This window comes from Ammospiza caudacuta, chromosome 34 (assembly GCF_027887145.1).
Source record: "Ammospiza caudacuta isolate bAmmCau1 chromosome 34, bAmmCau1.pri, whole genome shotgun sequence".
Classification (NCBI taxonomy): domain Eukaryota; kingdom Metazoa; phylum Chordata; class Aves; order Passeriformes; family Passerellidae; genus Ammospiza; species Ammospiza caudacuta.
In genome coordinates this window covers 2,792,895-2,903,099 of record NC_080626.1, presented here as the reverse complement: position 1 = coordinate 2,903,099, position 110,205 = coordinate 2,792,895, and the positions used below count along the sequence as shown (strand labels likewise).

The 110,205-nt window shown below is 59.8% G+C and overlaps 11 protein-coding genes and 2 non-coding genes across 14 annotated transcripts; 5 read left to right on the top strand and 8 right to left on the bottom strand.

Moving 5' to 3' along the window:
- Positions 1-5,702: 5,702 nt before the first annotated feature.
- Positions 5,703-12,377, top strand: IL11 (interleukin 11). Its single transcript, XM_058822692.1, has 9 exons — positions 5,703-5,726; positions 5,845-6,036; positions 6,206-6,308; positions 7,491-7,532; positions 7,860-8,062; positions 8,645-8,731; positions 11,060-11,117; positions 11,161-11,378; positions 12,210-12,377. The coding sequence occupies exons 1-9, from the start codon at positions 5,703-5,705 to the stop codon at positions 12,375-12,377; spliced, it is 1,095 nt and encodes a 364-aa protein (XP_058678675.1).
- Positions 12,378-13,731: 1,354 nt separating this feature from the next.
- BCAT2 (branched chain amino acid transaminase 2) lies at positions 13,732-27,459 on the bottom strand. Its single transcript, XM_058822732.1, has 11 exons — positions 27,414-27,459; positions 25,524-25,574; positions 24,635-24,835; positions 23,775-23,885; positions 21,822-21,941; positions 20,947-21,107; positions 18,709-18,851; positions 17,284-17,369; positions 16,507-16,647; positions 14,857-14,931; positions 13,732-14,159 (listed from the first exon to the last, which is right to left on the bottom strand). The coding sequence occupies exons 1-11, from the start codon at positions 27,450-27,452 to the stop codon at positions 14,121-14,123; spliced, it is 1,167 nt and encodes a 388-aa protein (XP_058678715.1). The 5' UTR covers positions 27,453-27,459; the 3' UTR covers positions 13,732-14,120.
- A 1,117-nt stretch (positions 27,460-28,576) lies between these two features.
- DHDH (dihydrodiol dehydrogenase) lies at positions 28,577-32,430 on the top strand. Its single transcript, XM_058822790.1, has 7 exons — positions 28,577-28,794; positions 29,174-29,285; positions 29,764-29,927; positions 30,442-30,694; positions 31,080-31,204; positions 31,543-31,693; positions 32,128-32,430. The coding sequence occupies exons 1-7, from the start codon at positions 28,612-28,614 to the stop codon at positions 32,238-32,240; spliced, it is 1,101 nt and encodes a 366-aa protein (XP_058678773.1). The 5' UTR covers positions 28,577-28,611; the 3' UTR covers positions 32,241-32,430.
- A 1,267-nt stretch (positions 32,431-33,697) lies between these two features.
- On the bottom strand, positions 33,698-39,793 carry RPL13A (ribosomal protein L13a). Its single transcript, XM_058822758.1, has 8 exons — positions 39,732-39,793; positions 39,446-39,518; positions 38,946-39,011; positions 38,182-38,283; positions 36,359-36,444; positions 35,373-35,432; positions 34,578-34,700; positions 33,698-33,815 (listed from the first exon to the last, which is right to left on the bottom strand). The coding sequence occupies exons 1-8, from the start codon at positions 39,744-39,746 to the stop codon at positions 33,729-33,731; spliced, it is 612 nt and encodes a 203-aa protein (XP_058678741.1). The 5' UTR covers positions 39,747-39,793; the 3' UTR covers positions 33,698-33,728.
- LOC131570445 (small nucleolar RNA SNORD34) lies at positions 36,188-36,258 on the bottom strand. Its single transcript, XR_009275881.1, has one exon. It is a non-coding gene; the product is annotated as a small nucleolar RNA SNORD34 (small nucleolar RNA).
- LOC131570444 (small nucleolar RNA Z195/SNORD33/SNORD32 family) lies at positions 39,290-39,368 on the bottom strand. Its single transcript, XR_009275880.1, has one exon. It is a non-coding gene; the product is annotated as a small nucleolar RNA Z195/SNORD33/SNORD32 family (small nucleolar RNA).
- An 809-nt stretch (positions 39,794-40,602) lies between the features above and the next one.
- SLC17A7 (solute carrier family 17 member 7) lies at positions 40,603-49,409 on the bottom strand. The gene is made up of 12 exons (XM_058822690.1): positions 49,348-49,409; positions 47,444-47,675; positions 46,687-46,805; positions 46,508-46,622; positions 45,721-45,808; positions 45,158-45,244; positions 44,432-44,571; positions 43,127-43,273; positions 42,592-42,724; positions 41,809-41,919; positions 41,611-41,738; positions 40,603-40,878 (listed from the first exon to the last, which is right to left on the bottom strand). The coding sequence occupies exons 1-12, from the start codon at positions 49,407-49,409 to the stop codon at positions 40,603-40,605; spliced, it is 1,638 nt and encodes a 545-aa protein (XP_058678673.1).
- A 450-nt stretch (positions 49,410-49,859) lies between these two features.
- PIH1D1 (PIH1 domain containing 1) lies at positions 49,860-54,135 on the bottom strand. Of its 2 annotated transcripts, XM_058822779.1 has the most exons (9): positions 53,935-54,135; positions 53,800-53,863; positions 53,127-53,321; positions 52,982-53,043; positions 52,490-52,574; positions 51,819-51,912; positions 51,492-51,630; positions 50,443-50,631; positions 49,860-50,356 (listed from the first exon to the last, which is right to left on the bottom strand). In XM_058822779.1, exons 1-9 carry the CDS (start codon positions 54,016-54,018, stop codon positions 50,321-50,323), a joined length of 948 nt encoding a protein of 315 aa, XP_058678762.1. In that variant the 5' UTR covers positions 54,019-54,135; the 3' UTR covers positions 49,860-50,320. The 2 variants fall into 2 exon arrangements, with proteins under 2 accessions (XP_058678762.1, XP_058678764.1); XM_058822781.1 differs by lacking the exon at positions 50,443-50,631.
- A 327-nt stretch (positions 54,136-54,462) lies between these two features.
- Positions 54,463-65,534, top strand: LOC131570340 (aldehyde dehydrogenase family 16 member A1-like; the record flags this gene model as incomplete). The annotated part of the gene is given in 25 exon segments (XM_058822689.1): positions 54,463-54,637; positions 55,105-55,207; positions 56,054-56,180; positions 56,266-56,426; positions 57,344-57,421; positions 57,957-58,144; positions 58,536-58,589; positions 58,591-58,675; positions 59,545-59,762; positions 60,003-60,047; positions 60,049-60,108; positions 60,308-60,444; positions 60,577-60,649; positions 60,842-60,903; positions 61,173-61,250; positions 61,391-61,565; positions 61,655-61,831; positions 62,051-62,173; positions 63,251-63,355; positions 63,528-63,581; positions 64,229-64,372; positions 64,685-64,852; positions 64,854-65,063; positions 65,363-65,482; positions 65,484-65,534. Coding segments are annotated over 25 exon segments (2,892 nt in total), but the record flags the coding sequence as incomplete, so codon positions are not given.
- Positions 65,535-65,623: 89 nt separating this feature from the next.
- Positions 65,624-68,020, bottom strand: KASH5 (KASH domain containing 5). Its single transcript, XM_058822688.1, has 12 exons — positions 67,972-68,020; positions 67,824-67,898; positions 67,564-67,744; positions 67,430-67,479; positions 66,841-67,211; positions 66,690-66,740; positions 66,538-66,615; positions 66,402-66,458; positions 66,244-66,303; positions 66,065-66,129; positions 65,935-65,986; positions 65,624-65,866 (listed from the first exon to the last, which is right to left on the bottom strand). The coding sequence occupies exons 1-12, from the start codon at positions 68,018-68,020 to the stop codon at positions 65,624-65,626; spliced, it is 1,332 nt and encodes a 443-aa protein (XP_058678671.1).
- A 339-nt stretch (positions 68,021-68,359) lies between these two features.
- On the bottom strand, positions 68,360-70,516 carry CD37 (CD37 molecule). Its single transcript, XM_058822687.1, has 8 exons — positions 70,167-70,516; positions 69,962-70,034; positions 69,756-69,880; positions 69,357-69,431; positions 69,155-69,259; positions 68,909-69,079; positions 68,751-68,834; positions 68,360-68,437 (listed from the first exon to the last, which is right to left on the bottom strand). Exons 1-8 carry the CDS (start codon positions 70,230-70,232, stop codon positions 68,360-68,362), a joined length of 777 nt encoding a protein of 258 aa, XP_058678670.1. The 5' UTR covers positions 70,233-70,516.
- Positions 70,517-70,762: 246 nt separating this feature from the next.
- BAX (BCL2 associated X, apoptosis regulator) lies at positions 70,763-74,879 on the top strand. Its single transcript, XM_058822757.1, has 6 exons — positions 70,763-70,887; positions 71,010-71,058; positions 72,227-72,388; positions 73,431-73,566; positions 73,640-73,744; positions 74,087-74,879. The coding sequence occupies exons 2-6, from the start codon at positions 71,030-71,032 to the stop codon at positions 74,186-74,188; spliced, it is 534 nt and encodes a 177-aa protein (XP_058678740.1). The 5' UTR covers positions 70,763-70,887; positions 71,010-71,029; the 3' UTR covers positions 74,189-74,879.
- Positions 74,880-76,410: 1,531 nt separating this feature from the next.
- LOC131570383 (ferritin heavy chain A-like) lies at positions 76,411-78,012 on the top strand. Its single transcript, XM_058822733.1, has 4 exons — positions 76,411-76,677; positions 76,833-76,979; positions 77,062-77,187; positions 77,725-78,012. Exons 1-4 carry the CDS (start codon positions 76,576-76,578, stop codon positions 77,887-77,889), a joined length of 540 nt encoding a protein of 179 aa, XP_058678716.1. The 5' UTR covers positions 76,411-76,575; the 3' UTR covers positions 77,890-78,012.
- Positions 78,013-110,205: the final 32,193 nt, after the last annotated feature.

Genomic DNA, 110,205 nt, shown 5'->3' with positions numbered 1-110,205 from the left:
GAGGGACCCCAGACCCATCTATGTCCCCTAGAGGGGCTCCAGACCCACACAGAGGGACCCCAGACCCATCATGGACCCCCCAGAGACCCCAGACCCACCTAAAGGGACCCCAGAGCCTTCAGAGGGACCCCAGACCCCTCAGAGGGACCCCAGACCCTTCATGGACCCCCCAGAGGGACCCCAGACCCTTCACGGACCCCCCAGGGTGACCCCAGACCCACCCAAGGGAGGCTCAGACCCACCCAGAGGGACCCCAGACCCATCATGGACCCCTCACGGTGACCCCAGACCCCACCTAAAGGGACCCCAGAGCCTTCAGAGGGACCCCAGACCCCCAATATGGGGGGGCCTGGGACTGACCTGGGGGGGACCCCCACACAAAGGACTCCAGAGCCACCAAAGGGACCCCAGACCCAACCAAGGCGTGCTCGGAGCCCCAAAGGGACCCCAGACCCCTCAGAGGGACCCCAGACCCACCCAGAGGGACCCCAGACCCTTCAGGGACCCCCCAGAGGGACCCCAGACCCACCCAAGGGAGGCTCAGACCCACCCAGAGGGACCCCAGACCCACCATGGACACCCCAAAGGGACCCCAGACCCACCCAAAGGGACCCCAGACCCATCCAAGGGCTGCTTGGAGCCCCCAGAGGGACCCCAGACCCGTCTATGTCCCCCCAGAGGGACCCCAGACCCACTCAAGGGGTGTTTGGTGTCTCCAGAGCGACCCCAGACCGCCCAAAGGGACCCCAGACCCATCACAGGCCCCTGAGGGTGACCCAAGACCCACTCAAGGGGGGCTCGGAGCCCCCAGACCCCTCACGGACCCCCCAGAGGGACCCCAGACCCGTCCATGTCCCATCAGGGCGACCTCAGACCCACCCAAAGGGTGCTCGGAGCCCCCAGAGGGACCCCAGACCCCTCACGGACCCCCCTGCGTGATCCTAGACCCCTCCATGTGCCCTCACGGAAACTCCAGACCCCTCACGGACCCCTCAAACTGACCCCAGACCCTTTCATGGTCACTCAGAGTAACCCCAGACCCCTCACAGACATCACAGGGTGATCTTTTTCCCTCAGAATGACCCCGGCCCCTCACGGACCACCTCCGCCATGTCCCCTTCCCTCAGAGTCAAACCCCGCCCCCTCTGCCTCGCCCAGCACGCTCATTGGCCGAGCTTTTCCCGCCTCGCCTCGCGAAAGCCAATCAGAGCAAGGCAATTAGAACGAGGGGCAGGGTCGGCGGACTTTGGGCGGGAAGAGAATCGGCCAATCAGAGCCGGAGGTGCATCAAAACAAACCACGCCCCAAAGCCGCGCCTCCTCACCAAGGCCACGCCCCCTCGCTCCGCCGCGGTCCTAAAACCCCCCCAAAAAAACCCAAAAAACCCCAAATCGGCCCCAAACCCGAGTCCTGGAGCCCCAAAATGAACCCAAATCCCTCCCATAACCCCAAAACCCCCCAAAGCGGCCCCGAAACCGACCTCAATGCCCTGTTGACCCCAGAAACCCCAAAATCGGCCCCAAAACCCCCAATATCGGTCCCAAAACCGAACCCTGGAGCCCCAAAATGGATCTCACTCCCCCCCGACCCCAAAAACCCCAAAATCGGTCCAAAATCCGAGCCCTGGAGCCCCAAAATACCCCTTAATCCTCCCCCTCCCCAAAACCCCCAAAACTGTCCCCAAAACTGCCCCCAAAACAATGACACAGCGCCAGTGACAGTGACACAGTGACACAGTGACAGCGGCAGGGACACGGGGAAAGCGACAGTGACACAATGACACAGTGACACAGTGACACAGCCACCCCCCAGCGAGCGCTGCCACCACCGCTGTGTCTGCCGTGTCACCCCTCTGTCCCCCCCATTGGGGACATTGCCACCCCCCCGTGTCCCCTGAGTGTCCCCCCCACTGGGGACATTGCCACCCCCCCGTGTCCCCCCCGTTTTTCCCCTTTGTCCCCCCCGTGTCCCCTCCTTGTCCCCCCGCTTTTCCCCCTCCATGCCCCCCCAATGTCCCCCCTTTTTGCCCCCCTTTTTCCCCCCTTTGTCCCCTCAGTGTGCCCCCCATGTCCCCCTGTTTTTGTCCCCCCGTGTCCCCTGAGTGTCCCCCCTTTTTGTCCCCCCCAATGTCCCCCCCTCGTGTCCGCCTGAATGTCCCCCCTTTCTCCCCCCCATCCCCCCCAGGTTTTCCCCCCCTTTGTCCCCCCGTTTCCGCCCCCCGTGTCCCCTCAATGTCCCCTCCTTGTCCCCCCCGGTTTCCCCCCTGTGTCCCCCCCGTGCCCCGGTTTTTACCCCCCCCTTTTTGCCCTCCCCGTGACCCCCCCATTAGGGACGCTGCCACCCCCCCGTGTCCCCGCGTGTCCCCTCAATGTCCCCTCCTTGTCCCCCCGGTTTCCCCACTGTGTCCCCCCCGTGCCCCGGTTTTTACCCCCCCCCTTTTTGCCCCCCCTCCCCGGTGTCCCCCCCACATCCTGCCCCGTGTCCCCCCCATTGTGTCCCCCCCGGTTTTTGCCCCCCCCGGTGTCCCCCCCACATCCTGCCCCGTGTCCCCCCCATTGTGTCCTCCCCGGTTTTCCCCCCCGGTTTTTGCCCCCCCCGGTGTCCCCCCCACATCCTCCCGCGTCACCGCCTGACGCACGGCCCGGCCCCCCCCGCCCCCCCCGGGGCCACCCGTGCTGACCGCGGCGGCACCGAGCGCCCCCCCCTGCCCAAAAACCCCAAAACACCTAAAAAAAAAACCAAAAAAACACCCAAAAAACCGCCCAAAAATAACCCCAAAAACCCCCAAAAAAACTGCCCAAAAAAAAGCCCCCAAAAACACCCAAAACCCCCCCGGGGCCACCCGTGCTGACCGCGGCGGCACCGAGCGCTCCCCCTTCCCCAAAAAACCCCCCAAAAAAAACTAAAAACCCCCAACCCCCCCCCGGGCCCCCTTGGGGGGTTCACCCCCATTTCTGGGGGGGGTCTCCCCCGTTCCGGGGGGGTTTCCTGCCCCGGGGGGGTCCCGGCGCTGACGCAGCGCGGCGGGGCCGGGGGGGCCCTGCGGCCGCCCGGGGTTTCCGCTGACGTCAGCGGGGGCCCCCCCGCCCCCTCGGAGCCCCCCCCGAGCCCTTCCGGGACCGCGGGGGCCGCACCGGGACCCCCCCCAAGCCCGGGACACGCCCCCTAACCCGGGACACGCCCCCTAGCCGAGACCCTCCCCCCGCCGTCCCCAGCTCGCCCCGCCCCCTCCGCGGGATGGACACGCCCCCCGGGATTGCCCCGCCCCCTTCCCCCGATTTTGCGCCCCCCACGGGGGGTCCCGGTGCTGACGCGAGCGGGGAGAACCGGGGGGGGGGGGGATGGGGGCTGAGTCAGAGACGGGGGGGGGGGGACCGGGGGGGTCCCCACGGTGGGGCGGAACCGGTTCGGGGTCGGGACCCCCCCTGTGAGGGGTCGGCACCCCCCGGTTCGGGACCGGGAACCCCCCAGGCTCGGGATCCCTCCGGTGCCGGTCCGGTCCGGTCCCACCTGGTCCAGGTGCGGCCCCGGGTCAGGTGCGGGGCCGCGGGACCCCCGCTCGGGCCGGACCCTGCGGTACCGGGGCGGGTTCGGGCTCCGGTGGCGGTTCCGGTACCCCCGGTCCAGGTGTGACCCCGCTCCCGGTACCGCCGGTGCCGGTTCGGGACCGATCCCGGTACACCTGGTCCAGGTGCGGGACAGGTCCAGGTGCGCCCTGCTCCCGGTACCGGTCGGTCCGGTTTCGGCCCTGCTCCAGGTGCGCCCTGGCGGAGGTTCGGGACCGATCCCGGTACTCCCGGTGCAGGTTCGGAACCGATCCCGGTGCCGGTTCTGCCCCGATCCCGGTGTCCCCCGGTCCAGGTTCGGAGCAGATCCAGGTGCGCCGTGCTCCACGTTCGGTCCCGCTCCCGGTACTGCCGGTTCAGGTTCGGGACCGATCCCGTTGCCCCTGGTTCCGGTTCGCTCCCGGTCCCCCCGGTCCAGGTGTGGGACAGGTCCAGGCGCGCCCCGGCCGAGTTTCGGCCGCGGTACCCCCGGTCCCGGTTCGCTCCCGGTCCCGGTCCATCCCCCCCAGGTGCGCCCCCTCCCCGCTCCCGATTCCCCCGGTCCCGGTTCGGTGCCGTTCCCGGTACCCCAGTCCCGATTCTCTCCCGATTCCCCAGTCCCGGTTCGGTCCCGGTTCGGTCCCGGTTCGGTCCCGGTCCGTCCCCCCGCCTCCAGGCGCGCCCCTTCCCCTCCTCCGCCGCCTCTCGGGGGTCCCGTTCGTCCCTCCCGGTTTGGGTCGGTGTTGGGGTGTCCCGCTCGTTCCGGTTCGGTCCCGCTGGGTCTGGGGGGGTCCCGGGGGGGTCCCGGGGGGGTCCCGGGGGGGTCCCGGGGGTGCCGGTGCCCGGGGGCCGCCGTGGGGGGTTTCGCTCCCCCCGGTCCCGGTTCGGTCCCGGTCCATCCCCGTTCCCCCCCCTCCAGGCGCGCCCCTTCCCGCTCCTCCCCTCGGGGGTCCCGGTTCGGTCCCGCTCGGTCCCGCTCGGTCCGGGGGGGTCCCGGGGGGGTCCCGGGGGTGCCGGGGGGGTCCCGGGGGCCGCCGTGGGGGGTTTCGCTCCCCCCGGGCCGTTGCTGAATGGAAAAGCCGTGACTCAGGATGTGTCATCGGCGGCGGCCGCGGCCGCGGCGGCTCCCGCGGGCGTTATAAAGGGCGGGGGGCGGGCGGCGCGCCGGGCGTCACGCGGGGACACCGGGACACGCGGGACAGACCCGGACCGGGCCCGGGACAGACCCAGCCCCCCACGACACGCGGGGGGGACGGAGTGAGGAGGAGGAGGAAGGCGGGGAGGGGATTTGAGGTGGGGGGGCGTGAAAGGGAGAGAGGGGAGAGGAGTGGGAGCGTGGGGAGTGTGGGGAGCCGGTCACGGAGCGTGGGGAGCCGGTCACGGAGCGTGGGGAGCCGGTCACGGAGCGGGGGCAGCGGGTCACGGAGCGTGGGGAGCCGGTCACGGAGCGTGGGGACCCCTCTCGGTGCGTAGGGACAATCCCCGAGCGGGTCACGGTGCGTGGGGACCCTCCCGGTGCGTGTCACGGTGCGTGGGGACAGTCCCGGCGATTTGGGGACAATCCCGGAGCGTTGGGAAAATCTCGGACCGTGTCACGGTGCGTGGGGACCCTCCTGGAGCGTGGGGACAGTCCCGGAGCGTGGGGACAGTCCCGGAGCGTGGGGACAGTCCCGGTGCGTGGGGACAATCCCGGAGCGTGGGGACAGTCCCGGTGCGTGGGGACAGTCCCGGAGCGTGAGGACAGTCCTGGTGCGTGGGGACAATCCCGGAGCGTGGGGACAGTCCCGGTGCGTGGGGACAGTCCCGGTGCGTGGGGACAGTCCCGGTGCGTGGGGACAGTCCCGGCGATTTGGGGACATCCCCGGTGCGTGGGGACAGTCCCGGAGCGAGTGTCACCGGCAGCGCGTCCCGCGTGTCCCGCGTGGGGAGGACGCCCCGAGCAGCACCGTGAGCGCGTCCCGCGTGTCCCGGTGTCCCGCGTGTCCCGGTGTCCCGCGTGTCCCGGTGTCCCGGCGCGGGTGACCCTCGGTGACAGCAGCGGGACCCGCGTGGGAGCGGCCCCGAGGGCGTCACGCGTGACCCCCGGTGACCCCCGGTGACCCCGTGGGAGCGCGGAGAGCCCCGAGCGCGACCCCGGCGCGGCTGCGGGACCCCGCCATGACCCGTGAGTGCCGGACACGCGTGGGGCGGGCGGGGGGCCGCCACCACCGAGGGGAGGGGGCGACACCGGTCCACCGACCGCGCGACCCCCGTGGGGAGGGTCCCGGTCCCGGGGGGGGGGGGGTCCCCGCGTGGGGAGGGGTCCCGCGCGCCCGCCCCGCACCCCACGGACCGCACCGGGCGCGTCCACGCGCGTGGGGCCGCGGGGCCCGGGCAGCGGCGGCCGCGCCTCAAACCGCAAACGGCCCCGGCGCACCTGCCCGCCCGCGGGCACGCGTGGGGGCGGCGGGCAGGGCGGGAGCGGGGCCGGGGCACGCGTGGGGCCGCCCAGGTGCGAGCGCGGCCAGGGTCGGGTGTTTGGGGTTTTTTTTCTGGGGTTTTTTTGGTTTGTTTTTTGTTTTTTTGGGGGTATTTTTTGGGGCGGATTTCGGGGGTTTCGGTACAAGCGCAGGGACCCCCCCCAGCCTCGGGTGGGCCCCCCACGCGCGGGGGCTCCGCAGGTGCCGCCGCCGCCGCCCCTGACTCAGCCCCGCATCAAAGTTTCCAAAGGCCGGGACCGCACAGGACGCGCGGCCGCGCCCCCCGCCCGCAGCCCCCACCCCAGCCCGGGATCCCGGGAATGACGGATTTCACCCATTTTTGCCCAATTTTGCCCGGGAATCCCGAAATTTGGGAGCCCCGAATTGCTGGGAGGACCCCCACAAAACCCGGAGAGAGCGCACAAAAAAAATTTGAGTTCGCACAAAAATTCAAAAATTTGGGGAGCCCCCTCCAAAATCCCGCCATTCCCAAATCCCGAGAGTCCCGAAATTCCGGGAGTGCGAGGGATCCCCGGTTTTTCCCGGTCCCGGCAGCCCCAAATCCCCGAAATTCCCGCAATTCCCAAGTCCAGGAGTCCCCGAATTTTGGGAGCCGCGAATTGCCGGGAAACTCCACCAAAACCGGGAGAGAGCGAGGATCGCACAAAAATTCGGGTTGGCACAAAAATTTGAGGAGCACCCTCAAAAATTCCGCCATTCCCAAGTGTCGGGAGTCCCGAAATTCTGGGAATGCCCAAAATTGCGAGGGATCCTCGTTTTCCCGGTCCCGGCAGCCCCAAAATCCCGAAATTCCCGATCCCGAAAGTCCCAAATTCCGACAATCCCAAAATCCCGGCAGAGCCACGCGCGGGGTCCCCCAAATCCCGAAATTCCCGAGCCCGAAAGTCCCCGAATTCCGACAATACCAAAATCCCGAAATTTCCCCAGTTCTTGAGCCCGAGAGTCCAAAATTCCGACAGCCCCAAAATCCCGAAAGCCCCGAAATCCGAGAGCCTCCAATCCCGCGATTCCCGCGATCCCCGAGCCCAAAATTCCCGAATTCCGGGAGTCCCAAATTCTGAGATTCCCCGAATTTCAGGAGTCCCAAATTTTAACATCCCCGAATTCCGGGAGCCCCAAAATCGGAGATTCCCGAATTCGGGGAGCCCCAAATTTTGAGATCCCCGAACTGCGGGAGCCCGAGGAACCCCAAATTCCCGAGGATTCGCCGCAAATCCCGGGATTCCCAAATTCCCGGGAATTCCCAAATTCCCCGGCAGCCCCAAATTCCCGGGATAGAGCCCCAAATTTCGGGATGGAGCCCCAAATCCTGGGACGCCCCCGAACCCCGGGATTCGCAAAAGCCCCAAACCCCAAATCTTCTCCTAAATCCCCAAATCTTTCCTCAAATCCCGGGGCTCTCGGGACCCCCAAATCCCAGCGTTTGCGTATCCCAAATCCCGAAATCTTCCCTAAAATTCCGCAGTTCCTGGAACCCCCAAATCTTCCCCCAAATCCCGGGATTCCCGTGGCACCCAAACCCCGGCATTCGCAGAACCCCCCGAATCCCCCAAAAGCCCCCAAAATCTCCCCAAATTTCCGCAGGGGCTCCGTGGCAAGCTCTGCTGGCCCTGCTGGCATTGTGACCCCCCCAGATGTCCCAAAATCCCCCCAAATCCCCCAAATTTCCGCAGGGGCTCCGTGGCAAGCTCTGCTGGCCCTGCTGGCATTGTGACCCCCCCAGATGTCCCAAAATCCCCCCAAATCCCCCCAAATTTCCGCAGGGGCTCCGTGGCAAGCTCTGCTGGCCCTGCTGGGGCTGTGACCCCCCAGATGTCCCAAAATCCCCCCAAATCTCCCCAAATCTCCGCAGGGGCTCCGTTCAGGGCGCTGCTGACCCTCCTGGGGCTCTGGCCGGGGCTGTGGCCGGGCCCGGGGGTCGCCCTCGCCCCCCGCCCGCGCCCCCCGAGCCCCCCGGACCCGCGCGGGGACCTGGACAGCGTCATCCACCTGGCCAAGGCGCTGCTGGGGGACACCAGGGCGCTGCTGGAGCTGCTCGTGGGTACCCCGAGACCCCCTGAGACCCCCAAAATCCCCCCCAAAATCCCCCGAAAATCCCCCCTCCCCAAAACTCCCCGAATCCCCCCAAATCACCCCAAAATCCCCCCCAAAGCGCTCCCCAAAGGGACACCAGGGCGCTGCTGGAGCTGCTCGTGGGTACCCCCCGAGACCCCTGAGACCCCCAAAATCTCCCCAAAATCCCCCGAAAATCCCCCTCCCCAAAACTCCCCAAATCCCCCCAAATCACCCCGAAATCCCCCCCAAAGCGCTCCCCAAAGGGACACCAGGGCGCTGCTGGAGCTGCTCGTGGGTACCCCCCGAGACCTCCGAGACCCCCTGAGGACCCCCCCAAAACCTCCCCAAATTTCTTCAAAGCTCCTCCAAATCCCCTAAACCTCCCAAAATCCCCCCAAATGCCTCCAAAACTGCCCAAAACCTCCCCAAATCTCCCCAAAACCTCCCCAAATCTCCCCAACTCTCCTCAAACTTCCCCTAATTTCCCTGGGAGGATTTAGGAATATTTGGGGGCGGGGGCGTGGCCAGGGCTGACCCCTCCCCGTGTCGTTCCTGTCGCGACAGAAGTCGCGATTCCCGGCCGAGGGGGAGCACAAGATGGACTCGCTGCCCGTGCTGGCCATGAGCGCGCTGGAGCTGCCCAACATCCAGGTGGGGCGGGGGTCCCGCTGTGGGGCGGGGGGCTCCGTGGGGTCTCTGTGGGGCTGGGGGCTCTGTGGGGCTGGGGGATCCATGGGCTCTCTATGGGGCCTGGGTCTCTCTATGGGGCTGGGGTCTCTGTGGGTCTGGGGTCTCTGTGGGGCTGGGAGCTCTCTATGGGGCTGGGGTCTCTCTATGGGGCTGGGGTCTCTCTGGGGCTGGGGGCTCTGTGGGTTTGGGGGCTCTGTGGGGTCCCTCTGGGTCTGGGGTCTCTCTATGGGGCTGGGGTCTCTGTGGGTCTGGGGTCTCTCTGGGGCTGGGCTCTCTATGGGGCTGGGGTCTCTCTATGGGTCTGGGGTCTCTCTGGGGCTGGGGTCTCTGTGGGTCTGGGGTCTCTCTGTGGGTCTGGGGTCTCTCTGGGGCTGGGGTCTCTGTGGGTCTGGGGTCTCTCTGTGGGTCTGGGGTCTCTCTCTGGGGCTGGGGTCTCTGTGGGTCTGGGGTCTCTGTGGGTCTGGGGTCTCTCTATGGGGCTGGGGTCTCTGTGGGTGTGGGGTCTCTCTCTGGGGCTGGGGTCTCTGTGGGTTTGGGGTCTCTCTCTGGGGCTGGGGTCTCTGTGGGTCTGGGGTCTCTCTATGGGGCTGGGGGCTGTATGGGGCTGGGGTCTCTCTATGGGGCTGGGGTCTCTGTGGGTTTGGGGTCTCTCTATGGGGCTGGGGGCTGTATGGGGCTGGGGTCTCTCTGTGGGTCTGGGGTCTCTGTGGGTCTGGGGTCTCTCTCTGTGGGTCTGGGGTCTCTGTGGGTGTGGGGTCTCTCTATGGGGCTGGGGTCTCTGTGGGTCTGGGGTCTCTCTCCGGGGCTGGGCTCTCTATGGGTCTGGGGTCTCTCTGGGGCTGGGGTCTCTGTGGGTCTGGGGTCTCTGTGGGTCTGGGGTCTCTCTCTGTGGGTCTGGGGTCTCTGTGGGTCTGGGGTCTCTCTCTGTGGGTCTGGGGTCTCTGTGGGTCTGGGGTCTCTCTCTATGGGTCTGGGGTCTCTGTGGGTCTGGGGTCTCTCTATGGGGCTGGGGTCTCTGTGGGGCTGGGGTCTCTCTGGGGCTGGGGTCTCTGTGGGTCTGGGGTCTCTCTATGGGGCTGGGGTCTCTGTGGGTCTGGGGTCTCTGTGGGTCTGGGGTCTCTGTGGGGTCCCTCTGGGTCTGGGGTCTCCGTGGGTCACCCGTGACCCCCCCGGGTCCATTTGACCCATCCTGAGCCCCCTCCCCATTTCCCCCAATTCTCTGAACCCCCCTGAGCCCCCAACCCCCCGAAGCCCCCAGAGCCCGATGTCCCCCCAATGTCCCCCCAATGTCCCCCCAATGTCCCCCCAATGTCCCCCCAATGTCCCCCGGTGTCCCCAGGCTCCCCCGGTGTCCCCAGTGTCCGTCCGTGTGTCCCCCCCGTCCTCCTGTCCCTCTGGTGTCCCCCCAGTGTCCCCCGATGTCCCCTGATGTCCTCTGACCCCCCCTGACCCCCTGTGACCTCTCAGTGTCCCCCTGACCCCTCAGTGTCCCCCCAATGTCCCCAGTGACCCCTGACCCCAATGACACCCCCAGACCCCTCAGTGTCCCCCTGACCCCTCAGTGTCCCCCCAGTGTCCCTGCGTCCATCCGTGTCCATCTGTCCCCAATGTCCCCAATGTCCCCAATGTCCCCCTGACCCCTCAGTGTCCCCCCAGTGTCCCTGCGTCCATCCGTGTCCATCTGTCCCCAATGTCCCCAATGTCCCCGGTGTTCCCATAACCCCAGTGTCCCCCCAATGTCCCCAATGTCCCCAATGTCCCCATAACCCCAGTGTCCCCCCAATGTCCCCAATGTCCCCAATGTCCCCATAACCCCAGTGTCCCCCCAATGTCCCCAATGTCCCCAATGTCCCCATAACCCCAGTGTCCCCCCAATGTCCCTCAGTGTCCCCAATGTCCCCATAACCCCAGTGTCCCCCCAATGTCCCTGCGTCCATCCGTGTCCATCTGTCCCCAATGTCCCCAATGTCCCCGGTGTTCCCATAACCCCTATGTCCCCCCAATGTCCCTCAATGTCCTCAATGTCCCCAATGTCCCTCAGTGTCCCCAATGTCCCCAATGTCCCCATAACCCCAATGTCCCTCAGTGTCCCTCTGTCCCCCCAGGCCTCGTCCCTGCTGCGCTGCCAGCGGCTCCTGTGTCCCTGTGTCGCCAGTGTCCCCAATGTCCCTCAGTGTCCATCTGTCCCCAATGTCCCCCATTTACCTTGTGTCCCCCGATGTCCCCTGATGTCCCCAATGTCTCCATATCCCCCGTGTCCCCCCAGTGTCCCCAATGTCCCCTCCCCAGGCCTCCTCTCTGCTGCCCCGTTTGGGCTCGGACCTGCTGCGCTACCAGCGCCTCCTGCGTCCCTGTGTCCCCAATGTCCCCAACGTCCCCTGTGCCCCCAGAGCCCTCAGTGTCCATCTGTGCCCTCAGTGTCCCCAGTGTCCATCTGTGCCCTCCCCAGGCCTCCTCTCTGCTGCCCCGTTTGGGCTCGGACCTGCTGCGCTACCAGCGCCTCCTGGAGTGGCTGCGCCGGGCGGGGGCGGCGCTGCGGGGCCTGGAGCCGCCGCTGGGGGCGCTGCGGGGGCGCCTCGAGCGCCTGCGGGGGCGCCTGGAGCACCTGGTGAGCGCCTGGGGGCGGGGCTTCGGGAGGGGGCGGGGCCGCAGCACCTGGTGAGCGCCTGGGGGCGGGGCTTCGGGAGGGGGCGGGGCCGCAGCACCTGGTAAGCGCCCGGCGGGCGGGGCTTCGGGAGGGGGCGGGGCCGCAGCACCTGGTGAGCGCCCGGGGGGCGGGGCTTCGGGAAGGGGCGGGGCCACCTGGAACACCTGGTGAGCACCCGGGGGGCGGGGCTTCGGGAGGGGGCGGGGCCACCTGGAACACCTGGTGAGCACCGGGGGGCGTGGCAGGGCATGGCAGGGGCGGGGTTTGAGGAAGAGGCGGGACCGAGATTCGAACCGGCGGCGGGAGAGGAGCGGGAGGCGTGGTCTGGGGCGGGCGTGGCTTGAGGAGGAGGAGCGAGCGGGATTCGAACCCGCGGCGGGAGAGGAGCGGGAGGGGCGTGGTTTGGGGTGGGCAGGGCTTGGGGAAAGGGGTGTCGGCAGCCCAGGTGAATGCCCAGGTGTGTCCCCGTGTGCCCCCCAGGTGTGCCACTGTCCCCTCAGGTGTGCCCCTGTCCCGCTCCCAGGTGTGTCCCCACTCCCTCAGGTGTGTCCCTGTCTCCCCAGGTGTCCCTTTACCCCCTCCAGGTGTGTCCCTGGCCCCTCAGGTGTCCCCATGCGCCCCCAGGTGTGCCACTGTCCCCTCAGGTGTGTCCCTGTCCCGCTCCCAGGTGTGTCCCCACTCCCTCAGGTGTGTCTCTGTCTCCCCAGGTGTCCCTTTACCCCCTCAGGTGTGTCCCTGTCCCGCTCCCAGGTGATCCCCAGGTGCGTCTCTGACCCCTCTGTCCCCCCCCAGGTGTCCCGGCTGTCGCTGCCGCGCCCCGCCCCCTCCCCAGGTGTGACCCCGCCCCCGCAGGTGACGCCGTGGGGGGCGGTGCGCGCCGCGCATGCGCTGCTGCGGGGGCTGCACCTGTACCTGGACTGGGCCGCGCGCGCGCTCGTCCTGCTGCGCAACCGCCTCTGACCCCGCCCTAATTTATTCTAATTTATTCTAATCTATGCAAAACAGCCCCGTGCCGCCCTCCGGGGCCCGCGGGAATCGGAATTATTATTGATTAATAATTAATGTCGATATTTTATTGGGTTTAATGATATTTTTATTGTTATTGTCGTTATTTTTATTATTATTGTCGTTATTTTTATTATTGTTGTTGGTACTTTAATTATTGTTATTGTTATTTTTATTATTGTTATTTCTATTGTTATCGTTGTTATTTTTAATTATTATTGTCGGAAATTTTATTATTATTGTTATTTTTAATTATTAATTTTGGTATTTTTATTATTGTCGGTATTTGTATTATTATTATTATTATTGGTAATTTTATTACAGCTGACGTTATTTTTTATTATTATTGTTAATTTTAATTATTATTTTTATTATTTTAATTTTTTATTATTGTTATTTTTATTACCGTCGTCATTATTACTGTAATTATTATTGTTATCACTGTTATTATTGTAATTATTATTGCTGTAATTATCGCTGTAATTATCACTGTAATTATCACTGTAATTATTACTGTAATTATTATTGTAATTACTACTACTACTACTACTACTACTACTACTACTATTATTATTATTATTATTATTATTATTATTATTATTATTATTATTATTCGTAGCCACCCCTCAAAAAAAATCCTATTTATTGTCTGGGATGGTTTTGTAAAGAAAAAGAGGGAAAAAATGGGGAAATAAAGGAGATTTTTAGAAAAAAAAAAGCTTAAAAGTTCATTTTGGGGACGTTTGGGATGTTTCGGATATTTGGGGATTTTGGGATATTTGGGGTATTTGGGGACATTTGGAATTTTTGGGATATTTCGGATATTTGGGACATTTTTTGGGATATTTTTAATTTTTGGGATATTTGGGATATTTGGGGCATTTTTTGGGGTATTTGGAATTTTTGGACATTTGGGGACGTTTGGGATTTTCGGAGGTTTTGGGGATATTTGAGATATTTGGAATTTTTGGGGATATTTGGGGACATTTGGAATTTTAAAAATATTTAAAAAATATTTTTAAATTTTTTTTTTTATTATTTTCGGATATCTTTGGACATTTTCGACATTTTTGGACAATTTGGCCACGCCCCATCCCCGCCCACCCCCTCCTCCCCATGAACCCCCAATCAATCAATCAATCAATCAACCCATCAATTACCCCCAATCAATCAATAATCAATAAATCAATAATCAATCAATCAATCAATAATTAATCAATCAATCAATGGCTGTTTATTATTAACGACCCCCGCTGACCTTTGGTGGGTGGGGGAGGGGTCCCGGATTTTTGGGGTCGTTTAAGGCTTTTCAAGCATTGGGGGGAGGGGGAGGGGCCAGGGAAGGGGGCGGGGCCAGGGAAGGGGGCGGGGCCAGGGAAGGGGGCGGGCTCAGCTCAGATATTGCACGGGGGGAGGGGCTGAGCTGGGGGCGGGGATTTGGGGACCCCCCCCCCCCCCTCCCCAAAAAGGGTCTGGGGTCTTTGGGAGGGGGAGGGGAGGGGATTTGGGGACCCCTCCCCAAAAAGGCTCCGGAGTGTTGAATTTTGGGCGGTTTTTGGCATTTTTGGTGCATTTTGGGGAGGGGTCCCGGCCCCGCTCGGGGGGGTGAGGAGGCTCCGGAGTGTCGTTGGATTTTTGGGGTCGTTTTTGGCATTTTTGGTGCATTTTGGGGAGGGGTCCCGGCCCCATCCGGGGGGGTCACACGGGCTGGGCCCACGGGCTGGGCACGCGGCCGTACTGGGGGGGCAAAAACGGGGAGGGGGTCACGGGGGGCACCGGGACACCTCCCCAAATTCCAGCGCATGTTTCACACAGATTTGTCTGAATTTTACCCAAAATTTCCCCCAATTTTCCCCCCAATTTCCCCACCCCCAAATTTCCCCAATTTTCCCCCAAAATTCCCACAAATTTCTCCCCAATTTTCCCAAAATTTGTCCCCAATTTTCCCAAAATTCCCCTAAAGATTCCCACAAGTTTCCCCCCAACCAAAATATCCCTGAAATTTCATCCAAATTCCTCCCAAATTTCCACCAAAATTTCTCCCAATTTTCCCCAAAATTCCCCCCAAATTTCTCCCCCATTTTCCCCATAATTTTCCCACAAATTTCCTCCCAATTTTCCCCCAAGATTCCCCATAAAATTTTCCCCTAATTTCCCCCAAATTTTCCCTTAAATTTCCCCCAAATATCTCCCAAATTTCCCCAAAATCCCCCCCAAATTTCTCCCAATTTTTCTCCAATTTCCCCCCAAATTTCTTCCAAATTCCTCCCAGATCTCCCCCAAATTTTCCCAAATTTCTCCCCAAATTTCCCCCCAATTTCCTCCCAGATTTCCCCCCAATTTTCCCCCAATTTTCCCCCAAATTTCCCTCCACATTTTCCCAAATTTTTCCCCAGTTTTCCCAAAATCGCCCCGATTCTCCCCAAATCCCCACCTGGATGTCATTGAGCTCCCGCAGGAACCTCGTGGTCACTTTGGCTCCGTTCTCCATCGTGGGCACCGACAGCACCTGGGGGGGCACGGGGGCGTCACCGGGACCCCCAAATATCCCAAAATATCCCAAAATATCCCCCCAAAAATATCCACAAAAAATGCCAAATATCTCCCCAAAAACATCCCAAAATATCCTGAAAAATATCCCCAGAAATATCCCAAATACCCCCCAAAATATCCCCTCAAAAAAACCCCAAAATATCCTAAGAAATATCCCAAATATCCCCCAAAAATATCCCCAGAAATATCTCCAAAAAGCCCCAAAAATATCCCAAATATCCCCCCAAAATATCCCCAGAAATATCCACAAAACCTCCCAAAAATATTGCCCCAAAAACATCCCAAAAACTCCCAAAATATCCCCCGCAAAACCCCCCAAAATATCCCAAAAATTATCACCAGAAATATCCCAAATATCCCCCCAAAATATCCCCAGAAATACCCCCAAAAAATCCAAATATCCACAGAAATATCCCAAAAATATCCCCAAAAATACCCCCCAAAATATCCCAAATATCCCCCAAAATACCCTTAAAAACATCCCCAAACTTTTCACAAATATCCCCCAAAATATCCCAAAAATATCCCCCAAAATATCCTGAAATATCCCCAAAAATATCCCCCAAAATATCCCCATATATTTAGGAATATTTTTGGGGATATTTTTTGAGATATTTGGGATAAATTTTGGGATAGTTTTGGACAATTTTTGGCGTAATTTTTGGGATATTTTGGGGTATATTTTTTGGGATATTTTGGGGGCAATTTTGGGATATTTTTGGGGTAATTTTTGGAATGTTTTTGGCGATATTTTTGGGACATTTTGGGGGGATTTTGGGGGACATTTTGGGGGGATTTTTGGGATATTTGTGGGAATGTTTCTGGGTATACTTTTGGGGTAATTTTGGGGCTATTTGGGGGATATTTTGGGGATGTTTTTGGGTATACTTTGAGTATACTTTTTGGGGTAATCTTGGGGATATTTGGGATATTTTGGGCTATTGGGGACGCCCCCAGACCCCCCCCAAACCCCCCAGGACCCCCCAAACTCCTCCCCCAAATCTCCCAAAACTGCCCCAAAAAACTTCCCGGGACCCCCAAAATCCTCCCCAAACCCCCAAACCCCGTAACCCCCCCTGGTTCCTCAAACCCCTCCAGCCGCCCCCAGACCCCCAAATCCCCCCCAGAAGCCCCCAGACCCCCAAATCCCCCCCAGAAGCCCCCAGACCCCCCCAGAGCCCCGCAGCTGGTCCTGGTAGGGGATCCCACCCACCGGGCACACCCAAAACCCCCCAAACTGCCCCCAAAATCCCCCCCAAACCCCCGGTTCCCCAGGACCCCCCAGACTCTTGGGACCCCCCCAGACGCCCCCAGACCCCCCAGAAGCCCCCAGACCCCCCCAGACGCCCCCAGACCCCCCCAGAGCCCCGCAGCTGGTCCTGGTAGGGGATCCCACCCACCGGGCACACCCAAAACCCCCCAAATTGCCCCCAAAATCCCCCCCAAACCCCCGGCATCCCCCGGTTCCCCAGGACCCCCCAGACTCTTGGGACCCCCCCGGACGCCCCCAGAAGCCCCCAGACCCCCGCACCTGCTCCTGGTAGAGGATCTCGCCCACCGGGCACACCACGCAGGCGGTGCCGGCCCCGAACATCTCCCGGAGCCGCCCGGCCTTGAGCGCCGCCAGGATGGAGCCCATGGGCAGGGGGGCTTCGCGCACCCCGAACTCCCCCTGGGGGGGGGCGAAAAATGGGGAGGGGTCCCGATGGCCACAGGTACCCCCCCCGGAACCGCCCCAAATCCGGCCAAAATCCGCACAAAACCGCCCCAAAACTGCCCAAAATCCAACCCCGAACCGCCCCAAATCCCCCCCGAGCGCCCCCAGGATGGAGCCCGTGGGCAGGGGGGCCTCGCGCACCCCCAACTCCCCCTGGGGGGGCGAAAAAAAAATGGGGAGGGGTCGGGGGGTCCCGCCTCCAAAACTGCCCCAAATCCGGCCAAAATCCGCACAAAACCGCCCCAAAACTGCCCAAAATCCAACCCCAAACCGCCCCAAATCCGGCCAAAATCCGCACAAAACCGCCCCAAAACTGCCCAAAATCCAACCCCAAAACTGCCCCAAATCCGGCCAAAATCCGCACAAAACCGCCCCAGAACTGCCCAAAATCCAACCCCCAACTCCCCCTGGGCGGCACAAACTGGGGAGGGGTCCCCTCGGAACCGCCCCAAATCCGCGCCAAAACTGCCCCAAACTCCTCCCCAGACCCCCCCAAAATTTACCGAATCCCTCCCCAGAGCCCCCCAAAGCCCCCAGACCCCTCCCCAGCCCCCCAAAGCGCCCCCAAAGCGCCCCCCAATCGCCCCTCACCCATTTGCGGGCCAGCTCCAGCAGGCTCTGCCGCGTCACCCCCGGCAGGATCAGCCCGTCCAGGGGGGGCGTCACCAGCTCCGGGGCTGGGGGCACACAGGGGGAGTCAGAGACCCCCTGGGACCCCCCCTGAGACCCCCGGGACCCCCCAAAAACCCCCCAAAATCCCCCCAAATCCCCCCCAGGATCAGCCCATCCAGGGGGGGCGTCACCAGCTCCGGGGCTGGGGGAGGGGCGGAGACACCCTGAGACCCCTGGGACCCTCCCCAGGACCCCCCAAAACCGCCCAGGACCCCCCAAATCCCCCCTGAGCCCCCCAGGACCCCAAAATCCCCCCCAAAACCCCCTCAAAACCGCCCCGGGACCCCCCAAGTCCCCTCAGAATCCCCTCCAGGAACCCCCAAACCCACCCAGGACCCCCCCAAATCCCCCCCCCCAAACCCCCGTGGGACCCCCCTTGAGCCCCCAAATTTCCCTCCAGGACCCCCCAAATCCCCACCAGAACCCCCAAACCTCCCAAATTTCCCCCCAAATTTTCCCCCAGGACCCTCCAGGAACCCCCAAACCCCCCAAATTTACCCCCAGGATCCCCCCACGACACTCCAAAAGCCCCAAATCTTCCAAATTTTCCCCCAAAAATCCCCTGGACCCCCAAAATTTCCCCCCAGCACCTCCCAGGACACTCCAGGACCCCCCAAACCCCCCAAACTTTCCCCGGGACCCCCCAAATCACCTCTGGGACCCCCCCCAATTTTCCTCCATACCCCTCTAGGACCCCTCAAACCCCCCAAATTTCCCCCAAAACTCCCCCAGGACCCCCCAAATTTACCTCTAAACCCCCCAAATTTCCCCCCAGGACATCCCAGGACCCTCCAGGATCCCCCAAATCCCCTCCAGGACCCCCCCAAACCCCCCCAAATTTACCCCCAAACCCCCCAAGTTTCCCCCCCAACCCCCCCCAGGACCCCCCAGATCCCCCAAACCCCCCAAATTTACCCCCAAATCCCCTCCAGGACCCCCCGAACCCCCCAAATTTCCCCCCAAAACTCCCCCAATCGCCCCCCAGGACCACCCGAAGCCCCCAAACCTGCCCAAATCCTCCAATTTTTCCCCCAAAACCCCCTCGGGACCCCCCCAAATATCCCCCCAAACCCCGCCCGAACCCCTCAATTTCCCCCCAAACCCCCCAAACTTTCCCCGGGACCCCCGAAATCACCTCTGGGACCCCCCCAATTTTCCTCCATACCCCTCTAGGACCCCTCAAACCCCCCAAATTTCCCCCAAAACTCCCCTAGGACCCCCCAAATTTACCTCTAAACCCCCCAAATTTCCCCCCAAACCCCTCCAGGACCCTCCAAATTTCCTCCCAAAACCGCCCAGGACCCCCCAAACCCCCCCAAATTTTCCCCCAGATCCCCCCCGTACCCCCGTCCGGGCGCTCCCAGAAGACGAAGAGGTTCATGGTGCCCACCTCGGTCAGGAGCTGCTCGGGCCCGTAGAGCCACAGCACCTGCTGGCAGCCGCGGGCCCGCGCCTCCTCCTGCAGCTCCAGGCACGGCCCGTAGTTACTGAAACGGGGGGAAAAAACCCCAAAAAAATAGCTCGAAATGTACCCGAAATACACCCAAAATCCCGGAAAAATAACTGCAAAAAAATAGCCCCAAAATATCCCCCCAAAATATCCCCCCAAATCCGGCCCGCGCCTCCTCCTGCAGCTCCAGGCACGGCCCGTAGTTGCTGAAATGGGGGGAAAAAACCCCAAAAATTAGCTCGAAATGTACCCGAAATACACCCAAAATCCCGGAAAAATAACTGCAAAAAAATAGCCCCAAAATATCCCCCCAAAAACAGCCCCCAAATCCGGCCCGCGCCTCCTCCTGCAGCTCCAGGCACGGCCCGTAGTTACTGAAATGGGGGGAAAAAACCCCCAAAAAAAGAGCTCGAAATGTACCCAAAATCCCGGAAAAATAACTGCAAAAAAATAGCCCCAAAAACGACCCCCAAACCAACCCCAAAATCCAAAATAAATGCCCCAAAAACAGCCCCCAAATCCGGCCCGCGCCTCCTCCCGCAGCTCCAGGCACGGCCCGTAGTTACTGAAACGGGGGGAAAAAACCCCAAAAAAATAGCTCGAAATGTACCCGAAATACACCCAAAATCCCGGAAAAATAACTGCAAAAAAATAGCCCCAAAAAATACCCTAAATATCCCCCCAAAAACAGCCCCCAAATCCGGCCCGCGCCTCCTCCTGCAGCTCCAGGCACGGCCCGTAGTTACTGAAATGGGGGGAAAAAACCCCAAAAAAAGAGCTCGAAATGTACCCAAAATCCCGGAAAAATAACTGCAAAAAAATAGCCCCAAAAACGACCCCCAAACCAACCCCAAAATCCAAAATAAATGCCCCAAAAACAGCCCCCAAATCTGGCCCGTGCCTCCTCCCGCAGCTCCAGGCACGGCCCGTAGTTGCTGAAATTGGGGGAAAAAAACCCAAAAAAATAGCTCGAAATGTACCTGAAATACCACAAAAATATACCGCAAAATAGCCCCAAAATAACCACAAAATATCCCCCCAAAAACAACCCCCAAAAAACCCCCAAAAACCCCAAAACCTCCCTGAAAATATACCCAAAACCCCACCCAAAAAATACCCCCAAAACCAAACCCAAAAAAACCAAAAATCCCCCCCAAAAAATTCCAAAGAAAACCCCCCAAAAAAAATCCCCAAAACAAACCCAAAAACCCCAAAACTGCCCCCAAAATATACCCAAACTGCCCTCCAAAAAGAAACCCCAAAAATCCCCAAAATATCCCCCAAACCCCCCAGTGGTCACTCCCAGTGGTCAGTGGTCACTCTGTGGTCACTCAGTGGTCACTCAGTGGTCACTCCCAGTGGTCAGTGGTCACTCTGTGGTCACTCAGTGGTCGCTCAGTGGTCACTCCCAGTGGTCAGTGGTCACTCACCTGCCCAGTTTGCAGTTTCCAGCCGTGGTCACTCCCCCTGCCCCAATGGTCACTCCCGTTGTTCAATGGTCACTCCCATGGGTCAGTGGTCACTCCCAGCAGTCAATGTCCATTCCCATTGTTCAGTGGTCACTCTGGTCACTCAGTGGTCACTCACCCACCCAGCTTGCAGTGTCCGGCCCCGCCCGGCCGTGGTCACTCCCCCTGCCCCAATGTCCACTCCCAGGGGTCAGTGTCCATTCCCATGGGTCAGTGGTCACTCCCATTGTTCAACAGTCACTCCCGTGGGTCAGTGGTCACTCCCAGTGGTCAGTGGTCACTCACCCACCCAGCTTGCAGTGTCCGGCCATGCCCAGCCGTGGTCACTCCCTATCCCCTGATGGTCACTCCCAGGGGTCAGTGTCCATTGCCATGGGTCAGTGGTCACTCCCATGGGTCAGGGGTCACTCCCGTGGGTCAGTGGTCACTCAGTGGTCACTCCCATTGTTCAACAGTCACTCCCGTGGGTCAGTGGTCACTCCCAGTGGTCAGTGGTCACTCACCCACCCAGCTTGCAGTGTCCGGCCATGCCCAGCCGTGGTCACTCCCTATCCCCTGACGGTCACTCCCAGGGGTCAGTGTCCATTCCCATGGGTCAGGGGTCACTCCCATGGGTCAGTGGTCACTCAGTGGTCACTCAGCGGTCACTCAGCGGTCACTCACCCGCCCAGCTTGCAGTGTCCGGCCCCGCCCGGCCACGCCCGCACCTGCTGGGGGTCAGCCAGGAGCCGGATGGGGCCGAAGCCCCCCGAGAAGTACGGACCCACCGGGCACAGCACCACGAACAGGAGAGCCTGGCCGGGGGGCGAGACCCCCAGGGTGGGCTGAGGGGAAATGTGGGTTAGAGACCCCAAAATCCCGGAAATTCACCCCAAAAAACCGCTCGGAAAACCTCCAAAAACCGCCCGAAAAAACAGCCTCAAAAACTGCCCGAAATGCCCCAAAACGTGCACGGCCCCACCGGGCACACGACCATCAACAGGAGGGCTCAGCCAGGGGGCGAGACCCCCAGGGTGGGCTGCGAACAGAGACCCCCCCAATTAACCCCAAAATCCCGGAGATTCACCCCAAAAAACTGCCGGAAAATCCGGCCAAAATCCGCTCCAAAACCCGCCTGAAAAACCACCTGAAAACTCCCAAATTCCCCCCAAAATCCTCCCCTAAACCTCCAAAATCCCCCAAAATCTCCCACAGGATGCCCCAAATCCACTGGAGCCCCCAAGAACCTCCCCAAAGTCCCCAAAAAAATCCCCCCAAATCACCCCAAAATGCCCCAAAATCCCCGGAATTCACCTCAAAATCCCCATAAATCCCCATAAACCCCCACAAATCAATACAAATCCCCCAAAATCCCTGGATTTCACCCCGGTGCCGGTGAAGGTGGGGCGGATGTAGAGGCTGCTCTGGGGGTCCCCGGGCACCCAAACCCCCCGGAATTCACCCCAAACCCCCATAAACCCCCATAAACCCCCATAAACCCCCCAAAATGCCACAAATTCGCCCAAAAAGCCCCAAAATGGCGGGGTTTGGCCCCAAACCTCGGTGCCGATGAAGGTGGGGCGGATGTAGAGGCTGCTCTGGGGGTCCCGGGGCACCCAGCGCCCCTCGAGCCGCACCAGGGCCCGGATGCACTCGAGGAGCTCGTCACCGTCAAACTCCTGTGCGGGGAGACTGGGGTGGACTGGGAGGGACTGGGACAGACTGGGACAAACTGGGAATGGACTGGGACAAACTGGGATGGACTGGGAGGGACTGGGAGGGACTGGGACAGACTGGGAGGGACTGGGACGGACTGGGACAGACTGGGATGGACTGGGAATGGACTGGGAGGGACTGGGAATGGACTGGGACAAACTGGGAGGGACTGGGAATGGACTGGGAGGGACTGGGAATGGACTGGGACAAACTGGGAGGGACTGGGATGGACTGGGACAAACTGGGATGGACTGGGAGGGACTGGGAGAGACTGGGAGGGACTGGGACAAACTGGGAGGGACTGGGAATGGACTGGGACAAACTGGGATGGACTGGGACGGACTGGGAGGGACTGGGAGGGACTGGGATGGACTGGGACAAACTGGGATGGACTGGGAATGGACTGGGACGGACTGGGAGGGACTGGGACAAACTGGGATAGACTGGGAGGGACTGGAATGGACTGGGAGGGACTGGGAGGGACTGGGACAAACTGGGACGGACTGGGAATGGACTGGGAGGGACTGGGACGGACTGGGACAAACTGGGAGGGACTGGGATGGACTGGGACAAACTGGGATGGACTGGGATGGACTGGGACAGACTGGGATGGACTGGGAATGGACTGGGACAAACTGGGAGGGACTGGGAATGGACTGGGAGGGACTGGGAATGGACTGGGACAAACTGGGAGGGACTGGGAATGGACTGGGAGGGACTGGGACAAACTGGGATGGACTGGGACGGACTGGGAGGGACTGGGACGGACTGGGAGGGACTGGGAGGGACTGGGACAAACTGGGATGGACTGGGAGGGGACTGGGAGAGACTGGGAGGGACTGGGACAAACTGGGAGGGACTGGGACGGACTGGGACAAACTGGGATGGACTGGGATGGACTGGGACAAACTGGGATGGACTGGGAGGGACTGGGAGAGACTGGGAGGGACTGGGACAAACTGGGAGGGACTGGGACGGACTGGGACAAACTGGGATGGACTGGGATGGACTGGGAGGGACTGGGACGGACTGGGAGGGACTGGGACAAACTGGGAGGGACTGGGACGGACTGGGACAAACTGGGATGGACTGGGATGGACTGGGAGGGACTGGGACGGACTGGGAGGGACTGGGACAGACTGGGAGGGACTGGGATGGACTGGGAGGGACTGGGACAAACTGGGATGGACTGGGACGGACTGGGACGGACTGGGAATGGACTGGGAGGGACTGGGACGGACTGGGAGGGACTGGGACAAACTGGGAGGGACTGGGACGGACTGGGACAAACTGGGATGGACTGGGAGGGACTGGGAGGGACTGGGACAAACTGGGAGGGACTGGGATGGACTGGGACAAACTGGGATGGACTGGGAGGGACTGGGAGAGACTGGGACAAACTGGGATGGACTGGGAGGGACTGGGAGGGACTGGGACAAACTGGGATGGACTGGGAGGGACCGGGACAAACTGGGATGGACTGGAATGGGATGGACTGGGATGGACTGGGAGGGACTGGGAGCACTGGGATGGGATTGGGACCAACTGGGATGGCTTTTTTTTCTTATTTTTGGGGTTTTTGGACTCTCTCGGGGGGTTATTTTGGGGCGATTTCAGGGTTTTTGGGGTTTTTGGTCGCTCACAGGCAGGCAGACGCCTCGGGGGTTATTTTGGGGTAATTTTGGGTTATTTTTGGGGTGATTTTTGGGGTTTTTGGTCACTCACAGGCAGGCAGACCCTTTGGGGATTATTTCAGGGTGATTTTGGGGTGATTTTTGGGGTTTTTGGTCACTCACAGGCAGGCAGACCCTCTTTGCCGATCTCTGCATCCTCTCCATGTTCAGTTCGGGCCGAAAAATCCGAATTTTGTCGTCGTCGCCCCGAAAAGCCTTGAGGCCCTCGAAGAGCTGCGGGGGGGACACGGATTTGGGGCATTTCGTGCATTTTTGGGTGGTTTTGGGGTCATTTTTGGGCTCTTTTTGGGGCTGTTTCTGGGGTGTTTTTTGAGCTGGTTTTGGGGTGATTTTGGGGGATTTTTGTCCCCCCATACCTCCACGGTGTAGTGCTGGGTTTGGGCTGATTCTGGGATATTTTTGAGCTGCTTTTCTGTAATTTTGGGCAGTTTTTGGGGCTGTTTTTGAGCTGATTTTTGCGGATATTTTTGAGCTGTTTTCTGTGATATTTTAGGGCAGTTTTGGGGGTAATTTCGGGTGTTTTTGGTACCTCCACAGCGTAATGTAAAGCACTGGACGCCGGGTGCAGCCGCAGCTCCTGGAACGGGGCTGGTTTGGGGTAACTTTGGGCAGTTTTGGGGCAGTTTTTGGGGATATTTTCGGCCAAGACTTTGGGCAATTTTTGTGATATTTTGGGGCAGTTTTTGGGATAACTTTGGGCAGTTTTGGCCAATTTTCGGGCTGTTTTTTTGGGGTGATTTTGGGGGTATTTTAGGGCTGGTTTTTGGGGTGATTTCGGGTGTTTTCGGTACCTCCACGGCGTGGTGCAGCACGGCCGAGGCCGGGTGGAGCCGCAGCTCCTGGGAGGGGCTGGTTTGGGGTAACTTTGGGCAGTTTTGGGGCAGTTTTTCGGGCCGGTTTTTGGAGATATTTCTGGGGTGATCTTGCACGGTTTTTGGGGTGGTTTTGGGTTATTTTGGTACCTCCACGGCGTAGTGCAGCACGGTCGAGGCCGGGTGCAGCCGCAGGTCCTGGAAGGGGCCGATCTTGGGGCGCCCCCAGCCCCGCTCCCTCTCCCACTCCACCGTCAGCATGTGGTCGGTGAAAAACTTCCCGAAAACCAAATCCCGGGGGGCCGGGGGGGTCCCGAGCGCCTGCGAGCGCTGCAGCTCCAGCTCCGAGGCCTGTGGAGAGATTTGGGGTAAATTCGGGGGATTTTGGGGGTTCTGGGGTCATTCAGGGGGGATTTGGGGTAATTTGGGGGGATTTTGGGGTTTATTTGTGGTTTATTTGGGGCAATTCGGGGGATGGTCCCAAGGGCCTGCGAGCGCTGCAGCTCCAGCTCCGAGGCCTGTGGAGAGATTTGGGGTAAATTCGGGGGATTTTGGGGTCATTCAGGGGGGATTTGGGGTAATTTGGGGGGATTTTGGGGTTTATTTGTGGTTTATTTGGGGCCGGGGGGGGGGGTCCCGAGGGCCTGCGAGCGCTGCAGCTCCAGCTCCGAGGCCTGTGGGAGAGATTTGGGGTAAATTCGGGGGATTTTGGGGTCATTCAGGGGGGATTTGGGGTAATTTGGGGGGATTTTGGGGTTTATTTGGGGTTTATTTGTGGTTTATTTGGGGAATTCGGGGGGGGGGTCCCGAGGGCCTGCGAGCGCTGCAGCTCCAGCTCCGAGGCCTGTGGAGAGATTTGGGGTAAATTCGGGGGATTTTGGGGATATTTTGGGGCCATTTTGAGGATATCTTAGGGAATATTTTGGGTTGATTTGGGGCTGTTTTGGGGTATACTTTAGGGTATATTTTGGGGTTTATTTGGGGTGTATTTGGGGAATATTTTGGGTTGATTTGGGGCTGTTTTGGGTTTTTCTCTCACCCTGAACGTGCTCTTGTAGCCGCGCCGGGGCTGCAGCAGCGTCGCCAGAACCTGGGGAGGGGCACAGGCTCCCAGTTGGGACCAGTTTGGACCAGTTTGGTCCCATTTTACCCCAGTTTGGGCCCTGTTTTACCCCATTTTTCCCATTTTTCCTCATTTTCCCCCCATTTTACTCCAGTTTGGACCCTGTTTTTCCCCATTTCCCCCCATTTTTCCTCATTTTCACCCCATTTCCCCCCATTTTCTCCAGTCCCGGGGAGGGCGTGGCCATGGTGGGGGAGGGGTCCGGGCCCTGCCCCTCCCCCCCCGGACTTTGACACCCCCCCCCCCCGGGAGCCGCCATTGCCGAGAACGGACGGACTGGGAGCACTGGGAGCAACTGGGACAAACTGGGAATGAACTGGGAGCAACTGGGACGGACTGGGAGCGACTGGGAATGCACTGGGAGCAACTGGGACAAACTGGGAATGCACTGGGAGCAACTGGGACAAACTGGGAGCAATTGGGAGAGCGCTGAGAGCGACTGGGACAAACTGGGAGCGACTGGGAACAACTGGGAGAGCGCTGAGAGCAACTGGGAATGCACTGGGAGAGCACTGGGACAAACTGGGAATGCACTGGGAGAGCACTGGGACAAACTGGGAATGCACTGGGAGAGCACTGGGACAAACTGGGAGAGCACCGGGAGCAACTGGGACGGACTGGGAGCGACTGGGACAAACTGGGAATGAACTGGGAGCAACTGGGACAAACTGGGAATGAACTGGGAGCAACTGGGACAAACTGGGAATGCACCGGGAGCAACTGGGACGGACTGGGAGCGACTGGGACAAACTGGGAATGAACTGGGAGCAACTGGGACAAACTGGGAATGAACTGGGAGCAACTGGGACGGACTGGGAGCGACTGAAAATGCACTGGGAGCAACTGGGAACGACTGGGACAAACTGGGAGAGCGCTGGGAGCAACTGGAAGCACTGGGAATGAACTGGGAGCAACTGGGACCGCACTGAGAGCGACTGGGACGGACTGGGACAGACTGGGAATGCACTGGGAGTGACTGGGAGCAACTGGGAAAGGGACTGGGACGGACTGGGAGTGACTGGGGGGCACTGGGAGAGCACTGGGAGCACTGGGACAGGGACTGGGAGCAACTGGGAGGGACTGGGAGCAACTGGGAGGGACTGGGAGGGACTGGGAGAAACTGGGAGGGCAGTGGGGGGGCACTGGGAGCACTGGGACAGGCACTGGAAGGGCCTGAGCGGAACTGGGAAGGTCCAAAGGTGAACTGGGAGCACTGGGAGGGACTGGGAGGGGGCACTGGGAGCACTGGGAGGAGTCGCTGGGCAAACTGGTGTTACTGGGAGGGGCTGCTGGGCTAACTGGGAATTACTGGTGGCGCTGGGAGAGGTCACTGGGCAAACTGGGAGTCACTGGGGGTTACTGGGGTCACTGGGTGGGGTCCCCGGGGCAACTGGGAGTTACTGGGAATTACTGGGAGGGATCATTGTGCGTCACTGGGGTTACTGGGATTTACTGGGAGGGGTCACTGGGGCGTTACTGGGCTAACTGGGAGTCACTGGTGCTGCTGGCAGGGGTTACTGGGGGGTCACTGGGGTTACTGGGAGTTGCTGGCAGTTACTGGGAGGGGTTACTGGTCTAACTGGAGTTACTGGTGACCCTGGCAGGGGTTACTGGTCGAGCTGGTGTCACTGGCAGGGGTTACTGGCGGTTACCGGTCTAACTGGGAGGGGTTACCGGGGTTACCGGGGGCTACCGGTCTAACTGGGGGTCACTGGGCTGGGCTGACTGGTCTGACTGGGGGTTACTGGGCGTTACTGGGGGTTACTGGGTCTGACTGGTGCCGCCGGTGCCTCCGGCCGCTCTCACCGCTCCGCCGCCCCGGGACCGCAGCGCCGCCGCCGCCATCGCTCCAGGCCCCGCCCCTCCCGCTCTGCGCCAATCACAGCGCTCCCTGTCGCCCCGCCCGACCAATGGGAGCGCGCCCCCGCGCCCCGCCCGCGCTTCCGGCCAATCACAGCGCGCCCTGCCACCCCGCCCCCGCAGCGGCCAATCAGCGCCGCGCCCCTCCCCGGAGCCACGCCCCACCGGGCAGCCAATAAACGCGACCGTTCACCGGCCGCTCGTTTGCATATAGGCCACGCCTTTCTATGAGTCCTGACCAATGGGAGTGCGGCGCCGCGCGGAGGGGCGGGGCCACGGCACGTGCGGGGAGGGGGCGGGGCCAAAGCACGTGCGGGGTGGGAGCCACGCCCACAGGGGGACCCCAAAATCCCCGAAATTCCCCCAAAATCTTTCCGAAATCCCCGAATCCCCAAAATCCCTGCAATCCAGGGAGCCCCAAAATCCTCGGAAAATCCCCAAAATGCCGAAAATACCAAAGATGCCCCAAATCCCAGAAATCCTAAAAATCCTCTGAAAATCCCCCAAAATCCCCCAAATCCCCCCAAAAATCCCCAAAATCCAGGGGCACCCAAAATCCCCCCAGAATCCCCGAAATCCTCAGGAAAATCCCCATAATCTCCCCCAAATCCTCAAAATCCCCCCAAATCTCCCAAACCCCCGAATCTTGGGGTCCCCCGGTCTCCCCAAATTCCCCCCCCCCCCGTTTTTGGGGTTCCCCTCCCCCCCTCTGTCCGTGGGTGGGGGGAGGGGCGAGCGGAGCTTCCCACGGCGGGGGGAGGGGCGGGCGGGGCCCGGCAGGTGCGGGACGGGACCGGGATTGGACCGGGACGGGAACGGGATCAGGGTGAGGAACCGGGACAGAACCGGGATCGGGACTGGGATTGGGGTCAGGACAAGGACCGGGACCGGACCAGGACAAGAACCGGGACAGGGACAGGAACCGGGTCAGGGTCGGGACCGAGACCAGGACCGAACCGGGATCAGGAACCGGGACAAGAACTGGGACTGGGACGGGACCGGACCAGGGTCGAGATTGGGGCAGGAAGTGGGACGGGAACCGGGATAGAACCGGACCGGGATTGTGACAGGAACCGAGACGGGAACCGGGTCAAATCAGGACCGGGAGCGGGACACGGATCCGGATCAGGACCGGGACCGGGACATGGATCAGGAGCGGAACCTGGATCAGGACCGGGACCGGGATCGGAACCGGGACCCGCCGTGCCCCGGCCCGGAGCGGCCCCGCTCCCGGCCCGGCCCCACCCGCTGGGGCATCTGCTCGGCCGGGGCCATCAGCCACGACTTCGTGCTGGCGCTGCAGACCCTGCCCCGCGAGGAGCACACGGTGACACCCCAAAAAACCCCGAAATCACCCCAAAAAACCCGCAAATCCCAGGGAACCCCAAAATCACCAGGGGAGCCCAAAAATCCGCCCGGGACCCCAAAAATCCTGTGTGTGTCCCCAAAAATCCTGTGTGTGTCCCCAATATCTGGGCGTGTCCCCAAACCTGGGCGTGTCCCCAAAATCCCCGGGAGCCCCAAAGTCTGGGCGTGACCCCAAAAATCCTGGGTGTGTCCCCAAAAAACCCCTGGGGATTTTGGGGTTTCCCCGGGATTTTGGGGTGTCCCGGGTGGGATTTTGGGTATTTCATGGGGATTTGGGGTTTTTCACGGGAATTTCTTGGGGTTTTGGGGGGGATTTTGAGTTTTTTGGGGTCCCGCAGGTGGCGGCGGTGGCCGCACGGGATTTGGGGCGCGCCCGATGCTTCGCGCAGCATTTCGGGGTGCCCCGGGCGTACGGATCCTACGAGGAGCTGGCCCAGGACCCCGGGATCGGTGAGAGACCCCTGGGTTTGGGGATTTTGGGCTGATTTCGGGCTTTTTTGGGGTCGGGTTTTTTTTTTGGGGTCCCCGATTCATTATTTTTGGGTGTTTTTCCCCAGATGTGGTGTACGTGGGGGTGGTGAACCCCGCTCACCTGCCCACGGGGCTGCCGTTCCATGGGGATTGATGGGGTTTGATGGTATTTTATGGGGGTTTGATGGGTTTTTTTGGGTTAATTTGGGGTTTTTGGGACCAGGGTTTTTTTGGGGTCCCCGATTCATTATTTTTGGGTTTTTTTCCCCAGATGTGGTGTACGTGGGGGTGGTGAACCCCGCTCACCTGCCCACGGGGCTGCCGTTCCATGGGGATTGATGGGGTTTGATGGTATTTTATGGGGGTTTTATGGGTTTTTTTGGGTTAATTTGGGGTTTTTGGGACCAGGATTTTTTTTGGGGTCCCCGATCCATTATTTTTGGGTTTTTTTCCCCAGATGTGGTGTACGTGGGGGTGGTGAACCCCGCTCACCTGCCCACGGGGCTGCTGTTCCTGCGCCGGGGCCGCCCGGTGCTGATGGAGAAGCCGATGGCGCTCGGGGCGCACGAGGTGGCGCAGCTGGTGGGGACGGCGCGGGAGAAAGGAGTGTTCCTCATGGAGGTGGGGGCTCCCAGTATGACCAGTAACACCAGTATAACCAGTAACCCATCCCAGTATAACCAGTAACCCATCCCAGTATAACCAGTAACCCCTACCAGTGCCCCTCACAGTGCCCCCAGTGTGAGGTGGTGCAGCTCGTTAGGACAGCGAGGGACAAGGGGGTGTTCCTCATGGAGGTGGCACCAGTAACACCAGTAACACCAGTAACCCATCCCAGTATAACCAGTAACCCCTACCAGTGCCCCTCACAGAGCCGCCAGTGCGAGGGGGCGCAGCTGGTGGGGACGGCCAGGGTGAAAGGCGCGTTCCTCATGGACGAGAGGGCTCCCGGTGCTCCCAGTATCACCAGTATAACCAGTAGCCCATCCCAGTGCCCCTCCCAGTCCCCCCATTTTCCCGTTTCCAGGCTTTCTGGACACGTTATTTCCGGTTTTCAGCTTTCCTGTATGTGTTTTTTTTCCTGTTTTATCCCATTTCCAGCATTTGTATACCCGTGTTTTTTCCCCGTTTTCAGGGTTTCTGGACCCGGTTTTTCCCCGCCTGGCGCCGCCTGCGCTCGCTGGCCCGGGGGGGCTCCCTGGGCTCGCCCCTGGTGCTGCGGGGGGAGCTCGGCTTCAACCTGGGGGGGGTCCCGAGGCTGCGCGACCCCCGGCTCGGGGGGGGAGTCCTGCTGGACCTGGGGGGCTACGGCGTCCAGATGGCCCTGGGGCTGCTGGGGGGCGAGACCCCTCCCCAAATTACCGCCCACGGCACCCTGCACCCCACCGGTACGCACTGGGGATACTGGCATGGACTGGGAATGGGGGACTGGGGGGCTCTGGGGTCTCTCTTCCCCATTTTCCCACTTTTTTTCCCATTCTTGTCTCATTTGTTTCCTTTTTCCCTCATTCCCCCTTCACCCGTTTCCCGTCTTGATTTCCCCCCGATTTTTCCCATTATTTTCCCCATCCCCCCCATTTTTTCCCATTTTCTCCCGTTATTTCCCCCATTTTTTCTTTCCCACATTTTTCCTCAAATTCCCATCGTTTTTTTCCTGTTTTTCCCCCCCCCCCGTTATTTCCCCCATTTTTACCCCATTAATTTTCCCGTTTTCCCCCATTATTTCCTCTATCGTTTTTGCCCATTTTCCCGGTTTTTCACCCCGTTTTTCAGGCGTGGATGAGTCGGTGTCGGTGTCGCTCTCGTTCCCCGGCGGTCACCTCGCCTCGCTCGTTTTCTCCATGGCCGCGGAGCTGCCGGGGGGGGCGGCGTTGGGGGGGCCGCAAGGCTGGGCCGAGGTGACCAAAATCCCAGGATTTCACCCCAAAACCAGGCGGGACCCCAAAACCCAGGGATTTCACCCCAAAACCCGCGGGATTCAGCCCAAAACCCGGGGGGTGGGGCCGCACGGCTGGGCTGGGGTTCATTTCTGGGGGGTTTTGGGATGGATTTTGGGTGAATTTCAGGGTATTTTGGGGCTCACCCCACACTTTCCCCCTTTAGCTGCCGACCCACGGAGCTGCAATGGGGGGGGGGGGGGCACTGGGGTTTATTTCTGGGGGGTATTTTTGGGCTGGATTTTGGGTGGATTTCGGGTGGTTTTGGGTCTGATTGCCCCACATTTGCCCCACGGCAGCTCCCGACCCACATGAACTGCCCCACGGAGCTGCTGTGGGGGGGGCACCGCGAGCGTTTCCCGCTGCCCCCCCCGGCCGAGCCCCCCAACTTCCCCCACAGCACCGGGCTGCGCTACGAGGCCCAGCACGTGCGGGAGTGCCTGCTGAAGGGTGAGATTTTGGGGCGAAAAACGGCGATTTTGGGCAAAATACATGGAAATGGGGGGGGGGAGAATGGGGTTTGGGGTAAAAAACCCGGGATTTGGGGCAAAAACGCGGGGTTTGGCTGTGCTACGAGGCCCAGCACGTGCGGGAGTGCCTGCTGAAGGGTGAGATTTGGGACGAAAAACTGCTGTTTTGGGTAAAAACACGCATTTGGGTAAAAAACACAGGATTTGTGGGGGGGGAAACCTCGGATTTGGGGGGGAAAGCATTGCAATTTTTGGGGGAAAAAACACGGGTTTTGGATAAAAATCCTGAGGTTTGGGTAAAAACCTGGGATTTGGGGTAAAACTCATCGGATTTGGGGTAAAACCTCCAAGGTTTTGGGGTGAGCCCCCCCGTTTTGGGGAATAACCCCCCAATTTTGGGGTCTCTGGCCCCAGGGCTGACCGAGAGCCCCGAGATGCCGCTGGCCGAGAGCGAGGTCATCGCGCGGCTGCTGGACCAGGCACGGGAGCAGGTCGGGGTCACGGTGCAGGGAGCGACCACAGAGTGACCACTGACCACGAGTGACCGCTGGAGTGACCGCTGGAGTGACCGCTGACCCTGAACGACCACTGCACTCCGCACTGACCACTGACCCTCCGAAGGGAGCCCCAGAGTGACCGCTGACCCATTGAGTGACCATTGACCCCGAGTGACCGCTGGGGTGACCGCTGACCCTTTTGAGTGACCATTGACCCCGAGTGACCGCTGGAGTGACCGCTGACCCTCCGCAGTGAGCAGGGCAGCTCTGGTGTCGCCCGCCCGTGGCTCAATAAAAGCTCTGAAACCTCCCCAAAACGGGGCCCGGTCACTCCCAGTACGAGCCGGACGCTCCCGGTGTGTCCCAGTCCGTCCCAGTTCACCCCAGTCCGTCCCAGTTCACCCCAGTCCGTCCCAGTTCACCCCAGTCCGTCCCAGTTCACCCCAGTCCGTCCCAGTATGAGCCGGACGCTCCCAGTTTGTCCCAGCCACACTCACACGCTCCCAGTCCGTCCCAGTCAGGCTCCCATGCTCCCAGTTTGTCCCAGTCTGTCCCAGTCACACTCACATGCTCCCAGTCTGTCCCAGTTTGTCCCAGTCACGCTCACACGCTCCCAGTCTGTCCCAGTTTGTCCCAGTTTGGGTTTATTACAGCAGCAGCCCGTGCTGGCGCAGCACTGCTGTAAATGGCGCTGCTCTCTGCTCCCAGTTTGCCCCAGTCTGTCCCAGTTTATCCCAGTCACACTCACACAGTCCCAGTTTATCCCAGTTTGTCCCAGTCACACTCACACGCTCCCAGTTTATCCCAGTCTGTCCCAGTTTGTCCCAGTCACACTCACACGCTCCCAGTCTGTCCCAGTTTGTCCCAGTCTGTCCCAGCCACACTCACACGCTCCCAGTCTGTCCCAGTTTGTCCCAGTATATCCCAGCCACACTCACACAGTCCCAGTCCGACCCAGTTCACCCCAGTCTGTCCCAGTCAGGCTCTGACGCTCCCAGTCTGTCCCAGTTTGTCCCAGTCTGTCCCAGTTTATCCCAGTCACACTCACACAGTCCCAGTCTGTCCCAGTTTGTCCCAGTCACACTCACACGCTCCCAGTCTGTCCCAGTTTATCCCAGTTTATCCCAGTCACACTCACACGCTCCCAGTCTGTCCCAGTCCATCCCAGTCTGTCCCAGTTTGTCCCAGTCTGTCCCAGTCACGCTCACACGCTCCCAGTCCATCCCAGTCTGTCCCAGTTTGTCCCAGTCTGTCCCAGTCACGCTCACACGCTCCCAGTCCATCCCAGTCCATCCCAGTCACGCTCACACGCTCCCAGTCCATCCCAGTCTGTCCCAGTTTGTCCCAGTTTATCCCAGTCACACTCACACGCTCCCAGTCTGTCCCAGTCCATCCCAGTCCATCCCAGTTTGTCCCAGTCCATCCCAGTCACACTCACACGCTCCCAGTCTGTCCCAGTTTATCCCAGTCACGCTCACACGCTCCCAGTCCGTCCCAGTTTGTCCCAGTTTGGGTTTATTACAGCAGCAGCCCGTGCTGGCGCAGCACTGCCGTGTACGGCGCCGCTTTCTTCTCCGCGCTGCGCTCGGCCCGGCGCCGCAGGCTCTGGAATGGGGGAAAAAACGGGAGAATTGGGAAAAATGGGAAAAAAACAGGGGAAAAAATTCGGAAAACCCAGGGAAAAATGGGGGAAAAACCAGGAAAAAAAAAAAAGGGAGAAGAAATAGGGAAAAATGGGGGGAAAAACGGGAAATAACAGGGAAAAAACGGGGGAAATAACAGGGAAAATGGGAAGAAAAACAGAGAAAGATGGGGGGAAAACCCCAAGAAAATCAGGGAAAGAACAGGGAAAAAACATTGAAAAAAGAGGGGGAAAAAAAGAGGGAAAATTAGGGAAAAAAAAAAAAACCAGGAAAAAACGGGAAAAAAGGGGGAAAAAAGAGGAAAATTAGGGAAAACACAAAAAAAATTGGGGAGAAAAGGAGAGGGAAAAAGGAAAAACATGTGGAAAAAGGCAGGAAAAAAGGGGAAAATAAGAAAAAGAAAAGGCAAAAAAACATGGAAAAATCAGGGGAAAATGGGAAAAAGTAAAAAAAACCCAGAAAAAAGGTGGAAAAAAGAGGGGAAAAGACCAGAGGAAAAAGGGGAAATCAGGCATTGAGAGGTTCCCCAATTTGGGGTTTTTCCTTCTCACCCCATTTTTCCTCCCTGTGAGGTCCCACATCCAAATTACAGCTTTTTTCCCCGATTTTGAGGTGTTTTTTTCCCCAATTTTGCGGTGTTTTTTCCCAATTTTGAGGTATTTTTCCCCGATTTTGGGGTGTTTTTTTCCCCAATTTTGGGGTATTTTTTCCCTGTTTTCCTCACCATCATCTTCCTCTTCTTGTTGTAGCGGATCTTGGCCTTCTCCTTCCTCTTCTCCTCCAGGGCCTCGGTCACGTCCCGGTACTTCCAGCCCACCTCGTGTGCCAGGCGTCCCAGCACGGCAAACTGGGAGCAATGGGAGCTCAGGAATGCCCCAAAACACCCCAAAATCCCCCAAAACACCCCAAAATCCCACGCCAAAAAACCCCCCCAAAATCCCAGACCCAGAACAGCCCCAAAACCCCCCAGAAAACGGCTCAAAAACCACAGAACTGCCCCAAATCCACCTCGTGTGCCAGGCGGCCCAGCACGGCAAACTGGGAGCACTGGGAGCTCAGAAAACACCCCAAAATCCCCCAAAAAACCACACACAAAACCCCCCAAAATCCCACACCCAAAAACACCCCAAAACCCCAGAGAATTCACCCAAATCTGCCTTATGCCCAACCTGAATGCTGGAACCCCCAGCAAAAAAACCATTAAGTCCTAAACTCCCTTAAATCCCCTAAAAACCCCCCCAAAAAATCACATAAAATCCCCCTAAAATATATAATCCCCACCAAAATCATAAACACCTTCTAAAATCCCATAAAACCCCCAAAATCTCCCCGAAATCCTTTAAAATCTCACGGATCTGTTAAAATCTTATCAATCCCCTTAAAACCGCAGAAACTCCCTAAAAAAAAATCTCATAAAATCCCATAAAAGCCCCTAAAATTCCCCTAAACCCCCAGAAATTACCTAAAATCCTGTAAAAATCCCCAAAACCCCATGAATTCCCCCAAAACCTGTGCTCACCTTGCGGGTGGGTTTGAGGCGGATGATTTTCAGCGCCGCCGGCACCACCATGCGCTTCCGCTGCAAAATCCCAAATTTTGGGGTTTTTGGGGCGTTTTGGGCGGGTTTGGGGCGTCTCGGGGCAGGGGTTGTGGGATCTTAGTACTTTTATGGGATTTTGGTGAGGATTACAATATTTAATTGTGATTTTATCTGATTTTTTAGGGAGTTTCTGAGGTTTTGAACATTTAATGAGATTTTAATTTTTTTATGGGATTTTGGTGGAGATTACAAGACTTTAGGGGGATTTTATCAGAGTTTTTTTAGGGAGTTTTTGGAATTTTAAGAGGATTTTACGAGATTTTGGGGTTTTTACAGGATTTCGGTGGGCATTAAAATTTCAGGGGAATTTTACCAGTTTTTTAGGAACTTTGTGCGACTTTAAGAGTTTTATGAGATTTTAAGGGTTTTATGAGATTTTGGTAAGGATTACAAAATTCAATTGTGATTTTATCTGATTTTTAGTCTTCTGTGATTTTGAAGACTTAATCAGATTTTAAGGCTTTTACAGAATTTTGTTGTGGATTACAAGATTTTAGGGGATTTTATCAGATTTGAGAGAGATTTTATTAACTTTTTAGGGGTTTTATGGGATTTTAGTATTCCTATGGGATTTTGGTGAGGATCACAAAATTCCAGGGGATTTTCACAATTTTTAGGAGTTTTATGGGATTTTAGTATTCTGTGTGATTTTGGTGGGGATTACAAGATTTCAGGAGTACTTTAACAATTTTTTTATGGGTTTTTTACCAATTTTCTGGTGGTTTTGGGGTCCCGGGTGTCTCAGGGTTTTGGTTTTTCTCATCTCGAGTCAAACAATGTAGGTACAGGTGACATCACCGACACCGGGATTTGGGGCGGATTCCGGGGATTTTGGGGTGAATTGTGGGGATTTTGGGGTGAATTCTGGGGATTTTGGGGTGAATTCTGGGGATTTTGGGGCGCACCTTGTCGTAGGGAGGGGGGATCCCATCGAACACCTTGAGCCGCTCCAGCGCCGCCTGGCCCCGCTTGGTCTTGTGGGGCAGCATGCCTGGATTGGGGTGAAAAACGGGGATTTAGGGAAAATCGGGGTTTGGGGGGGAAAACGGGGATTTAGGGAAAATTTGGAGTTGGGGGAAAAAACAGGGATTTAGGGGAATTGGGGGTTTGGGAGAAAATCGTACGATTTAAACCCATTCTGGGTTTGGGGTGAAACCAGGGGATTTAGGGCAATCTGAGGGTTTGGGGATTTTGGGAGGAATTTTTGGGTTTTTTGGGGTCCCCTCACTGCAGACTGCGTGTGTGGATTTTGGGGGTTTGAGGGGGAGGATTTTGGGGTGAATTTTGGTGGTTTTGGGGTCTCTCTCACCTCTCTCCGTGCGCCAGAAGATGCGGCCAGGCTGCGCGTGGAGTTTTGGGGAATTTTGGGGCAGTTTTGGGGTATTTTGGAGCAGCTCGTAGTGGCAGATTTTGGGGTGATTATTGAGCAGTTTTTGGGGTGATTTCTGGGGATTTTGGGGTCTCTCTCATCTCGCACCGTGCGCCAGAAGATGCAGCTTGGGGGAACTGGGGGTGTCTGTGGCAGTTTTTGGGGGGTTTTGGGGGAGATTTTGGGGCAGTTTTTGGGGCAGATTTTGGGGTATTTTGGGGTCTCTCTCACCTCTCACGGGACGCCAGAAGATGCGGCTGGGGGGAATTGGGGATTTTGGGGCAGTTTTTGGGGTGATTTTGGGGCAGTTTTTGGGGCAGTTTTTGGGGTGATTTTGGGGCAGTTTTTGGGGCGATTTTGGGGTGGGTTTTGGGCGATTTTTGGGCAGTTTTTGGGGTGATTTCTGGGTATTTTGGGGTCTCTCTCGCCTCTCACGGTCTGCCAGAAGATGCAGCTGGGGGGAATTGGGGATTTGGGGGCAGTTTTTGGAGTGATTTTGGGGTAGATTTTAGGGTGATTTTGGGCCAGATTTTGGGGGAAATTTTGGGGATTTTGGGGCGGTTTATGGGGTGATTTTGGGGTATTTTTGGGCAGTTTTTGGGGTGATTTCTGGGTATTTTGGGGTCTCTCTCACCTCTCACGGGACGCCAGAAGATGCGGCTGGGGGGAATTGGGGATTTTGGGGCAGTTTTTGGGAGGATTTGGGGGCAGTTTTTGGGGTGATTTTGGGGCAGTTTTTGGGGCAGATTTTGGGGTGATTTTGTGGCAGTTTTTGGGGCGATTTTGGGGTGGGTTTTGGGCGATTTTTGGGCAGTTTTTGGGGTGATTTCTGGGTATTTTGGGGTCTCTCTCGCCTCTCACGGTCTGCCAGAAGATGCAGCTGGGGGGAATTGGGGATTTGGGGGCAGTTTTTGGGAGGATTTGGGGGCAGTTTTTGAGGCGATTTTGGGGCAGGTTTTGGGGTGATTTTGTGGCAGTTTTTGGGGCGATTTTGGGGTGGGTTTTGGGGCGATTTTTGGGCAGTTTTTGGGGTGATTTCTGGGTATTTTGGGGTCTCTCTGACCTCTCATGGTCCGCCAGAAGATGCGGCTGGGGGGAATTGGGGATTTTGGGGCAGTTTTTGGGGTGATTTTGGGGCAGATTTTTGGGATTTTTGGGCGGTTTTTGGGGTGATTTTGGGACAGTTTTTGGGGTGATTTTGGGGCAGTTTTTGGGGTGGTTTTGGGGCAGATTTTTGGGATTTTGGGGCGGTTTTTGGGGTGATTTTGGGGCAGATTTTGGGGCGGTTTTTGGGGTGACTTTGGGGTATTTTTGGGCAGGTTTTGGGGTGATTTCTGGGTGATTTGGGGCCCTGCTCACCTCTCACGGTGCGCCAGAAGATGCGGCTGGGGGCTCGGAAGTGGAAGGGGCCCCGGGAGGGGTTGGTGTTCATCCTCTTCCTCAGGAAGGCCAGGAACTTCACTGCAGGGGAAAATGGTGCAGAAACGATCAAAAAACGGTCAGAAACATTAAAAAACGGTGCAGAATCCTCAAAAATATAGAGAATCCATTAAAAACGAGGCAAAACCCTTTAGAAATGAGAAAACCCATCCAAATGGTGCAGAATCCTCAAAAATATAGAGAATTCATTAAAAAACAGGCAAAATCCTTTAGAAATGAGAAAACCCATCCAAAATGGGGCAGAATTCCCTCAAAGACTCAGCAGAATTCACGGGGCAGAAATGGGGCAAAATCCCTCAGAAATGGTGAAGAATCCACCAAAAACGGGGCAGAATTGACAAAAATGGGGCAAAACAGGAAATGGGGCAGGATCCTCGGAACTGGAGCAGAACTCAAAAAAAAAACCAATGGGGCCAAATCCCTCAGAAACGGGGCCGAACGTATCAAAATGGTGGAAAATCCCTCAAAAATGGGACTTAGGAATGGCCAGGATGGGGAAAAGGGGTGAAAGCGCCCCAAAGCCGGGGGTGCACCGGGAGCCCGGGACGTTCTGGAACCTTCCCAGGAGCTCTCCGAGGCCCGAACCCGCCGGAGCAGTCCCCAAGCCCCGAGATTTCCCCCCAAATCCGCTTTTTCACCCAAAACTCCGTTTTTTCCCCCCAAATCCCGCCCGCGGCACTCACGCTTGTTCCGGTAGAAGTTCCCGGAGATGTTGATGCCCTCGCAGCGAACCACGACCACGCGGCGGCCTGCGGGCAGCGGCACCGGCCGGGCCCCGTTAATCCCGGCTTTTTCACCGTTTCTCCCCCCTTTTCCCCGGTTTTGCCCCTTCGTTTTAATTTTTTTCTCTTTATTCCCGACTTTTTCTTTCATTCCTGTTTTTTCCCCCCTTATTCCCGGTTTTCCCTCATTAATATCGGTTTCCCCCGTTAATCCTGGTTTTTCACCCTTTTCCCCGTTTTTTCCACCCGTTATTCCCGGGGTTTTTTTTTTTTTCCGGTTTTCCCCTCGTTATTCCCGGTTCCCCCCGCGCTCAGCTGGTAGTGCATGTAGGCGCCTTTCATTGTCGCCAAACTCGACAGCCGACAGGGCTCATCACGGCGCGGGGGTCCCGGTGCCATTCCCGGTGCCATTCCCGGTTCCGTTCCCGGTAACGGCCCCGGTGCCGCCGCCCCGCACTCACCCAGCAGCACCTGCTTGGCCACGATCGCCGCCAGCCGGCCCAGGAGGTGCCCGCGCCCGTCGATCACCAGAACCTGGGGCGGGGGGAGCGCCGCGGTGAGGCCCGGCCCTCACCGGGACCGCACCGGGCCCAGGCCGCACCGCGTGGCCGCGCCCCGCGCCCCCCCCGCCGCCCGCCCGCGCTCCCCCGCGCTCCCCGCCGTTCCCCGCTTGCTCCCCGAGCCCCGCCGAGCCCTCCCGGTTCCCCCCGGTTCCCCCCGAGCCCTCCCGGGGTCCCCGGGCCGCACCCGCGGCTCCGCCATGGCCGCCGCCCGCCTCAGAAAGAGGCCACGCCCCCTGCGGGAGCGCAGCTTCCGCCGCGCGGGGGCGGAAGGGACGTCACGTGGAAGGAACCAATGAGGGAGAAAAGGGGGGGACTGGTGTGGGAGAATCCAATCGGAGCGCGGGAGGGGGGGTCTCTGTGTGCCCAGAGAATTCCAGCGCTCCCAGTATGGTTCCAGTATGATCCCAGTGTCCCTCCGGTGTCCCTAGAACCGCCTCCAGTGCTCCCAGTGTGATCCCAGTGCCCCCTCAGTATTCCTCCAGTGCCACCCAGCGCCCTTGCAGCGATCCCAGTACATCCCAGTACGATCCCAGCGCCCCTCCAGCGCTCCCAGTGCCCGCCAGTACGATCCCAACGTGCTCCCAGTACCGACCGATGCCACTCGCACAACCTCCCAGTGCCCCCCAGTCCCTCACTCCAGGCTCTCCAGCGGCCGCTTTCTGTATTTGTATTATAATTGTATTTATTTATATATGTACAGCGGTGGGGGGGGCGGCTCTGGGGGGGTCTCGGGGGTCCCTTGTGGGGTCCCAGAGGATCTCGGGGGTCCCTGGGACTTCCTGGGGTCCCTTTTAGGGGGTCCTTGTGTCTTCCCGAAGGTCTCGGGGGGTCCCTTTTGGGGCTTTGGGGGGGTCCCCGGTGGTCGGGGGTGTCCGTGGAGGGTCTCGGGAGTCCCTTTTGGGGGTTCTTGGGGATCTGGGGGGTCCCCGGTGGTCTCAGGGGGGTCCCTGGTGGATCCGGGGGGGTCTCGGGAGTCCCTGGGCTCCCTTTTCGGGGTTCTTGGGGGTCCCGGAGGGGTTCCCCGGGGATTCCCTTTTCGGGGGGCGTGGCCGTTCTCAAGCCCCGCCCCCGGTGGCCGGGGTGGTCCCGGTGGCCCCGTAGCTGGCGGGGGGCCCGCCCGGGGGTCCCCCTCCCCCCACCCCCCCTTCCTCCCCTTCCTCCTCCTCCTCCTCGTCGCTGGCCACGCCCCCCGGCGCCAGAGGCTCCGCCTCCTCGCGCGGCGGCTCCGCCCACGGCTGCGGCTCCCCGGAAGCGAAGACGCCGTAGAAGGCCACGCCCCCGTAGTGCACGAGCGCGGCTATCAGGAACACCCACTGCCACTCCTCGCGCGTCTGCGCCAATCAGCGCCCGCCGCGCGCCGCGCGCCGGCCAATCCGCGACGAGCGGGGGCGGGACCCAATGGGAACGAGGGGAGAGAGCGGGACAGGGAGGGGGCGGGGCCGGGCGGGCGGTGAGTGACAGGAGGGGCGGTGAGTGACAGGAGGGGCGGTGAGTGACAGGAGGGGCGGTGAGTGACAGGAGGGGCGGTGAGTGACAGGCGGGCAGCGCGACCCCCAAATTCCCGTGTCCGTCTGTCGCCCCCAAGTCCCTCTGTCCCCTCAGTGTCCCCAATGTCCCCTCAGTGTCCCCAGCGTCCCCAATGTCCCCTCAGTGTCCCCAATGTCCCCTCAGTGTCCCCAGCGTCCCCAATGTCCCCTCAGTGTCCCCAATGTCCCCTCACCTTGTGGCAGGTCAGGGCCCCCACAGTCAGGGAACACACCGTCCCGGACAGTGTCCCCTCAGTGTCCTCAGTGTCCCCAATGTCCCCTCACCTTGTGGCGGGTCAGGGCCCCCACGATCAGGGGACGCACCATCCCGGACAGTGTCCCCTCAGTGTCCCCTCAGTGTCCCCTCACCTTGTGGCGGGTCAGGGCCCCCACGATCAGGGGACACACCATCCCGGACAGTGTCCCCTCAGTGTCCCCTCAGTGTCCCCTCACCTTGTGGCGGGTCAGGGCCCCCACGATCAGGGGACACACCATCCCGGACAGGGTCCCCTCAGTGTCCCCTCAGTGTCCCCTCACCTTGTGGCGGGTCAGGGCCCCCACGATCAGGGGACACACCATCCCGGACAGGGTCCCCACGCCGTTGCTCAGCCCCATCAGGACGCTGGCGTAGCGCGGCGCGATGTCCAGGTGGTTCACGTTGAAGCCTGGTGGGGACAGCGGGGTCAGGGCGGGGTCAGGGCGTGTCCCAGGTGTCCCCGCTGTCCCCGCGCCCACCCGAGATGGCGAAGCCGCTGAAGCCCACGGCCAGCACCAGGAAGGAGATGGCGACGGCGCGGGAGTGCGAGTAGCCGACCACCAGCAGCAGCGTGGCCTCCATGCCGAACCCTGTGAGGGGACAGTGTCACGTTGTCATTGTCACCGTCACAGTGTCACAATGTTATACCGTGATATATTTGTGATATATTATATTGTAATATATCACGTGATGGCGGGAGTGCAAGCAGCCGACCGCCAGCAGCAGCGCGGCCTCCGTGCCGAACCCTGCGAGGGGACAGGGGACAATGTCACAGTGCCACATTTTCATTGTCACTGTCACACAGCGTCACTGACCCCCGCAGTTCATCATCTTGCGCACACTGGTGGTGGACATTGTCACTGTCACACTGTCCCTGCTGTCCCTCTGTCCCTGTCACACTGTCCCCAGTGTCACACACTGTCACACACTGTCCCCAGTGTCACACACACTGTCCCCAGTGTCACACACTGTCACACACTGTCACACACTGTCCCCAGTGTCACACACACTGTCCCCAGTGTCACACACTGTCACACACTGTCACACACTGTCCCCAGTGTCACACACACTGTCACACACTGTCACACACTGTCCCCAGTGTCACCCACCGCCGCAGTTCATCATCTTGCGCACATTGGTGGTGGACATTGTCACTGTCACACTGTCCCTGCTGTCCCTCTGTCCCTGTCACACTGTCCCCAGTGTCACACACTGTCACACACTGTCACACACTGTCACACACTGTCCCCAGTGTCACCCACCGCCGCAGTTCATCATCTTGCGCACGTTGGTGGTGGACATGAGGCCGCGCGAGCGCAGGAAATCGGCGATCTGCCCCCCGATGGGCACCACGATGGTCATCACCAGGTGGGGCAGGGCCGAGAGCAATCCCACCTGGACAGAAAAACAAATAAATAATATATAAATAAAATAAAATTACTGAAAAATCAATTGTCTGTAAATAAAATAACAGAATAAATCAATTATCCCCGATGGGCACCACGATGGTCAGCACCAGGTGGGGCAGGGCCGACAGCAAACCCATGTGCGGGTCACAGTGGTTTTTGGGATATTTTTGGGCTGTTTTTAGGTGTTTTTTGGGGTTTTTTTGTGCCCACTTTGCTGATCTCAAAGCCAAAGGCCTCCTCGAAGTAGGCGGGCTGGCTGATGAGCAGCAGGCGGAAGGTGCAGCCGCTTTTGGGGTGTTTTGCAGATATTTTGGGGTGTTTTTGTGGGATTTTTTTGGGTGGTTTTTTGGGTGGTTTTTTGCTATTTTTTGGGTTTTTTTGAGCCCACCTTGCTGATCTCGAAGCCAAACACCTCCTCGAAGTAGGCGGGCTGGCTGATGAGCAGCAGGTAGAAGGTCCAGCTGCGGCAGAAGTTGGCCACGATGATGGCGTAGACGGGCATGGAGGTGAAGAACTGGCGCCAGGGCGTGGCCAGCTGCAGGCAGGGGGGAAGGCTGACCCCAGGACACCCTCAGGACACCCCCAGGACACCACTGACCACCCCCAGGACACCACTGACCACCCCCAGGACACCACTGGCCATCCCTGACCACCCCCAGGAAACCACTGACCACCCCCCAGGACACCACTGACCATCCCTGACCATCCCTGCCCACCCCCAGGACACCGCTGACCATCCCTGCCCACCCCCAGGACACCACTGACCACCCCCCAGGACACCACTGACCATCCCTGACCATCCCTGCCCACCCCCAGGACATCACTGACCATCCCTGACCATCCCTGACCACCCCCAGGACACCACTGACCACCCCCAGGACACCGCTGACCATCCCTGACCATCCCTGCCCACCCCCAGGACGCCGCTGACCATCCCTGACCACCCCCAGGACACTGCTGACCATCCCCAGGACGCCGCTGACCATCCCTGCCCACCCCCAGGACACTGCTGACCATCCCCAGAGTGACCCCGGACAACCCCAGGGCAACCACGACCACCCCTGACCATCCCCTGACAGACCCAGGCCACCCCTGACCATCCCTGACCACCCCCAGGACACCCCCGGGACACCACTGACCACCCCTGACCATCCCTGACCACCCCTGATCAGCCCCAGGACACCCCCAGTGCCCATCCCAGTGCTCCCAGTCTAACCAGTAAGGGGTTGCTCCCCACGCTCTCCCCGATGCCCATCCCAGTAACCCCTCCCAGTGCTCCCAGTCCCTCCCAGTCCCTCCCAGTCCCTCCCAGTGCTCCCAGTGCTCCCAGTGCTCCCAGTGCTCCCAGTCCCTCCCAGTGCTCCCAGTGCTCCCAGTGCTCCCAGTCCCTCCCAGTCCCTCCCAGTGCTCCCAGTCCCTCCCAGTGCTCCCAGTCCCTCCCAGTGCTCCCAGTCCCTCCCAGTGCTCCCAGTGCTCCCAGTGCTCCCAGTCCCTCCCAGTGCTCCCAGTCCCTCCCAGTCCCTCCCAGTCCCTCCCAGTGCTCCCAGTCCCTCCCAGTGCTCCCAGTCCCTCCCAGTCCCTCCCAGTCTAACCAATGAGGGGTTGCTGCCCACGCTCTCCCCGATGCCCATCCCAGTGACCCCAGTGACCCTTCCCAGTGCTCCCAGTCCCTCCCAGTCCATCCCAGTCTAACCAGTAGCGGGTTGCTGCCCACGCTCTCCCCGATGCTCTCCTCGATGTATTTCCGCTCCTCGGGCGAGATCGTCGGGTGCTGGGCCGGGCTCTCGTAGGACACCAGCACCCAGAACATGTACCACAGCACCCCGAAACTGCCTAGTGGGAAACGGGGGTTACTGGTTATACTGGGAGCACTGGGATGGGTCAGTGGGATCGCTGGGAGAGGGAGACCACAGCACCCCAAAACTGCCTAATGGGAAACGGGGGTTACTGGTTATACTGGGAGCACTGGGATGGGTCAGTGGGATCGCTGGGAGAGGGACCACAGCACCCCGAAACTGCCTGGGGTTACTGGTTATACGGGGGATACTGGGGTTACTGGGAATACTGGGGATACTGGGAAGGGTCGTTGGGGTAACTGGGATGGGTACCAGAGCACCCCAAAACTGCCTGCGGGACACTGGGGTTACTGGGAGCACTGGGAGGGGTCCCCAAGGGGGCTCAGGGGGTCCCGGGGTGGGCAGGGGTCTCAGGGGGTCCCAGGGGCTCTGGGGGTATCCCGGGGGTCCGGGGGTATCAGGGGGTCCCGGGGGTCTCAGGGGGTCCCGGGGTGGGCAGGGGTCTCAGGGGGGGTCTCAGGGGGGGTCTCAGGGGGGTATCCGGGGGACCGGGGGTATCAGGGGGTCCCAGGGTGGGCAGGGGTCTCAGGGGGGGTCTCGGGGGAGTATCCCGGGGGTCTCACCGTAGACGTAGAACACGGAGCTCCACCCCGTGTACTGCACCAGGACCCCGGCCAGGGGCATGGCCACCACGGCGCCTGCGTACGAACCTGGGGAGGGGGCAGGGGGCGTCAGTGGGGACCCCCAAACCCCCTGAGACCCCCCGGGACCCCCCCAATATCCCTGGGACACCCCAGGACTCCCCCAGACCCTCAAATCCCCATAGGTCCCCGGCCAGGGGCATGGCCACCACGGCGCCTGCGCACGAACCCGGGGAGGGGGCGAGGGGGGTCAGGAGAAACCCCCTGAGACCCCCCGGGACCCCCCCAATATCCCTGGGACACCCCAGGACTCCCCCAGACCCTCAAATCCCCATAGGTCCCCGGCCAGGGGCATGGCCACCACGGCGCCTGCGCACGAACCCGGGGAGGGGGCAGTCAGTGGGGACACCCCCAAAACCCCCAGGATACCCCCAGACCCCCCGAAGCCCCCAGACCCACATTACCGCAGAAGGCCGTGGTCACCAGGTGGCTCCCAGAGCACCCAGACCCCCCCAGACCCCCCGAAGCCCCCAGACCCACATTACCGCAGAAGGCCGTGGTGGCGAGCCGGCTCCGCTCCAGGGGCGGCGCCCACTTGCTCCAGATGCCGTGACAGGCGGGGTAGGTCACGCCCTGCCGGGAAAGGGGCGGGGTCAGCGCGGGACACGCCCACCGGGACACGCCCTGATGGGCAGGGACACACCCAACCCGGGACACGCCCACCGGGACACGCCCTGATGGGCAGGGACACACTCCACCCCCCCCAACCACGCCCACACAGCCACACCCTGATGGACAGGGACACACCCAACCCCGGCCACGCCCACCACAACGCACCTTGATGGACAGGGACACACCCAACCCCGGCCACGCCCACCACAACACACCCTGATGGACAGGGACACACCCAACCCTGGCCACGCCCAGCACAACGCACCTTGATGGACAGGGACACACCCAACCCCGGCCACGCCCCAACCTCACCAGCTGAACAGCAAAACCCACCCGGAAACCGCCTCAAATAGCCCAAAACCAGCCCAAAATCCACTGAATTCACCCCAAATTTTGATGCTGACCTCCACCAGGCCCTGCATGATGTGCACGGCGATGACGCAGCCCCAAACACACCCAAACACACCCAAAACCCCCCGAATTCACCCCAAATTACCTCCACCAGGCCCTGCATGACGCGCACGGCGATGACGCAGCCCCAAACACACCCAAAATCCCCAGAATTCACCCCAAATTACCTCCACCAGGCCCTGCATGACGCGCACGGCGATGACGCAGCCCCAAACACACCCAAAATCCCCAAAATTCACCCCAAATTACCTCCACCAGGCCCTGCATGACGCGCACGGCGATGACGCAGCCCACGTGCGCGCGCGCGGCCGACGGGATCAGCATGTTGAGCACCGAGGTGGACACGATGGCCAGCCCGAACACCCTGCGGGGACACCTGGGTGACACCTGGGACACACCTGGGCCGGCCCCGGCCCCGCCCCGCTCACCTGTTGGCGGCGAATTTCTGCGCGATGAAGCCGCCGGGGATCTGCGTGACGATGTAGCCCCAGAAGAAGGAGCCGTGGATCATCCCCACGGTCTCGGGGTCCCAGCTGAACTGGGCGCGCTGCGGGGAGGGGAGGGGTCGCTGGGGCGGGGCCTGGACGCGCCCTGGACACGCCCCGGGCAGGTGTGCGTCCCCCGCACCCGGCTGTGTCTCCACAATGACCCCACACCTGTCCCCACAGGTGACACCGAACTGACCCCACACCTCACCCCATAGGTGACCCCAGAGCTGACCCCGCTGACCCCACAGGTGACCCCGAGCTGACCCCACAGCTGGCCCAGAGCTGACCCCCGCTGACCTCACACTTGACCCCACAGGTGCCCCCTCACCTGTCCGTGGGCGGGGCTGACCCCATAGCTGCCCCCTCACCTGTCTGTGGGGGGGCTGACCCTGTACCTGCCCCCTCACCTGTCCGTGGGCAGGGCTGACCCTGTACCTGCCCCCTCACCTGCCCGTGGGCGGGGCTGACCCTGTACCTGCCCCCTCACCTGTCCGTGGGCGGGGTTGACCATGCTGACCCTACACCTGCCCCCCTCACCTGTCCGTGGGCGGGGCTGACCCCATAGCTGCCCCCTCACCTGTCCGTGGGCGGGGCTGACCCCATAGCTGCCCCCTCACCTGCCCATGGGCGGGGCTGACCCCATACCTGCCCCCTCACCTGTCCGTGGGCGGGGCTGACCCTGTACCTGCCCCCTCACCTGCCCGTGGGCGGGGTTGACCATGCTGACCACGGCCACGCCCAGGTTGCAGCGGATGCCGAAGCTGATGCAGAAGCCGATGCCGCACAGGATGGCGATGCCGTAGCGCCGGGGCAGCCCGCAGAAGGTGCAGTCCAGCACCGGGGGGCGCGGCCCGACGGGGGTCCCGCCCGTGAGCCCCCCCGAGCTCAGCTCCAGGCTCTCGGGGTCGTCCTGGCGGCGCTCCAGGAACCTGCGGGACACCGGGGCTGAGGGACACCGGGACTGTGGGGACACCGGGACACTGAGGGACACCGGGACTGTGGGGACACCGGGACACCGGGACACCGGGACTGTGGGGACACCGGGACACTGAGGGACACCGGGACACCGGGACACCGGGACTGTGGGGACACCGGGACACTGAGGGACACCGGGACTGTGGGGACACCGGGACACTGAGGGACACCGGGACACTGAGGGACACCGGGGGCATTGGGGGTCCCGAGCCCCCCCCGAGCTCAGCCCGAGGCTCTCGGGGTCGCCCTGCCGCCGCTCCAGGAACCTGCGCGGTCAGCGGTGCCCCGGCCCTTTTGCCCCGTGTCACCCCATGTCCCCGTGTCCCTTTTCCCCCGCGTCCCCAATGTCCACCGCCTCGTGTCCCCGTTTCCCTTTTCCCCTGCTATCTGCCTGCGTCCCCGCCGTGTCCCCCCCGTGTCCCGTTCCTTCCCCGTGTCCCGCACGTTCCTCTCCCGGTGTCCCTTTGTCCCTTTCTCCTCTGCCACGCGCCCCCTCTGTCCCCCCCTTGTCCCTTTTCCCTTCCGTGTCACCCCCTGTCCCCGCATCCCCCCCTGTCCCCTCCTATCCCCCGTGTCCCTTTTCCCCCACCACGTCCCCATCTCCGCAGCGTCCCCCCCATGTCCCCCTGTCCCCCCCTAGTGTCCCTTTTCCCCCTCGTGTCCCCGTGTCCTCCCCGTGTCCCCGTGTCCTCCCTGTGTCCCCAGCCCCTTCCTGTCCTCTGTCCCCCCCCCCCGTGTCCCCCCCTGTCCCCGTGTCCCCCCCCGCAGCCGATTAAATCTCTCTCTAATCCCCGCGGTGGCGGCGACAGCCGGGAGGGGACACGGGGGGGACACGGGGACAGGGACGGGGGAGACACGGGGGGGACAGGGGAGGGGCCGGGCCGGGGACACGCGTGGCACGGACACGAGCGGGGTAGGGGACACGGGGGGACACGGGGGGAGCACCCGAGACGCCCCAAAAACCCCCGGGAAACCCAAACCCCCCCCCCCCAAAAAACCCCCCTGGGAAACTGACGCCCCCAAGACCCCCAAAACCTGATCCCCCAAAACCCCCGGAAAGCCCGACCGCAAATCCCCCCGGATTCCCGTGGGAAACCCGAGACCCCCAAACCCGATCCCCCAAAGCCCCAGGGTAACCCGAGACCCCCCCAAAAAAAACCCAGAAAACCCAAGACCCCCCCAAAAACCCCGGCAAACCCGACCCCAAATCCTCCACGGCAAAGTGACCCCCCAAACCCGAGACCCCTCAAAACTCCCGGCAAACCCGAGACCCCCAAACCCCCAAAACCCCCCGGAAAACCCGACCCCCCCCAAACCTCAACAGACCCTCCCCAAACCCAGGACCCCTCCCCAGCCCCACCCCGGGGTCTCACCGGTGCAGCCAGCCCAGCCCAGTGACCCCCCCAGACCCCCATATCCCCCCCAGGACCCCTCCCCAGCCCCACCCCGGGGGTCTCACCGGCCCAGCCCAGCCCAGTGACCCCCCCAGACCCCCATATCCCCCCCAGGACCCCTCCCCAGCCCCACCCCGGGGTCTCACCGGTGCAGCCAGCCCAGCCCAGTGACCCCCCCAGACCCCCATATCCCCCCCAGGACCCCTCCCCAGCCCCACCCCGGGGGTCTCACCGGTGCAGCCGGCCCAGCCCGGCCCCCAGCTGCCTCCTGAACTCCTCCCTGTTGAACTCCATCGCCGCCTCAGGGCTCCACCATCACCGCGGGACCCCCGGGACCCCCCCCAAAATCCCCCGCACCCGGCGCCGCTCCCGGGGCCGCTCCCGGGCAGCTCTGGGCGCCTCCCCGGTCCCCCCGGCCCGGATCAGCCCTAAATCCCCCAAATCCCCCCCGGCCCTCCCCCCCAAATCCCCCTGCGCCGGGGGGGGCACCGGGGGGGCACGGACCAATCAGAGCACGGGATAACAGTTCGGCTTTTATTGGAGGGTTTGGTACCAAAAAAGGGGAAGGGGAGGGGGCTGAAGGGTCGGGAGGGCTCTGGGGGGGGGTCCTGGACAATCCTGGGGGCGTCCCTGAGTGGCTGGGGGGGCTCAGGAGCAGCCTGAGAACGGCCACAAAGAGCTCTGGGGGTCCTGGGGGGTCCCGGGTGGGATTTCTGGGAGATCCCGTGTGGGTGTTTCGGGGGGTCCCGGGTGGGTTTTTACGGGGGTCCCGTGTGGGTGTTTCGGGGGGTCCCGGGTGGGATTTTAGGGGGGTCCCGGGTGGGATTTTACGGGGGTCCCGGGTGGGTGTTTCAGGAGGTCCCGTGTGGGCGTTTCGGGGGGTCCCGGGTGGGATTTTGGGGGTTCCCGGGTGGGTTTTTAGAGGGGTCCCGTGTGAGATTTTGGGGGGGTCCCGGGTGGGATTTTGGGGGTTCCCGGGTGGGTTTTTAGAGGGGTCCCGTGTGAGATTTTGGGGGGGTCCCGGGTGGGTTTTTAGGGGGGTCCCGTGTGGGTGTTTCGGGGGGTCCCGGGTGGGATTTTGGGGGGGTCCCGTGTGGGTGTTTCGGGGGGTCCCGGGTGGGTTTTTAGGGGAGTCCCGTGTGGGTGTTTCGGAGGGTCCCGGGTGGGTTTTTTGGGGGTCTCCTGGGGGTTTTTCGGGGGGTCCCTCACGCCCGCAGCAGCGGCATCGTCACCGTGAGAACCTGCGGGGGGCGTGGCCACAGGTCAGCGGGGGGCGTGCCCCCGGCGGGAAGGGGGCGTGTCCCTCTCCCGCGGTTGCCATGGTTACCTTGGAGCGGCGGTGGAAGCGCGCGCGGCACCGCGCGGGGTCGGCGCGCATGCGCAGCGGCAGCCCCAGCTCCAGCAGCGCCCCCTGGCGGCCCGGAGGAGCCCCGTGAGCGCCCCCCGGCGGCGGCGCGGGGCGCAGCAGCAGCAGCCGCTCCTCGCTCAGCCCCAGCCACAGAGAGCCCGCCCCCTCCTGGGCGGGGCCGCAGTGAGGACACGCCCACTGCGGCCCCGACCCCCCCCCCCCCCCCCAAGGACGGTGGAAACCCCTCCCAGCACAGCCCCCAATGCCCCCCAGCTCATCCCAGTGCCCCCCAGTCCCTCCCCGTCCCCCCCAATCCCCTCCCAGTACCCCCAGTTCCCATCCCAGCTCCTCCCGGTTGACCCTAGTTCCGTCCCAGTCCCCCCCAGTATCCCCAGTATCCCCAGTTCCCCCCCCAGTCCCTCCCAGTGTCCCCAGTTCCCGTCCCAGTTCCCCCCAGTATCCCCAGTTCCCTTCAGTTCCCATCCCAGTTCCCTTCCGTTATCCCCAGTATCCCCATTGCCCCCCCAGTATCCCCATTGCCCCCCCAGTTCTTATCCCAGGCCCACCCAGTTCCCATCCCAGTTGCCCCCAGTATCCCCAGTTCCCTTCAGTTTCCATCCCAGGCTCCTCCAGTATCCCCACTGCCCCCCCAGTCCCCCCCAGTATCCCCATTGCCCCCCCAGTATCCCCAGTCCGCCCCAGTTCTTATCCCAGCCCCCCCCAGTTCCCATCCCAGTTTCCCTCAGTTCCCTTCAGTTCCGATCCCAGTCCCCCCCAGTATCCCCACTGCCCCCCCAGTCCCCCCAGTATCCCCATTGCCCCCCCAGTCCCCCCCAGTATCCCCATTGCCCCCCCAGTATCCCCATTGCCCCCCCAGTCCCCCCATTGCCCCCCCCAGTTCCCCCCAGTATCTCCATTGCCCCCCCAGTCCCCCCATTGCCCCCCCCAGTTCCCCCCAGTATCCCCATTGCCCCCCCAGTCCCCCCCAGTCCCCCCATTGCCCCCCCAGTATCCCCATTGCCCCCCACCTGTCCCAGGTGCACCCTCGCCTGCAGCTCCCGCGGCTCCTGAGCCGAGGGCGAGGCCACGACCACGAATGGGGGGGGCCCGGGGGTCTCCGCGGCTTTTGGGGAGGGGTCCCGGGGGTCCCCGTCAGCCCGGCAGCTCCTGGATGCGGGGCTGGGGTCAGGCCGGGGGATCCCGGGGCATTTCGGGGAAGGGTCTCAGGGTATTTGGGGAGGGGTCCCGCTCACCCCGGCAGCTCCTGGATGCGGGGCTGGGGCTGGGGGGTATTTGGGGAGGGTCCCGGGGGTCTCAGGGATATTTTGGTTAATTTGGGGAGGGGTCCCGCTCACCCCGGCAGCTCCTGGATGCGGGGCTGGGGCCGCGCCCGGATGTTCTGGGCCGCGATGGAGCCGAGGCAGCGCCGGTTCCGCAGCACGCGCCAGCCTGGCAATCGGGGAGGGGTCCCGGGTTATTGTGGGGAGGGGTCCCGGGTTATTGTGGGGAGGGGTCCCGGGCAGCGCCGGTTCCGCAGCACGTGCCAGCCTGGCAATTGGGGAGGGGTCCCGGGTTATTGTGGGGAGGGGTCCCGGGTTATTGTGGGGAGGGGTCCCGGGTTATTGTGGGGAGAGATCCCGGGTTATTGTGGGGAGGGGTCCCGGGTTATTGTGGGGAGGGGTCCCGGGGGTCCCGGGCAGCGCCGGTTCCGCAGCACGCGCCAGCCTGGGGCAATTTGGGGAGGGGTCCCAGGGGGTCAGCGGTAATTTAGGGAGGGGTCCCGGGTTATTGCGGGGAGGGGTCCCGGGGGGTCACCGGTAATTTGGGGAGGGGTCCCGGGTTATTGTGGGGAGGGGTCCCAGGGGGTCACCGGTAATTTAGGGAGGGGTCCCGGGTTATTGCGGGGAGGGGTCCCGGGGGGGTCAGCGGTAATTTAGGGAGGGGTCCCGGGTTATTGTGGGGAGGGGTCCCGGGTGGTCAGGGGTAATTTGGGGAGGGGTCTCCCCCCCGGAGCCCCCAGACTCACCGGTGAGCTCCAGCTCCACCCCGTACTTGTCCGAGAGCCCCTCCAGGGCCACGGTCAGGAAGAACTCCAGGTACAGGGGGTCAGCCTGGAGACCCCAGACCCAATTCACACCCTGAACTCTCACCAAAGAGACCCCAGACCCAATTCACACCCTGAGCCCTCACCAAAGAGACCCCAGACCCAATTCACACCCTGAGCCCTCACCAAAGAGACCCCAGACCCCATTCACACCCTGAGCTCCCCCCCAAACCCAATTCACACCCTGAGCCCCCCAAGGAGCCCCCAGACCCAATTCACACTCTGAGCTCCCCCCCAAACCCAATTCACACCCTGAGCCCTCACCAAAGAGACCCCAAACCCAATTCACACCCTGAGCCCCCCAAGGAGCCCCCAGACGCCCCACCTTGAGCCTCTTGAACCCCGAGTTCACCCCCACGAGCCCCCAGACCCCATTTGATGCCCCCAGACCCCATTTAGGGCCCCCAGCCCCACCTTGAGCGTCCCGAAGAAGGCCGAGTTCACCACCACGTCGTAGGCCGTGCAGCCCCTTCCCCCTGCGGGGTCACACCGGGGTCGGGGCTGTATTCTGGGGAGGGGTCTCCGGGGCGGGGGGGTATTTTGGGGAGGGGTCCCTGACCTCGGTCCAGCTCGGCGTGCGGCTCCCCCAGGCTCATGGGGATGCGGAAGGAGCCGCCGGGGCCGGGGGGGTCCCGCAGGAGCTGCTGCAGCCCCGGGGGGGGCACGGGCGGCGGGGGCGGCACCTCGGGCGAGTGGCAAACGTTGAGGAACACCTTGGGACCCCCGCCCGCCTCGCGCGTCTTCACACAGAACCCTGGCGAAGAAAAATACCATAGAGACCCCCAAAATCCCCCCCAAAATGCACCTTGGGACCCCCGCCCGCCTCGCGCGTCTTCACACAGAAACCTGGCGAAGAAAAATACAATAGAGACCCCCAAAATCCCCCCCAAAATGCACCTCGGGACCCCCGCCCGCCTCGCGCGTCTTCACACAGAAACCTGGCGGAGAGAAACGCAATAGAGACCCCCAAAATCCCCCCCCAAAATGCACCTTGGGACCCCCGCCCGCCTCGCGCGTCTTCACACAGAAACCTGGCGGAGAGAAACGCAATAGAGACCCCCAAAATCCCCCCCAAAAATGCACCTCGGGACCCCCGCCCGCCTCGCGCGTCTTGACCCTCGGACCTGAGGAGAGAGGAATCCAATAGAGCCCCCCCCCCCCCCCCCCCCAAATCCAAGGGAGCCCCCCCAAAACCCACGCGAGCCCCCCAAAATCCACCCGAGCCCCCGTACCCGGCTGCGGGGTCACGGCCCGGGCGGGGCCGGCGCTCGGCAACTCCTCAGGGTCCGGGGCCACCTGCGGGAACCGGGAGGGTCAGAACCGGCACCGGCACCGGGAGCGGAACCGGCGCCGGGACCGGGCCCCACCTGCAGCAGCAGCCGCCGCAGCGCCGCCGCCTCCTCCTCCTCGTCCGCCTCCAGCTCGGCCGAGAGCAGCGACGGGTCCGCCATGGCCTGAGGGAAGCGAGAGCTCCGGGACCCCCCGGGAACCGCCCGGGACACCCCGGGAGCCCCGAAACCGCTCCGGGCCCCCCCGGGCCGCCCTCACCGCGCCTGCACCTTCCGCCACTTCCGCTTCCGGCGCGGACCCGTCCCCATGGTTACCGAGGCAGCTCGGGCAACTTCCGCCCAGTCTCGGTTGTTCCGGTGCCGCTCCAGCCATTTCCGGTAAATCTCAATGGTTTCGAGGCCGCTCTGGCCACTCCTGGTGAGTCTTGGAGGTTCCGGTGCCCCTCTGGCCACTTCCGGCAAGTCTCGGTGCTTCCGATGCCGCTCTGGCCACTTCCGCTCAGTCTTGGTGGTTGCGGTGCCGCTCTGGCTACTTCCACTCAGTCTCTGTGGTTCCTGTGCCACTCTGGCCACTTCCGGGAAATCTCGGTGGTTCCGGTGCCGCTCTGGCCACTTCCGGCGAATCTCGGTGGTTTCCGGGGCCGCTCTGGCCCGCCCCGCCCGTCTCGGTGGTTGCTCGGCGGTGATGGCGGCTCTGGCGGCCCTCGGGGCTCCCTCGGTCCCCGAAATCTTCGCCACCATGGAGGAGGGGCCGATCCCCGGCGGGCCCAACCCGGGCGAGGTGAGGGCGGCCCTGGGGGTCCCCCTGGGGGTCCTGGGGGGGCTGTGAGGGTGCTCCGGGGGGGTCCTGGGGGTCTCCGGGGGGGTTCTGGGGGTTCCCTCAGAGTCCGGGGCGGTCTCGGGGGGCTCTAGGGATCTTCCTCAAGACTCGGGAGGGGTCTGGGGGGGGTCCCGAGGGAAATAATGGGGCTGGGGGAGGCACCGGGGGGGAATTGGGGTGGCTTTGGGGGGTCCCGTGAGGATAGGGGAGTTCTGGTGGGGTCCTGGGGGGGTCCCGGTCCCGGGGGGAGCCCGGGGTGCCGTGGGTGCGTCGGGGTCAAAGTCCCCCCGTGGGCCCAAGGTCGCTTGGGGGTGTGGGGAGGGCTGGGCCGGGGCTGGGGGGGTCCCGGGGGGTCCCAGAGGGGTCTCGGGCTGTGCTGGGGGGGGGGTCCTGGGGAGGGCTCCCATTGTGTCCCCCCTGTCCCCCAGGCGTGGCTGGAGTCCCACGGGCGCAGCCTCGGACACTTCGTGAACGGGACCTGGCTGAGACCCGAGGGGAGGGAGAGCCTCGAGTGCCGCGAGGCCACCACGGGTACGGGGACAGCGACCGGGGACACCGAGGGGACAGGGACAGGGATTGGGGACACACAGGGGACACCGAGGGACAGGGATTGGGGACACACAGGGGACACCGAGGGACAGGGGACGCACAGGGGACAGGGACTGGGGACACACAGGGGACACCGAGGGGACAGGGACAGGGATTGGGGACACACAGGGGACACCGAGGGGACAGGGACAGGGACAGGGGACACACAGGGGACAGGGACTGGGGACACACAGGGGACACTGAGGGACAGGGGATGCACAGGGGACAGGGAGAGCCTCGAGTGCCGCGAGGCAACCACGGGTACGGGGACAGGGACACACAGGGGACACTGAGGGACAGGGATTGGGGACACCGAGGGGACACTGAGGGACAGGGATTGGGGACACACAGGGGACACTGAGGGACAGGGGACACACGGGGACAGGGACTGGGGACACACAGGGGACACTGAGGGACAGGGACTGGGGACACACAGGGGACACTGAGGGACAGGGACAGGGATTGGGGACACACAGGGGACACTGAGGGACAGGGACAGGGATTGGGGACACACAGGGGACACTGAGGGACAGGGACAGGGATTGGGGACACACAGGGGACAGGGATTGGGGTCAAGGTCACGGGTTTGGGGTCACTGGGGCAGAGCAGGGTCAGGGATTGGGGCAGGGTCATGGGGGTGGGCTCAGGGTCGGGGTTTGGGGTCGGCGTGCAGCGGTCAGTGTCCGTCCCCTGTTGTGTCCCCAGGCCGGATGGTGGCCGCGGTGCCCTCCGGGGACGGCTCGGGGTCGGTGTGCAGCGCTCAGTGTCCGTCCCCTGTTGTGTCCCCAGGCCGCGTGGTGGCCGCGGTGCCCTCCGGGGACGGCTCGGACGTGGCCGTGGCCGTGGCGGCGGCGGCAGCGGCGGCCGAGGCCTGGGCGGGGCTGGGGGGGCCCCGGCGGGGGCAGCGCCTGGCCGGGTGAGTGACCCCTGACCCCGGGCGACCCCGGGTGACCCCCGTGTGACCCCCGGGTGACCCCCGTGTGACCCCCGTGTCCCCCCAGGCTGGCCGCCACGCTCGAGGGTGACCCCGGGGCGGCCCTGGGGGCGCTGCTGGCCCTGGCCGGGGGGCGCCCCCTGCGCCGGACGCTCGGGGCCGAGCTGGAGCCGGGGCTGCGGCCGCTGCGGGGGCTGGAGCCCCCCGAGGGGCGGTGGCGCCCCCTGGGTGAGTGCCGCTGTCCCCAAGGTGTCCCCAAAGGGTCCCCAAGGTGTCCCCTGGGTGAGTGCCGCTGTCCCCAAGGTGTCCCCAAGGTGTCCCCAAGGTGTCCCCTGGGTGAGTGCCGCTGTCCCCAAGGTGTCCCCAGGGTGTCCCCTGGGTGAGTGCCGCTGTCCCCAAGGTGTCCCCAAGGTGTCCCCAAGGTGTCCCCTGGGTGAGTGCCGCTGTCCCCAAGGTGTCCCCAGGGTGTCCCCTGGGTGAGTGCCACTGTCCCCAAGGTGTCCCCAAGGTGTCCCCTGGGTGAGTGCCACTGTCCTCAGAGTGTCCCCTGGGTGAGTGCCACTGTCCCCAGAGGGCCCCAGAGTGTCCCCAAAGTGTCCCCAAGGTGTCCCCTGGGTGAGTGCCACTGTCCCCAAGGTGTCCCCAAGGTGTCCCCAAGGTGTCCCCTGGGTGAGTGCCGCTGTCCCCAAGGTGTCCCCAAGGTGTCCCCAAGGTGTCCCCTGGGTGAGTGCCGCTGTCCCCAGAGGGTCCCCAAAGGGTCCCCAAGGTGTCCCCTGGGTGAGTGCCACTGTCCCCAGAGGGCCCCAGAGTGTCCCCAAGGTGTCCCCAAGGTGTCCCCTGGGCCCTTGGGTGAGTGCCACTGTCACCAAAGGGCCCCAGAGTGTCCCCAAGGTGTCCCCTGAGCCCTCGGCTGGGTGCCATTGTCCCAAAGTGTCACCCAAGGGTCCCCAAGGTGTCCCCTGGGCCCTCGGGTGGGTGCCATTGTCCCACAGGGTCCCCTCACCGTCTCTGGCTGTGCCTTGTCCCTGTGGTGTCCCCCCAGGGGTGGTGGCCCTGGTCCTGGCCGGTTCCTGCTCGCTGTCCCCACGGTGTCACTGTCCCCACGGTGTCCCCACGGTGTCCCCATGGGTTCCCTGTCCCCCCAGGGGTGGTGGCCCTGGTCCTGGCCGGTCCCTGCTCGCTGCCGGAGCTGCTCTGGAAACTGGGGCCACTCCTGGCCATGGGTGAGTGCAGGGGCAACACTGCAGACAAATGGGGACAAACAGGGACAAATGGGGAGCCTGGGGACACTGGGGACAAACAGGGACAAATGGGGAGCCTGGGGACACTGGGGACAAACAGGGACAAATGGGGACACTGGGGACAAATGGGGACGGCTGTTCTGGGCTGTCCTTGGGAGGGTGGCCCTTTTGGGGTCCCACGGTTTCTGGGGTGTCCCTGCGGGGAGTCCCAGCAGTTTTGGGGTGTCCCAGTGTCCCTTTTTGGGGTCCTAACCCGGGGGGTCCCAGCCCTGGGTGGGGGTCCCAGCCCCAGGGGGGTGCCCCTTTTGGGGTGTCCCAGCCCCCTTTGGGGTCCCGGGGTTCTGGGGTGTCCCTGGGGGGGTCCCAGGGTGGTCCCAGCCCCTTTTGGGGGTCCCAGGGGTGTCCCAGTCCGTTTTGGGGGTCCCGGGGGGTCCCAGGGGTGTCCCAGCCCCTTTTGGGGGTTTCGGGGTGTCCCTGTGGGGGTCCCAGCGCCCCCCACCCGCCCCGGTGCCCCCAGGGAACACGGCCGTGCTCGTGGCCCCCCCGGCGGCGGCGCCGCCGCTGCTGCTGCTGGCGGAGCTGGGCGGGGAGGGGGCGGCGCTGCCCCCGGGGGTCCTCAACGTCCTGGCGGGACCCCCGGCCCTGCCCCGGGCCCTGCGCGACCACCCCGGGATCGCCGCGGTCACCTGGACGGGAACCGAGCAGGTACGGGGGCCACGCCCAGGGGGAGGGGACAACAACGGGGGGCCACGCCCAGGGGGAGGGGACAACAACGGGGGACACGCCCAGGGGGAGGGGACAACAACGGGGGGCCACGCCCAGGGGGAGGGGACAACAAGGGGGGCCACGCCCAGGGGGAGGGGACAACAACGGGGGCCACGCCCAGGGGGAGGGGACAACAACGGGGGGGGCACGCCCAGGGGGCAGGGACAACAACGGGACCACCCCCCCCCCAAAGTGGGGTCCCTGTACCCACGCTCTGTCCCCGTCCCCGTCCCCGTGTCCCCCTCCCCAGGACCATCTCCGGTGCCGCCTCTGGGGGTCCCCATGTCCCTGTCCCCACACCGTGTCCCCGTGTCTTTGTCCCTGTCCCCAGGCCCATCTCCGGTGCCACCTCTGGGGGTCCCCGCTGCGGGGGCCGCGCCTGGGGGGGGGGTCCCCGGGGGGGCCGGCTCGTTGTCATCGTGCTGGACTCGGCCGACCTGGACAGCGCCAGCGCCGCCGCTGTGGCCACGGTGGGGCTGGGGGCTCGGGGGGGGTTGGGGGGAATTTTGGGGGTTTTTCCAGGTTTTTGGGGAGGGGGGGCTTTTTGGGGAGGTTTTGGAGGATTTTTTGGGGTTTTTTGGGGGGGGGTTGTGGGGGTTTGCTGGTTTCTGAGGGTTTTTTTGGTGAGCCTTTCGGGGAGGTTTCAGGGTTGGTTTTTTCGGGATTTTTTGTGGGTTTGGAGCGGTTTTTCAGGAGGAGGTTGGGCTCGTTTCGAGGTTTTTGTGGGGGGGATTTTTTGGGAGGCGTTTGGGTTTGTTTCAGGGTCGGTGTGTGCGTTTCCCTGGCCTGTCCCTGACGATGTCCCTGCTGTCCCTGACGATGTCGCTGTCTGTCCCTGCTGTCCCTGATGATGTCCCTGTTGCTGTCCCTGATGATGTCCCTGCTGTCCCTTTGGGTCCCTGACGATGTCCCTGCTGTCCCTGCTGTCCCTGACGATGTCCCTGCTGCTGTCCCTGCTGCTGTCCCTGCTGCTGTTCCTGCTGTCCCTGCTGTCCCTTTGGGTCCCTGACGATGTCCCTGCTGTCCCTGCTGCTGTCCCTGCTGTCCCTTTGGGTCCCTGACGATGTCCCTGCTGTCCCTGCTGTCCCTGCTGTCCCTGCTGCTGTCCCTGCTGCTGTCCCTGCTGCTGTCCCTGCTGTCCCTGCTGTCCCTTTGGGTCCCTGACGATGTCCCTGCTGTCCCTGCTGTCCCTGCTGTCCCTGATGATGTCCCTGTTGCTGTCCCTGCTGTCCCTGTCTGTCCCTTTGGGTCCCTGACCATGTCCCTGCTGTCCCTGACGATGTTGCTGTTGCTGTCCCTGCTGCTGTCCCTGCTGTCCCTTTGGGTCCCTGACGATGTCCCTGCTGTCCCTGTCTGTCCCCAGCTGCCCGCCTCGGGGGGCTGCGTGCTGCTGGCCCAGGACTCGGTGGTCCCGGCGCTGGAGCGGCGGCTCCGGGCCCGGCTCGGGGGGCTGCGCCTGGGGGACCCCACGGACCCCCGGACCGAGGTGGGGCCGCTGCCCCCCGGGACGCCCCCGCCCGAGGAGCTGCTGCGGGAGGCGCGGGAGGAGGGGGCGCAGGTGACCCGGGGGGACGCCGGGTGTGGGGTTTGGGGGGTTTGGGGGTTCCTGGACATTGGGGTGGGCAGGGGAGGGGGGTTTGGGGTGTTTTCTGGGGGAAATTTGGAGGTTTTTGGGGTGCGGGAGGGGTTTGGGGGTTCCTGGACATTGTGGGGTCCCTTTGGGGCTGCCCCAGGTGTCGCTCTGAGTGTCCCCCCCCCCCTCATTGGGACCCCCCCCCCTCCCCATTTTTCCTCCCAGGTTTTCCAGGCTCCTCTGCCGGCGCTGCCGGGGGGGGGGGCGGCGTTTCTACCCCCCCACGCTGATCTCGGGGGTGGCCCCGACCTCGCGCTGCCTGCGGGAGCCGGTGGGTGCCCGGGGGGTCGGGGGTGCGCCCGAGGGCGTTGGGGGTGCCCTTGGGGACCCTCTGGGTGCCCCTGGGGGGGCTCGGGAGTACCCCTGACTGCTCCTGGGTGCCCCTGGGGGATGTTGGAGGTGCCCCTGGGTGCCCCTGAGGGGTCGGGGGTGCCCTTGGGGACCCTCTGAGCGCCCCCTGTCCCCCCCAGGTCCCGGGGCCGGTGCTGGTGCTGCTGCCCGTGCGCGGCCCCTCCGAGGCCGTGGCCGTGGCCTCGGCGCTGCCCCACGCCACCGCCGCCACCCTCTGGGCCCAGGACATCACCGTGGCCCTGGACACGGCGGACAGGTGACCGCCACCAGCCCTGACCCCGAGGGCGGGAGTGACCGGCGCCCCCTGAGCCCGAGGGCGGGAGTGACCGGCGCCCCCTGAGCCCGAGGCCAGGCCGGGAGTGACCGCTGAGCGCTGACCCCTCCGTAGGCTGCCCCAGGGCCTGGTGTCCCTCAACTCCCTGGAACCGCCCGAGCCCTTCGGGGGCTGCGACCTGCATGAGGTGGGGGGAGCCAAGGGGGGCTCTGGGTGGGTTTGGGAGGGGTCCAGGGGGGTCTGGGCGGTCCTGGAGAAGCCGGAGGAATGTGGAGGTGTCCTGGGGGGGGGGTGGGGTGGGTTTTGGGGGTCCCCAGGGTGGGGGTTGGGGGTCCTGTGCCGTTGCAGATGGGCTCTGCCCGCCCCACACTCCCTGCAGGTGCTGCGAGAGTTCGGGTGCCCCCCCTGGGAACAGCCCCCCAAGGCAGAGGAGCCGCTCAGGTACCCCCTTATGGGACAGGGACCCCTCCCCAGGACGGAGACCCCAAACTTGGGGGATGCCAGGACAAGAACGCCAAGTCTGGGACCCCAGTTTAGCACCCCGGGATCCCCTTCTTCCCCCCACCCGGGCTGGTCCCAGCCCCATCCTGCCCCCCCAGAGGGTCCCGTGTGCCCCTCAGGACCCCCCTGATTGTTCCTCTCGTGGGGGTCCCTGTGCCCCTTCCTATGGCCGTGCCCTTTGACCCCGGTGTCCTTTGTCCCCCCCACAGCCCCCCGGTGACCCTGGATGACCCCGGCGATCCCGAGCTGGCCCAGGCCGTGGCCGCCGCCCGCGGGGCCGCCCCGGGGTGAGTGCGGGGGTGGGTGGGGTGACCCCCGGGGGTGTCCCCGTCCCCGCCGGAGTGTCCCCGACCCCTCCAGGGGTGTCCCCGACCTCGGGACCCCTCGGGGAGGGGGGCTCGGTGCCCGACGCCCTCGTCCCCCTCAGGTGGGGGCGGCTGCCGGGGGCGGCGCGGGCCCGGGTGCTGCGGGGGGCGGCGGCGGCGCTGCCGGGGGGTCCCGGGACCCCCGAGGAAGGTGACGGCGGCGACACCAGCGGGAGCCTGCGGGGGGCGCTGCTGCGCTGGGCGGAGCGAGCGGAGCGCGCGGGCGGGGCCGTGCAGGTGGGCGTGGTCAAAGGGGGTGGGGAAGGGGCGCGTCTGTTCGGTGAGTGGGCGTGGGCTCTGATCCGGCGTGACCAATCCCGCTGCAGGAGCTGCCCGGGGGGCGGGCCCTGCTGACGAGGCGTTCTCTCGGAGTGCTGGGCGTGGCCTGGGGCTGGCCCCGCCCCTTGGCGCTGGAGCTCCTCCTCCCGGCGCTGGCGCTCGGGAACGCGGTCGTGGTGATGGCGCCCCCTGGCGGCGCCGGTGCCGCACAGCGGCTGCGGAAGGTGCGGAACCGAGATCCCCCCGTGATGCCCCCCCCCGACCCCCGGGTGACCCCCATGTGCCCCCTATGACCTCCGGGAGCTCCCCTGTGTCCCCCCCGGACCTCCCCTGTGCCCCCTGTGCCCATCGCGTTCCCCCCCGAACCCCTCCGGGACCCCCCGTCCCCTTCCATCGCCCGGACCACCCCCCCGGTGACGCCGCCCCCTCCCCTGTGTCCCCAGGCTCTGGTGGCCGCGGGGCTGCCGGGGGGGGCCCTGTCGGTGCTTTCCGGCGCTTCCCGGGGCTGCGGACCTCGCCTGGCGCGGCAGCGCCCGGACGGGCTGTGGCTGTGCGGGGGGGACGCGGTGAGTGCGGGGGCGGTGCGGGACATTTGGGGGGGGGGACAATGTGGGGACACGGGGGAGGGGACAGCGGAGGGCACGCGGGGGAAGGGGGGTGGGCCCTGGATTGTGACGTTTTGGGGGTCCCGAGCCGTGGGACGGCTGCTGTGGGGGGCTTTGGGGTGGGGGGAGCACCCCCGGCTGTCCCCTCTCATGTCCCGTCCCCCCCCCCAGGACTGTGACTGGGCCTCTGCCGCGAGCGTCCCCCGCGTTTGGGGGGTCCCGGCGGGGCTCCTGGGGGCCCCGGGGCAGGAGCCCCCCCCCGGCACGGAGCGGGAGCTGGAGCTGCGCTGCACCCGCCCCCGCTGCCTTTGGCTGCCAGGGGGCGCCCCCTGAGACCCCTCCCAATCTGCGAGGAGTTCGGAGCTCGCGCTGTGCCCGTCCAGCCCCGCCCCTCGGGACCCCTCCCCAGTAAAGCGCTCCGAGCAGCAGCCGCTGTCGTGTCTGTGTTTGGGGGGACCGCTGGGGTCTCGGGCTGCAGTGGGGGGGGGGGGGAAACTTTGGGGGGGACAATTTGGGGGGGGATATTTTGGGGGGGACGTTTTTGGGGGTGCCCCGCCCCTGCACGTGCCCGGACGCCCCGGCCCCCCTCCCTCGCTCGGGGCAGCCGCACCCAAAGCTCAGCGGGGCCGGGCGGGGGTCTCGAGCGCCGGAGCCCCCGCGCGGTTGGGGCGGGGGTCCCGGGGTGAGGAGGGGGCTCTTGGGGCCCCGCGGGGTGGGTGCGAGGGGGCGGCTCGGAGCGTCCCGCTGCCCTCTCGGGTTTCCTGGGCCCCCTCCCGGCCCGCTCCCGCTTTCGCTTTCGGCGGCGGCTCCGCGGCGGCCCGAGGGGGTCCCGGGGGATCCCGAGGGGGTCCTGGGGGGTCCCGGGGGGGGGTTCCGGGAGCGCTCGCGCGTCCCCGTGCGCCGTCCGCAGCTCGGCACCGCCATGGACGTGTCCCCCCCTTGCTCTGCTCTGGTAAGTGGGGAACCCTCGCACCCCCCCCCCCCCCGCGAGAGCCCCTCCGGGACCCCCTGAGAGCCCCCCCGGTGCCGCCCCCGCAGGTGCCGCCAATCCTGCTGCTCCTGGCCCTGCCCGCCCTCGGCAGCTGCTGCTCGTTCGGCTTTAACCCCATCAGCAGCACCTTCAGCGCCCACCTGAACAACCTGGTGAGACCCCCACGGGACCCCCCGAGACCCCCCCAGACTCCCTCATTCCCAGGGAAGGGTCCCGAAAACCCCCTGACTGCGCCCCTTCACCCCCAAAGGGTCGCTGGGGATCCCCTGAGCGCCCCTTCAGCCCTCCGGGCTGTTTTTGGGGACCCCCTGACCCCTCCCACAGAGCCCCTGGCTGCTCCTCGACTACCCCGTGGCGATGCCCAGCAACCTGGAGCCGGTGAGCGAGACCCCCAATCCCACGTGTGCCCCCCACCCCCAAAACCCTCCCTGTTCCTGCCCCACCCCCCACGACCCCTGACCCCCCAAATCCCTCCCTGTTCCTGCCCTTCCCCGAGACCCCTGACCCCCCAATCCCTCCCTGTTCCTGCCCCCCCCGAGACCCCTGACCCCCCAAATCCCTCCCTGTTCCTGCCCCACCCCCCACGACCCCTGACCCCCCAAATCCCTCCCTGTTCCTGCCCTTCCCCGAGACCCCTGACCCCCCAATCCCTCCCTGTTCCTGCCCCCCCCGAGACCCCCGACCCCCCAAATCCCTCCCTGTTCCTGCCCCCCCCGAGACCCCTGACCCCCCAAACCCCTCCCTATTCCTGCCCTCCCCGAGACCCCTGACCCCCCAAATCCCTCCCTGTTCCTGCCCTCCCTGAGACTCCTGACCCCCCAAATCCCTCCTTGTTCCTGCCCCCCCTGAGACCCCTGACCCCCCAAATCCCTCCCTGTTCCTGTCCCCCCCTGAGACCCCTGACCCCCCAAATCCCTCCCTGTTCCTGCCCCGCTCCGCAACCCCTGACCCCCCAAATCCCTCCCTGTTCCTGCCCCCCCCGAGACCCCTGACCCCCCAAATCGCGACCTGCCCTGGTCCCCCAGGACAGCGCCTGCTCTGATCTCTGGGGGCTTCACTTTGGGGCGCTGGCTCTGCGGCGGATGCTGGGGGTGGCGGGCAGGGACTTGGCCCCCCTGCTCAGGACCCTTCTCGCCCAGCTGCACTTCATGGCCGAGTGTCACATCCAGGTGGGTGGGGGTCCCCGGGAGGGCTGGGGGTCCTGGAGGGGGGGAATAGGGGGGCTCTGGGTGGTCCAGGGGAGGCCAAGGTGAGTCTGGGGTCTGAGGGGCTCTGGGGTCCCCACAGGGGTCTGGGGGTTCCCTGAGGTGTCCAGGGCTACTCTGGGGGCCTCTGGGGTCTCTGGGGGTTCCCTGAGGTGTCCAGGGTTACTCTGGGGGTCTTGGGGGGCGTGCAGGAGCTCTGGGGCATTTCTGGCATTTCCAAGGGCGTTCAGAAGGGGTCTGGGGTCCCCCGGGCGGGCTCCTGTGCCATCTCCCCAGGACCCCCAGGGCTGTGTCCGGCTGGAGAGGGTGAACGTGTCGCAGCTGCTGGAGACCCTGGTGCAGCACCTGGGGGGGCTGCAAGGGAGACCCCCCCACTTCCCCGGCTGCGCCCGCTTGCGCTGCCGCCCAGGTACCCCCCCGGGACCCCCGGGAGACCCCCGTAACCCCCCCCAGGACAGCTGCTGACCCCCGTCTCCCCCCAGGCCCGGCGCTGAGCAGACCTGCTGAGCGGCAGGAGCGGCACGAGGGGACCCTGGGGGCCAGGCAGGGCCCCCCCGGCCCCGCCGGACACGGGCTGCTGCTGCTGGGGGCGCTTGGGGGGGCCCTGGGCCTGCTGGCGGTGCTCTGGGCACTGTGGAGGAGACCCTGTGCCCAGGTGGGGACACTGGGGGGCACTGGGGGCACTGCAGAGGGAGGCGAGGGCACGGGGGGCGCTGTGCGTGTTGGGGACACTGGGGACACGGGGGGTGCTGGCTGTCCTGGGGTCACTGGGAGCACCGGCGAGCACTGGGAGCTCATTCCCCTCAGCGCCCCCCAGCCCTCACAGGGACCCCCGAGACTGGAGCAGGATGGGACCTGAGTGGCCGAGCGGTACCTGGGGACAGACACGGTACTGGGAGGGCTCCTGCATACTGGGATCACTGGGAATACTGGGAATGCCCTGAGGACCGCCAGGCCCTCACCCTGTGCCACTGGTGAGAGTCGGGGACCCCCCAGCTCCCTGCTGGAGGCCCCTGGGGGCCACACCGGGATCTGCAGAGCCGCGGAGGGACCCAGGGAGGGGCCCGGCCTGGCCCCGTGCAGTGCCCATAAAGCTGATGCTGACACCCTGCTCTGGCCCTGCGTGAGTGCACTGGGGGGACTGGGACAGGTTTGGGGGAGCCGGTACAGACTGGGACGGACACGGCGCTGCCCAAACGGCCTTTACCGGGGGTCTCACAGGGGCGGGGGGCTCCGGTGGCGCAGCTGGGGCTGGGGCCACTGGCGGGGCAAGAGGTGGAGCAGGGCCAGCAGCGCCAGCAGTACCAGAACCCACGGTGACAGCAGCAGCGTCCACGGTGACAGCGGCACCTGGGGCGCCACCGCCTTGGCCACCTCCTCGGGGCCGCCCTCCAGGCCTCCTCCTGCTGTCCCTGCATCCTCCTCCTCGTCTTCCTCCTCCTGCTTGTCCCCCGTGTCCTGGGCAGAGCCCCGGGGTCACTCAGTGCTGGGGTGGCCCTGCAGGGTCCCCCCGAGCCCACCCTTACCGGGCTCGCCATGGCCTGGAGCTCCAGCTGGCTGCGTGGGGACCATGGGCGCCTGTGGAAGGAAGAAGAGGGTGAGGACGCCGAGGTGAAGGCTCCCGAGGACGTCCCCTGCCCACGTGTGCCCCCCTACATGGCCCAGGCGTCCCGCATCTGGCCCAGCTGCTGCCGCAGCCGCGTCGTCTCCAGGCGCAATTCCTGTGGGGGAGAAGGGGGTGTCACCCTGGGTCCTTGACCCTGGGGCTCTGCTGTGCCCACCCAGGGGCTCTGTGGCTGCTGTCTGGGCCCACACCGAGGGCAGGTGTGCTGTACCTGCACCATCCGCTCGTACTCCTCCAGTGCTGCTGTCAGCTCCTGCGCCCTCTGCCCTGCCTGTGGGACAGGGCCTGGAAGTGAGGGGCTGGGGGACAGGGCCAGGGGTGGCCCTGGTGACAGCTGAGGCAGTGGCAGTGTCACTGAGCAGCGCTCACCTGGGCAAGGGCAGTGTCCCGGGCAGAGAGCAGGGCAGTGCCACGGCAGAGCTGGGCCTGGGCAGAGGGATGGGGACAGGGACTCAGCACTGTCACTGTCCAACACAGCCCCCAGCTCCATGGCCACCGTGCTCACCTCCAGGCTGGCCACCCGAGCCGCCTGCGCCTGGAGCTGCTCCCGCAGTCCCTGGCCCTCGGCGAGGAGCCGCTGGTTCTGCCAGGGGTGAAACAGGGCTGGGGTTCCCTGTGGCACTGCCCCGCTGGGGCAGCCCCCAGTGCCAGGCTGACCTCCTCCTGCAGGCCCTTGGCCTGTGAGCACAGGCTGCGCTGCTCCTTCTCCTGGGGAGGGAGGGAGGGCACGGCCGTGAGGGGACACCGGCTGTGAGGGGACACCGTGTGACAGCGTGGCACCACGGGGCACCTCCGCTCAGCCTCTCACCGCGTGCCGTGCCTGCCGACGCAGCTCGGTGTTCTCGTCCTCCAGCCGCTTCACCACGGCCTTCATGTCGTCCAGCTCCTCCACGGCCGCCCTGGCCTGCTCCAGCGCCTGCCGGCTGCTGCCAGGGGCAAACGGCGCTTCAGCCTTGCCAGGACGCAGTCCCAGCCCCCGGCCCCTCGGGAGCCCCTCGGGAGCACCTTCGCAGCTGCGCCTGGAGCTGCGCAATCTCCTCGGCCAGGCGCACGTTGAGCTCCTCGGCCAGCTCGGCGTCCCGCTGCAGTTTGGTGTTCTGGGCCGCCAGCTGCCGAGCACGGCTCCGCAGCCCCGCGGCCTCGGCGCTGCTGGGGAGTCCCACAGGTCCTGGGGTGCTCCTGGGAGCACGGCCAGGGATGGCGGGGTGTCCCCACAGCGGGCACTTACGGGCTGGTGGTGTCTGTGTTGTCACCCTGGAGCTGGGCAGCTGCTGGGGATGAGCGTCCTTCGTCCTCTGTGGGACGGGACACAGTGGGCTGTGTTTGTGTCCCCATCGGGCTGTGTTTGTGTCCCCATCGGGGCCACCCCGACTCCCTTTTCCCGTGCCAATGCCCACCTGCTGGCACTGCTCCAGTGTCACCAGTGGCCACGTCCCGCTCCTCGGCCCTACACAGACGGAGCCGTGGGTCAGCACCACTGACCGGTCCTGCTGGCACAGGGCACCGGGCCCATCTATCTCTGGGCACTGACCCGTCCTGCCGGCACGCTGCGATCCAGGCGCCCATGGCGCTGCGGAACCGGCTCCAGTCCAGCGCCGTGCCCGCGGCCGCGGGGTCCAGGGCCTGCTGCAGCGCCCGCAGCCGCCCGTCGTGCCCGCTGTGCCCGGTCATGGCCGCCACGTACTCCACCACCCGCTGCGGCTGCACCAGCCCTGTGCGGGTGGACCGAGGGCTCAGGGACCACCACCTCAGCCTGGCTGCAGCCACCTCGGCCCCAGGGGCTGCGGCTACCTGTACGCTCGGGGTCGCAGGCAGCGAAGGTGCAGTCCAGAGCGAACTCGTCCGAGCAACCGCTCTCGGCAGGGGCTGAGGGGGGGACACGCGTTATGGAGGGGCCCGGCGCCTCGTCACCCACCCCGCTCCCCCATGGTGCCCGCACCTGGCAGGGGGATGCCGGCGCCCGGGGCGCAGGGAACCTCTGCAGCCATGGTGTTCGGGGCGCTCCGGGGCGGTGTCGGGGGTCCCGGGGGGTCCCGGGAGCGCCGCTGAGGGGTTGAGGGGCAGCCGTTGGGGAGGGGGGGGGGCGGGAATCGCCTCACGGCGAGGAGAGAGGCGGTGCCTGGCGCGAGCCCTTCCCGCTCAGAGAGAAAGGGGCGGGGCAGACGAAAGAGGCGTGGTCAGAGGGGAGGGGCGTGGCCCTGCTGCTCCGCGCGCTCCCCGTCCCGTCCCGGCACCCTCCCGGTCCCGTCCCGGTTCCGCTGCTTCCCAACAGCTTTTATTGAAGCACAAAGCCCTCCGCGCTTCCCCCCCGCACCACCCCGGCCCCCTCAGAGCCCCCGCAGCAGCTTCTCGTAGCGAGAGTCCAGGTTCCGGAGCAGGAACATCGACAACATCAGCAGGGAGAGCTGGGAGCAGAGAGCAGGATCAGCCCCCCCCAACCCTCGGACCCCTGACTCCCCTCCCGGCCACCCTGAACCCCCTCCGACCCTTCTGGCCACCCTGAATCCCCTAGGACCCTCCCCTGAACCCTCCAAGGCCCCCTCAGCCTACCCCACCTATGGGCCCACAGCCTTCCAGCCACCCCAGCTCAGCCCGCGCCCCAGGGCATCCCCCCACAGCCTTCCGAGCACCCCAGGCCCCCCCCCAGCTCAGCCCCCCGCCCGAGGGCATACCCCCCCAGCCCTCCGAGCGCCCCCAGCCCCAGGGCATTCCCCCTACCTCCCCCAGGCCGATGCCGATGCAAGCCCCCACGATGGTGACCAGGTTTCCGGCCAGCCAGCTCTGGACTCTTTCCTTGCAGCCCTGGGGTGACGGCTGGGGGGTCACTTGGAGCCCCCCATGGAGCTCCAGGACCCCCCGATTGCCCCGTGCCTCACCGTGGGGAAGGTGTCCTGGGGGGCGGCCGTGGGGCAGCGGCCGTGGGGCAGCACCCCCGGGCTCCCGTGGGTGCTGTTGGGTGCCCTGAGGCAGGAGCAGGCGATGGCTCTGTCCCCGTCCCCATCGTGCTGCTCCCAGTCCTGGGGTCCCTTCCAGCCACAGCAGCCGAGCTGGGGAGGGGGGCAGAGGGTCAGCGGGGTGGCCGTGGGGTGGTCCTGGGCTCCTTTTGTGGGAGGGGGTCTCACCTGCTGCTGGACAGCGTCCCAGCTCTCGTGGGGGTCCCCAGGTGGTCCCTGGGCTGGGTAGCTCCGGATCAGCTCCTCGGTGTAGGCGGCCACCTTGGCAGCCAGCTGGGGACAGGGGTCAGCACAGCCTCGCCCCCCGAGCCCCGGGGTCCCCCCCGACCCTCGGGGTCCCCCCCAGCTGGGACGGGGCCCCTGCACTCACAGCGGCGCGCTGCGTGTAGACGATGATGGCCACGGTGATCTGGGCAGCGAGGAGCAGCAGCAGCAGCCCGAAATACTTTGGGGACAAACCGGGGGGTGGGGGTCAGCCGGACCTGCCCCCCGACCCTCCGCAGCACCGGGGGTCAGTCAGACCTGCCCCCCGGACCCTGGAGGTGGGGGTCAGCCGGACCTGGCCCCAGCCCCTCCGGGGTCAGCCGGACCTGCCCCCCAGCCCCTCCCCACCCCACAGGGTCCCCCCTCCCCGCTGCTGTCCCCGGTCGGTGCAGGATGTGGTGGCACCACGTGTCCCTGCGGTCACCCCAGGAAGTTGCAGCACAGCCGCCCCGCACCCTCCCGGTTCCCCGAACCCCCCTGGGCCCCCCCGAGCCCCCCGACTCACCAGCCCCAGCATGGCCTTGACCTCCTTGAGGGCCCCCAGGCAGCCCAGGAAGCCCAGGAGCATGGTGGCCATGCCGACCCCCGAGAAGCCGTAGGAGCAGAGCCTCAGGCTGAGCACCGGCGACCCTGGGGACACCGAAGGGGGGTCAGGGACCCTCTGGGGATGCCGCAGCTCTCGGGGTGCCCCCCGATTTGGGGGCGCCTTACCCAGCACGGCGGCGAAGCTCTGCCGGTCGAACAGGACCCAGAAGCTGAAGGCGAGGAGGAGGATGCCCAGGAACTGGGGGGGGAGCGCAGGTCAGGACACGGGGGACCCCCAGTGCCCCCCCAGCACTGGGAGGCCCCCCCGGGTCCCCTCAGGTCCCCCCATCTCCCCCCAGCCCCTCAAGTCCCCCCCCCCAGCCCCACTCACGAAGAAGAAGAGGTTGAGGAGGAAGAGGAAGCACTTGGTGCAGCCCAGGCAGCTCTTGGGGCTCATGGCTGCGCTTCGGGGGTCGCACCCGCACGGACCCCGAGCCCACCCCGAGCCCGAACCGTCCCCGGGCCCCGGTTCCCCTCCCGCCCCGCCCGGCGCCGCCGCCTCGGGACCCGCGGGAAGCGCCGGGGGCGGCGGAAGCGCCGCGGGGGCGTCGCCCCGGGACCCCCACGGACGGCGGTGGCCGTGACCCCGGTGTGACCTCCGGTGTGACCCCAGGTGTGACCCCCGGGGGCTGGGCTGTGACCCCCGGCGTGACCCCCGGGACCGGGCGGTGATCCCGGGGGTCCCGGGGGGCTGCGGGGGCGGGGCCGAAACCGGGAGGGGGCGGGACCGGACGACGAGCGACGGGCAAAAGGGAGGGGCCTATACGGGGGTCGGGACCGAGCAATGAGCGACGGCCCAAAGGGCGGGGCCTCACATCAGCCCCGCCCATGCACCGATCGCCGCTCCGCTCACGTGAGGCGGCGCCCCGCCCCCGCCGGTGTCACGTGACGGCGGCGGGGCCCACGTGTTCCGGGCGCGATGGCGGCGGCGGCGGCCTCGGCCCAGCGGAGCGGCGGCGGCGGAGGCGGCGGCGGAGGCGGCAGCGATCCCGGGGCCGATCCCGGAGCCGGGGCTGGCGGCGGCGAGCCCGCCCCGCCACCAGGGGGCGGCGGTGAGTGGGGGGAGCGGCGGGACCGGCGGCGGGGCGCGGCCTGTGCGGCCCGGGGCGGCGGCGGCGGCAGGCCGGGTCGGTGGGCGGCCGGTACTGCCCGGTGAGCGCCCTGCTGTCCGCAGGGGCCTCCTCGGACCAGATCATGCAGACCGGGGCGATCCTGCTGCGGGCGTGAGTAGGGGAGCGGCGGGAGAACGGGCGGGGCCGAGGGGGACAAGGGGCGGCTTGGGGACACGGGTGGGGACTTGGGGACTTGGGACCGGGAGGGGACTGGGGGGGACACGGGGGAACTTTGGGGACACTGGGGACTTGGGACCGGGAGGGGACTGGGAGGGACAAGGGGGGAACTTGTGGGACACAGGAAGGACTTGGGACCGGGAGGGGACTGGGGGGGACACAGGGTGTGCGGGGATTTGGGGGACACAGGAAGGACTTCGGACTGGGAGGAGATTCGGGGGACAAAGAGGGGACTTGGGGGCACAGGGGTGTGGGGAGGAATTGGAACTGGGAGGGGACTTTGGGGACACCGGGAGGACACGGGGTTACTTAGGACTGGGAGGGGACTGGGGCGACACGGGGATTGCAGGGGGACTTGGGACGGGACTTTGGGGACACTGGGGGGACCTTGGGACTGGGAGGGGAATGGGGGGTCACAAGGGGGACTGGGAGGGAACATTGTGGGGCACTTGTGGGGATTCTGGGGGGACACAGAGTGCGGGGGCAACTCAGAGCTGGGGGGGGGGGGCTTGAGAGCATGCAGAGCTGTGGGGACGCAGGGAGCGAGGGGGGAATTAGGGGGACACGAGAGGATCCCAGGGGGGGCTTGGGGGACATCAGGGGGTCTTGAGAGTGCCCTGGACACGGGGGTGAGCTGTGCTCCAGGTGTGACCCTGGGGGAAGGGTGGGACAGAGGGCTGGGGTCACCCTGAGCACTGGGGGGGTCACCCAGAGCACTGGGGGGGTCAGCCAGAGCACCAGGGGCTCCCAGGAGCTGGGGGGGCTCCCCGGATCCGGGGGTCACCCAGAGCACCAGGGGGGTCTCAGGAGCCAAGGGGGGGGTCCCAGGAGCTGGGGGGTCACCCAGAGCACCGGGGGCTCCCTGCATCCCAGGGTCACCCAGAGCACCAGGGGGTCACAGAGCACCGGGGGCTCCCCATATCCGGGGGTCACCCAGAGCACCAGGGGGTCACCCAGAGCACCGGGGGCTCCCCATATCCGGGGGTCACCCAGAGCACTGGGGGCTCCCCGCATCCGGGGGTCACCCAGAGCACCAGGGGGGTCTCAGGAGCCAAGGGGGCTCCCCGGATCCGGGGGTCACCCAGAGCACCGGGGCTCCCAGGTTCGTGCGGGACCGCGTGCAGCGCTGCGGGGACCCCCAGGCCGTGGCGCTGAGCGAGGCCGAGCTGGGCCAGCCCCAGCCCAGCAGCCCCGACACCAAGCGCCTCAGCGAGTGCCTGCGCCGCATCGGCGACGAGCTGGACAGCAACATGGAGCTGCAGAGGTGGGCGCTCTGCCGCTCCCGGGGCGCAGCTGGGGGCTGGGGGGGGAGCTGGGGCTTGGGGACCCCCCCAGCCCCAGCCCTGCCCTTGGTTTGTGGTGCTTCGAGTGGGGGGTGTTGCTTTCTGATGCAAGGCGAGGCGACTCGGTTCTGAGGAAACGGCGCGGCGACTTAAATTCTCTAGGGTCGCTTGGGCTAAGAATACACGCGGACACCAGCATGGTGGACGGTTCGAGACGTTTATTGTCCCGTCTCGTCGGGTTTTATACTGGGAAAGTTTTTTCTCTACGTCAGGGGGTCTTACTTTACTGTAATTGGTTAGTAAGGAGTCGAAAGTTACTAATGTTAGGGGGGGACTGCATTCTTGGGTGATCCCTTATCACTAGGAGTTAGGGGGAGAGGGATTCTACTGCTTTTCGTGACATCGCGAGATTTTCCGAGCGCCTGACCCTATCTACTACGGGGGGGAGTGGCTGGGGGGGGTCGGGGTGTCTGTGTGACCCCCCCCAGAGGGGTTGGAGTGTCTCTGTGACCTCCCAGAATAACCTGAGGGGGTAGGGCTGTATCTGTGACCCCCCCAGGGAGGTCGGGGTGTCTCTGTTACCCCGCCCCAGGGGGATTGGGGTTTCTCTGTGACCCCCCCCAGGGGGTTTTTGGGGTGTCTCTGTGATGCCCCCAGGGGGATTGGGGTGTCTCTGTGACCCCCCCAGGGGGATTGGGGTGTCTCTGTGACCCCCCCAGAATGACCTGGGGGTTTTTGGGGTGTCTCTGTGACGCCCCCAGGGGGATTGGGGTGTCTCTGTGACCCCCCCCAGAATGACCTGGGGGTTTTGGGGTGTCTCTGTGACCCCCCGAGGGGGTTTTGGGGTGTCTCTGTGACCCCCCAGAATGACCTGGGGGTTTTGGGGTGTCTCTGTGACCCCCCGAGGGGGTTTTGGGGTGTCTCTGTGACCCTCCCAGAATGAGCTCACCACAATTTACTCCCGGCCCGTTTGCCCCCTGCCTGCCCGCTGTACCGTGCTGTCCCGTGCCGTGCCGTGCCCAGGATGATCGAGCAGGTGGGCTGTGACGCCCCCAAGAAGCTTTTCTTCCGCGTGGCGCGGGAGATGTTCGCCGACGGCACCTTCAACTGGGGCCGCGTGGTCGCCCTCTTCTACTTTGCCTGCAAGCTGGTGCTCAAGGTGGGTGTGGAGCCCCCCCAAGGCCTCCCCGGGGCCCCCCTGAGCCCCCTGAGCCCCCTCCCGTCCCCGGCAGGCTCTGTGCACCAAGGTCCCGGAGCTGGTGCAGACCATCCTGCGCTGGACCATGGAGTACCTGCAGGAGCACGTGCTGGCCTGGATCCAGGCCCAGGGCGGATGGGTGAGACCCCAGACCCCCATTCCTCGGGGGGCTGACCCCTAACACCCTCTCCCTTGTACCCCAAATGCCCCATTCCTTGGGGGTCTGTGCCCCTGACCCCTCCCTAACACCCCAAACCCCCCATTCCTTGGGGGGCCTGTTGGGGAATCTCCTTTCCCCAATGTTCCCTTTTACCCCAAATTTGCCCCAAATTTACCCCCAAATCACACCAAACCTACCCCAAATCCTCCCTCCGTCCCCCCTTTCCCAGCTGCCGTGGGCTGGTTGTTCTGGGGGTTCTGGGGGAGGTTTTGGGGACCCCCAGCTCGGGGTGCTGACCTCGCCCCCCTTTCCCCCCCCCAGGAAGGGCTCCTGTCCCACTTCGGGACCCCCACCTGGCAGACCATCACCATCTTCGCCGCCGGCGTGCTCACGGCCTCGCTGACCATCTGGAAGATGTCCTAGACTCTGGGGGGGGGGCACGGTCTGTGCCCCCCTCCTGGGACCCCCCGGACTGGCCCTGCCGGCAGGGATGGTGCTGACCCCCGGGGCCCGGGGGCTTTTTAACCGACACCACTCGCTCACCTGGATCGTGGGGCGGTGGGCGAGCTGGGGGACCCTCCCCTCTATCCCCCAGACCCCCCCAGAGACCACAGCTGGAATTTGGGGGGTTTGGGGGGTGGGGACCCCCCCAGCCCTGCCCTGCCCTCGGTTTGTGGTGCTTCGAGTGGGGAGGTGGGGGGGGAATCCTGCGGTTCCACCCCCGATGTGGGGGTGGCTGGGGGGGTTGGGGTGTCTGTGACCCCCTTAGGGGGGGTGGGGTGTCTCTGTGACCCCCCCCCCAGAATGACCTGGGGGGGTCGGGGGTATCTCTGTGACCCTCCAGAACAACCTGGAGGGGTTGGGGTGTCTCTGTGACCCCCCCCCAGAGTAACCTGGAGGGGTCGGGGTGTCTCTGTGACCCCCCCAGGGGGGGTGGGGTGTCTCTGAGAATGCCCTGGGGGGGTCGGGGTATCTCTGTGACCCTCCAGAATAACCTGGAGGGGTTGGGGTGTCTCTGTGACCCCCCTCCCCCCCCCAGGGTGTGGGGGTGTTTCTGTGACCCCTCCAGAATGACCCGGGGGGGGGGGGGGGGTTGGGTTACAGCCATGGCTGTAGGGTGAGTATTTATTGGGGGTCCCCGCCCCCCAAAAGGGCCCCCCCAGGTGCAATACCCCCCTCCCGGGGCGGGGGCTCTCAGGGTGGGGGGGGCCGCACCCCCGTTTACACCCCCTCCCCCCTCCCGGTTTTTGGAGGTCCCCCCGTGCCCCCCCCCCCCGCCCCCCCCCCCCGGTTTCTCGGCGGTGACGTCACGGGGAACCGCCCCTCCCCAAAATAGGGGGCCCCGCCTTTTTGCCCCCCGCCCCCCCCCCCCCCCCAATATCGCCTTTCTCCGTCATGGATTTTTCTTCTCTTTTTTTGTACCTTGGTTTTTGTATCTCGGGAATTTCCATGGAAATAAAAAAAAAAAAAGGCGAACGCGGAGCTTCCTGGGCGGGTCCCCCCCCCCCAGAAAAAACCCTCGGGGGTCTCGGGGTGCGGATGGGGAGGACAGGACATTCGGGGGAAGGGGGGCAGCGCCGCTTTCACTTTCGCTTTTCCCACTTGGCTTGGGGGGGGGGGAGGCGGATGCGGGGCCGTTTTGGGTGGGGGGGCTCAGGGGCCTCTCCCCCTTTTGTCCAACAGCAACTCGGGGGTTGGGGGTCCTGCCGGATGGGGGAGGGGTGGGGAGGGGTCCTTCACCCCCCCCTTCCCCCCCAGGGCCATTTGGGGCCGAAAGGATTTTGGGGTGAATTCGGGGCATTTTGGGGGTGGTCCCCCCCGGGCGTGTGGGGCCGCTGCTCCCCCCTTGGCCTTGGGGCCGAGCCAAGCCCCCCTGGACCTCGGGATGGGGATGGGGATGGGGATGGGGGGGCTCCCAGTCCCCCCCAGTCTCGCCCAGTCCGCCCCAGTCCCGGGGCGGCGGAAACGCGCAGTCAGCGCTGCCAGGTTCCTCTTTTATGGTCCCGGCGCTGAGTCAGCTCCTTCCGCACCCTGCAGCCCGCTAAACTCCGGTTAACGGGAGTCACCCGGCACCCCGGGCCCGCCGGGACCCTCCAAAACCGCCCCGAGCCCCCCAATCCTCCCCAGCCCCCCCTGTGCCCCCCGACCCACCGGTGACCTGCGGCTCTGCCCCAGCCCCCCACTCCGATTAACGAGCAACCGGCACCCCAGGACACCCCAAAACCGCCCCCCAACTCCTCCCCAGCCCCCCTGTGCCCCCCAACTCCTCCCCAGCCCCCCTGTGCCCCCCGACCCGCCGGTGACCTGCGGCTCTGCCCCAGCCCCCCACTCCGATTAACGGGCAACCGGCACCCCAGGACACCCCAAAACCGCCCCCAGCCCCCCCCCCCGTGACCCCCAGCTCCTCCCCAGCCCCCCTGTGCCCCCCGACCTCGCCCAGTCCCCCCTCTCCCGGTCTCCCCACTCATGGGGGGCGCACAAAGGTGGGGTGGACCCCCCCCCGACCCCCCCCAAATCCTGCCCAGTCATGCTGACTGCGGGGCCGTGTGACAAACGGGGACAAGGGCCAAGGCCACGCGGGTCCTCCCGGGCGAAACGGGGGCGGGGGGCGCGCCCCCTTCTCTCCGCCCCCGCGGCGGGGAAGGGCCATAAAACCCCCTCGGCGGACGTTGAGCGGCCACAGCCGCGTTCTCGCTTCAACAGTGCTTGAACGGAACCGGCTGCTCGCGGCTCCCTCCGTCCGTCCATCCGTCCCGCCGCTCCCGAGCCGCTCCGTCCGTCCGTCCGTCCATCTGTCCGTCCGCGCCGCCATGGAGTCCCAGGTCCGCCAGAATTACCACCGCGACTGCGAGGCCGCCATCAACCGCATGGCCAACATGGAGCTCTACGCCTCCTACGTCTACCTGTCCATGGTAGGGGGGGCTCGGGACCACCGGGCCTTGGGGGACCCCCGTGGTGCGCCCCAAAATCCCGCCCCGCCCCGCTGCTGGCAGGGCGGGATCCCAGGAATTTGGGGGGTGGGGAGGGGTCCTGGGGGGCTCCCGCTGACCTCTCCTCCCTCCCCTAGGGCTTCTACTTCGATAGGGACGACGTGGCCCTGTCGCGACTGTCGCGGTACTTCCTGGAGCAGTCGCGGGAGGAGCGGGAGCACGCCGAGGGGCTGCTGCGCTTCCAGAGCAACCGCGGCGGCCGCATCCTGCTGCAGGACATCAAGGTGCGTGTGTCTGTGTGTCTGGGGGATCGAGGGGGGCACCTGCCGCACCTGGGCGCCTCCAGGTGACGGCGGTGCCCCGCAGAAGCCGGAGCGGGACACCTGGGGCTCGGCGCTGGAGGCGGTGGAGGCGGCGCTGCAGCTGGAGAAGTCGGTGAACCAGGCGCTGCTGGAGCTGCACGCCCTGGCTGCCGAGAAGGGAGACCCCCACGTGAGTGAGACCCCCGCCCCCTGCTTCGGCCTTCATCGCCCCCCCCTCCTCCTCAAGGGTTTGAACCACCCCCCCCCACCTCAAGGGTCTGACTCTCCCCCGACCCCCCTCATCTCCCAGTACTCCCAGTTCCTCCCTTTTCCCACGGGATCACCCCGGGGATCGGGGGTTGGGGGGGATCCTGCGGTTCCACCCCCTGATGTGGGGCTGGGGGGTGTCTGTGACCCTCCCTAGAATGACCTGGGGGGGTCGGGGTGTCTCTGTGACCCCCCCAGGGGGTCGGGGGTGTCTGTGGCGCCTCCCAGAGTGACCGGGGGGGGTTGGGGGGCACGGTTACAGCCGTGGCCGTACGGTGAGTATTTCCTGGGGGTCCCCACCCCCCAAAAAGGGCCCCGCCCAGGTGCAGTGCACCCTCCTGGGGCAGGGGCTCTGCCCACCCTCCCATTCCCAGGGGAGATTTTGGGATCTCCTGCTGCCCCGGGGTCCCTCCCCTTGCCCAGACCCTCAGCCCTGCCTGACCCCTGCCCTGTCCCGCAGCTCTGTGACTTCCTGGAGTCACACTACCTGGACGAGCAGGTGAAGGCCATCAAGGCTCTGGGCGACTACGCCACCAACCTGCGGCGCCTCAACAACGGCGGGGGGGCCCCGAGTGGCCTGGGCGAGTACCTGTTTGACCGCCTGAGCCTGGAGGAGCGCAGCTGAGCCGCCCCCGACATCGCCCCGAGCCCCCAGACCCTCGTAACCCCCCGCCCCAGCCAAGGGGGCTCCGCCTGCTGGGCTCTCCCCAGCACGATTCCTATAAAGGGTCTGTCTCTGCCTCCTCTGCTCCTGTCTCCTCTGGCGTTTTTTTCCCCTCCCCACAGGGGAGTTGGGGTGCTGGCGTGGGGGTGGCACGGCCCCCTCGGGGATGGGACAAATTTGTGGGAGTTTGGGGCGTTGCTGAGCATGTTCTGACCCTTAGGGAGGTCTGAGGAAAACCAGAAGGGGCTCCTGAGCACAGAATGGAGAGCCTTGGACTGGAGTGTCTTGGGACAGGTTTAGAGAATGGATCTGGCTGTGCTAGGCCAGCCAAAGCCACAGGTCCTTGCAGCTTTTGCTGGGGAGAAATCCTGCCCCATCTGCAAATTAAGGAGGCAGAAGGTGATTCGGGACCACGGACCTCTGGACACCGACGCTGGATAAGGATGTTTTAGGGCTTTTATCCCTGGGAAGCAAAACTCAGGTTCCTGGGGTCCGTTTGCAGGAGGCGTTCAGCACTGCCAGGGCAGAGTTTTGTTTTGCTGCAGCTTTGGTCTGGAAGAAATGGAGTGCCCCATCCTAAGCTTTGCCTCCTCCCCTCAGGCCTCTTCTGCCGTGTCCCCTCCTTCACCCCTCGCCCCTACTCGAGCTTCCAGCCCATCCCACCCCGGCCCCATCCCTCAGTGCCCCCACCGCCCCCCCCCCGTGACTCCCTGCAGGAGGGGAGGGGGCTGCAGGGTGACACTGGGGGCTGCAGGGTGTCACCAGGGGCTGGGGGGGCTGCAGGGTGACACTGGGGGCTGAGGGGAGGGGGCTGCAGGGTGACATTGGGGGCTGCAGGGTGTCACCAGGGGCTGGGGGGGCTGCAGGGTGTCACCAGGGGCTGAGGGCTGAGGGGAGGGGGCTGCAGGGTGACACTGGGGGCTGTGGGGAGGGGGCTGCAGGGTGTCGCCAGGGGCTGTGGGGAGGGGGCTGCAGGGTGTCACCGGTGGCTGAGGGGAGGGGGCTGCAGGGTGTCACCAGGGGCTGTGGGGAGGGGGCTGCAGGGTAGCACCGGTGGCTGAGGGGAGGGGGCTGCAGGGTGTCACCGGTGGCTGAGGGGAGGGGGCTGCAGGGTGACACCGGGGGCTGAGGGGAGGGGGCTGCAGGGTGACACCGGGGGCTGTGGGGAGGGGGCTGCAGGGTGTCACCGGTGGCTGAGGGGAGGGGGCTGCAGGGTGTCACCGGGGGCTGTGGGGAGGGGCCTGCAGGGTGTCACCGGTGGCTGAGGGGAGGGGGCTGCAGGGTGACACCGGGGGCTGTGGGGAGGGGGCTGCAGGGTGACACCGGGGGCTGTGGGGAGGGGGCTGCAGGGTGTCACCGGTGGCTGAGGGGAGGGGGCTGCAGGGTGACACCGGGGGCTGTGGGGAGGGGGCTGCAGGGTGTCACCGGGGGCTGTGGGGAGGGGCCTGCAGGGTGTCACCGGTGGCTGAGGGGAGGGGGCTGCAGGGTAGCACTAGGGGCTGTGGGGAGGGGGGCTGCAGGGTGGCAGGGGGAAGCTGAGAGGCAGAAGGGGCATTCAGGAGCAAAGCGGGGGCTCCGGGGGGGCACAGAGACGCGGAGGGGCTGCAGTGGGGAACTTGAGGGTGCCACAAGGAGGCTGAGGGGCAGGGGCTGCCTTGAGGGGCAAACTGGGGGGTGCCCCAGGGGGACAGGCGAGCCAGCCGCCGCACCACCCCTACCTTAGCCTCGTGGCACTCCGAGGGCAGCCAGAGTTCTTGGTGTTGGCAGCTGCGGGCTGTGAGAAATCGTTCTCTGCAGAACGATGGAGGCAGAATCTCAGTTTCGGCCGTGGGCACACAGAGAGGAAAGGCTGTTAATTTCCTTCGAAAGGAAAGTCTGGCGCCCCATGGTTTAAGGGGCAGACGAAGGGCTGTGTAGGGGAAAAGGAGCTCCTCACAGGACCTTTCTTCACCTCCACCCCCAGTGCAAGGTGTAGCAGCGCCCCGTGTGAGCAGCTGCTTTCAGAGGGTTACCCGGGCACAGCTGCACAGGGCGCTGCTAGGCCAGAGGGGCTAACAGGGGTATCCCAAGTGTCCCTCCAGGAACCATGGTCAGAGCATCCAGCACGGACCAGGGAGCAGCCGGGCCCACCCCGGCACAGAGCATCACTCTGAGAAAATGCCAAGGGAAGAGCCCTTTTGCCAAGGGGCAGCATCTGAGCAGGCCAGGCAGCATGTGGGGCTCCAGGAGGCTTTCAGCTTTCCCCTTTTACCGTGTCAGTCCCTCCCCAGAGCCCCCAGACCCTCCAGAGCACTCCCAGAAAGGAGAGGGGTTATTAGGAGAAAAAGGATTTAGGGAAAAGGGAAAAAGCTTCCTTTTCCATTATTTTTTGTGTTCAAACTGGGAGGGACTCTGCTTCCCCTGCAATTTTAATGGTCTCAGTTGAAAGAATCCCTGCCTTTTCTATGCTGTTAGGGGTGTTAATTGACAGGGAGTCCCCATTTTCTATTATTTGGCAGTTTAAAAAGAAGGGGAAAACCTTGACAATGTTTCTTATGGGTTTGAATTAAGGGTAGCCATCCCCTTTTTGTTGTCCTGAGGCCCTAACTGGGGAAGAAGCTCAGCTATCCCTCCATCTTAAGGGTTTGAACTGAGGGAAAAATCCTTCTTTTTTCATCACTGGAGAGATTTAAAGTGAGGAAAACCCCTCTTTTCCCAATACTTAAGGAGAATGAATTAAAGGGCAGAAGCTATTTATTTGCCATTGTATGAGTTTCAGTAGAGGTAACTGCCCCGTTTCCTCTTTTTAAGGAGTTCACTGGAAGGAATCTCTGCCTTTTTCAACATTTTAAAGGTTTAACACTACATTTCAGGGCACTTCTTTCTGTGCCATAGAACCAAGTATCTCAGAGACAGGTGAGCCTGGCACGCATTTAACCCTTACACTGCCTGGGAGGCTTTTATTTTTCTTATTTTTACTTTTAATGTAGATAGCCTGAATTAGAGGTCCCACGGAGACTTAGACTATTCATATCATTAGTATTCTTCTCCGCCCAGCTTAGTCACACGTGAAGTACCACTCAGTGGCCACTAAGGAATAATTATGAAAGTTAACAGCAAATTACCCAATTTACCCTGTTATGCTGCCGAAACAGAAACTCTATTTCCTAGCAGTTTTCTGCCCTTTTGCTCCAAGTAGTTGCTGCAAAAAAGAAAGCGCTGTTATTTTTCTGAAGAGTTTTTTTTCTACAACAAGCCCTTCACTCCCCTTGAATTCAAGTCAGAGGAGCCAAACAGCTGCAGCTGCTCTGAGGGCTTTTATACCCGGTGGGAGTCGCCCCCTCCCTTTTCCCGGGTGCCATGGGAACGAGAGGCGGGCACCATCAGGGGTATATTAACCCAGCCTCGGCTCAGGGGCTTCATTCCCTCTCTGGGATGTGCTGGGGTAAGAGCTCTCCTCTCATTTCAGTGCAGAGGCTCTTTCAGCTCATCTCAGCTTGTTTTCAGCAGGTGTTTCTGGGCATCTAAAGCAACAGAGGCTTGGAAGAGACTGTGAAGAAAACAGCATGGAATACCGCGAGTACTTAAGTTTGTGTTTCTGGATTGTATGTTCAGGAGTAGTAAGGTGCTTTTGTTATTTCTGGTTTGGCTTTTGTTTCTTTTGGCTTGTTTATTTTTTGTTGTTGTTTTGGTTTTTTGGGGCGTTTTTTGGGTGGTTTTTTTTGTATTTTTTGGGTTTTGGTTGTTTGGTTTTTGTTTTGGTTGTTGTTTTTTTTGTGCGGTTTATTATTATTATTATTTTTTTTTTTTTAAGGAGTGGGACTCCGTAAAATTCCAGCTTGTGTCAAGTATAAATAACCAATCTTCTTTTAGCAGATTTGTCATGTCACAAAGGGGATGTGCCTAGTGCCGAGGATGATGTTTGAGACTGAGGCTTCAGGTGAGTCGAGGATTGTGACTGGGAGAGGGAGGGTGAGCAGGAATCCAGTTAGGAGTTATTGGGAGGGGGTTTGCAGGCGGCAGGGTGAGAAAGGGTCTTTATTAGTTTATTTGAGGACCCCCCAAGGCTTCTCAGAAGCCTAGCAGAGGCATTCCCACATCTTACAGCACACAAGGTCATCCACTGCACTCACAGGAATGCCATTTAACTTTGCCTTTCTCTAACCCAGGTGCCACTCCTAATGAAGGCCACAGCCTTGGAATCAGGATGAAGCTGGAGCCTGAGGGAGCCAGGCACACTCAGGAGAGGGCAAGTAGCTGCCTTGCAGGGATTTGGCCCACATAACTCCGGACTCATACATTGGTTTTGGTTTTCTTTATTGCAGCTGACCGAGAGGCTCACAGGCCATCCCGGGGCCCTCCGAGGCAGACTCATTTCAGGTGCAACGTGGATCCACATCACTGATCATCCAAAAGATAAGTCGGGGGCCACAGCCTGGAGATAAGAGAATAGTGGGTTGGGAGTTCTTGGGGCAGATTTAAAATTAGCAGAGGGAAAAGCAATCTTCTCCAAGGGCCTCTTAGGAGAGGTAAAGGGAGAGACTCTACTTTTGATGGCAGCTTTCAGGCAGGCAGTGCAGAACAGCTCCGGTCTGTGTCGTGTTGTCCAGTGTACTGTGTTACCTAGTATGTCTTTGGGGTCCCTTTTGCCTTCTCCCCTCGAGGCCCCCACCACAAGCATGATGTGTCGTGTTTCATGTCCCCCTGTTTGTCACGTTCTGTGTCACGGGTGTCTGCACACATTGGTGCCAGAGCTGCTCTGCCCTGCCGCATGGCCTGCTGCAATAGGACAAGCCTGGGGAGTTGGAATGTGTAATGTGGGGTGTACTTGGGCTCTAGATGGGATTTGTCGATTAACACAGGATATCTGGAGCTCTTAAGTTATCCTGCAACAGTCTGCCTCTTGTCCTAACTTTTTTTTCAGATGCACCTCCTCAGATGACTGCAGTAGTTCTGTAGGTTCTGTTGCAGACATTTCTCCACGGAAATCCTTTCTTTCGGATTTCTGCGTCTTCGGGAGGCCAGAGGCCCCCGAAGAGAAGGTAAACAATTATTATCAGCTGCTGGGGAATGCAACAGGAACACCTTGATTGGCTCATTTTCTATGTTTATAATTAAGAGCCAATCACCAGTGCAAGCTAGGGGACTGAGTCCTTGGCCACAGCTTTGTTGTAGATTCTTTTCTATCTCTTCGTAGCTAGCCTAGCTGCTCTGCAAAACCTCTCTCTATATATTCTATTAGTATAACTATAATGTATTATATCATACATTAATAAATCAAGCCTTCTGATCAAGATACAAGATTCACCGTCTCTCTCTCACCAGCCGCGCCCACTCAGGTGCGGTAATATAGGTTCCATCTTCTCAAAGGGTATAGGGCTCAAGAATTCATCTTGCAGAGAGTTATATCAAGTCCTGGCTTGTATTGTATGTACCTATGTCGGCTTGTACTGTGTGTACTTAAACAGCATGTAAGTGCATTGCCTTATACGGTGTGTACTTACACCCTGTGTACACTTGCACTGTTTTCCTCAGCTTGTATATTGTGTGTACTTACATTGCGCCATTTATGGTCAGAGCTGCCCTGCCCTGGCACGCAGTCACAGTTAGGTAGAACATTTATCGAAATTTTACTGTTCATCTGTCTTCTATGGGATTTTGGGTAGAAAATTTATCGGTCCAGAGCCGGGGACAAGTCCTGGCTGTCAGATAGCCACTCGTTGACCCTTCCTGTCAACACAGGTCCCCGAGGCTGCTGATTTCCCCAGAATCTACCATTTGACGTCAGGGAGCAGCAGCCAGAAGATGTGTCACAGCACGTTCTTCAGCGTCTCGAGTAAGGGCCGCAGTGAGCGTGTAAGTGGGAAGAGTGTGTGAGCGTGTGTGAGAGCACGTGGCTCTGTCTGTCTGTCTGCTCGTCTCTGCGTGTGTGAGCGCATGCTGACTGGATTTAACCTTGTATGTGTGGCTTTTGCTTTTCAGGTTTTGCGACTCCTTGTTAAATTTAGAATAAAAAATCCCCAGCCGGGTTACATTGTATGTTCTGACATGGTATGTACCTATGTTGGCTTAAAACCCAGAAAAACAGACGAAGATGAGCAAGAAAAAACCCAGAAAAAAACCCCAAGATGGGTGAGAAAAAACCTAGAAAAAAACCAGAAAAAAATGAGAAAAAAAAACTCCCGAAGGTGGGCAAGAAAAAACCCAGAAAAAAATTCCAAGAAGGGCAAGAAAAGACCCAGAAAACACCCAGAAAAAATCGCAACCAAAGTATAAATATAGAAATGTGTTTCAAATATATGCAGATAAATAATTTAACAATTGTTTATATAAAATATAAAATAACATAAATCAATACAATCCATAATACAAGTAATACTGTATATATCTTATTATAGTGTATTATAGGATATTGATATAAAATAGATTATTTATGTTTATAATATCTTATTTATATAGTTTGTTATATATTACACCATATTGATATACTGTAAGTTTTTTTAAGTAGTTTAAAATAAAGGGGGATTTTGTTTTTTATTTGGCAAAAGCAAGTGTTTTAGTATAAAAATTATAAATACAAATAATATAAAGGTAGAAATCTAAGTATAGAAATAGACAATAAATAGCTAAAGGTTAATATAAAAATTAAAAATATAAGAAAAAATAAGTTGTAGCAGTAGATATGCTACATAATTTAAAAAAGAATTTATCTCTATTATTTGAATAGGATACATATTATATATCATGATTATATTCACATTTATATTTATAGTTTATATTTAAGCATTATATTAGTCATGCAAGCTATAAATATAAAAATAGTTCAATACAGTTTAAAAGAATAGAGCTTTTTTATTTATTTAGTTAGGATGGGATTTTTATTTTAAACAATAAAAGCATGATAGAAATGTAATTTTAAACATAGAAATATACAATCAATATAGAAAGATATTTATCAAACCAGAAAATATAAGTAAATATAAATAATAGGAATAGACAGAATATGTTATGTAAATTACATGCTACATCAATGTCCACTGTAAAGATGCATGTGAATATAAATACGAAAAATAGAAATATAAAATTTATTTAAACATGGCTTTAAATCAAGGGGGCTTGTTTGGTTCTGGTCGGGTAAGAGGCAGGTTTTTGGCATTTATTTCAGAGCAGTTTTTGTCGGGGGTCGCCCCTGTTCTTTTTTGCCGCCTTCCCTGCCCGCAGCCCCGAGGCGCGCGGCGCCCCCGGCTGGGGCGAGCGGCAGTGCTGCCGCCTTGCGGGCAGAGCGCGGTACTGCAGCTCTGAGCCGGCAGTCGCAGATGTCGCGGACTTTTTCTTGACCTTCTCAAGATGGTGGCGAAAAGGGCGGGGAAGTCGAGGACCCGGCTCGGTCTAATCGGCTGCCTGCATGAAACACCGACGCCAGGGCGGCCCCGATGGATTTTTATGTGGCATTTTTAGTGTATAAGACACGGACTATGTGGTCAGCGGCGCCGCGGGCGGGCGTATTTAGGCGGGTTGCTGATAGGCATCTGCCTAATCGCCTATCTCTTCCGAGGGTCCTCTTTCGGTTGCCAGCTTGGGAAGGGCGCGTCGCGAATGTCGCGGACTTTCTTTGACCTTCTCAAGATGGCGGGGAAATCGCACACCCCTGTAAATCTGCCCCCCTGTGGCCACAGAGCGGTACCGCACCCCCCCGAGCCAGCGCCCTGCCCCTCGCCGCTGAGTGCCGGGGGCGGGGCAAGGACGCGGCCGCCGAGCGAGGGAAGGGCGAGGGGCGGGAGCGAGCGGCGGGCGGGCCAGGGTCTGTGAATGGCGGGGACGGGTGAAGGACATTCGGGAGTGCAAAGGGACGCGACGGCCGAGAAGAACGGCCGCGGCGGGGGCGGGGCCGGTTTCGGCGGGCGGCGGAGGCGCGGTCGCAGCGCTGCGCGGGCCGGGGCAGCGGGCGGGGGCGGGCGAGCGGCGGCGGAACAGGGCGGCAGCTCCCGAGCCCGCGCCCGCCCCGCTCCAGGCTCTGGGAGCGACCGCGGGCCGGACAATCCCGGCGGGGCGGCCCCGGGGCGGCGGGCAGGCGGCGGAGCGGGGCCGTGGCGCTCCCCGCCCTCGCTGCCGCCAGCTTTGGAAGGTCGGGCCGGGCGCCCGCCCCATCCCGCTGCCTCCCGGTCTCTGTAAACTCCTCTCTGGCTTCGCACGTCCGTGCTGGAGAGAGGGACAAAGGGCCCCGCTGGTTGCCGTGTCCTCGGGGGGCAGAGAGCTCTGACCTTGGCCGCATGGGCTGCTGAGTGTTGGAACAATGGGGATGCGCTTTTATGTATTTAGTGACCTTTACAGATTTATTCCCCTGTTTCAGGTGAGCGTGCATCATTGCCGGCTTGGGATTGAGTGAAATGGCTGAGGAAACCAGCTCTGGGGAGGGAGGGAAGGAAATCCTCTCTTAACATTTACCAGTTCTTCTGTCAACTCATCACGGCAGGACGGCGTGAAGACAGAAAGTGTAAGAAGATGTGGAGGGAAACAGAGAATCTGACAGGAGCATCGAACGCACAAGTGCACGAATTTTGCTTTTTTGCTTGGATTTAAACTCAGAAGTTGTAAGGAATTTGGGAATGAGAAGGGACATTTCAGAAGGAGAAGAAGGAGTTGTTGTTACAGTCCTGGCAAAAGCTTTTGTTCTAGCTAATAAAAGAAGTTAGTGAAGAAAAAAACCCACTTTTTTTTCTCTTTGTTTTTTAAACTATTATATTAAATGGTGGTATATGGTGTGTTGTTTTATTTCGTGGTGTTATTAACTCTGTGTAGATTGTTTTTTGAGTGAAACTGACTTTGGATGGGTTGGTTTGTATTTGAGGTAGGATTAATTTCAATAGGTTTCTTTCATAGACTTCTGATAGGTATTACTGGGATTTTGGTTTTGTTTACTGTATGTATAAACATACAGCTTTGGTAGGGCCAGCTGGGCTGCTGGAGTTTTGGGTGTGAATTTATTAGAGGGCTTTTGTTACATGCAGTTTTTAGTTTTTGGAAGGTTTTTCAATGTAGTGGTTTTAAGATGGTTTTTAAGAATTGATTATATTGTTTTATGTTGTTTGTAGTTGGTGTATGATAAGGGATGTGGTGTGACTTCTTGAATGTTATGGTTTTGGTGTTCCTAAGTTATGATTTCTTTCTGGTTTGATGTTTTTTTTTAGTTTTAGTTTTGGGGACAGGGGCATTTATATTGTGGGTTTTTATAGGCAATATTTTTTAAATTTAGTTAGTGATATTTTTTAGTATTTTAATAGTTTAGGTTTTTTATTTTCACGGTTTTACTTTTTTTAAAATTTTTTCAAATAACTTTTATAGATTATATGTTATTATTTGTGCATAAAGGTAGAGCTTTTTTTTTTAGTAATGTTTGGGGTCAGTTGTACAGTTTTGAGTCTAGTGAGTTGCTTTGCTTTAATTTTTACTGGGTGTTTGTTTTTATTAGCAGTTGTGTCATTTTCAAGGTGCATTTGAGTTTTTTGGGTGTTTGAGATAGTGGTTTAGGAGGAAGTTTATGATGAGAATGTGCAGAGGTTTTGGGCTACTTTTAAATCCCACTATAAGTTATTTACAGTTAGGTTTATTTGAGTTTTTATTGGGGTTCAATGTTGTGGGATGTTTGTTCTGTTAGTAATAGAAATAGGTTTTGTTTTGATGTGCTGCGATGGGATGAGCGTGTGCTGCATACTGGTGCTGACAAAGGTACAGTATTTTTATGGCTCTGATGTGTCAGGTTAATGAATTTATGTGGTCTAATATATAGATGAAAATAGAAATAAATATAAATTTAAAAATAAATATAAAATTAGAGTGGTAAACATAAATATAGAAATCAAATAGATAAATACGTAAAACTAATTGATATATATTATGTTACAATTATATACCATATATTATATAGTCTGTTATATAAACAAAGATATATAAATATAGAATGTAAATATAAAAATGTTAAAATAAATTGGAGATTTTTTTGGTTTTTTTTAGGTTATAGGCTGTTTTTTTTTAATAAATAATATAAATAGAAATAATATAAAAGTAGAAATCCAGATATATAAATATATAATTTATATACCGATATCTTTAAATATTTAATATGAATAAATGTAAGTAAAAGAAATATATAATATAAAAATAATAGATCTATTATTTTTTATTAAAAGGTATTCTCTCTAATATATCTATAAATATAATAAATTAAATTTATAAATGTAGATGTGAATAGAATTTTAACTATTGTTTAAATAAAGGGGTGTCCTTGGTTTTTATTTGGTTAGAGGCAGGAGTTTTATTTTAAATAATATAAGTATTATAAAAATGTGAATCTTTATATTCCTAGTTTAGTAATTTGAAATATATTTATATTTAAATTAAGATTCTCTTTATATAATTATTATATAAGTAAGTAAAATGGAGATTTGTAATATAGAATATAAATAACATTATACGGCAATATAAATTATAAATGGGAATATAAATATAAAAATATGTAAATATATTTTAAAGGAAAGGGAATTTTTTGGCTTTTATTTAAGTAGAGGCAGGGGTTTTATTTTAAATAACATAAGTGTTACAGAAGTAAAAATCTTGACACAGGAATATATAATCAATATATAAAAATGTATAAATATATAAAGAAGTGCTTGGAGTAGATGTAATATAGAATATAAATTTATTTATAAATTGACATTGATAAAGATAAATGTATAAGTAAGCAATATACATTATAAATACAAATGTGAATATAAATATGAAAACATAAGGATATATATATTTAAATATTTTTAAAAGAAAGGGTTGGGGTATTTTTTGGTTCTTACTGGGTTAGAGGCAGGGTTTTTATTTTAAATAATATGAATATGGATATTACTGTTATACATACAAATATAAAATATATTTCAATATTGAGAAATATATATCTTGATTATATAAATAAATATAAATAGCAGGAAGAGATGCTACAAATAAGAGTATACATTAGTATACATTTTAAATGTAAAAGTGAATATGAACCTGAAAAATAGAATTTTGAAAAATATTTAAATACAGTTGAAAAAAAAAGGGGTTCTTTTTGGCTTTTATACGGGTAGAGGCAGAGGAATTATTTTAAAGAATGTAAGTTTAACAGAAGTAAAAATCCTAACAGAAATATATACTTAATATGTAAAAATATGTATAAAAATATATCAATACATTTAGGTATTAGGGATAGATGTAATATAGAATATAAATATATTTATAAATAAAATGTATAAATAGACACTATACATCAATATACATTATAAATAAAAAGGTGAGTATTATTATGAAAAAATATTTTTAGAAATATTTAAATATTTCTTAAAAGAAATTACTCGGTTTTGGTTTGTGTTTTCTTTTTTATCCTATTAGGTTAGAGGCAGGAGGGTTTTTTTCTTCTTCCTGGTTGTTTTGGGGCATTTATTTCAGAGGAGTTTTTGGCGCGGGTCGGCCCTGTTCTTTTTTGCCGCGTTCCCTGCCTTCGCCCCCGGCGGGTGCGGGCGGCAGTGCTGCCGCCTTGTGGGCAGAGCGCGGTACTGCAGCTCTGCGCAGACAGGCAGCCGGGAGGCCGCCACCTTGGGAGTGGCTCAGACAGGCTTCCCCGCCTGACCCTCTCCCTAGCCCTGGTTCCTTCTCCCCGTATTCTCCTTGTCTCGCTCCCTTTCTCCCATTCTGCATTGCAAAGGATGCCTCCCAGACCCAAGCTGCCACCTCACCTGAGTCGAGCTCGTTTGAGAGTCCCAAGCACCACCAGCAATCTGCAACAAGGAACCTGGGGGGCTGAGTTTTGCTTACCTGGGGGAAGGGTCAGCATTAGGGTTCAGGAGCCTGGGGACCGGTGTGGTGTGGTAGCTAGGGAAGAGGCGCTGCGGAAGATTCCCGCGATGTCACGGAAAGGCAGGACCCTCTGTTTCCCGTAGATAAGACCCTCAGTTACTCATAGATAAGAAACTAACAATAGGAATGTTGCCCCACTAACAATAAGAATGCTGCCCCACTGAAGTCAGCAACTTTCTATCCCTTACCCAGCACTTTTCCACTCCTTACCCAGTACTTTTCCATTCCCTACTAACTATAGATAAGAAAGACAAACCCCTTTTTGACGTAGAGACCCCCAAGACTATAAGACCCCACGAGAAGAAGTAATAAACACCTTTTGACCGTCCACCACATTGGTGTCTGCGTGTGTCATTGGCCCGAACGGCCCTGGAGAGTGGGCTGTCGAGCTGTACCTCAGAACCAGGTCGCCTGCCTTGATATAGAAGGCAACATTCTGGTGTCGATACCCGGGAAAGCAGCTTGCTCCCAGCGAACGGGGATTCTCCTGGAAAGAGGACGGCGGCTGCGGCAGCAGGTCTGACCGCAGTGGGGAGGACGCTCCCGGACCCGCGTGGACGATGGAAGCCATAGCGAAGGTCGTAACAGAGATGCATGCGCAATGGGGTATAGAATGTAAACTTAGGGACTTAACTCTCGCATTGTCGAGATTGATTAAGCTTGGGGCTTTTGAAAGCCCCGTGGACGTCCTACATTCGGACGTGTGGGATAATTGTACAAAAGCCCTGGCGGAGGTCACTATGTCCTTGGGCTCAGGGAAAGCCCTAAAATCGTGGGGCAGAGTTGTCCAGGCTCTGCAAAAAGCTCGACAAGAGCAAGAGACCTGGAAAGCCGCTCGAACTTGTTTATTAGCCGTGCCACAGTTGGGGGTGGGCGCGGCGACACAAACCGCAGAGGTGCTTGACCCGGGCGGACGCGCGGAGACGCGAATGCCGGATCCCCCTCAGAGAGCGGACTCACCATCGGAGAGGGGGGAGCACACGCGGGCGTTTTGGCAGGGGCTCGCGGAGGAGGCGCGGAACGCGGCCGGAATGTCGGACCCCATAGGGACCGATAGAAACGCCCTCCCACCATATGCGTTTGAAAATGGCGCCGGACCGCATGGTCAGGGCGGAAGGGAGGAGAAGGGGGGCGGAAACGCAGTCAGCCCACGGAACAACGCATGCGCGGGCGAGCGGGGAGACGGGGCGGCCCCCGCGGAGGCGCGTAAGACCAATCAGAGCGCTTTATTCAAATTAAGTCCTTGTAGGGCAAGGACCTCCCCCAGCAGGAGGCGGGGGGACCCCAGGGGGAGGGAACGGCCCGACCCCCGCAAGAAGGGGCGGGGTCGGAGCCCGAGCAAAAGGCAGAGCAGCCCGGAAGCGTTTCTTTACTCGACTTCCGGCTTGGACTCGGATTCGAGCTCGGAGCCCGAGACAGGGTCGGAGGATTCCGACTCAGATTCTAGCTTTAACAGAGAGAGAGCAGCGGCATGTAAGGTCACTAGCCACAGCGCTCCTGCATGGGTGAAGGGGTTACCAGAGAAAAACCGAACCCCGCTTACAAACTGGCAGAAAATAAAAATGGCTTGCGCGGAATGGGCTCCGTCTGCCACTCTGGCGTTCCCGGTCCGTGTGGGGGGGGCAGGCGGAAACCAAAGGACTTATTCACCAGTCAATCCGAAAGATGTGCAGGCAATCGTTAAAGCGATTGCGGATAAGGGAATTAATTCTGCCATGGTTTTTACACTCATTGACGGCCTTTTCGGTGGGGACGATATGCTTCCCTTTGATATTAAGCAGACGTGTAGAATGATATGTGATGGTGAAGAGATGTTCGTTTTTAAACAAGAATGGGAGGATAATTGCATCAAACAGCTAGCCTTGGTAATGGGGGCAAACCACCCACTGCACGGCTCCAGCATACAGAGGCTAATGGGCACAGACCCCACTATGATCACCCCCCAGCTGACAGCCTGCAGGGACAGAGGCGCAGGGCAGGGACACCGTGGGACAGCCCGGGCTGCACAGGGCACAGGGATGGGCAGCAGCTGCAAGACAGCCCTGCCAGAGCCAACTTGGGCAGCACTTTGGCCGTGGCTGCTGGGCCTGGGCCCGAGGCAGGAGCAGGAGACAAGTGGCACTTGCAGGCCTGGGGCCTCATTGCCTCCTTGTACCAGCTATCCCGCAGGCTACCCAACGTTGCAATAAACGTACTCTTTCTAAATTTAAAGTGTTAGAGAGTCTTTGTCCGTCACAGCTGGACATTGGTACTAGATCAATATCCATATGTTTTTAATAAATCACATCGCTGCCTCCAGTGTTCTGCTCTAACTGGAACCTGGGGACATATTCTCAGTCGTGTCCCTCAATGGGATCCGTTAAAACTTCACAAACTTTGGAGTCTAAATTTAACTTTGAGTTCCTGAGAAGTTTTTTGAACACTCTCTCAGGGACTTAGTCTGATGTAAACAACACCAAATCCCCAACAGGCTCATTAAGGTCCTTGTGCTGTGTCTGTGCTGCTGAGCTTTAAAGGAACAGCTCTTCCCAGGGCCAGCTCCTCTCCCAGCCCAGCAGGGCAGAGGGCTCTGCCTGCAGGCACTGAGGGGACAGGAGCCAGGCAGAGACAGGCTGAAGGCAATCAGGATTGGGAGGACATTGAGCTGAGACTTCACTTGGGGAAAGATCTTCACAGCCCTGTGCATGGTGAGTGTGTGGGTGCAGGGCAATGACCCCTGTGCTCCTGGAGGGATCTCCTGAAGCCAGCACACCCCACAGCCTGGGGGATGTGTCAGGAGGACTCTCCCAGGTTCTCTGTGGCCCAGGAGGAACAGGAGGAGGATGTGCTGCAGAGCAGGACTGCCCTGGGCACCGTCAGAGGGACAGGGCAGGACGGCTCCTGCTGCCAGGGACGGCTGCAGGGGGTGAAGCTGGGGCTGCAGCCAGGGCTGCCCAGGGCTGTCCTGCAGAGCAGCTCCTGCAGCCCTCAGGGCTCTTGGCCAGCCCAGGGCATGTGCCACCTGCCAAGGGCAGCTCTCAGCCTGCCTGGCAGCTCCCCATGGATGCTGCAGGGGAGAAGTTGGAGAGGGAAGGAGCCACCCCCATGAGGGCAGATTCCTCCTGCTCTGGAGATGGTGCTGCATGACCAGGGCTGCTCTCAGCTTTCTCCTGAAGGGAAGGGAAAGGGGCTGTCAGCTTTGGCTGTGTCACTGAGACTCCTGCACTGTCACATCAGCAGTTGTGCCTCAGATCTCCCTCAGAAAGTGCCTCCTCAGCCTCCTCTCCCTACAGACAGCAGCAGCAGCACCTTGGCTTGCAGCATCTCTGTTTGTCCGGCCTACCCTTAAGGCCCTGCAGCCAGGGAGATGCCCCTGGGCAGTGCCCTGTGCTGGGAGGGGTCTGCAGGGCAGAGCTGAGCCCCCAGGGCTGGGCTGGGCTGTGGCAGCACATGCAGGGACAAGGCTTGGATAGAAACAGCTCCCAGTAGGCACAACTCCAGGCAGCAGAGAGCCAGGCCAGCCCTTGGTATCCCTCGATGTCCAGCTGCACAGGGAGAGAGAGAAGAGTTGGAAAGATTGATTTTGAAACTGGAGTCTTCAAAAAAAGCCTCGTTATTTTTAAGTGCAGTTTTAAATGGTACATCCTGTACTAGAGCGAGGGGAAATGAGCAAAGGGCACCTGTGTTGGCCCAGCAGTTTTGAGTGCGCTGGGGCACAGGGAGCCCTGTTTTCCCTCTGGGCTCCCCAGTGTTCAGCCTGAGAGCAATGCTAAGAACAGGACTTCTGTCCCTTCTAAAAAACACACAGTTACTTTGTAGCCCAAAGCTCACTGAAAAAAAAAAAAAAAAAAAAAAAAAAAAAAAGGTAGATGAAATTTCCCCAGAGAAAGAGAACCAATTTTTAGTGGTTGTGTAAGAAAATAGCATAGCATTGAATGAAGGTATTTTGTCCAAATTGTCAATGTTGTCTTTGACTAGCTCAAAATGTCCAGAATCAAAAAATGTCCAACAGCAGCTCCATCAGGCACTTCCTCCTGCTGGCATTGGCAGACACGCGGCAGCTGCAGCTCCTGCACTTCTGCCTCTTGCTGGGCATCTCCCTGGCTGCCCTCCTGGGCAACGGCCTCATCATCAGCACCGTAGCCTGCGGCCACCACCTGCACACGCCCATGTTCTTCTTCCTGCTCAACCTGGCCCTCACTGACCTGGGCTCCATCTGCACCACTGTCCCCAAAGCCATGCACAATTCCCTCTGGGACACCAGGGATGTGTCCTACACAGGATGTGCTGCCCAAGTATTTCTGCTCATCATCTTCATGGGAGCAGAGCTTTCCCTCCTGACCATCATGTGCTACGACCGCTACGTGTCCATCTGCAAACCCCTGCACTACGGGACCCTCCTGGGCAGCAGAGCTTGTGCCCACATGGCAGCAGCTGCCTGGGCCAGTGCCTTTCTCAATGCTCTCATGCACACGACCAATACATTTTCCCTGTCCCTGTGCCATGGCAATGCCCTGGGCCAGTTCTTCTGTGATGTGCCCCCAGTCCTCAAGCTCTCCTGCTCACACACCAGCGCCCTCTGAAAGCTGGGACTCAGTGCAGTTAGTGCCTGTTCAGCATTTGGCTGTTTTGTGTTCATTGTTTTCTCCTATGTGCAGATCTTCAGGGCTGTGCTGAGGATCCCCTCTGAGCAGGGACGGCACAAAGCGTTTTCCACCTGCCTCCCTCACCTGGCTGTGCTCTCCCTGTTCCTCAGCACTGCAGCGTTTGCCTACCTGAAGCCCCTCTCCATCTCCTCCCCAACCCTGGATCTGGCCCTGTCAGTTCTGTACTCGGTGGTGCCTCCAGTACTTAACCCCCTCATCTACAGCCTGAGAAACCAGGAGCTCAAGGCTGCAGTGTGGACACTGATGAGTGGACCATTTAGGAAACATTAAACTGGTTGCCAATATCTGCATATGTCTTGAAATAAAAGTAATGTTTGATACTTCTTGTTGGATTGGTTATTTTTTTGGTTCTGTTTTCATTTTTTAATATTCTCCCTAAACCAAGGCCATTTTTTCTGCAATTTCTTATTTTGCTTCTCCAAAATTCACTGTGGCCTCAGACTGTGCCAATGAGGAGCTGGTCTCTTGGTGGCTTTAAAGGAGATAAAGGATCTCCCAGTAGAGTTTTCATGGGAGATCCCCTTATGTTTCCTTCTCTGGAGCTGCAGCAGCGATGTCTGTGTGCAGAGCTGGGGGCAGCAGCAGCACTTGGTGCTGCCAGTGCTGCTGCCGTGGCCCTGCCCCGCTCTCCTGGTGGCCCTGGTGTTGCTGCAGGGCCTGAGTGCTCTCGGGGCCGGGCACAGCCCTGGGGGTGGCAGTGCCGGGGCTACAGCAGGGATGGGCCATGGGCACTGCTGGGGCAGCGCTGACGCCTCAGGCCAGGCCCTGGTGGCTCCAGGCTCCTTGCCCAGGCTGTCTCAAGAACACTCCCAGGCCAATGCTCAGCACAGAAATATCCATGAGCATCCCATTGCTCTTGGTGTGGAGACATGATCCAGAAGCACAAATGCCATAAGCCTCTGGGGCCAGCAAGGGCTGGGGGACACCAGGGAAACCACTCAGCTTTGTCCTGGCCTCTACAGTCAGCCAGAAAGTTTGTTCCCATCACCTGGGAGTTTCCTGTCCCACTGCAGACGCTGTTGCTCAGAGCCAGGGCTGCCTGGCAGCCACTCCCAAACTGCCCTCAGCATTTCCTTGGCTTCATCTTTGCTTTCTTTACTCTTCCTTGGTCCAGATTTCTTCCCATTGCCCACCCCTGTTCCCTCCTCTGCAAACAGCCCATCCCTGTTTGCCCTTTCCTCTCTGGCCCCACTCCCCATTGCAGTTCCTGACTTGGCACCATGGGAACGTCCCTTGGGCAGCAGGATCATCCTGCAAGTGCTGCAGGAATTGTCTGCAGGCTCCTGCAGTGCCTCATGCTGCTCCCTTGCCAGAGACACCCCAGGCCAGGGGGCACATCTGGGCTGCTGTGTCTGGCTCTGGGGCTCCCTGTTCTGGGCAGTGAGGAGGAGCTGCAGAGGCTCTGCAGGACTGACAGGATGGGCTTTGGGGCTGGCAGGAGAAGCTGAGGGACCTGGGCTGCTGGAGCTGCTGAACAGGAGGCCCAGGGCTCATCCCAGTTCATGCTCCAAGGGTGGTTTCAGAGAATCCCAGAGTCAGCAAGGTGGGAAAAGACCTTGGAGGTCATCAAATCCAACCTGTGCCCTGACACTGCCTTGTTGCCCCTGGACCTCCTCTTCTCAGGGATAAACAACCCCAGCTCCCTCAGCCACTCCTCAAAGCTCTTGTGTTCCAGACCCCTCCCCAACCTTGTTGCCCTTCTCTGGAAATGCTCCAGCCCTTCCATGTCCTTCATAAATTGGGGGCCAGAACTGGACACAGCATTTAAGGGGCTGCCCAAGCAGTGCTGAGCACAGGGGAAGAATCCCTGCCCTGCTCCTGCTGGCCACACCATTCCTGATCCATAGGAGTTACAGGCATGGGATGAGGGAAATGGTGGGGAGGAGGTGTGGAAGAAGTCTGTTTGACTGTCAGCCATGAAGGGTCTTGATTTTCATATATGTTCAGGATGCATTAGAAGGTTCTGGGGGTTAATACCAACTGGACATTGCTGATATCAATCCATAAATAGTAAAAGAAAACAGGACAAAACAGTTCTGTTTTTTTTTTTTTTTCAATATAGCAGTTTCACTTTTAATACACTTGTGAATTAACAACAGAAATATTGAAAACTTAGATTTTTTCCGTGGGGCTTCTATTGTTCTAGTGTTTTGAGCAAATGTTTATGAGCTTTTCTCACTGAATTCCTGAAATGAAGTGCTGAAGAAAGAAGAAGCCTCTGGAGGAGTAAAATCCAAGTGGCTGAGGATCCGTCCCCATCAGGGCAGCAATGAACAGAAATGGGCACAGCTTTGTGGCTGCCCCAGCTTTGGCAAGGGCCCTGGGCCTGGAGCAGGAGCAGCTCTTGAGGGCCCCAAGGCCGGGGCTCTTGTGCTGCCCTGGGCAGATGGGATGGCAGCAGGGGCTGCAGAGCTCTCAGCACCTCAGCCCGAGGGGAGCAGGGCAGCCAGGGAGCCTCTTTTGGCCTTGGCCAAGCACCTTCCCCCATGGCTGGGGCTGAGTCCTGTGGCAGCTGCAGCTGCTGCTGTGCCCTTGCCAGGGACTGAGACCGTGGGGCAGTGCCCGGAGCAGCCTGGCCTGAGCAGAGCTGTGGGGCCAGAGCCGGCTGGGCCGGGCTGGGGAGAGGCCCTTGGTGCTGCCCAGAGCTCAGAGCAGCTGGCAGAGCTTGCAGGGAGCTGGGCTGGGCTCAGAGAGCCTGGCGCAGAAACCATCAGTGTCCATCTCAGCCTGGCTGAGCGTGCAGGGGCAGGACTCAGGCCAGGCCTTGTGGGGCAGGGCCAGCGCCTGTGCAAGGCATTGCAAACAGGCAAGTGGCTCAGAGAGGAGGCTGCTCTGTGCCCTTGGTAGCATGGACTGAGCAGGGAGGGGGCCCAGGACATTTGTCAGCGCCAGCATCTGTCCCCATACATTGGCAGCCCTGGCTGCTGAGCCCAGCTTTGGCCTGGGCTGAGTTTGGCTGTGGCCCAGCTCCATCCTCCTGCAGGGCTCAGGGCCTGTTCCCAGCCATGGCCAGCCCTGGCTGCCTCTCTGCTGGCCCAGAGGCCTGCAGGGCCCAGGGCAGGGCTGTCTGTGCAGCCCCACAGGTGCCAGGGGCTCTGCAGGAGCTGGCAGAGGCTGCCCAGCAGGGAGGCCATGGGGCACAGAGCCCCAAGGCTGCTGTGGGCACCACGGCACAGGGGCCGTTCCCAGCCGCAATGCTCCTGGCCTGGGCTGGGCCTGCACAGGGGCTGGGCCACCATGGCTGGGCCAGCACAGGGCCACAAAGGGGCCACGCAGCCGCTGCCGGGGCTGACAGCAAGGCCAGGCACACACAAGCAATTGCTGAGCATGGCCTGTGCTGAGTACCTGACTGTGCCAAAGGCAGAGCTCAGCTGCCCTTGGGGGCTGCAGCAACAGTCCAGAGACCAAAGAGCCTCCATGGCTGTGCTGGAGACCAAGGCTGCAGGAGGGAAATGCAGGGCTGCTGCGGGATGGGGAGGGCATTGAATTTCAGCACACACCTCAGCTCTCTGATGATCCCAGCACCATGCTGGGCCCTGTTTCAGACTGGAGCAGAGCAGATGTTGATGGGACAGGAGCCCTGCAGGGCTGTCAGGGACCTGCAGCTTGCAAGGTGCTCTGCTCTCACTCAGGTGCTCTCAGAGAGATCCAATCCCAGCTGGGCACCTCAGGGCACAAGTGGCACTGCCTGTTCATGGGCACACAGCTGATGTCTGCCTGGAAAGGGGCACAGGTTAAATACTTGTTAGTTTCTAATATACAAACAAATCTTTATTATCTGGGTAATCTGAGTACTTTGAAGTTATAGCAAAGTTTTCCCATCAAAACCAGGGATTTCCTGGAAGCATACTGATAGCAGAAGGAGAAAAAATAGTTATCTTCCCCTCTGCTTGTCTCAGCAATATTAATTCTATTATTTAATCTTTCTTTTCCATCAGGTGTTTCCAGCCCTCCTGGTTAAATGGCCATATCTAAGGACATCTCTTCTTTTAAAGCAGGTGAATCTATGTACTTCCTGCTGCCCCCAGATTTACTCCTCTAGGTCCTCTCTGATCATTGAAGTACCTCTCAACTGACTGATTTCATGCTTTGAGCTGCAAGAATTTGCCCAAAATTTCTGAAGTTCAAATAAATATATAAATAAACATAATCTCATTTGTGTTTTTATTTATCACAGTATTGTGTTTTCTTATGTACTTTTTATAGAAGTCTTCCTGTACAGAAATCCCTTGGGGATCGGGGGTATGTCAGATGCTTCTGGGACATCCCAGAGAGCTGAGGGAAGAGCTGTGATGGTTCTTAAACTGTTCAAATGTTCAACTTGTGTTTGTTGGCAAGAAACCTTTCTGTGCCTCTGGATGCCACCTGTCCCTGTGCCCAAAGGACACAAACCTGATGAGTTGTGGTTCCCACTGCAGGGGCTGCACTTGGACCTTGGCTCTGTGCAGGAGAGCTCTTCATCTCCTTTGCTCTTTTCCTCCCTCTGCCCATGGAGGGAGCTCCTGACTTCAGCCTGTGACTCGTGTGTGCAAAGAGCAAATCTGGGCAGAATTGGGGCAGGGAGGGTTCGGGGGGACCTTGGGATCTGTGCTGGGCACAGAAGGTGTTTTCCATTGCTCTGAGACTGTCTGCTGTGCAAAGTGGATTCATTATCCAGCAGAGGAATGACTTTTGCATTTGATGGAGCTGTGTCTTCCCTTGGCTTTGTTGGCTGACAAGAAATGAACATTCCTCTGTGTCTCGGGCAGCTCCTTCTCCAAGGAAAGCAGGTGGGAGTTGGAGCCAAGGAGCTGAAAGCTGCAGGTGCAGCCTGGGCTGGAGGGAGCTCAGATTTGCACAAGGCTGCTCTGAGGGCCAGGGCTTGGATGGGGGAAATGGTGGGGTGGGGGTAGGGACAGAGTCTGATTGATTGTCAGCCATGGAGGTTTTTGATTTTCATATCTATTCAGACTGCATGAGGAGGTACTTATATTCAGTGTCAGTTGGAGATTACACACATCAATAAATTAACCGGGAGAAGAAACCTAAATTGGACCTAGGAAAACTTTTCTCACTCTCTCTTTGAATAGAATCTATTCAACTTGAATACACTACTGGAATTTGTCTAATTACCACAGAAGATTTGAAAATTAAATCAAATGATTCCCAGAGGCTTGGCTTGTTCAGGTGTTCTGAATGTTAATGAGCCCTGGGACACTGAATTCCTGCACTGAAGAGCTGAAGGCTGAACAAGCCTCTGGAGCAGGAAAATTCAGCAGCAGCCTCCAAGGTGCTGAGGATGTCAGCAGCCCCCACTGAGGCCATCCCTGCCCAGAGACCATGGGGGAATGGGCAGACAAGGAGAGCGTCCCTGGGGCTGGGGCAGCACAACTCAGAGGCAGCAGCAGCTCCAGCTGGGAAATGGAGTGTGGAATGTGGCTGGGAAAGCCCTGCCTGGGCTGTGCCAAGCTGGACACACAAGCCCTGACTCCCATCCAGTAAAAAACTTTCTCAATGAGAGATTTAAAAGGAATTGCAATTGTTTGTTTCCTCTGAGTTGGACGCAGTGCAGAAATTCTGACAAGAGATCATCAGGAGCTCAAAAGAACAAGACAGCTTTTACTAGTTATATTAGAAAATTATGGAAACTTGGCAAATGGTTTAATATGACTGTCTTAAAAAAAAAAACAACCACTTATCAAAGCTTTAAATTGGACCATTCACCTTCACAAACTCTAAGCCTGTGCAGTTTTAAGTTACTCAAGATTTGCAAGAGAACAGAAATAGAAGAAATATACACAGAAAGAGAAAAACAAAAAACATATACAGAAGCACCCACACTGCTACCAAGTCCTGGATTCCAGCAGTGTTCAGATGGAAATTCCAAGAGGAGGCAGGGTCAAGATGTGTGCTTGCCTTGTGGTCAGCCTTCAATACCCCTTGGTCTTCCTGGGCCCTTCCCCCTGGTGGGACTTGGGCTCATTTGGTCCCTCAGGAGCTGGGCTGGGGCTGCAGAGGTGGCTGTGGAGCATTGCCTGTGCTGTGCCAGGCACTGGCAGCCACTGCTGGGCTGGGAGAGAGGCTCTGGGGGGATTGGGGTCACAGGGCACAGCAGCATTGGAGTTCCAGGGCAGGGCAAGGCTGGACCTGCCCCTTCCTCCCCTGTGCATAAATGTTTTGAGCCAACAGTCTCCTCCAGTCTCTCACAACAGGGAATGTTGGAGGTGAAATCCCAATTCTGTCCTTGGGTGCCTGGAGGAGAAGGACAGTTCTATTCCACAGGAAGGAAAACACAGGGCTCCAGTGTTTGGAAGGCAGCTGAGAGCCTCACAAGGCCAAGGCCTGGCAGACTTGCCAATAAGGGCAGATTTTGTCTGGGAGCAGTCTTAGACTTTAAGGAATTTTGGAGGTGGAAGGCCAGTCTTGGCCATGGGCACCTGGAGAAGCAGGACAGTTCTTTCCACAGGAAGGAAAGCATGGAGCCTTCCCCAGTATTTTGGGGACAGATGGGAATTGACCCTCATGAAACCACTGGCAGCTAGACTTTTCCTGGCAATATTCCTATTGGAACAATCTCTGGATATAGGGAAATTTGGAGGTGAAATCCCAATTCTGCCCATGGGTGCCTGGCGGAAAAGAACAGTTCTTTTCCATTGGGAAGGAAAGCACGGAGTACCAGTGTTTCAGAAGCAGATGACAAGAGAGTCTTAATGTTCCAAGGTCAGCTGGACCAGTCAGGTGGCCCCTGGGAGGCCAAACCAGCAAGACAAGACCTGTTCCATCTTTCTGTGATTTTGTGGGGCCCCATAGTGTCACAATGGTGCCTTGGATCCATGAAGCCCCACAGTGCTATAATGGTGTTACATGGCTTTGCAAGGATTCCTCAGGGGTGAAGAGATAGACAAGAATCTTGGCTTCATGATCTGAAGGCTGGATTTATTAATTCATGATATATAGTGCATTATGACTATACTAAAAGGAATAGAGAGAAAAGTTCAGAAGCTGCTAAGCTAAGAACAGAATAGGAATAGCAATAAACAAGAGAGCTCTCTGTGAATCTGTCCCAAAGAGCTTGGTCCTGATTGGCCCTTAATTGTAAACATGGACCATGGGCCAATCATAGGTGCACCTGCTACATTCCACAGCAGCAGATAACAATTGTTTACATTCTTCTTCTGGGGCCTCAGCTTCCCAGAAGAGGAAAAATCCCAAAGAAAGGATTTTTATGAAAAAATGTCAGTGACATATTGGTGTCTTGCTTCCATGGGGTCCAGCAGTGTCACAATGTCCCCTCGGCTCCACAAGGCACTGAAGTCTCACAATGGTCCCACTGATTCCATGAGGCCTTGCAGTGTCACAATTCTCCCACTGATTCCATGAGGCCCTGCAGTGTCACAGTGGTCTCCGTGGTTCCCCAGGCCCCACAATGTCACGTGACTCCTCTGTTCCACGAGGCCTGCAATGTCACAATGGACCTTAGGACCCCAAGGGTATTACCGCGCCTGAGTGGACGCGGCTGGTGAGAGAGAGACGGTGAATCTTGTTTCTTGAATCAGAAGGCTTGATTTATTAATATATTATATATATTACATTATTACTATACTAATAGAATATAGAGAAAGGTTTTGCAGAGCAGCTAGGCTAGCTAGGAAGAGCTAGAAAAGAATCCACAACAAAGCTGTGGCCAAGGACTCAGTCCCCTGGCTTGCACTGGTGATTGGCCCTTAATTATAAACATAAAACATGAACCAATCACCAATCAAAATAGGTGCCCCTGTTGCATTCCCCAGCAGCCGATAATAATTGTTTACCTTGTCTTCGGAGGCCTCTGGCCTCCTGAAGACACAGAAATCCGAAAGAAAGGATTTCTGTGGAGAAATGTCTGCGACATCTCACCTTTCTAAATTGTATAAAAATAAAAGAAAAATGCTGATGTGGAATGAACAGGAAATTCTTTCACGTATAAAATATAGAAGACTAATAAATCACTAAAACAATCCTACAATATAAGAAAATGCAAAATACAATGTAAAGAGAATTTGAGTCCATGCAGCTGAGTTTCAGGAACAGTCCATCAGCTGAAGTTGTTTCTTTTGGACATCTGAGAGTCCTTTTTGTCCTGAAATCAGCATAACACAATTTTAAACAATTTAAAACAATTTGCAATTTGAACAATTTTGGAATGTCCTTTCTGGCCCTTCAATGCTTCAGCGCTTCAGAGCTGCTGCCCGCTATTTTCAATCTTTTTTATATAATTTAAATTTTTTTTTTTTTTTGATTGAAAGCAAAAGAGCAGCAGCAGAGCAGTGCCAGAGAAGGAAAGGCCCTGGGGGCCGTGGCCCATGCTGGACCAGGAACCCCAAAACTGGCTCATGAAGGGGGACCAGGACCGGTAGGAGAAACCAGAGTCCCCAAAAACATAAGGAGGCCAAGTGATGGCCCTGGCCCAGGAATTTCCTGAGCCAAACGGCCCAGGCCAAACCCATAAGGAAGGCTCTGCATTCCCGCAGGCCTGAACCCTGCTGCCAGCACAATGGCAGCACGGGTAGTGAGATGCTTCCTTTCCCCTAAACCACTGAGGCATGCCAGCAGCAGGGAAATAGAAGCCTTCCCCAGCAATCCCATCTGGGGTCTGGAGATGTTTGTTTCCCACAGGAAACCAGCTATGGTCTCCTCCAACTGTGCCCTCTCCCTCTGCAATGCATCGGGTTTGTCTCTCATCCGCCCCGTGGCATCATCCCCAACCCCTCCGGGCTGGGGATCAAAGGCAGAACTCTCTGGATGCACCTGCCCCCCCATGCCACTAGGACACAAGAGAGGCGGCGGCCTCCATGGGACAATCCCGAAAAACCACCCCCCAAACCGCCGAGAATGCTGATCTTAAAAACAGGCAGCTGGACTGCCGCAACAGTCAGCTGGCGGGCAGCCCCCGCTCCACGGAAGGAGAGACCCCCCCTCCAGGGCGGCTGCTGGGGCACCCGGCCCGGGACGGCCCGAACTCGAACAAGCCGCCTCTTCCAGGGCAGTCTCTGACGCCGACCCGGAGGGCAGAGCCACTGGGACGTCCGGTGGAAGCAGCGGGGGGGAAGCCGGAACTGGGGAGGGAACCACGCTGAATGTGGGATCCGCCGCGAGCTGCTCCGAGGGTCCCACAGGTTCAACGCGGTTTTCTGCCGCTGACTCCGGGGTCCGCTGCGGAGGCGGCGGGGATGCGCGGGAACACGCTGTTGCTGCGTCCCTTGGCTCTGAAAGCGGCGGCGGGCACGGCACGGGCAGCAGTGGAGCCGGGAGGAGCGGCGGAGCGTCGCCGTTGCTTAGCAACAGGTCAATCGCCAGAAGTGCTGTCTCTTCTGCCTTCTCCGACACAGGCTCTGGCAGGGGCGGGGAGGCCGATGAAACCGCGGGCGGGACCGCCTGGAGAGGCGGAGACGGGATCTCCTGGAGTGACGGCTCTAGCAGGGGCATGGAGGAAACCTCAGAGACTGGTGCCGCCCCCATGTCTGAAGGAGGCGGAGTCTGAGAGGCCGGCACTGGCTTGAGCGGCCGCTCCCATCCCCCCAGAGAGAGAGAAGGGGGGGGAGGAGAAGACTCCATCTGAGCATGCTCCGGAGAAAGAGTAAAAAAAACTTCTTCGCGCAGCGAAGTTTCGCCCCCCCCCGCCGTGAAGCAGGGGGGGAAAAAAAACCAAAGTTATCACCCACGGGGTCTTCTGCCAAGGGCGGTGGAAACGGAGCTTGGCCATAACAGTTAGAGATCCATTGAAAACAAGCTGCTCTGCGTTTCAGGACAGGGAAAAGCTTTATAAATGCTGGGTAGATAGAAGGAAGGGCATGTCCCTGGCTCCAGACAAACTGGATAATCGAGTCCATGCACTCCCAGACAAAAGCATCTAAAGCATACAGGATATCGGTAAAGAACCCAAAAAGCTTTGCCCATCTAAAGAACCCATAGATATCTGTTTCTGGCAAAAACCAACCATCTTCTCTGCACCAATATTTCCAGAGGGCAATAAGCTTTTCCTCTGAAGGGGAGAATTGAATCTCTTCTGGCAAGGCATGTGTTTGCCATACGAACAGCCACAAGCTACGAAGGGCTGGTTCATCAGGGATAGAAAAGCCCACAGTACCTTCTGAAAGAGTCCAGCTTGCTCTGGCCAGCTCCACAGGTCTGCTGCTCTTTCCCATCATCTTTCCTGATGGTTTTCCAGAAGAAGGTTCTTTTGTGGTCAGCCTTGGCTGTGAAGTCTGTCCAAATCTTCAGTTCTTCAGCTCCTGGCTTGAATCCACTTGTGTGGTCACTTCAAAGCAACCATCAAATGCCACACATACAGGATTTTACCCAGTGCAGCAATTTTGCTCCTCTGGTCTTATTAAATTAATTTCTGCTCTCACACGTCGGGTCACCAGATATTACCGTGCCTGAGTGGGCACGGCTGGTGAGAGAGAGACGGTGAATCTTGTTTCTTGAATCAGAAGGCTTGATTTATTAATATATTATATATATTACATTATTACTATACTAATAGAATATAGAGAGAGGTTTTGCAGAGCAGCTAGGCTAGCTAGGAAGAGCTAGAAAAGAATCCACAACAAAGCTGTGGCCAAGGACTCAGTCCCCTGGCTTGCACTGGTGATTGGCCCTTAATTATAAACATAAAACATGAACCAATCACCAATCAAAATAGGTGCCCCTGTTGCATTCCCCAGCAGCTGATAATAATTGTTTACCTTGTCTTCGGAGGCCTCTGGCCTCCTGAAGACACAGAAATCCGAAAGAAAGGATTTCTGTGGAGAAATGTCTGCGACACAAGGGTTTGCAGCGTCACAATGGTCTCCTTTGCCTCCACAGTGTGTCACAATGGACCATTGATGACATGAAGGCCTGCAATGTCACACTGGACCTTTGGTTCCAGGCAGCCCTGCAGTGTCACAAAGGCCTCTTGGTTTCACAAGGCCCCACAGTACCACAATGGTCCTCTTGGTTCTGTGGTGACCTCCAGGGTCCCAGTGGTCTCACTGGTTCCCTGAGGCCTCACAGTGACACAATGCTTTGGTTATTCCATGGGGCCTCAAAGTGTCACAATGGTCTCCTTCATTCCATGAGTCTGTGAAGTGTCCTAATGGCCTCTCCACGGTTCCATGAGGCCCTGCAATGTCACAGTTTGGACCCTTGGCTCCGTGGAGCCTTGCAGTGTCACAATGGACCCTTAGTTTGATGGCGCCTCTCAGTGTCACAATGAACCCTACATTTCATGGAGCCACACAGTGTCAGTACAGTCCCCTTGGTTCCATGAGGCTCAGCAATGTCATGGAGTGGTCTCCATGATTCCATGAGGTCCCACAGTGTCACAATGGTCCCTTGGTCTCACAGGGTCCCACAGTGTCACAATGGTCCCTTGGTCTCACAGGGCCCCACAGTGTCACAATGGTCCCTTGGTCTCACAGGGCCACACCGTGTCACAATGGTCCCTTGGTTCCATGGCCCCTGTGCTGCTACATTCCCCCCTCCCCTTCTCAGGCCGCCCTGCCAGCTGAGAAATGCTCCTTGGGCCTCGGCCTTGGCCAACAGCCCCTGGGCTCAGCTCCTCTGCAGCTCATCACAAACACTGTCTGCTCCAGGCACTGCTGCTGCCCAACCAGCTCCTGGTTCCTTTAGGAGCAACCCTGGGAGGTGTTTTTGTTCCCTCCGTGGCACAACATCCCTGTTCTCACAGTGCCAAAGAAAGCTGTTGATGCCAAGTGCGGCCAGGATGAACCATTGCTGGGACTGAAGCCCCTCTCTTGGGGCCCTGCAAACAGCGCTCCAAAAGGAGCCCTTGGAGCTCTCCTGGGCCAGTGACTCCCTCTGAGTGGGGCCTCTCCCAGCCGGGAACTCTCCCCTTTGCTGCACTCGGGGATCCCCAACAATGACAGAGCCTGGGCCAATCCCCCCTCTCCTCCAGCTCGACCCTTCTCCCACTGGGGAGATGCCAAAGGATCCAAAGTGAGCATTTCCTGCCCTCAGGGGAATTGCTCACAGGTGCCTGGCACTGACTCTTTGTGTCTGTGTGCACACAGGAGTGCCTGTGCTGGGGAAATGTGGCAGAAATGCTGCTCTCTGAGGGGCTTGAGTGCCTTGGGTAGCTAAGTCAGTCAGGCCTGTAAGTGAGGTTAAGTCATGAGGTCTAAGCTAAGTCAAAGGCTTCTAAGAGTTGTTCCTTTGCTACGTATCTTAAATATAACTTATAAGCTAAGTTGAATATTGTTAAGTTTATTCCTCTGTTAAATTTCTAACATAGGTTTTAAGTTAGGTTAAATACTGTTAACTGCTGTTCTTTTGCTAAATTGTGTAGTTGACTGTATCAGTTAAAATTAAGGTACGAGATAAGTCCTGTTAAGTTTGAGCTCTGTTAAACTTTTGGCCCATATTCCTTTTATCCTTGCCCTCACTGTCCTTGTGTCACACACACACACACAGGGACTGTTCTCGGTTCATTTCTGGTTTGATTGCCTGGATTTGGTTTGGTTTTGTTGTTGCTTTGTTTCCTTGGTGTGCCTGAAGTGTCCCCTCAGGAGCAGAGTGACTCTTGCCAAGGAACTTTGTGCTGCTTGAAATAAACAGGGCCAGGAGACTTCTTCTCCTTTATAATGCCTTTATTAAAAGTGATCAGCTCAGGATTGGGCGGCTCGGCGGGGCTGCAGTCCCCGTCGTCTCTCCCAGGGCGACTCAGAGGATGAGGACGACATGCGCAGCTTTGTCCACCAGGGGCAGAGCTGGGGGTCCGGTCCTCGTGGGAGCCTTTAGGGCATCAACACCCTCCGATGTTGGATTGGTCTCAGTCTCACTTCCTCCCAGACCCGGCCCGGAGGCTCTCGAACGCAGGGTGAGGAACAACGAAGGTTTTCAGCATCTCTGCAGGCCCAGCACTCCGCTCCTCTCATCCAGACATCAATCTCTCAACTCTGAGCTGGCTCATTGTTTTTGGGGTTTTCTCAGCGCATTCGGAGCAGGGGTCCCACACAGCATGCTGGTCCTTGGAGTATTTTGCACATCCCTCCCCTCCAAAGTCTCTTCTCCTCGCTGTTCGGGATGTCCCCGCTGAAATAAACAAGGGCCAGGAGACTTCTTCTCCTTTTTAATGCTTTTATTAAAAGTGATCAGCTCAGGATTGGGTAGCTCGGCGGGGCTGCAGCGTCCGTCGTCTCCCAGGGTGACTCAGAGGAGGAGGATATGCGCAGCTCTGTCCACCAGGGGCAGAGCTAGGGGAATTCGGTCCTCGTGGGAGCCTTTAGGGATGTCCCCGTCAGATGTTAGTTCGGTCCGGGTCTCCAGACCTCCCAGTCCTGGCCCGGGGGATCTTGAGAACAGGGTGAGGAACAACGAAGGTTTCCCGCATCTCTGCAGGCCCAGCGCCCTGCTCCTCACATCCAGACATCACTCCAGTCTCTCAACTCTTATTTGGCTCGTTGTTTTTTGGGGTTTTCTCCGTGCAGTGGGGGACCCATGCTGCATTGTGGTCTTGGAGTCACTTTGCATAACCCCCCCCCTACCTTCTCAGGTGTCTTCACTATGAGAAAGGTACAACTTAGCCTCGGGAAGGTCCCCACCCGTTACAGTCTCAGGAGAAGGGCCATTAACTCGCCCCAGCCAGGGCTTTTACTAATACAAAAACAACCATCAACGACAACGACCCGTGATTACAATAACAAAACACGCAGAACTTCGGCAGCGACAGTGATCTGGCTGCCTTTTTGTAACCTTTTCTCACAAAAAAAATATTAACTGAATTTTTGTTCATAACACCCACCCTTCACTGTCTCAGAGCGGGGCCATTACCTGGCCCCAGCCAGGGCTTTCACTGATACAAAAACAACCATTAACAACAGCGACCGGTAACTACCATAACACAGGCAGAACCCCAGCAGCAACAGTGGTAACCTTTTCCTCACAGAAAAAATCAACAGAATTTTTGTTCATAACACTCCCCCCTCTTTCTCTTTGATCGAGCTTAAATTTTAAGCTCGCATCAACTCACAATTTTTTGATTCGTGGGTTTCCTATTTAATTTCTTGAATTGACTGTAAATTTCTTGTGCTCTTTGGTAATCACGGTTACTTAACTTTGTCGCTTTCCTTGGTTTCTTTAGGTTGGTCTGCACGGCAAATGCTGTTTTAGTGAAACAGATAAATAAGCACAGTAAAAAGAGCAATCCCCCAAGTACACACACAGTGAGGAAAACTACTCTTTCCCACACATCCTTTTTGAAAATCTCCAGGTTCTCCCACCCACTGGAATCAAGTGTTTTGGGTCCAAAAATGAGAAATTTGTAACAAAAAATAAAAATGGGAGAATTTGGGTCCAAAAAAGGGAAACTTGTACCAAAAAAGGAGAATTAGGGTCTAAAAGGGGAGCTTGGGTGCTCAGGTGAGAAGTCTGGATCTAAAAAAGGGGCATCTGGATCTAAAAAAGGGAAAAATTGGACCAAAGAAGGGGAATTTGGGGCCAGAAAGGGAAATTGGGGACTGAAAAAGGAGAATTTGTGTCAAGAAAGGGAAAGTTTGGGACTAAAAATGGGAATTTGGGTGCTCAGGTGGGAAGTTTGGGGTCAAAAATGGGAATTTGGGGGATTTTGGGTGTCCCAAGGGGGGAATTTGGGGGATTTTGGAGAATTTGGGGGATTTGGGGTGTCCTGAGGGGGGATTTGGGGGAGTTTGAGGCATTTTGGGGAAGTTTGGGTTTCCTGAGAGGGGAATTTTGGGGCAATTTGGGGGGAATTCATGGGAATTTGGGTGTCCTGAGGAGGAAATTTGGAGGATTTTGGGGGGGATTTGGGGTATCCTGAGGGATAATTTGGGAGATTTTGGGGAATTTGAGGGAATTTGGGAGGGTTTTGGGGGAATTTGAGGGACTTTGGGTGTCCTGAGGGGGATTTTGGGGGAGTTTGGATGTCTTGAGGGGGGAATTTGGGGAAGAATTTGGGGCATTTTGGGAGAACTTGGGGGATTTGGGGCATCCTGAGGGGGAATTTTGGGGGCAATTTGAGGGAATTTGGGTGTCCTAAGGGGTTTTTTAGTGGGATTCAGGTTGTCCTGAGGAGGGAATTTGGGAAATTTTGGGGAATTTGGGGGAATTTTAGGGAAATTTGGTGGAGTTTATTTATGGGAATTAGGGGGATTTTGGGGGGATTTTGGGCATCCTGAGGGGGAAATTTGGGCAATTTTGGATGTTCTGAGGGGGAGTTTGGGGGAAATTTGGGGATTTTGAAGGATTTTAGGTATCCTGAGGGGGGGATTTGGGAGAATTTGGGGGTTCTGAGAGGGAATTTTGGGGGATTTGAGAGGAATTTGGGGGATTTTTGTTGTCCTGATGGGGGAATTTGGGTTATTTTGGGGAATTTTGAGGATTTTGGGTTTCCTGAGGGGGAATTTTGGGGGAATTTGGGTGTCCTGAGGGGGGAATTTGGGGGAATTTTGAGGGATTTGGGGGATCTGGGGAGAAATTTCGAGGATTTTGAGGGAATTTGTGGAAGTTAGGGAGGAATTTGGGGGATTTGGGGTGTTCTGAGAGGGATTTTTGGGGGATTTTGGAGGATTTGGGAGTCCTGAGGTGGGAATTTGGGGGATTTGGGAGAAATTTAGAGGATTTTGGGTGTCCTGAGGGGGGATTTTGAGGGAATTTGGGGGAAGGAACTTGGAGGAAGTTGAGTGCCTGGAAGGGCAAATTTGGGGAATTTTGGGGCAATTTGAAGGATTTTGGAGGGAATTTGGGGGATTTTTGAGGCATTTTGGGGGTTTTGGGTGTCCAGAGGGGGGAA

Coding starts and splice junctions, on each gene's coding strand:
- KASH5 (XM_058822688.1), bottom strand. CDS start 68,020: ATGGCTGCAGAGGTTCCCTGCGCCCCGGGCGCCGGCATCCCCCTGCCA. Junction 66,616..66,689: donor CCAAGGGCCTGCAGGAGGAG/GTCAGCCTGGCA, acceptor CACCCCTGGCAG/AACCAGCGGCTCCTCGCCGA. Junction 66,459..66,537: donor CTCGGGTGGCCAGCCTGGAG/GTGAGCACGGTG, acceptor CCCTCTGCCCAG/GCCCAGCTCTGCCGTGGCAC.
- BAX (XM_058822757.1), top strand. CDS start 71,030: ATGCAGACCGGGGCGATCCTGCTGCGGGC. Junction 71,059..72,226: donor GGGGCGATCCTGCTGCGGGC/GTGAGTAGGGGA, acceptor CGGGGCTCCCAG/GTTCGTGCGGGACCGCGTGC. Junction 73,745..74,086: donor TCCAGGCCCAGGGCGGATGG/GTGAGACCCCAG, acceptor TCCCCCCCCCAG/GAAGGGCTCCTGTCCCACTT.
- SLC17A7 (XM_058822690.1), bottom strand. CDS start 49,409: ATGGAGTTCAACAGGGAGGAGTTCAGGAGGCAGCTGGGGGCCGGGCTG. Junction 43,274..44,431: donor TGGGCAGCAACCCGCTACTG/GTTAGACTGGGA, acceptor CCCTGCCTGCAG/CTGGCCACGCCCTGGCGCCA. Junction 40,879..41,610: donor GGGCCCTGACCCGCCACAAG/GTGAGGGGACAC, acceptor TGATTGGCGCAG/ACGCGCGAGGAGTGGCAGTG.
- DHDH (XM_058822790.1), top strand. CDS start 28,612: ATGGATCAGGAGCGGAACCTGGATCAGGACCGGGACCGGGATCGGAAC. Junction 28,795..29,173: donor TGCCCCGCGAGGAGCACACG/GTGACACCCCAA, acceptor GGGGTCCCGCAG/GTGGCGGCGGTGGCCGCACG. Junction 29,286..29,763: donor GGCCCAGGACCCCGGGATCG/GTGAGAGACCCC, acceptor TTTTTTCCCCAG/ATGTGGTGTACGTGGGGGTG.
- RPL13A (XM_058822758.1), bottom strand. Junction 39,012..39,445: donor GGCCAAGCAGGTGCTGCTGG/GTGAGTGCGGGG, acceptor CGCTGCCCGCAG/GCCGCCGCGTGGTCGTGGTT. Junction 33,816..34,577: donor ACAAGAAGAGGAAGATGATG/GTGAGGAAAACA, acceptor CCCCCATTCCAG/AGCCTGCGGCGCCGGGCCGA.
- LOC131570383 (XM_058822733.1), top strand. CDS start 76,576: ATGGAGTCCCAGGTCCGCCAGAATTACCACCGCGACTGCGAGGCCGCC. Junction 76,678..76,832: donor CCTACGTCTACCTGTCCATG/GTAGGGGGGGCT, acceptor TCCCTCCCCTAG/GGCTTCTACTTCGATAGGGA. Junction 76,980..77,061: donor TCCTGCTGCAGGACATCAAG/GTGCGTGTGTCT, acceptor GGTGCCCCGCAG/AAGCCGGAGCGGGACACCTG.
- IL11 (XM_058822692.1), top strand. CDS start 5,703: ATGACCCGTGAGTGCCGGACACGC. Junction 6,309..7,490: donor CGCCCGCAGCCCCCACCCCA/GCCCGGGATCCC, acceptor AAAATTCCGCAG/TTCCTGGAACCCCCAAATCT. Junction 8,063..8,644: donor GGGCGCTGCTGGAGCTGCTC/GTGGGTACCCCG, acceptor CTGTCGCGACAG/AAGTCGCGATTCCCGGCCGA.
- BCAT2 (XM_058822732.1), bottom strand. CDS start 27,452: ATGGCGGCGGCGGCGCTGCGGTCCCGGGGCGGCGGAGCG. Junction 18,852..20,946: donor GGACACTGCAAGCTGGGCGG/GTGAGTGACCGC, acceptor CCCCCGTTTCAG/TAACTACGGGCCGTGCCTGG. Junction 16,648..17,283: donor TGGAGCTGGCCCGCAAATGG/GTGAGGGGCGAT, acceptor GCCCCCCCCCAG/GGGGAGTTCGGGGTGCGCGA.
- PIH1D1 (XM_058822779.1), bottom strand. CDS start 54,018: ATGGCGGACCCGTCGCTGCTCTCGGCCGAGCTGGAGGCGGACGAGGAG. Junction 53,864..53,934: donor TGCGGCGGCTGCTGCTGCAG/GTGGGGCCCGGT, acceptor CGGTTCCCGCAG/GTGGCCCCGGACCCTGAGGA. Junction 51,631..51,818: donor CGCATCCAGGAGCTGCCGGG/GTGAGCGGGACC, acceptor CCCCGCATCCAG/GAGCTGCCGGGCTGACGGGG.
- CD37 (XM_058822687.1), bottom strand. CDS start 70,232: ATGAGCCCCAAGAGCTGCCTGGGCTGCACCAAGTGCTTCCTCTTCCTC. Junction 69,432..69,755: donor TCAAGGCCATGCTGGGGCTG/GTGAGTCGGGGG, acceptor TTGTCCCCAAAG/TATTTCGGGCTGCTGCTGCT. Junction 69,260..69,356: donor TCTACACGCAGCGCGCCGCT/GTGAGTGCAGGG, acceptor CCCTGTCCCCAG/CTGGCTGCCAAGGTGGCCGC.